The 144,179-nt window shown below is 48.9% G+C and overlaps 1 protein-coding gene, 2 long non-coding RNA genes and 1 other non-coding gene across 6 annotated transcripts; 2 read left to right on the top strand and 2 right to left on the bottom strand.

The window, feature by feature from the left end:
• Positions 1 to 4,653: 4,653 nt before the first annotated feature.
• CAB39 (calcium binding protein 39) lies at positions 4,654 to 98,193 on the bottom strand. Of its 3 annotated transcripts, none has more exons than XM_002712517.5 (9): positions 97,856 to 98,193; positions 53,769 to 53,925; positions 28,671 to 28,835; positions 26,437 to 26,555; positions 21,211 to 21,379; positions 14,213 to 14,272; positions 11,022 to 11,087; positions 8,887 to 9,030; positions 4,654 to 7,116 (listed from the first exon to the last, which is right to left on the bottom strand). In XM_002712517.5, exons 2-9 carry the CDS (start codon positions 53,880 to 53,882, stop codon positions 6,928 to 6,930), a joined length of 1,026 nt encoding a protein of 341 aa, XP_002712563.1. In that variant the 5' UTR covers positions 53,883 to 53,925; positions 97,856 to 98,193; the 3' UTR covers positions 4,654 to 6,927. The 3 variants fall into 3 exon arrangements, with proteins under 3 accessions (XP_002712563.1, XP_069926181.1, XP_051704068.1); XM_070070080.1 differs by lacking the exon at positions 97,856 to 98,193 and adding an exon at positions 96,630 to 96,813; XM_051848108.2 differs by lacking the exon at positions 53,769 to 53,925 and having other exon boundaries at positions 97,856 to 98,127.
• LOC127491918 (small nucleolar RNA SNORA29) lies at positions 75,320 to 75,458 on the top strand. The gene has a single exon (XR_007920845.1). It is a non-coding gene; the product is annotated as a small nucleolar RNA SNORA29 (small nucleolar RNA).
• Positions 98,194 to 98,203: 10 nt separating the features above from the next.
• Positions 98,204 to 114,097, top strand: LOC103348900 (uncharacterized). Its single transcript, XR_011387064.1, has 4 exons — positions 98,204 to 98,702; positions 104,227 to 104,435; positions 106,675 to 106,795; positions 107,898 to 114,097. It is a non-coding gene; the product is annotated as an uncharacterized lncRNA (long non-coding RNA).
• A 22,496-nt stretch (positions 114,098 to 136,593) lies between these two features.
• LOC138849102 (uncharacterized) lies at positions 136,594 to 138,779 on the bottom strand. The gene is made up of 3 exons (XR_011387526.1): positions 138,487 to 138,779; positions 137,045 to 137,095; positions 136,594 to 136,752 (listed from the first exon to the last, which is right to left on the bottom strand). It is a non-coding gene; the product is annotated as an uncharacterized lncRNA (long non-coding RNA).
• Positions 138,780 to 144,179: the final 5,400 nt, after the last annotated feature.

Below are 144,179 nucleotides of genomic sequence, written 5' to 3' on the forward strand. Positions count from 1 at the left end.
TGGGTGTGGCTCAGTCACTCACCCGAGGTGTTTGCAGGATGCTGACATGCAGGTCTGCTTTCCCGGGGCGTCCAAGGCCATTCACTAGAAGAATGTCCTGCAAAATTAGCGGGCTGAATGTGAGGACGCCCCTACCACAACGCAGGCGTGGCCACCCTGCAGCTCACAGCTAAGCCCCGAGTAGGGGCTGAGGGTGTCAAGGCGAGGGGGTACCAGTGAGAAGCTCAGGGCAGCAGGGGAGGGGGCACCACAGGCACGGTGTTGCCGACACCCCCGGGGGCACCTGGCATGCTCAGGATCCCCCCTGAGTGCTGGCCCAGGTCTGACTCAGCAGTCAGTTGGGCTGCGCCATGGCCAGGGCTCTCTGAGACCTGGCAGCTGTGCCCATGTCCCCTGCCAGCCCTCATCCTGGAGAGGTCCCCCTCAGGCCTGGCACGATCCTGGCTCACTCGTGCTGCCCGCCAAAGAGCTGGCAACCTGGCTGTGCCCGGGAGCAGCGTCTGGAAGCTCTGGGCGTGAGTGAGGACTGCTGGCATTGATGGAGAAGCTGATGGGACAGGGGCCGGCTTGTTAAGACGAGTAGGGACAGGTGCACAAAGGTTCACCTGCCAGTCGCCAGGAGCTTTAAATGAAATCCAGACCTGCTCTGCTTTGCTTCCGCATAAATGTGATCTGAGCCTGCTCCCCAAGACGGGGAAACAGCCGTCGTGTCATTTTGGCCGCTGGCTACAATCGTGCCAAGGACGCTGGTGGCTTGAGAAGGCAGGGGCAGGGACCAGTGCTGAGTGTAGTGGGGTGAACATCCCCACGTCAGAGCACCGGTCAAGTCCCGGCTGCGCCACTTCCAATCTCACTCCCTGCTGATGCGCCTGGGAAGGCAGCCGAAGATGGCCCCAGTGCATGGGGCCCTGCACCCACGTGGGAGACGGGGATGGAGTCAGCTCAAGCATGCAGACTGCTGGAGGGTTTCACACCATGGCAGAGAAGGCACCAACACCTGCTGCCTACGCAAGTGCCGTGCAAAGCGACTCCCTGCAGGCTCTGACCTGAACAAGGGGGGTCCGCGGAGCATCCTGGCAGTGGGGAATGGGGGCGCAAACAGGTCTTCGCCCCTCTGGTCGGCTCCCCAGCGCCAGCATCCCAGTCCCGTGAGTGTCTCCAAAATGCCTGAGCAGCACTCTTCTCAAAGCTGTCATCCAAAACAAGGGCAGGGGACATCAAATGCCTACTCCTTTAAGTATAAACTTCCAAAGCTTCCAGAAAATGCAGTTTATTAACAAACGAAACAAGCAAATACCACCACCACCACCCCCCACCTAGGTTCCGTCTTTCACTCACACACCTGCTCCTCCCTCTCCCCTCTGTAAGCCACTGGATGAGCCCTGGCATCCGGTACCCAACGGTCACTCGGATCTGTTCCCTTCTCCACCTCGGCAGCTGTTGCTGCACTCAAGGAACTCTACTGCCACCCAGTGGAGCTTTTGGGAATGAGCACAAGCCGACCACAGGGGAGGGAGACCCAGGTGCGGCTGGCCTGGTTCAAATTCTCATCTCCACCAAGACAGCTCCTTTAAACGTTGAAACAGAGTTGGCAGGAAGGATGCTCCCAGACAGGACAGCAGCCAGAGATGGGAAAGACCCCCGAGGACAGGTCTGCATCAAACTGGCTGGTGTGCTGGGCGTGGGGCTCCGAGGGCAGGAGCACTGGCTGTTACCATCAGTGGCCCCAGTTAGCAGAAGCGTGTATGAGGGGGCACCCCAGGACCTGGCGGCAGGTCCCCAAGAGGGAGAGCCCCACGCCGCAGAGGGACTTGGCTAAGTTCGAGAGGCTGCCATGTGGGTTAGCAGTGGTGGCCTGACTTGGTGGGACCCCGCCACCATTTTCTCCATGCAGGTAGACTGTACCATGGGAGGGAATGCCCAGGTACCCTGGTGGGGAGGGGCCTTGGCTCCCCGGGACCACACCCACCCGGCTCCAGTGCCCCAGGGGAGAGAAGGAGGGGGCCGGCTGTGAAGCCTGCCCCGCTGGCTACTGGCACCAGCTGCCAGCTCGGGTCGTCCATGGAGAACAGCCAGAGACTTGGGTGCCGGGAACCTGCAGCCAAGTGACAGGGCACCTGGCAAGCTAGAGCTCATGTGTGAAACCCTCCTAGGCCTGTGGAGAACCCAGGAAATGTTCCCCAGAAAGCCCTGGGATCTGGTTTTGAACTTCACACCACCTTGGAAGGAGATTTTGGCAAATGGCAGAGGACGCCATCTCCTGCCTAGAAACAGCCCCGATTCGGTGGAACAGTGCCAGGTGCGGGAGGGCAGACTGACCGTGACCGCCAAGGCCTCCTCCGCCCGTCTCAGGGGAACGCAGGGAGGGGACCGCCCTCATCAGATCCTGGGCCGCACTGGCAGGTGCGTGGCGGAGCTGTGGTTGACGGAAATGAAATCCTGGTGGTCGCAGCTGATGGGCGTTTTAGGGCCGTGTTCAGATGGCTCCTCCTGGGGGGCTGCTGTAACGGGACCCAGAGGGAGGATCTGGGTGCCACGCAGGCTGAATCTGACCTGTCCGTCACACCTGTGGCCAGGGGGTGGGCACCAGGCTCTCAAAGACCACACTCTGCCAACCCAGGAGCTCCTGGCAGGGCAGTGTGCCTCGAGCCGCCCTCTGCTCCCTGAAGGTCACCTTGGGCTCCTGTGGGATTCTTCCTTATCTGCGGTGACCCCAGCGTCTGGCACAGAACGGTGCAGAGCTCTGCAGCCCTCAGAGTTCACGTGACCTTGTCTGACCTTTGCAAATCAGGATGATGGGGTGGGAAATCACCCTCCAGGGCGCCCCTGGATCTCAGTGTTTTGTGGCAAGGGGAAGTGGGCTTTCAGCTGGTGACTGGTAGGAAGTAGAATGGGAGCTGATGCATGAGCACAGCCCTTGGGGTGGCCATCCAGTGACACTAGGACCCAACAGGACCCTGCCACTGCTGCAGCAGCACAACACACAAGCAGACTGAATTAGCTGGCAGAGGTGAGGTGTGGTGGAATGAGAAGGCCATGCCAAGATGGCTGCTGGCAATGGAGCCTTCCTGGCAATAGGCTGTGATTGGATGGCTCCGGAAACTGCCTGGCAACAGGGTGTGATTGGTTAGGGCATAGACTGCCCCTTGACCAGATTGGCTGCCTTGGCTATATAAGCTGCTGTACCAACTGAAATAAATGAGTCTCAGGCTGCTCGCCTGCTTTCACTGACTCCTGGGATCTGTGTGGTGACTCCGCGCCTCTTGCCCCCACCACGCTCCTCAGAAGAAATCCACAGCAACAGTGAGGTGGCACCACTGGCCAGGGCACATCCCCTGCCCTCAGCAGAGAATGGAGATCCTGCTTACAGACAAGGGGTTGAAGGAAACAGGGGGGTGCACATGCCCCCCAAAACAAGGCAGCCCCGCAGACAGGCCTTTGTCCACCTCGCCTGCATGGTTCTCTCACCTTTGCTGTAGTTTCGTGGTGGTAAGCAGTAAACACTTTTTTGGGAAAGGTAGAGTTAACAAGAGAGGCAGAGGGAGAGAGAGGTCTTCCATCCGCTGGTTGGTTCACTCCCTAGATAATCACAATGGCCAGAGCTGAGCCTACCTGAAGCCAGGAGCTTCCTTCGGGTCTCCCATGCAGGTGCAGGGGCCCAAGGACTTGGGCCATCTTTTTTTTTTTTTTTTTTTTTACAGGCAGAGTGGATAGTGAGAGAGAGAGACAGAGAGAAAGGTCTTCCTTTGCCGTTGGTTCACCCTCCAATGGCCGCCATGGCCGGTGTGCTGCGCCGATCTGAAGCCAGGAGCCAGGTGCTTCTCCTGGTCTCCCATGGGGTGCAGGGCCCAAGCACTTGGGCCATCCTCCACTGCCCTCACGGGCCAAGCAGAGAGCTGGCCTGGAAGAGGGGCAACCAGGACAGAATCCGGCGTTGGGCCATCTTCTACTGCTTTCCCAGGCCATAGCAGGGAGCTGAATCGAAGTGGAGCAGTTGGGACTCGAACTGGCACTCTTAGCTTTACCTGCTAAGCCACAGCGCCAGCCCCAGTACACACTTCTGCCCAGGTTGGACTGCTAATAAAGGGTCAGGGACCAAGGATCCACTCACCACTTCACAGTCTACATGCATGGTGTAGCACTGACACTGGGGGGAGTGGGGCGGGCCCCTGGCATCCTGTATCAGAGCACTGGTTTGAGTCCTGACTGCTCTGCTACTGCTCCTGGGAAAAGCAGCAGAGGCTGGCTGAGGGGTTTGGGCCCTTGCACCCACATGGGGGGCCCTTGCACCCACATGGGGGACCCAGAGGAAGCTCCCGGCTTCTGTCTTCAGCTGGGCTCAGCCCTGGCTGTTGCAGACATTCGGGGTGTGAACCATCAGATGGAAGATCTCTCTCCCCTTCAAATATATAAATCCATCTTTTAAAAGGCATAGTAACGACTTCACTGTGACACCAGGCAGAGCAAGGCCAACATGAGTGTGGGAGTGGGGAGGGAGAAGACAGGTGACTTCCAGGGCAGAACTCAAGGGGAGTGGGCGTTAACTGTTTCCTGCCCAGGCTGTGAGAGCACACATACCTCTGTGTCTCCCGACTGGGCTGTCCAGTGACACAGACGCAAGAGTCTACAAGGTACCAAAAAGACAGACAATGCTGTTTCTCCAAAATTTTTATTTTAATTTAAATTACAGGGCCAGCCAGATATTCTAAGAAATTCACTTTTCCTCAGGAGAAAGGAAATGCTCTCATGGCATTGCTAACAACTGTATACATCTCCACTTTTTTTTCTTAAAGGGTTAAAATCACATTAAGTAACTGCCAAATGTAATTAAACCTTTAACACAAAAGAAACCACTTTCGATATAATAGTTTTGGTAATATGAATATATTAAATGATCATAGCTTCAAATGCAACTGTTCCACTTTGAATGTTTTCACATTGCTTTGTTTAGAAACCAACAGAGTGTGAAGGACCCTCAGCCCCCGCCCCCTGCCCCGGCAGGGCCACCGAGGCCACCCCTCCTCACAGAGCAGGCCCCAGCGCTCAAGTGGGAGCGGCCGCGTTGTCCGAAGCCCTGAGAGCTCTCTGGCTCGGCAAGGAGCGCTTCTACTTGGCACCCGTCACCGCAGGATGGCTTCACACTAAACCCAGGTGCCCGGCATTAGCCTGTGGGAGCAGTGCCACGGCCCGGCCACGGTGTCTTCCTAAGCAGCCCAGAGTGTTCTGTAGGGCCGATCGCTTTCCCCACGTCTGGCAGAAAAACACGACTCCCTTCCCACAGGGTGTTACAAAGATGGGCTTGGGACAACCAGTTACAATGCAGACTGCTAGTTTCATGAATTTGAATTCGATGGGTATTTCGGGAACCACTTTCCTACCTGGTATTCCTTGGAGGGGACCTAGAACCTGCTGGAACATCTGTTTACTGGCTGATAAATCATTCAATTAGTAAGAGAGGCTAGCGAAGAATAATTATATGAATTTCTTGATCAGCTACAGCCATGCTGAATTCGAACGGGCAAACTCTGATTGGTAAGTTGTTAGTTGTGATCTTCGTATCTCTAAGATGAACAGATCCCATTCTAATAACTTGATATAGATAAGAGTCTAGGAGACATTGTTCTGCCATGGTCACAGTAACAAAAAAGTGGTGCAAAATCAGTTACTTTATAAATACTGGTAATTTGCAGCATTAAGGAACAGGACATTAAAAAAAATACATTTCCCACAGGACACCTCCGCCCGGAACTCTTGTCCTGGAGAAGCCGAGGTGGTCACCACTCAGCTTCACAACCACGGGACGGGTCAGCTGCTCTAAGCAAGAAGAGGCGCCCGCTCCACGGAGTCTTCCCCGCACGGAGCCCCAGCCTCACCCAGAGACCTGGCAAACTCACAACTCCGTTTTCCGAATGAGGTCGATATTGTGCAGGCGTAGCTGACCCAGTTCCAGGTCTAGAGTTCAGCCTGTTGATGGCACCCCACTAGGGAACTAAATACAAAGGATTGGTTTACTTTTTGTTTCTTTTAATGCTGTGATATTTAAATGTTAAATCAGCATTTTCATGTGATCTGAAGTATTTCAATTACATATGAGCATTCATTTTTTTGCAAAAACTCAGTATTAGGTAATAGTTACATACTACTACAATAACATTCCTCTGCTGTACAAATTAAACCATTTAAAAGAAATGAGCATTCTAAGAATTATATACAAAAGAAACCTGTGAGCAGTGTTGAAATGAAATGCAAGGTGTTGTTGCTAGCTCTACTGTTTTAAAATACCTGCAAAAAGTAAAATCAACAAATACCCTCAACATATCCAGGTTTACAAGTCTCAAGAAAACCAATGTCAGAAACCCTAGAAAGCCGTGAAAAGCATATGTACACTTCCCTCGTGACCCCAGGAAGCTTCACACTGTGAGAAGTTGCTAAGTGTATCAATTTATTCGCACACCACCTTCATCCTCCCCAGAGCCTCCCGCCTGGGACAGGGCTCCCCTGACTTCCTTCGGCGAAGGCCCAGGAGCTGCCGTGAGGGTCAGGTGCGCGCGCCATGCCGCACGCTGTCTTCCACAGGGCAATGCCTACACACAGGTCTAGGTGGACGGGGTCGGCGCCCGCCCCCCTAGCCACCCTCGGCTGCGTGCTGGCCTCCAGGAAGCCAGCTGTGTCCAGCACTCCCACAGCAGTGGAGTCTTTGAGCTCTGAAATGACACAAAGATCAAGGAAAAGCCCACGTGTGCTCTAGTGTGCAAGCAGCAGCAGCTACGCGCTCCAACCTGGACTAAGAACAGAAAGGTCAAACGAAAACCGTTCACTTAACAGCAGATTAGCAGTAATGTTCCTCATGGATCGGGAAGAGTGCCTGACGCTGAACAGCTAACAGCAGGTGCTGAACTTGCATTTAACATTGAGGGTTACTGGAAATCAGGCTTCTTGCTGGGCCGGTCTCTTCAGATCCCTGATCTGTTTGACCAAGTAGGTCTTCTCGTCGTTGAACTGCTCGTCCTCCGTCCTGTCGTTCTGGAACCTGCTGAGGAACTCGATGAGCTTGGTCTGGTTCTTGAGCAGGATGTCCAGGATGGGCTGCGTCTTGTTCGGGTTGGCGACAAACACCTGCACAGGGAGAGGCCGCGTCACTCACAGCACAGAGCGGTGCCCTCCCGGGGCAGGCGGGACATCAGGGAATTAGACTTTGCTTCAGAAGCTCTGATTTTACAACTTGGAGAAAAAACGTTCAATGTTTTAGCACAGGAAGAGTGGACTAGCTCATCCCGCTAGCCTGAAACAGTGGTTGGTGCTGACTACAGATGTGCACTGCAGAATAAAATGAGCAGAAATAATTCCTGGGCACGGGAGGGCTAACTGGATGCTTCTTTTCTTTTACTTGAAAGGCTGAGCGAGAGAGGGCTTGATCTTCCACCTGCTGGTTCACTCCCCAGATGGCCTCAATGGCTGGGGCAGGGCAGAATGAAGCCAGGAGCCCAGACTTCCATCCAGGTCTCCGTGTGAGTGGCAGGGGCCAAGTACTCAGGCTATCCCCTGCTGTTTTCCCAGGTGCCTTAGCAGGCAGCTGGATGGGAAGTGGAACAGCTGGGACCTGAACTGGTGCTCCAATACAGGATGCTAGCATTGCAGACAGGGGCTTAACCCCCTGTGCCACAGTACAGACCCCAGATTTTAAGACCAAGATCCAAGGGGTGGACGTGTGTGGGGTGCAGTGGTTAAGACGCCGGCCGGTGTACTGGCATCCCATCTCACAGTGCTTGGGGATGAGTGCTGGCTCTGCTCTCGATTCCAGCTTCCTGCTGAAGTGCACCCCAGGAGGCAGCAGGGAACGGCTTAGGGAGTTGGCCTCTTGTGACCCATGGTGGAGACCAGGACTGAATTCCTGACTTGGCTTTAGTGGGGCTGGGCCCAACCCTGGCTGCTGCGGTCATATGGGGAATGAACCAGTGGATGGGAGATCTGTATGTCCCTCTGCCTTTCAAATAAATAAAAAGCTTCAAAGAAAAAAAAAAAAAAACAACAGAGGGGTAGGGGAGGGGATAAAAACCCCAGGGCGCAGGCATTTGGCCAAGTTGTTAAGGTGCCTGCATCTAACTCCTGGCTCTGGCTGACTCCAGCTTTTCTGCTAATGCAGACCAATGATGGCTCGAGTAATGGGTTCCTGCCGCCTACCTGGAAGTCCTGGCTTGGGGTCCTGGCCTAGCCCTGCTGTCGCAGGCATCTGGGGGGTGAGCCAGCAACAGGAACCTTCTCTATCTTACGGAAGGGGAGAAGGAAGGAAGAAAACTAGCGTCTACAAAACCACTAAGAAGTGGTTTTGCTTTGGGGCCAGCATTGTGACACGGTGGGTTAAGCTGCTGCCCACAGTGCAGGTCCATGTGGCTGCTGGTCCGAGTCCTGGCTGTCCCACTTCTAATCCGGCTTCCTGTTAATGTAGCTGGGAGAGCAACGGCAAGGCCCTGCCACCCAGGTAGGAGACCTGGATGCAGCTCCTGGCTCCTGGCTTTGGCTTGGCCCAGCCCCGCATGCTGCAGCCACTTAGGGAATGAATCAGTGGATGGAATCTCTGTCTCTCTTTCCCCCTCCCCTTTTAACTATGCCTTTCAAGTAAATAAAAACTTAAAAAAATTAAAAAAGAAGAAATGGTTCACTTTGTGATAAGCAATCCTCTAATGTGGAAGATAAACTTTCTTGCACTCAAATTCAGTATCCCACATTTCTAGATCTTTCTGCTTAAATGTTACATACACCACACGAACATGAACACTGACGACACGGAACTCCATCACTCAGACGACCAGAGTGAGGGCAACACCCCGCAATCTGTTTGAAGCGCACTGAGCAGCTCTGGATGAAGGCTTCGTCTTCGTACTCTACCTTAAAAACGTGAAAGGCCTCAAACTGGATGTTGCGACTTTTGTCTCGCAGAAGGTTCATCATTAACTTGAGGTTCTCAGGTTTACTGATGTATTTCGTCATAATTGTGAAGTTGTGTCTATCTAACAGTAGTTCACCGAGAAGCTGCGAAGACATTTAAACAATCATCCTTACATTAGGATTTAAAGAAACAAACATCTTGTAACACCTTTAGTAAGCATATATGAGCAGGGACTCGGAGGACTGGCGAACTGCAGTGGCTGTGAGAGCCACAGGCTGCGAGGCCGGTGGGAGGAGCAGGCGTTGTGCGGCGCCTGGGGATGGGGGCCCTGGGCAAAGCTGGCCTGGCCTCGGATCTGGCTCCCTACTCCTTGTCAGCGCTGTAGCCCTGAGCATGTTGTTTAACTTTCCCGTGCCTCAGTTTCTCATCTGTGCACTGGGAGTGGATAAAAGGTGCCTGCATCTCAAGACAGCGCCGTGGGTGACCAAAGTGTGCGCATGTACAAGGGGCACGGCAGGCCTGAGAGGAAGAGGCGGGGGTCTGCGGGAGAAGCGCCCACGCACAGCTGCTGTGCCGTGGCTCCGCTGCTCCTGGCTGCCTTCTACCCATCTGAAGTCCCCAGGTGGCTGACTTCTAGCTAAGCAGCCTGACATCGTGTTATCAGAGGAGGCCTGCCAACGGCTCACTTCACTGAGCCCCAGGTCCCTGAAGGACTGGTAGTTCTTCAATTTCTTTAGACACAAAATTGAAGAACTGAAAGTCTCAGGCAGGGAACCAGCTACTGACAAAAGACGACCTGCTTTGTGTCTACGCCCAGGGTGCACAGGTGGAGTGGCCACCTCCTTTTCATGCTGGTAATTCTGAAAGCCTTTCTCCTTAACCAACGAGCTGCAATTTGGTCACAGTTTATCGATTTGTGAAACATGGCCACCCTCTGCTCTCGCACACCACAAGGAGGTGCTGCTGTCCTGGCAGTCCTGTCTGGCTGCTGTCTCAGAACGCTGGGGAAGAGCACTATGCCCTGGCCCTTTGGGGCCGAGTCAGAGGAGCAAGGACACTGAGGTGTCCTCCTGTCGCATGGATGTGCAGGGAGGAAGTGCCTCCAGCAGCTCCCAGAGTTCTGCAGAACACTGAGGTGGGAGGGTCCTCACGCACCATCAGAGTCATGGTCAAGTCGGAAGCCCTGGGGCTGGGGCCCAGGCTGAGATCAGGACCCTCAGCACTGACTGAGATGGCCTGGGCGAGAGCAGTCCTGGCAGGCGCTGAGCGGGCGACTTGCGCAGCGACCGCAGGGTCAGCAGACAGCATTGCTGTCGAAGGCTCCTGATGCCCTTCACTGTCTTTCCAGGGAAGACAGTCCTCGGGGGCCTTCTCCTCAGGGTGGGATGGGGAAGGCAGGCATAGGGCCCTCATCGACATGAACTCCAGACCTCGGAGGGGAAGATCTGAGCAGAGCAGAAGGTATGACGAACCTGGCCGGTGGCACACACAAGCATGCGCCCCCGTGAACCCTTCATGATTCCCATGGCAGTTCCTGTTGGGCCCACGCACTGACAGAATGGGGCGCAGGCTTTCATTAACTAGCCTAAGAATTTTCTGGAGCAGGGGTCAGCAAACTGTAAAGGGCCGGTGAGTAAATACTTTAGCCTTCGCAAGCCATTCAAATATGCTGTCACACCTGGAGCAGCCGTGGACAACAGAGAAATCAACGGCTATGTCTGCGTTCCTGCATGACTTTATTTACAAACATGGGCACTGGCTGCACTTGGGCCACGGCCTGTTGTTTGTCAATCTGTTCTAGAGTTTACATCCTAATTGTGACATTTTTAAGTTCCTGAAGGACCTGTCCATCTCGGATTTGACACGCAGCAGCCAGAGCTGTCCACGAGCCACAGCCGCGCTGAATGCTTATTTAGTTCATGTGAATCCCAGCCTCAAGTCTATGCCCACTGCCTGTGGGGTCTCTGCATACAAGGGGCTGGGCACATGCAGTGCTGCTGAGCCCACTGCTTTCTGTGGAGACCCTGGCCAGAGACACGTGTGTTCCAGCCCATGCCAGCCCATTCCCTTTCCACAAGGCCAAATGCCAAACATGTGTGAAGAGAAATAAACTGCACAAAATAATCTCTCGTACCTTGAGTGACTGTCTCTTTGTCACATAATTTTCTGAATGGAGTAATTTCTCATATTCACTGAAAAACTAAGACAAGAAAACATTTATCAGTGTTATTAAAGACTGGCAGCTAACATTATAAAATTCAAATACAAACATTTAACACCATATAGGCCAGCGGCTGCCCCAGCTCCCCTGTCCTCTCACGCTCAGGGAGCCCCAGGTGATGCCCGATGGTCACCTGTGGAAAGGGCCCTTGGACCATCTTCTCTTGGCACCAGCTAGGTCCTAGTGCAGATCCAGTGTTGTCACCCCAGACTTCACATCAGCTCTTTTTCTTTTTAAATTTATTTAAAAGGCAGAGGCACACAGAGATCATCGATTTGCTAGCTCATTCCCCAAATGCCTGCAACAGCTGGGGTTGGGCCAGGCCACAGCCAGGAACCCCAAACTCAATCTGAGTCTGGAGAGCATCACTGAGGGCATTGGGAAGGTGAATCAGCAGATGGGAGCCTTCTCCCTGCCTCACACACTCACTCACTCACACACACATACACACACACACACACAAGATAATGTGCATTTCCATGACCTTCATGAAGCTTCCCCCTCAATGTGTGTGTGTGTGTGTCTGTATACATGTGTGTTGGCATGTGTCAGTGTATATGCATGTGTGTGGACGTGTGTCAGTGTGTGTATACATGTGTGTTGGCATGTGTCAGTGTGTGTGTGTATACATGTGTGTGTATACATGTGTGTCTGGGCGAGGATGAGTTGGAGATGTTCCAAGATTGCAGAGCTGTGACTTTTCGTGCAGGTGGCAGGTCCTGGGGGACGCTGCTTTGTCACCTGTCCCCGTGAAAAGTATCTGTGCTGATGTGTCAGGACGGGTCCTCATCTGCCATCCATCTGTGATACACAGCAGGGAGTGACAAGCTGGGGTCCGTGTGCCAGACCTCGCCCTGCTGTTTTTATAAACGGTCCTCACTGGCCCACAGCTCTTTGTTTGTTGTAAATGGATTTGCTTATATCTTTCGCCCAGAGCTGCTGTATACCACTTCCACGTGGAGGACAGGAGGCTGCCCAACGTGCTAGCAAGCTGGAGCTTCTCAAATGGTCATCAAACTGATGCTCCAAATAATCGGCTCTGCCTTCAACGGGCAACACAAAATACACCTATTTCAAGTTCCTGACGGAAAACGCAGGTTTTCTGCTGCCCCTTGGTCGCCAGGGATGCTATCCTATGGAGCTCCGTGGGGGCACACTCAACACTCAGTCCGTGCCTTCCTCAAGAATGCGACTGCCCCTCGGGGCGGGCACGGGCAGATGCTGGGGAATACACCCGGCCACGCCCGCACCCACGTCTGCGGCCCTCCTAGATGTCGCTCAGAGAATGGCACTTCCGTGGAGCACTGTGCCACTGCAGTGCCACCCTAGGCGAGGGTGTCACTGTGTGACACTGAACTGCACTTCCCTTGAAGAACGCCAGTGGGACAAAGCTGTCCCAGGTTCTGTGCCAGAAAAGGCTATATTCTTTCTTAAGAAACCATTTTGCTTTAGAAGTGTGAGTATTGTGGTCTTTGAAAACCAGAGCCAAAGTACACCTCAATGCAAGACTTTCTTTGACTCACCCACACCTCTGCCTCCTCTCCCTCGATCTCACTGCTCCATACACAGGCCTGGGATGTGCTTCAGAGTCTTCTAAAACCCTGTTACCTGTGTCACCCACTAGTACCATGTAGGAAGCTACTGTATAACAAAATTTAATAAAAGACTCCCTGCTTATACTAAGTGTCCTGGAATGTAGCTCATCTGTGTCTTTGGTGGCCTCTGATGTCAGTATGCTGAGAAACCTCTGAGACTGTGTGACAGGACAACAAATGGCTGCTGTTGATCAAATGCTTACCGAGCTGCGTCCCTGATGACACAGGAAGGCTGCTGCTCCCATTTCAAACCAACAACACACACAGAGAAGCACACCCGCACCCAAACACACAGGGGCAGAAACAGAAACAAGGGGCCGCAAGGTCGAAGCCCTTACGAGGGCCGAGTGTGCACTCAGCACTGTTTAGATGCTGCTGGTGGGCGGGAGATGGGGAAAAACACAGAAGAAAGCACAGGCTTTTGCCTACTAGAACCTTATGACTGAATCGAACAGCAAAGAAAACAACGGAGTGCACTATTACTCTAAGTTCCCTAGGAATCCTCTCCGATCTTAGACGATGTGTAGGTGAACCACAGGGCGGGGGACAGCCGTGTCTCAGGAAACAAGCACAGCTGGCAGAGGTGGAGGACAGGCTGGGGCTGGTATTGTGGTGCAGCACTGGTTGGAGTCCCGGCTGCTCCACTTCTGGTCCAGCTCCCTGCTAACGTGCCTGGGAAACAGCACAAGTCCTCGGGCCCCTGCAGCGACGCAAGACACCTGGACGAAGCTCCTGGCTTTGGCTTGGTCTAGTCCTGGCTGTTGAGGCCATTTGGAGAGTGAAACAGCAGATGGGAGATCTCTCTCTCTCTCCCCCTCTGTAACTCTTTCAAATAAATAAACAAATCTTTTTAAAAAAACAAATCTGTCCTCTAACTCGTTCAAATAAATAAATATTAAAAAAAGAAAAAGAAAAAGCAGAGGACAGGCGACACTGCAGCCCGCGGGTGCTGGTGTGGCTTGAGGCAGTAACGCAGCAGCACGAGTCCTACACAGCTCTGGGGACACTCACGCCACGAGTGTGACGCTAAGAGCTGGAAGGCACCTTGCCGACGGCTTACTCCAAAGTCCTCCCCTGCACACAGCAAAGGACAGACCTGTAACAGCCCAGCACTCACTCCTGGCCTCGGCCCCAGAGGCGTCAGCACAGCTGGTGCCCACCCACCCCTCAGGGCTGCTCTCATCCTAGCACTGCTGCCCCCTTCGATACCTGTGGGCAGGAACTGACAAAAAAGGAAGAAACGGGAGGGAATCAGGTAACGCGTTCATCTTCCTTTTATCTTAACTATGGTATCACTGGGCAGCAAAATGCTCTCTCCTCCTCTTCCGAAGAAAAGATGCCGAGAGCAAAGCGCTGACCGCAAAGATCCAGTTCTGCTTCTGACGAGCAACACCAAGCCAGCATTCAGAGACAAGAAGCAAGGTAAATATCCTGGAACGTATCATTCTAATCACTCATTTCTGGGAAGAAAGTTGTAATTTGTTATCTGAGTACATTTCATATACTTACTCTATCATAATGCTGTTCCAAAAATTCTGCACTGAGCAACTTGTGTCTTGTAAGTAAATCCTAGAAAAAGAAAATACTTTTATAGTGGTTCTGCACTCAAATTCTTTCAGAAAAGATAATCCTAAAACATTCCACGCCATTTTACCTGATAAAAATGTTAAAAATTACCATATTGAACACTGTAGCATGAACTACACTGAAAACATTCACTCCATACAAAGGAGTGAAATTACAACTCCAATGAGTACTAGTCATGGATCTATAGCTCTTAAAAAAACATTAAGAAACAAATATATAAGGCAATGGAAATATAAAAAGAAAGAGAACAAAACAGTGGAATGGAAGTTAGCGTTAATTGTTGGGGTAAACCATCAAACACAATCCTGCGCCGAGTGCTCACGGTAGAGAAGGGAAATGTCTTTCGTTAGAAAAAGTTTTGGTGCCGGCGCTGTGGCGTAGTGGGTACAGCCACTGCCTGCAGTGCCAGAATCCCATATGGATGCCAGTTCAAGTCCTGCCTGCTCCACTTCCAATCCAGCTCTCTGCTGTGGCCTGGGAAAGCAGTGGAAGATGGGCCCAAGTCCTTGGGCCCCTGCACGCTCGTGGGAGACTCAGAAGAAGCTCCTGATCGGCACAGCTCCAGCTGTTGCAGAAAATTGGGGAGTGAACCAGCAGATGGAAGACCTCCCTCTCTGCCTCTCCTTTCTCAGTGTAACTCCTTCAAATAAATAAATAAATCTTAAAAAAAAAAAAAAAAAAGTACTGGAGGCTCTACTTTCTTCCCCCTGAATTCACTCTATTCAGTTTCGTATGTAACGCAATCTTTTTTCAGACAGGATGCTTTTTTAAAAGCCGCAACACATTATAAACTTTGTGCCTAAGTAAGCAGAATCATAGTGCAAAAAATGTAGAATTACCCATCAGTTTAACCAAAAGTCTACCCCGTATTCTCAGGAACAGCCCAGACCTCACCCCAGCTTTCCCAGAGACAGGAATCATAAGCCCCTCCTGTGAGCCTACGTGAAGCTCCAGGAGCAAAGACAGGATCGGCTGCTGGGACGGAGAAGTTCGGAATGGATGCGCCCTGGTGAGAACGGCAACTTGGAGTTTCTTTCCTGTTTCTGTTCAAAGGTTGCCCAGGATACAATGAAGTGGTGTATCCTGAAGTACGTTCAAGTTTAACACTGGTCGTAAGCAGCGCTCAAAACTGTTCCATGGTAAATGTGCCAAGTGTTAGAGCTTGAGCGCAGGTGGAAACCCGGGAGTCTGAGACCCCGCAGGGAGCTCCTTGGCCACCCGCCTCCGGTTCACATTCTCCCCCAAGGGCCGTGTGCAGTCTGCCCTCCCCTCTGCCTGGTTACCTGCTACTCATCACTCACTCAGGGAGCACTTCTAGGGAACCCCTCTTAACTGCTCACCAGCCTGACAGAACCGGCCTCAGCTGTGACTTGACCCTGTTTGTGCGGTTATTTGATTCAAGTCTCTCCTGTACTCAATTATAAGTTGCATAGGTCACTGGCCCTTGAATTCCTAGCACCTATATGCAGTGTCCAGCATACAGCAAGATCTGAGTACTGAACCCATTCACGAATGAATCATAAAGCCAGGGAACACATCTGCAAACGTCACACATCACATCAGGCCATCTCCAAAGTGCATTTTTTTTTTTTGACAGGCAGAGTGGACAGTGAGAGAGAGAGAGACAGAGAGAAAGGTCTTCCTTTGCCGTTGGTTCACCCTCCAATGGCCGCTGCGGCCGGTGTGCTGCGGCAGGCGCACCGCGCTGATCTGAAGCCAGGAGCCAGGTGCTTCTCCTGGTCTCCCATGCGGGTGCAGGGCCCAAACACTTGGGCCATCCTCCACTGCACTCCCGGGCCACAGCAGAGAGCTGGACTGGAAGAGGGGCAACTGGGACTAGAACCCAGTTTGCCAGCGCGGCAGGCGGAGGATTAGCTTATTGAGCTTCGGTGCTGGCCCAAAGTGCATTTTTATGAAGGCTCCTGATCCCACCCCAAAGGTTTGTTCAAGCTGCTAGGGAGGGCCTGTGTGCTGCAGCTCCTGCCCAGAACAGTGATGCCTAGGAAGCACTTACCCAGTTTTATTCCACATGCTCCTTGATTAGAAAACCAGGAGGTTGAGTATGCTCCAGCTCAAGAATTTGGCAGAGCACTACAAGGTTCCCCCAGGGGAAGGAGGAGCTGAGGGCGGGAAGGGAATTTCCAGGATGTGAGCACCTGGGTCCATGGGTCAGATGCCTGGGAGAGGAACATGTGTGGACTCGATACAGCAGGCATAGAAGGCGCTAACACACATACTCCCATGGCCTCTTAACGTGCTGTGCTGGTCTGTTTGCGGCTGATGTCCCCCTGTGCAGGTGCTACAAGGACAGGCACTCAGAACCTGCTGACCTGAGCAAGGGACTCTGTCGCTTCTACTTCTTTGTGGCTAAACTTTTCTGGAGGCCAGCACAAGGAAGCACAAAAAGGAAGCCACTGCTCACTGTGCTGACATCATCTGTTGAGACAGAATGCCAAGGGCAAGGAAGGGTCTGGGGCGGCTCTGGCTCTCAACCTGGGGTGGTAACTCGAGACGTCAACATGCTATGCAATAGGTTTTTACTGCAGATTTGATTAAAGTGACCACTCACTCTAAAAGATATATTTTAAATTTTATTTACTTGAGATGGGGGGAGGGGAGAGGAGGAAGAGAGGGACAGGGTTGGGGGGGAGAGAGAACTAGACATAGATATTCCTCCCATCTGCTAGTTCATTCCCCAGATGCCCAGTTTGGGGCTGGAGGCAGAAGCTGGGGGAATATATTACACATTCCAGGTCTCCCACTGCGGGGCAGGAACCCAATTACTTGGGCCATTACCTGCTGCCACCTAAGGTCTACACTGGCAGGAAATGGGAAACTGGGAGTTGGAGGTGTGAATTAAATCCAGGCACTCCAACATGGGACATGAATATCGTAACCGTCAGGCTAAACACCCTCCCCGAAGAATACCGTTCAAGCAGAAGCAAGAGGCTCTCGGCTGGACACACAAAGGGCACCTCTAAGATCTCCCCATTTATTTGTTATCATCTGGAAACTCAGGAACTGGTTACCAATCTGGCAATCAAGTGTCAGCGGCTTTGAGGTAGAGGAGACTGAAAGGGACACTCTCAGGGCAGTGCAGCAGGTTAATCACTTGGGAACACTAGCATCCCCTACCAGCCACACTGTGCCTTCAATTCAAGCAGGTAACAGCTGAAGTCCCACCCACATGGGAGACCCAGACGGAGTTCCTGAACCCTGGTTTCAGCCTAGTCTGTCCCTGACTACTGCAGGCATTGGGGAATGAATCTGTGGATGGAAGATCTTTCTCTCTGTCTCCCCTTATCTGTTGGTTTTCAAAAAAAGCAATTAAAAAAAAAAAAAAAAAAAAGAGGAGGACACTCTTTGATGTTAAAATAGGTTTGGAGCCCCAGTGCCATTTGTTAAGGATATTCCATGGTCTGGGGATGAGGGTAAAACATTTGTGGGAAAGATGCAGCAGCGAAGAGCCAGCACCGAGAAGGCCAATTCCACGCTGGGAAAGGAGGTGATGGGGGTTGGGGCTGGCGCTGTGGTATAGCGGGTAAAACCGCTGCCTGCAGTGCCACCATCCATATGGCTGCCGGTTCAAGTCCTGGCTCCTCCACTTCTGATCCCATTCTCTGCTGTGGCCTGGGAAAGCCGTGAAAGATGGCCCAATCCTTGGGGCCCTGCACCTGTATGGGAGACCTGGAGGAAGCTCCTGGCTCCTGGCTCCTGGCCTCAGATCGGCACAGCTCTGGCTGTTATGGCCAATTGGGGAGTGAAGCAGAGGACGCAAGACCTCTCTGTCTCTCTGCTTCTCCTCTGTGTAACTTTCTCTCTGACTTTCAAATAAATAAATAAATGTTAAAAAAAAAAAATAAAGGAGGTGATGGGGACTTGGGCAATGCCTCTACTTGCAGAGAGATGAGAAGAATCGTAGCTTGAGAATGTGCTAAGAGCTCTGGAGAACAAAAAGCAGGAATGGGTAGGAATCAGAGTCGCAAGTGAAGGGGAAAGGGCAGCAGTCAGCACCTGGTCAGTGACCTGACAACCTCACAGACACACGTGATCCTAGACCAAGTCCAGGAGCTAACAGGGTTTCCGATTTCCTGCCTCTCTGGATTCTGGTGTATCCACAGCCCTGGTGCAAACCAGAGAAAGGCAGCGATCACCTCCCCAGTCCAGCAGACAGAGCAGCCAACTTTTACAGTGAATGATTTTAACGACGTATGTCCTACTTGAAGCCTGCCTATGTCTAAGGACAAGGTACTCAGTCCTTACAGCCGTGCAGTTCCTTATTGGAGCTCAAAGTTAGACAGCTCTTCCTGTGCTAGAGTTAAAACATATCCCAAGTCATTTCCAGAAAATCTCAGTCCTGACCAAAAAAAAAAAAAATGGCCACTGTGGCCATTTGGGGAGTGAACCACAAGATGGAAGATTTTTCTCTCTGCCTTTCAAATCTAGCTCCCTGCTAATGTGTCTGGGAAGCAGGAGAGGATGGCCAGAATAAATCTGCAGAACCATTCGATATCCAGCAAATGTTCCTTGTCCTGAAGGAGGCATGCACACAGCTAGTTGTTCACGGACACAGATGACATGAAGGCACAGAGCTCTTTCCTTGGTATTTGGCTTTTAACAGATGGAGAGACGCGGGTCCCTTTATCAGCAGAGCATGGCTGGAGCCAGGCAGCCACATCCAACCTCCTGACCTGCTGGCACCTATGAGACTAGGATGACTGAGCGCACTCTGAGCGAATCCATGCTGGCTGTGGGTACATGCTTTCCTTTCCAAAATGCTTGGGAATCACCTGAATCTCTCTGGGGATTCTACCTTCTTTTATTCTGGAAACTGGAAATATATTTGTTGGCCTCCTAATGCTCTTCCCCATCTCAATCCCTCAAAAAAAAAAAAGAAAAGAAAAGAAAAAAAATCACAAATATTTGGCCATCTGGTTACTATCTCAGTATCCATTCATTCAAGCTATGACTGACTGACTTCAGGTGCATGTTTAGAGCAGTGTTACTGTCTTCGTAGGATTTAGCAGGCGCTTTACTCCAGGGCTACAGACGAGTTGCATCTGTGTGAGGAGTGCATTCTCCGGGGGCGGGGAGGGCAGGTTGGTCCCACGCTCTGAACAGACAGCGGCCTCTGAGATCTTTCTCCCTGCTGACTGGCGTTTCTCTTGGGGAGGCATGGTGCCACCCTGAGGTGACAGTGGTAGGCCTGTGCCTCTCTCTAGGAACTGTCACAGCTGCAGGCTCTACACTTTGTTTCCTGGACAGCTCTTTGTTTAGGGGCCTCTGTAATGAGTGCTCGCTTTTCCATGTGATGAGAACATGGGAGACACCGAATCCCAAACGGCTCAAAGTATTTCTTCTAACGTCCATCCTTAGAACCCAAGTGCACTTTTTCCAAAGTTTCCCTCCTTCGGGGTGGAGGCTACCATGAACCAACAGGGCTGCTTCGCTCACAGGGCTCCATCACCACCATTTTCTCCTTGGTGAGAATTACCAGAAAGAAGCAACTAATTGAGACAAAATGATCAGCGAGCCAGTCAAGACCGCCAGACACTGAAAGTCACATTTCGTCATGCAGTCAGCACACCTCTCTCACTGGGGAGTCAGTCTGGCCACCCAGGAATATGTCCTCCACGTGGCAGGGGCCGAGCTCTCATTGCTGCTCCTCCATCCTCTCCCGTGAGCCTTCTGCAGGCAGTGTTGCCACTCTCGGGGTCCTGGCTGTCTGACCTTCACACATGGTGCCACTACCTTACCCTTCAGCTGGGTCTGCTGCTTCAGACCAGGGCACCCTTCCATCCACAGAAGCTAATCATGGGCCCAGCCCACCAACTGCAGTGCCACCTAAGACATCATGCTGGCCACTCTGTGTTATAATCCCTAATTCACTTATTTTGCTTTGTAAACTGACATAAATATACCTGAGTCTTACCCTAGGATTCTGACATCATGCTTAGTGGTTCTGGGAGATTAATCCCTGGGCATCTCTCACGTAATGGGCGACTTTATTCTCATTCACTGTGAAGCCCTAACGACCAGGTCCCCAGGCTTTCATTCGCTACTAAGGGCATCCATTCATTCTGATGCAGGTATTCCACCTGGTGTGTGCTCATATCTCACGGGCTCTGCATCACCGTTAAGACCACTTCTCACTGTTCATGGTAGCCTGTTAAATACTGGTTATGTTAAAATAGTCCTGAATAGTCACTTATACATTAAGACATTTTATAAAAGAAAATGCAATATACAAAGGCTTGTCCTCACTGTGAGAAAATAAAGACTACTGTTTATTTACACATTATGTAACACAACACTGAACTACTAAAAATAAGTCTGCTGTGTGTTGTAGAATGGCATCACATGACAGGTGTGTAACACCAACCTACAACACGGGAGGTAAGGCACACAAGGGGATTTAACAGACATGTTCTGGCATGAGCAGAGGGTGGCGGGGGGAAGTGACTCCACTGTCCCCGCAGGTCTGCTCACAATGTGGGTGTCTCCGTCTTCGGTGTGGTTCTAGTATTTGCTAACACGTATTTTCCAAATTAATATGGCCCCTGAGCAGAAGCCAGTGACAGCACCTGGTGTTTAACAAAGAAGCTGATACAGAGTGTCCCAACACAGGAGACAACCTGGGGGCTGAGTGCCCTGTATTTCATGTACCATACTTAGTGAGTAATTTAACGCAAAAGGGGAATTTTGGCCATGTAGGACATGTCTTTTAGACAGACTTTAGAATCTAACTTTCCCATTCTTTCTAAACTGTGACACTACTGCATAGTCTTAAATCACACGTATAAAAAATACTCTCTTCTTTCTTCCCACTAGAGGGCAGCCGTGCGGAGGACGTTAAGCAAAAGCTGCGCAGGCGTCCACCGGACTTGAAAGTACACTGAGAGGTTGAAAGCTTTTGTTACCTTGAATGTGGCAAACGCATCTGAAGCTATGTCAAATGTTGACATTTCGACATATCTGAAGAAATCATAAAACTGCTCTGACCACAAAATGATTTTTGCGAGTGGTTCATGTCTGATGCATTCTCTTAACATTATTCCACAATTCAGAGCTATTTCTGGAGATTCATATCTGCAAAAACAAAAGAGAAAAAACCCAAAAGTGATATCTCTTTTACAACCCCAACACTGAACAGCTTAAACTTTCAGAACAGGAAGTGTCAGAGCCACGTCCTAGCTAAGCGGCTGCGGCAGGTTACAGGGGCCTTTCCCTGGGCGCGGAGCCTGTGCGGGTCAATTTCCCTGCACAGTGCACAGGCGCTGCCTGGTGACACAGCCTTCAGCCCAGGGAAAAAGTCACGAGGAGACCATGTGACCACAAGTTCATTATCTAAGCTAAAACAGGTGGAAAGAAGTACTTAAGGTCACAGCGCTTCATATAGGGGTTAGTTTTTACACATGGTGCCCTCAACACTAAGACAAACCCAAAGCACAATAAAAACAATAGAAAACAAAATTCAGAAATCCAGTATTTAAACAGGTCTATTAAATATTTAGCATTGATCTCACTGCTTCAACACTCAAAGCAGTACCTCACGCTGGAGGCAGCTTGTAAACAGGACAGGGCTGAGGGCTTGGTACTAGCGGAGGGGATGCGGGGGCTCTGCACAGCCTCATCTGCTCTCCACACACAGCATCTCTCACCTCTCCCCTCCCCAGGCCTGGAAGGAACACCTCAGGGCTGAGCGGGCAGCGTGGTCCCTCCCACAGGCACCAAGTCTGGGCTTCCCTGCTCAAATCCTCCCCTACCTCTTCTGCTTCCTTTCAAACCACACACATTGGCTTAATTTCTTCCCACGCAGATGCTCCTCTGGTTTTGTACAGTCAAATCCTCCATAACTCCAATGAAACAACAAATAGGTCTCTTGGCTAAAAAAGCACTCTTTACCTCATAATCTATTCTAATGAATGTCTGGACAGTGCCTATCTTTGTATCTGTCTTAAAAAAAAAAAAAGAAAAAAAGAAAAGAAAAGAGGAAAAAAAAAAAAAAAAAAGAAAGGAAAAAACCCTCCCAGTTCTCCTTTCTATCCCCCTGTTTCTATTTCTTGCGCGGGCAAGTCTACCTGTCCCCTCCAACCAGCTGCGAGCATCCACGCAATCCCACCTCCCACCCTGACGTGACGCTGGCTACCCCTCCCCAGGGGCCTGCTCTGCAAGTACTCAGGCACTTCATTGCCTCTGCATAGCTTCAGCTAAAGGTCTCAGATCAAACCCTGTCACCCTCCACAAAAGAACTTCTCTGAAACATGGTTTCATTTCTATGTATCCATCCCCAATGCTGCAGTAACTTACTCCTGGAGACCTGCAGTCTTTGTTCAAGATCTCTTTTAACAAATATACCCAACTCACAAGTATACCAACAGTATTTCCAGTTTAGGATCTTGCTAATCAAATAAAGGGCACATGTCTGGGCGTAATGGCCACCTGCCCTTGTCAGGTCTACCATTCTGTGGACCCACCAGCCCCCCACCCTGCCATGAAACGTGCAGATCCCTCCTCACTGCTGCCAATCATGTCAGGGCCAGTCCCGTTCCTGCACCTGTGCGCCTGACAACATGCTGTCAGGACACCTTCTTCCGTTCTTCTGCCTACAGAAACACTAACCACCTGAAGTGCCATTCCTTTGACCAATCCCTGTCTTATTCAGCAGCCTCTACTTCATCCTCTGAAATCCTAGAGCAGTAATTTCTTATCTGGTAGTTTTACCCTCCCATCGCAGAAACACTCATCGTAGATCCTCACCAAGATCAGCTCTACATTCCTTCGTAGGGTTGTGGCACGGCGGCCAGCATGACCTGCTCTTGCTGATTGGAACGCCTGCCCCCAAACGGCTGACTGCACACTTCATCTTCGCTGATCTCCCAGAGGCAGCAGAGGACGAGGGCATGAGGGCTCGGGATAACAAGTTGGGCAGGTTTTGACGGAGGCTTGTCAAGATTGTCTGAATGATTAAACCATAACCCAAAGAGTACAAGGCAAACAGTTATGCTGTACAACCTGTTAGCACTAGAGTGGAGAGCACATTAACATGTAAACTGCCAGTAACAAAACCTCCCAATGCAGACTAGCACTAGCAGTAAGACTGCAAATGCAGCATAATTCCCCCAAAGTCTCTAACATTAAAGTACTTTTAGTCTCAGAAGATAATCACGTCGTATGGAAGTAGTCTAAACTCATGAATCTACGAAAGTCTTTGAAAAAGCGGCTGTTTCCAGGCCTGGCAGGAGCCCTCTGAAATCAGCATGGTAGTCTCCTATGCCAGAAAGCAAGGAAGCTGGCACAGACCAATCAGGCCTTAGGAGGAGGATACAGGAGCAAACTGAAAGGGGGCCCAAGAAGGGCAATCTGGACATAAGGAAGTAATGACTGCAGTGGACTGAGAAACATCAAGTATCTACTTTTTAAAGAAGAAAACCTGAGGCCAGTGTTGTGGAGTAGTGGTTCAAGTACCGGCTGCTTCACTTCCAATCCAGCTCCCTGCTAATGCGCCTGGGAATGCAGCAGAGGATGGCCCACGTGCGTGGCCCTGAATCCAAGTGAGAGACCCAGATGAGGTACCCGATTCCTGGCTTCAGCTTGGCCCAGACCTGGCGGCTGCAGCCATTCAGGGAGTGAACCAGCAAATGGACGATCTCTCTCTGTCTCTCCCTTTCTCTATAACTCTGCCTTTCAAATAAATAAAAAAAATCTTTAAAAAACAAAAACCTGCATTTGTAATGTTTAAAACAACAGCAATTCAATGCTTATCTAAGGAAGTGTTCAGGACACCAAATGATTATACTTAAAAAAATGATGCCTCAGCCCAGCTCCGGCCATTGCAGCCATTTGGGGAGTGAATCAGGGGATGGAAGACCTCTGTCTCTCCCTCTCTCTGTCTGTAACTCTGCCTTCCAAATAAATAAAATCTAAAACAAAAACAAAATCAAAAGATGCCTGTCCTTCTACAGACAGTATTTTGGAATACGGAGGCCATCATTAAGGAAATGTTCTTCCTTATAGAAGAAACACATTTAATTATGTGGATAAGGAACAGAGCTAGGAAAATGCCACTTTAATCTAGGCAATGATCCTCAGAAGATGCTAAAACCACATGGCAAAAGTCTGATGGAGAACTTCAGAATGGGCAGATTACAGATTAACAACACCTGCATCCACCGGTCAAAAGTAGGACAACCAGTGCCACCCCTGGAGAGCTCTTGTCCCTAAAGAGAACATGACTCTTACCAAACCATCAACTTACGGTGGAACTTGTTAAAGGAACACACAGAAATGTAAATCCAAAATGAGATTTTTCTAAAGAAATGACCCAGTGCTTAAACAAATACATGGCACGGCATTCTTTTAAAAAGGGCATTAACTATTATAGATTAAAAGACAGTTAAGAACTATATCAATCATATTTAGTTTGTGAACCCTGTTTGGAACCTGACTTATACAAATTAACTGTAAAATGATATTTTTGTGAAAATCAAGGAATCTAGGCCTGTAAATCATACCATGACTACGTTATGCTGTGTTACATATGTGACGCTGTGCCTGGTGTGTTCTGCCGTGGCGTGTGTGATGCTGTGTTGTGTATTATGTGCTGGGGATGCATACTAAGTGCCATCACATGTGAAGAGGGTGAAAAACAGGTAAGGAAGAGAGGAAGCCAGAATGACAGAGCACTAGTAACCCTGCGGTGGGGGGCTGGGGGCTGGGACGTTAGTGACATCATTCCAGCTAGCTGCATGCACAGTTCCTGCAGCAAAGGGTGGGGCGGGTTCTGGCGGACCCCAACACCAGTCACAACCTCAGCTTCCCCTTTTCCTCTCTGGAGGAGGCTTCTGCTTTGACCTCTAAATTGCATCCCAAAAGTCTTTAAGTTACTCAGTGTTTAACAATTTTCATGACATAACCCTGGCTACTCTGAAACGAAAACACAGAGAGAGTTAACTAATTTATGAATTTTAACAATCACTGGTTTCTATGGAAAAGGAAATAAAAAAATACACAAAGGCATCTGGAAGCTGCTCTAAGAACATCAAAATTTCAGGCTACTCACTCCATGTTTACACACTCAACTCTGGATTGATACAAACAAAATCAGAAGCCAAAAGTTCTGTATGGCAATATCTGAAGAAGCAACAGGGATGTCAGAAATAGAAAGGAGGAAGCAAGATTGCTGGCATGAAGCACACGCACTGACTCATGCTTTGTCTAAACAAGTCTGAACTTGGGGGAAGTGTTAAACCACAGAGACAGGAATCAGAGCGAGGGAGCTAGAAAGCTGGGGTGGGAGAGCAAGCTGATTCACGCCGCCAGTCATGCCAGTAGCATGCTTGCCCGCCAAGCGAACAGAACACCGCCAGGCCCGGACAAACACATGCACTTCGTCCCCGGGGCTGGCGAACAACTCTGGTGTGAGACAACGGGAGGTTCCCTTGCCAGGTGGGGAGGCTAGGTGCTCAGGAGAAGAGGATTTGTTTTTTTTTTTTAAGTTTTAGTTTTTGGGCTTTTGTTTGCTTTTTAAGCTGACAGTCTAGCCAAACACAAATGCCTGTTTAGTCCTGAAGTAACTCCAGGAAGATGCGCCATGACTCACTAAGGAGAGGGGCTAATGAGTGGACACAGGTAAAAATCAAAGACATTGCATCATAAACAAGTCCCTTGTTGAAACAGAGTGAAGCCACACAGCAGCCACACTCCACTGACAAGGCGGCTTTTCCTGCCACTCCGGGTGAACACATATCCAAAAGAGGGATTTTTAATGCATAACCAATACTTCAGTAGAATTCAACTTTTTCATCTCAGAAAACAGAAACAAAGACAACAAAAGAATTCAACTTTTTCATCTCAGAAAACAGAAACAAAGACAACAAAAGAGGTATTTTTTACGACAGACATGTTAGATTTGTGAATTTGGAGGCTCACTGAATTTTACACTCCCAATGTACCGGACATTTTCTAACTCAACTTAGCTCAGACACTGAAGTTTCAGGAGGGAAGTATGTTCAAGATCCAAGGAAAATGAGCTGACTGAACTACAGAGAACATGCTTCCCACATTCACCATCCTGTTTTCTCCCAAGGCGAAACTTCCCTTTTTATTTTCAGCTAAGAATATAAATTTTATTACATTGTACATACCCTTTCAATAACATGAACAAAATATTCTGTTGGGTGCAGATGTATTCAACAGTAGGAGTTCTTGTACCAATTTGTCTTCTGAGAATATTGTTGAAAATTTGAGCCACGTCTTTTTTGCCCTATTAGGAATACAATCATTAAAATATTTACCTGACTAAACATTCAAATGCCCATCCACCCGCCCAAATCAACTCAAATAAGGACACTACATATTCATAGGACTGAATATCTGAATTAAAACAATTAGAGAGAGTGCATTTTCTTATTTTACTGCTCCCTTTAGAACCCTGGATCCTAAGTTTTAATGGTGTACTCTTTAAAATGAACAACGTGTTGGCACTGATACCTCACTACATTCCACATATCATTGCAATCATTTCTAACCTTCAGACTCATGCTGACTTGGAGATGAAAAACAAAACTGTGCTATATGCTTACAGTCTACAGGGATCTGAATCCCACCCAACTGGAACAGCAGCTTCAAAGAGGACGCCTGTGCTGTGCACAGCACATACACTTTAAGGAGGGGACGCTGTGCTACGTTAGTATAATGAGCATGACATGACTGTAAGAAGCTGAGCTTTAATATCAAGTAGACATATCCCCCCGTTAAACGAGATCTGCTCAGAAAGAGTGCACAGATTGAAAGTGAAGGCAATGAGTATTATATAATGCAGTGGTTCAGAGATCAAAACTTTGTTACAGCACTGTACAAAATCAGATGGACATTATTATCATTATTATCATCTAGTGAACTTCACAATCAAGAAGCTGCACAAGAAATTAACAAACGGAAAACTGGACCCCAGGAGAGGCTTCAGAGCAGCCACTTGTTTCAAGGCTGACAAACGCGGGGGAGAGCGAGTGACACGCCAGCTTTCCAGGGCCTACCTAAAGCACACACAGAGATCACCCTGGGGCCTGGCTCGCACAGAAACAGGAACCGCAATCTCGAAGAACGAGTCTCAAGGGCACACGCTCTCTTCAGCTGATATCCCTCAAGTCCCAAATGAATATTCAGCTCTGTGTCCAGGCTGAGGAGTGGGACGGGTGGAGACAAATGAAAAGGAACTAGATGTTCCAGTGCGTCCCCAACAATAAAAACTGTTGTTGATGGAATCTGATACAACATTAAAAATACATGAGACCAGCTGTATAAATGGAAATACCCCAGTCTATCTGCTCCACAGTGAGGAAGACATTTTTGTTGTCTTTTGTGATCACCATCACAGCCACATAACCTGGGCCCCAGGTCCTCTCACCCTTCTCCAGCACTCACTCTGGCTTTCTGGCTGCAGCTTCTCCCCTGGGACATACACCTGCCTTCCAAGTGCCTGCACAGACATCCGATCTCTTAGGTTGATAAACACAGGGGCTTAAAACAAAGCACACTTGGAAAAGAAAGTCAAAGAGAGGCTGCCCATGACCTTGCCACGGAGCTTCATTGCCATACATGCTTCTCAGACTAGTATAAAGGACCGTTATTAGCCTACTGTTAGAAGTCACTAAATATCTGACATGACATGATCCAGCTGTGTAAACTTGAGCCACAGTCCCAAATGGTAAAGCAGGCTCCGAGACAGAAAAGCCAGCTGTGCTGTCCACAGCAGCCCTGGTGAGGACTCCTGCGAGCTGCTCTGCTCCAGATGACAGGCCTAGTAGGACCACAGGCCCAACACTGCCAGAGTCAAGCTTCCTGAGAAAAAACAGAACTTCAGAATCGCCTACAAAATCCCCTGCTATTTCAGTGTTATACTAATTAAAAAATGTAAAAGCTGTGAACAAACGTAATGAATTCTTAACAAGTAAAAAGAGAGACAAACCTAGACATTCTCTGAAAAGCTTTCTATCTCTAAAACTCTTAAAACATTCTATGGCTTTCTTCTTTAGATTGCTGATTCCTTGAGAGGCCAGGGCCAATGAGTTATATAATCTACTACAGGCTCTGAAGGGCGACTATTTACTATATACAACCTAAATGAAAAGGCACAATGAGCACCCAAGAAACTCTACAGTGAGGTGACATGGAGGGAAAACTGGCCTGGGCCTGAGACGCACTTGGGTTCCTGCCCGGCCCTGCTAATGAGGTGGGCGGCTTGGGCATGCTCAGCGCAGTCAGGAGCCCTTGAGCCAAGAGCCCAACAGGAATCTTCAGATGCTCCAAAGGAGAGAACATATAGAAAAAGACTATGATTAGTGCACTGTTTTTGAAAAATAAGGAACTGATTTCTTACCTCAAAGTCAATGAGCTGTAAATCAGCTACCAGGGTGCTAAGGAGCCCACTATTATACAGTTCCTGTGCCAGCTGCGCCACTGCTTCAGTCTGTGGCTCTTTTTCATTTGTGCCATACAGAATTTCTTTCATGGCAACCAGATTTTTGGATACTTCTTCTGTAGCCTGGATTTGGAGGCAGGGTTTGGGTAAGAGGAGAAAAACAAGTCATTTTAGCAAACATAACACACTCACACTTGTTAAATAACTTTTCTGTGTATTACATGCCTGCAGAACCATGTACAAGAGGCAGAGGTGGGCAAGCTCCCTTCCTGCCCTTAGGAGCTGCACACTGTGAAGGTGGGCCGACAAGCCTGCTCCACAGGGACCAGCCAGTGCACTGAACACCGAAAACCCTGCCAATGTGTTGGGTTTCACAGAGAAAAGGGCCAGTCCTTCTCAGGTGGGAGACAGACATCAGCAAAGAGGCACCTGAGCAGAGCCTAGAATGAAGACACTCGGACAAGCAAGGATCAGGGAAAAGGACCAGCATGAGCCAAGGATGAAGGAGTGGGAGAAGGCCAGGGCCTGTCAGGGACGAGGTGTGGAGGGAATGAGGCGGCAACAGCAGAAAACAAAGCTGATGAAGGCTCTAAGTGCAAAGCTAAGGCATTAACAACTAAAAAGCGACTGAAGGGGCTGGCGCTGTGGCATAGCAGTGAGGCTGCCGCCTGTGGCACTTGCATCCCATACGGGTGCTGGTTTGAGTCCCGGCTGCCCTGCTTCTGATCCAACTCCCTGCTAATGTGCCTTGGAAAGCAGCAGAGGATGGCCCAAGTGCTTGGGCCTCTGCCCCCATGTGGGAAACTGGCTTCCGACTGTCTACCTCCAGCCATTGTGGCTATCTGGGGAGTAAACCAGTGGATGGATGACCTCTCTGTCTCCGCCTTTCAAGTAAGTAAATAAATCTTAAAAAAAAAAAAAAAAGTGATTAAAGAGCCTCCACTTCTGGCCAAAATGACGGAATAGGGGTTGGGCCAAAAACTAGCAATTGGGGTAAACCCCATGAAACAATAATTTTTGAACCCAGGCAGCACAGGACAGCAATCTCCAAGAGAAGGGAAACAAATGAGGGGAACTCAAAGGCCCGACCTGACTGCCAGGCCACAGCAACGGGCAGGGAAAGCCAGCAGAACAGGGAGTCTCTGCGAGTTGAGAAGGCAGGGCTGGGAACTGGTGATGGGACAGGGCAGGCAGGGAGGAGGGAGCTGCAGAGTGTGTCAGAGCTCTGCAGGCAGTAATGATAGGCACGTCCCTGAGGGGAAAGCTGCCACGGGCGGCGAACAGAGCAGCAGAGCTCCCGCGGGCTGCAAGCTAACTCTGCTCCCATCAGCTGCAATGGAAAAGCTGCTATGCAAGGGGCATCAGGCAGAGCACTGGGAAGGTTCTGCTCCAGTTTGTAGAAAATTAGCCCTAAACTAATGATGGTTCACAGTGAGCCTGGAGAATCCAAACTGGAAAATACCACCAAGAATGGGAAGAACTGATCAACAGAAACAGCCACAGAAATGACAGATGAAGAAGGACAGTCACACCTAAGAGCGCTAATTGTTAAATCAACAACAAGAGTCACTGTGCACCAGCTTCCCAGGCAGGACATTTCCTCGAAGAGTGGTATTGTAATTACGGCTAACTGCTTGCAAAAGATGCATCATTCTTGGGTGCTTCTTTAAGTTAAAAAAAAAAAAGTGAAATTAACTTCGAGAGGCAATGACTTTGAACATCCATTGTCTTGACTGTTGAGGAACAGTTTGTTTGTTTTGTTTTGTCTTTTCTCTCCATGCAAACTGTTGAACTCTACTTAGTATAGAGTTGGTCTTCTGTGTTTAAAGTTAATTGAAATGAGAATTGGACTGGGAATGGGAGAGGGAGGAGGAGGAAGAGTGGGAGGGTGGGTATGATGGGAAGAGTCACTATATTCCTAAAGTTGTACTTATGAAATGCATGAAATCTTGTATTCTTTAAATAAAAAGGTTTCTTGGGGGGGATTAAAAAACAGGACATTAAAAGTTACTACAACTATATTCAATATGTTCAAGAAAAACTAAGCACATTAAACAGAAGAATGGAAGACATAGACTCAAATCAAGCCCTCAGAAATAATAACCACAACGTCCGAGATGAAAATCACCCTGGAGAGCATTGGCAGAGTGTACACACTGCAGAAGAAACAGTTAACGAAGACAGAGCAGTAAAACTATCAAAAAAGAAACAGGGAGGAAAATAAAGACATCACTTCACTGACTTGCAGGATGACTTTTAGCAGTTAAGTGCAGTCCCCAAAGAGGGGGAAGTATACACAAAATATCTCAAGACATAATAACTGGTTTCCCCAAGTTAAAACTACAATACCTTACAGCCAAAAAAGTTGAAAGATCTCAAGCACAAAAGTGGGCAAAAGATTTTACATCAAGGTAAGGAGTAATCAAATTATTTAAATTCAATAATAAAGAGACTATTATTTTAAGATTTTATTTTATTTATTTGAAAGAATTACAGAGAGAGGCAGAGAGAGGGAGAGGTCTTCCATCCTTTGGTTCACTCCCCAAATGGCTATAACGGCTGGAGCTGAGCTGATCCAGAGCCAGGAGCTTCTCCTGGGTCCCCCAAGTGGATGCAGCGGCCCAAGGACTTGGGCCATTCTCCTCTGCTTTTCCAGGTGTGTTGACAGGGAGCTGGATGGGAAGTGGAGCAGTTGAATTTGAACCACCAGCCATAAGGGATGCAGTGTTGCAGGCCAGAGTTTTAACCCGCTGCACCACAGCACTGGCCCTGAATCTTTATTTTTTGTTTTAAATATTTATTTATTTGAAAGGCAGAGTTACAGAGAGAGAGAGAGACAGAAGGGGAGGGGAGGGAGAGGGAGAAATAAAGGGAGAGGGAGAGAAAGAGACAGAGACAGAGACAGAGACAGAGACAAAGAAAGAGAGAGACAATCTTCCATCCACTGCTTCATTCTTCAATGGCTGCAACAGCTTGGGCTGGACCAGGCTGAAGCCAGGAGCTTCTTCCTGGACTCCCACGTGGGTGCAGGGGCCCAAGCACTTGGGCATCTTCCACTGCTTTCTGAGGCACATTAGCAGGGAGCTAGATGGGAAGTGGAGCAGCTGGGACTCAAACGTGCATCCATATGGGATGCTGACACCGGGCCACAGCACCAGCCCCAAGAGAAAATCTTAAAGAGCCATTACAGATTAGAAAACAAGAAAAAGAAAAACAACAAACTTCTTGGCATAAACGGCCAAAGTCAAAAGTTGAGCACTGCTAAAATACTGAAAAAAAGACCAATAAACTGTCACCCTAGAATTTTATACCCAGCAAGAGTATCTTTCAAAAAATGAAGATGAAATAAAGAGAAAAGCAAAAAGATTTTTATTCCAGCAGACTTGTCCTACAAGAAATGAAGTCTTACTGGCAGAAGGAAAAAAAATGATTCAAGATGCAAATCTCATGGGAGACAGTGATACAAGTAAATATAAAAGATTTTACCTATTAACTAATAAAATTCTTTAAAAGAGAAATGGCTAAAGCAAAAATAACAATGTTTTCTGGGGTTATGACATATGTAGAAAGAAAATGTATGGCAACAATGGTTCAAAGGGGGTTAAAGGAAGCACAGTGGCATAAGGTTCTAGCAAGAGTAGATGCATATCCCTAAAGACAACCCAACAAGGGGGTTATAAAACCTAAAACAATCATTAAAAAAAAAAACCAAACAAACAAACCAACACTCTCATAAAATAAGCTAGCCATAAACCAACAAAGGAGACACACATGAAATATTAAAGATATATTGAAGCCGGCGCAGCGGCTCAATAGGCTAATCCTCCACCTGCGGTGCCGGCACCCAGGTTCTAGTCCCAGTTGGGGCACTGGATTCTGTCCCGGTTGCCCCTCTTCCAGGCCAGCTCTCTGCTATGGCCCGGGAATGCAGTGGAGGATGGCCTAAGTGTTTGGGCCCTGCACCCCATGGGAGATCAGGAGAAGCACCTGGCTCCTGCCTTCGGATCAGCGCAGTGCGCTGGCCACGGTGACCATTGGAGGGTGAACCAAAGGCAAAGGAAGACCTTTCTCTGTGTCTCTCTCTCACTGTCCACTCTGCTTGTCAAAAAAAAAAAAAAAAAAAAAATATATATATATATAGTGAAAACATAAAGGTTGTGAAAACCTATATAAACATTTTTCACCAGAAATACACTTCAGGAAGGTTACTTAGCACAAATTCACAGAATATAAGCATTTTAATGGTACTTAAAGAACCCCTTTGTAACCTTCTCACCAAATGATCACATTGCTTCACCTTAAATATTTCCAGTGTCAGTAATGCAGTATTAGCAGATTTCAGAATCAGATAGCTGCCAATTTTATAAGGAGACAAACATTGCCTCACTACACTGTTGGCCCTGGGTCTGTACTGCGAATCAGCTAGTAGCCTAACTTCTCTTGCAGGTGCAGGCTGTGGGTGAAGCAGTGTGCCTATCTACCCTAATTTGTCTTCTCCAGAAAACCCCCTTTCAACTTCTGTAACTATCCTCCTAAGAATGGTAGGGCTAACGTTCTAAGCGTATCCAGAATGGTTATAAGACCACCGAGTCCCCATTGCAAACGTTAATGCAGCCCTAAGGCACCTTTCAGAATTTTTCCAACTATGTCATATAATTGACTCAGAGCATTTAGGGTAAACTGAACCTCTGACTTTCACAGGCATGGCTTGTTAAAATCCTATTTCTCCAAAGATGTTCTTAAACTGGGATGAAGGATACTACAATGAAGGCTTTAACTCATCGCACTATTTAATCTTATTATCACTCAGGATTATGGAGGTATCTGTGACTTCTGAAGGGCATTCAATACCCCAGCTATTGCTCTTGCATTTGCATCATCTGAAAAATTTCATGGGTATGCTTTCCAGAGCCTACCTCCATCACTGATCAAAATACTGCAAAAGAAAGAACCATGAATATAACCTATCATGCCTTTCACATCACCATACCCTTTTTAGTGGACATCTTAGGGCATAGCTGCTCGGTCAGACACATGTATCTATTTCCAAATCATATTCATTTCTGTTAAACATCTTGATAAAAATAAAAACATGCTAGTTCTTCCATATTTTCCAACTATATGAAAATGAAATGAACTTGTTATAACCTTTTTACTCTGCCTATGCTGATTTCCAGTAACTTCGCTTTCTTGCTGAAATGCCAATAACCAGTAACCTCATCACGAAGTCTTATTCAGTACCATGTTAAGGAGTCCTCACCATTCCAAATCTGCTGTTATCTAAGAACATTATTCTCTGTAATGCCTTGAAGATTTCTGACGGCAGTTCATCACCCCATAGGAAAATTTTAAATAATCCAGAATGCAATTTTTCTGGGCAGGAGGCAGCATTTGGCAAGAGTTAAGTTGTTCCCTTACAATCTATTTCCATGTGTTGTGCTGTGGGGAGCAACTGGGAGCAGCTCGGACTAGACTGTTACTGGAATTAAGACTTATTCTATGCATCTGCTCTCCCACAATATGGCGCTGGGAGAGGAGTAAACAGCTTCTACGCAGCTGCCTCCAGTTCGACCGATGACCTGCAGGAGCTGGTCCTGCTCCTGATTGGAGGAGAGCAGCGTACTCGGCGTGTGGGTAGCAGAGTTGGGATTGGTGGAAGAGGACTATAAAGGAGGAGAGAGACAACATGCACCAGGAACATCTAAGGGGAACATCTATCTGAAGGAACACCTGAGCAGCCCCCGAGAGAGCCGGCCGGCGGTGTGCCGCTCCCCTGCGGAAGTGGGGAAAGTGGCCAGGGGGAACCGCCCTTCCACGGAGGTGGAAGGGATGGTAGCCAACCCGGGAAGAACCAGCAGCAAACCCGGGAAGGGCCGAGCAGACGAAAGAACAGCGCAGGGTCCTGTGTCGTTCCTCCACGAAGACGGGGAGCGACATTGTGCTTTCAATCCTATTTCACCAACCTTGACCCTTCAGATGACTCTCTCTGACGAGGAAGACTGAGACAATAGGTTCTGTGAACGCATATCTTTTGGCTCTACACCACTGACTCCTAAGTAGAAGGTCTCAGCCTCCTTTGCTTCTCCAGGTAGACTAAGATTTTAAAGCTCATAGTTACCCTTCATACATCTCCATTTACACTCTTCTTTGAAATCATTCCATGATTTTAACTTTGGATTCAGATCATACTCTTATGCTCTCTTCTGACAGAAACAGACCACTGAGAAATAAGAGGAGACAGCTAAAGGGTACAGATTTCTTTTTGAAGTGATCAAATGTTCTAAAGTTGACTGCGGTGATGATTGGACAAATCTGAACTGAAAACCACTGAATTTTACCCTTTAAATATAGGTAAACTTTAGGGCATGGAGTTGCATCTCAATAAAGCTGTGCTTTTAAAAAAAAAAGAAAAGACGACTGGCAGGATCACACTTAGGAAGAAAGCTCTTTACTGTATTTCTGCCCTGAACAGCAACTGGACTCACCTAGGAAGTCCCTTCCTTTTCAGAAAATAACACTGCCACCCAGCACCAGGCAGACCATTCCACTCTCCTCACCTGCTCTGGATCTCCCCTTGTCATCCTCTCCTTCTCATTATAACCAGCTCCTCCTCTCACCTGACTTTCCCTATCAGTTTTTAAACATGACCAAGACATCCCTTAACAAAATTAAATGAGCTCTACTTTGACCCCACAACTCCCTCCCAGCTACTACTGCCCAGCCCATAATTAAACTTCCCAGAGCATCTGCCTGTGTTTATTAAAGTCCAGGTCTCTTTCCTCACTTCCTCCTCAGCCCAACCCCCCATGGCTTCTATGCCAGTATGTCATGATGTTTGGCCAATCACCAATCAACTGCACGACACTAAATACAATTTCCAGTGGTCATTGTACCTGGGCTTTTGGCAGCATCTGGAGTTGTGGGTTACAACCTCCTTTCAAAACTGCTCCTCCCTCATCCTCTGTGACTCAGCACCACCCTCTCTCCCCTCCCATCTCTGTACTTGCTCCTCCTGTCTCCTCCTTGGTTCATCCTCCTTGCCTAGGCCATTTAAGTTTGGGGCAATACTGAAAGCAGGACCAGGCCTTCCCCTTCGCTCTCTCTGGTTTGTATGATCTCATCCACACCCACTGTTTTAATTAAATGCAGATGCTTCACAGATTCCTATCTCATATCCAGTTCTCCTCTCCCAGGCCTAACCAGCACATTCATCAGCCTACTCAAAATGTCTCCACTTGGTTCGTCCCAAGGCACTTCAAACCTAATGCATCCAAAACAGAACAAAAGATCTTACCCCAATGCCTGGCACCCTTCCTTTGTTCTCTACTGCAGATAACGATACCACTGTCGCTGCTGTATTTCAGAACTCTTCCCTTGTCCTCATCCAGCCCCTTAACTAATTTACCACAAACTCTCCCAACTCCATTTATCCCTGCAACCATTACCACCCAAGCCAAAGTTGCAATAACTCCTGGCTAGACTATTAAATAACCTCTGTCTGAGTTCCTTGCATCCCTGTTAAGTCCTCTACATTCTATTCTCCACATCATAATTAGCTTGATCTCTCCATAACACAAATATAATTAAGACATCACCTATGCTTAAAATTAAAATGTTTCAGTGGTTACCTATCGCTTCTTAGGATAGAGAAAACTTCCTTCTTAACATGGTCCGTAAAAGTCTGCAAGGTCTGGCCCTGCCTCTGTAACTGCACCTTATGTACTGCAATCCCTCTCCACCGTCGTGCACTGAGGCTCCAGCGACACTGGTCTTCTCTCGTGTCCCTGCACATGCAGCTTCCTGTGCCCCACCTCCTGGCCAACTCCTGCTCTTCAATGGACTCAGATGCTCAGCTTAATGATTCCTCAGAGAAGTCTTTCTAGGTAAATTCTAGCAGTACAATGTCTTACCATCACGTATTTCTTCATAGTATCCCTCACAACTGCATGTAATTCTACTTTTCCTTGAGATTTCTAAATTACTGTTTCCTTCTGTTTCAGTAGGATCCTGGTGCTTGCAGGTACTCCAAGCTGCCCGATGAGTAGTTGAACATCAACTCAGCTAACAATGCGCCGTGGCTCACTAGGCTAATCTTCCGCCTGTGGCGCCGATACTCTGGGTTCTAGTCCTGGTTGGGGCGCTGTTTCTGTTCCGGTTGCTCCTCTTCCAGTCCAGCTCTCTGCTGTGGCCCAGGAAGGCAGTGGAGGATGGCTCAAGTCCTTGGGTTCTGCACCCGCATGGGAGACCAGGCGCCGGCCGTAGTAGCCATTTGGGGGGTGAACCAACAGAAGGAAGACCTTTCTCTGTCTCTCTCTCTGTCTAACTCTGCCTGTCAAAATAATAATAATATAAAAAAAAGAAACTAAGGACGGAACCTCAGCAGTCCCAGAAACAGACACTGCTACACCAGTAAGAAACATTTAATTCTAGCCAGAGGAAGAAGGGGGCAGTCCACTTGGTTACTCCTGGAAACGACACAAATGGGGAAGAAAGAAACCACTTTGGACTCCTACACCACTTTGGACTCCTACCTCTAAACTCCCTCTGAGGCTGCTGGATCATCAAATGGGCAAAGCAAGATCACAATCGAGCTAACCTTTTGCCATTGACAAAAGAAAGGGCAGGGAAACATTAAAACCAGAAATCAAAATCTTGGGGCCGGTGCTGTGGTGTGGCAGGTAAAGCCGCTGCTTGTAGTGCTGCCATCCCATATGGGCACCAGTTCATGTCCCAGCTGTTCCACTTCAGATCCAGCTCTCTGCTATAGTCTGAGAAAGCAGTAGAAGATGGCCCAAATCCTTGGGGCCCTGCACCTATGTGGGAGACCTGGAAGAAGCTCCTGGCTCCTGGCTTCAGATTGGCGCAGCTCCTGCCGTTGGGGCCAATTAGGGAGTGAACCAGCAGGTGGAAGACCTCTCTCTCTCTCTCTCTCTTTCTGTGTAACTGACTTTCAAATAAATAAATCTTTAAAAAAATCAAAATCTTAGTGCAATATTGGGCAAGAATGGGCCTTCCTCTAAGAATGTACAAAGAAATGTCACCCAAGAGGTAGAAAGGGTGACTGCATTTCAAAGGAGGCGGGCAACCCATGGACGACAACGACTCACAGTGGTGAGCAGAGACGGTCGATGAGCACAGTTAGCACGCACCTGAGCGTGGGCCATCTCGCCCCTGCTGGCCTCACGGCAGCCAGCTACAGCACCTCGTCCCCCACGGAACGGAGCGCAGCCTCTTTCCACGCTCAAGGACACACTGCTGTGCTGGAAATCTTAGGTCGCCCTGTGCTCACGCTGTGTTTTGTTCTGTTTGGGCAACTTAGGGGTTTACAAAGCTAAGTTTGGTTGTGATCTGTCTTGAGATCTCAGAGAAAACTGGAAGAACACACACAACACTGATACTGCCTACCTATGAAGAGAGTAAGAAAAGCACTTTCATTTTCCATTCACTCAATTTCACTTGTTTGAATGTTTGTAAGTCATTTTCCTTTTTTTAAGAGAAAAAAATAAAGAGGATGAAGGATGAGATAAGTAGACCAAAATGTTAACTATGTTGGTACTAACTGCTTCTTATTTCTTCTCTTATTTGAAAGGCAGTTAGAGGGAATGAGGGAGAGACAGAGAGAGAGATCTTCCATCCACTGGTTCACTCCCCAGATGGCTCCAACAGCCGTGGCCAGGCTGAAGCCAGCAGCCCAAGTACTTGGGCCACCTTCTACTGCTTTCTCAGGTGCATTAGCAGGCAGCTGGGTAGGAAGTGGAGCATCAGGGACATGAAACAGTGCCCATATGGGATGGCACTGCAGGTGATGGCTAAACCTACGGCATAAGAATGCCGCCCCTATTTCTTCTTTTCCATCTCTCACCAAACTTTAAAAATTTATCTCTACATATGTAAGTAAGTCTACCAACCGCAAGCCACAAACAACATCGATATAAACCCACACTGGAACGGGATTTTAACAGTTAGAAAGTGCTTAACTATTCAGAGGTAGATAATGGGAGAAGCAATTGCTAAACCTGGATACTTCCACGGCTAGGTACCATCCACACAGGTTAACTAGCATCATGACAATGACACACACACACACAAAAAAACTAAACTAAACCTAATCAACCTAACAAAGTCATCCTGATAAGCAGAGATTATAAAAGCCATTTCAATGGATGAGTTTTCGTTTACATGTTTTTCAACTGCATGTGTGACTTCTGTTCCCCATTATAGGGAGATCACAAGCGGATAAAACAAAGTGTAAGAAAGGGGAGGCAGGGAGGAAAGGTGGGAAAGATCACCAGTAAAGTTAAGAAGTAGTTCACAGGAAGGGCAGTTCAGCAGACATCTATGAACAAACTTGGCCATTCCGGTTCTAATTTGACCATGCCTGGTTCTCTGTCTCTGGCCTGTGTGCATTATGTCAGTGTGCTCTCTGCCTCTCTGACCACATCCTCCTTATCTGCCACCACCCATCTGCCTCTTCACACCTACTGAGTAAGCTGATCACAAGCACAGCCCCTCCAAACTCTACCCTTGGCAAGCTGCTCAATCAGCATATGTCACCTAATCCCCTGGTCCCTTAATAACCATGTTGCCTGTCCTCCTAAGACTGCTCGTTTCAGCACTGCGCAGGCTGGTGGCTCCGTCTCTGGCTGCCCTGCACAACCTCGGGTGTGCTCTACCGAAAATGTTCCCTTTCAGCTTCCACAGCTGCGAGTGCGGAAGGAAAGGCGACGATTCACTAATACTTCACGCTTCCAACTGCCTCCAGTCCTTCAGTGCAGCTGAGAAACATTTCTTCAGTGGGATGATTTCAACCAGGAGTCCCAGCAGCACGCCTTTCAAAGCCGCCCCATCCTCCTCACGAGAAGTTAGTCTTTGTCGACTCCACATCTGAACATCTAGGTTTACTGCTATAAGACTCTCTGATTAATCAAAACTTCCTCAACTTCCTTGCTCCATCTTGATATATTTCTGCCTCAAGTCTAGCGACACACTTAAGAAGCTTTTGGAAAAGATGCCCAGTCCCCAGGCTGATTACTAACAAAAGGAGGGGACACACCCTCAGCACGTGATCAAGCGAGCATCACCAGTACTGAGACTGCTGGTGTCATGTGCCCCTGATAGGATGCCCTCACAAGGACACAGCATCATTGCTACCGCAGTACTTCTGCCCAACATGTATAACCCACACTGAATCAGGCAACACCAGTCAAGTCCAAATCAAGCAACATTCCAAATAACTAGCTCCAACTTTTTCAAAACTGTAGCCATTAAAAAAAAGGAAGCTGGAGGAAAGTTCTAGATTAAAGGAGATGTTACAGCTGAAGGCACTGTGGGATCCTGACCATTACTAGGACAACTGATGGTATCTGGAAAAGGCTTGTGGTTTAGTTCATGTTCAGGTTCTTTGCTGATTTGAATCACTGAGCTCTGGCTGTGTACAATGTTAACATCTGGAGAAGCTGGAGGAAGGAGCCTCTTTGCAGGCATGTTGTAAATCTGACAAGTTCATTAGTCCTCTATTTCGCCTTTTCTCACAGGCAAGGGCCAATTCATGTTAGTTCCAAAGCTGATGGCTCTACCTCTGTGTGCTACAGACAGGGCTCCTAACCAAGAGAAAATGACCTTGACTCAAGTTTCCCCTATGCAATTCTCCCAGCTGTGTGGGCTCATGGAAACTCTCTGGATTTCTTCTAATTAAGGAGGCAGGGCCAGATGACCCTTGAGATCCATTTAATTTCTTAAGATCTCAAGTTCCAAATAAAGTCCTTCAAATAAAGTCCTTCCAAATAAAGTGCCCTGTCTTGCACTCAACACTCTCGCCCTGCTCAGGCTAACCTGAATGCCTGTCAGCCCTCACCCCTCTCCACCCAGAGCCTCTGTGTCCTCAAACCTCCCCTCTACCCTGAGCCCACAGCAGCTGGGCCTTCCTTCATCACTGGCTTTAGAGTTCTCTTTCGTCTCCCTCATTTCTCTAACGTACTCAAGAGCTTGGGAAAGGGCTTACTTACATGTCTTTATTATATTCCACCTCCACACCAATGTCAAAGATGACAATTTACACACAGTATGACTCTGTGGTTCTGTTAGCTGAGTGAATTGTTTGGGAGGTGTCTGTCAGCTGAACATGGTGTTCTGAGACAGAAGCACTTGTATGGGCCAGTTAGCCTCATATTATGTTTCATGGGCACAGACTGCTTTCTTAATAGCAGCCAAATGTTTTATAAATACATGGGCAAGAGGAGAACCACGTGATAGAAAAGTCCCCTGTATGACAAGCCTACTCGCTTGACTGGATAATGTGGACTGTCCATCACTGCTGACTTGTCTAGGTGAGAGGTAGAGAATTTTGTTTCTTGTTTTCTCACAGCATTTAAGTCATTTGCCCTGTATGTCTCTACAAAGCAGCTACATGTAGTGGGAGTCTAGAGATACCCTAGCAGAGCAGAGCCACAGAGAGTCTGGGGGCTTGGCAGAACTTCTCAGAATCAAGAGTCTGAACTGACAAGTGCAGTCCCTTTGTCACAAGGGGGCAGGCATACTGATCTGAAGCTTCAAAGCCCCACTCATACAACTGAATGATCACAATTTGTTAATTACCTTTAAAAATATATTTAAATTTTCTTAGCTCAGAGGGAGACAAATGAGTATCTATTTGAGAGAGAGAGAGATCCCATCTGCTGGTTCACTCCCAAAATGCCCGTGCAGGGTCAAAGCTGAGAGCTGGGAACTCAGTTTCTTCAGCTGTCATTCCAGCTTCCTAGGTTCTGCATTTGGAGGCAGAGGTTGGAGTCAGGAACCAGAGGCAGGTATCACATCCAGCTACTCTGATATATGACACAGCTTTTCAACCACTAGGCTAAATGCCCACCCTAAGAAATAACTATATGAAAGTATTTAAGCTATAAGGTCAACTTAAACAGTACCCAATATCCCAAAGTTCACAGCTAATACTCACCTCACTAATAGCAACGTTAGCACTAACTTCTTTCCCTCCCAGGGTAAGGTAGGAGAGGTAACTATTTCAAAATTTTAAGAGTAGCATCCCTAATAACTTCTCCAAGTCACACCAAGGCTATGAGACTTTATACTGTGTGCTTTTTCTATAAATAAATAAAGAAAAAACAAAGTGGGAAAACAGGGGCTGGCACCATGGCATAGTAGGTTAATCCCCCTCCTGTGATGTTGGCGTCCCATATGGGCGCTGGTTCTAGTCCCGGCTGCTCCTTTTCTAATTCAGCTCTCTGCTGTGGCCTAGGAAAGCAGTGGAAGATGGCTCAAGTCCTTGGGCCCCTGTACCCATGTGGGAGACCTGGAGGAGGCTCCTGGTTATGGATTGGCACAGCTCTGGCCATTGGAGTCATTTGGGGAGTGACCCAACAGAGGGAGGACCTTTTTCTCTGTCTCTCTCACTCTCTGTAACTCTACCTCTGAAATAAATAGAATCTTGAAGTGCGGCATCCCATATGGGCGCTGGTTTGACTCCTGGCGGCTCTGCTTCTGATCCAGTTCTCTGCTGTGGCCTGGGAAAACAGTAGAAGATGGCCCAAGTCCTTGGGCCCCTGTACCCACACAGGAGACCTGGAGGGAACTCTAGACTCCTGGCTTCGGATTGGCCCAGCACCAGCCTTTGTGGTCATTTGAGGAGTGAACCAGCAGATCAAAGACCTCTGTCTCTGTAACTGCCTGTCTCTGTAACTCTGCCTTTCAAATAAATAAATTAAAGAAAAAAGTAAACACCTTACAAAAATATTCTATTTCATCATGATAACGTAAAGCTGCTTACTATTTTTTTCCCCTCCTATCAAGGGCAAATACTTTTAGAGACACTGCTGGTGAGAATATAAATTTTACTGTAAGCAAATTGGCAAAATATATTTAAAAATTATATTTAAAAAAGGTGAAATCCCTCTATTATACTTTCAGGAACTTAAACTATGGAAAGAGATCACAGGCAGTGCCAGTTACAACAGCAATGAATTCAAAATACAATGTATCACGGTTCGGGCGCTGTAGTGCAACAGTTAAAGTTGACACCTGTGATGCTGTTTGGAGTCCCGGCTGCTCCACTTCCCATCCGCTCCCTGCTGATGCGCCTGGGAAAGCAGCAGAAGACGGCCAAATGCTTGGGCCCTGCACCCACCTGGGAGACCCAGAAGAAGCTCCTGGCTCCTGGCTTTGATCTGGCCCAGTCCCAGCTGTTGTGGCCATTTGGGGGATGAATCAGCAGATGGAAGATTTCTCTCCCCTCTGTCTTTCCCTCCCTCTCTCTCTGTAATTCTGCCTTTCAATTAAGTAAAATACATCTTTTTTTAAAAAATAAACTGTATCCCACTGAAGAGGTTAAATCATGATACAACCATAAAATGGAAGACCATGAGAAGCTTGAAAAATAAGTATATTTATACTAACAGGCAAATAACACTCAAAAAAACAAAGCCGGTTACCTAATAGCACGATCCTATACTCATTTACATGTCTGTCCCAGAGTTGGGGGACAGAGAAAGACAGAATCCATAAGGGCATCTCAACATGTTAATGATAGTCATTTCATGTGGCAGTGAATTAAGAATGAGTGTTATTTTTTTCTTTACACTCTTCTGTCCTTCCTGAATTTTTTTGAATGAACATAAGGGTATGTTAGAATATGTTACTTTGTATAGACAGATTTAGAGCTAAATTTAAACGACTAGGCTTAATGAAGGAAATGCAGGTCTCAAACACAGGCCCACATTACAATTTTATGTTACCTAAAAAGCTCTTATGAAAAGAGAAAGAGGGGAAAGGTCCATGTTTGCGCCCCTTCCCTAACCACTGATTTAAAATGAACAGATGTTGACGTAAGAAGAAAGAGTGTGATGACTGCAAAGTTTAGGCAAGGATACCGAGGCAGCACTTCTTAAAGGAGTCAGGAAGAGGGACCAGTTCTAGGGAGGAGAAAGTTTGAGTTGAACATGCTAATTGAAATGCTGCTGCAGCCCAGCACCACCGCGTCCCAAGTGTCGAATGAGATGTCTGATGTCAACCAGGTCAGTGATTTCCATACTTTTCTGGGGGTCACTGATGCCCTACTCTCCATTCCTGCGTGCTATCATTTTCAAAGTAAAAAATGTTACACAGATTCCCGATATACAAATTAGGATAAAGTAAAACTTAAAAAGTACACTACGGGAGAAAGAGCGCCTGAGCCATGACTGATTTGTTTCTTCTGAGTATCCTTTGCACATATGTGGACCACTAAGTTTAAAGGAAACACACAGGCACACTCCATACTCCCCATCCCTGCCCCAACTTCTAACTAAAATCCTATCTGCTATAGTGCAGTTCATCAGAAGGATGGACCACATCTCTCTAGAAATGCAGGTAGCAAAGCTTCATGGCTGACAGGGTCTGTTGCAATTGCTCAACTCCACACTGCAGCAGGGAAGCAGCCATAGACCACATGTGAATGGATGGGCCTGCGGTCCGGCACAGCCCCACTTAGGAAAGCCGGCAGGGGCCACCTGGGCTGCAGTCTGCTGACTCACGCCCTGAGAAACGTCGGGTGGGCAGCAGATGTGAACCCGGACTGAGTGTGCACAATCACTAAGTCCTCTCAGTTCCCTCTCAGAAATCGAACTTTACATCTCCTTACCAAGTTCATCTTCTGCCCTATGGAAGTCTAACTTCCCACACAGACAGTCACTCCTATCCCATCTCTGACCTTGCTTCTAGGAACGTAAAGTGATACAGGAGCTCTGGAAGGTCTGGCAGTTTCTTATAAAACTAAATATGCCCTTGCCATACGCCCAAGGAACCGTACTCTGAGGTAGTTATCCTAGAGGAGCGGAAACACGTTCACACAAAACCTGCACAGACATGTTTTAGAGGTTTCATAATTTTGATGTTATTCTAAATGGAGTTATTTATTTTTATTTTTTAAAAAATCTCATTTGAAAGCAGAGTGACAGAGAGTGAGGGAAAGACAGAGACACAAAGAAATCTTCCACCCCCTGATTCATTCCCCAAATGACTGCAAGGGTTGGGGCTGGGCCAGGAGCCCAGAACTCCATTCAGGTCTCCCATATGGATGACAAAGGCCTAAGGACTTGGGCCACCATCCACTGCTTTCTCAAGCACATTAGGTATTGCAGGCAATAGCTTAACCAGCTGCATCACAAAGCTAGCCCCTAAATGGGATTTTTAAACTGTTCAAACAATTTTGAATTGTTCATTGCTACTATATAATTGTCCTTTGTATAGTGATCTTGTAACTTGTGATTTTGCTAAATTCAATTATTCTAGGTTTTCTTTTTTTGAAGATTCCTTCAGCATTTGTTTGTAGATAATCGTTGCCATCTACAAATAAAAAGTTTTGCTTCTTTCCACTCTGAATCTCTCTTAATTCTTCTTGCCTGATTGTACAATCTAGAACCTCCAAATACAAAGATGAACAGCAGTGGTGAAAGTGGACATCTCTTATTCTTGCTTTTAGCAATAAAATGATTCAGCTTTTCATGCATAATGCTAGCTATGAGGTTTTTTTACATACCTTTATTAGAAAGTACTTTTTTATTATTATTAATAGAAAGTTCCTTTCTATTCCTAGTTTGCTGAGTTTCCTTTTCTTTTTTTTTAAATCAGAAACAGAGGCTTTTTTCCCCACCTATTGATAGTTTAAAACAGTGAATTATATCGAAGGATTTTTTTTTTTTTTTAATTTTTTTGACAGGCAGAGTGGACAGTGAGAGAGAGAGACAGAGAGAGAAAGGTCTTCCTTTGCCGTTTGTTCACCCTCCAATGGCCGCCGCTGCAGCCGGCGCACCGTGCTGATCCGAAGGCAGGAGCCAGGATCCAGGTGCTTTTCCTGGTCTCCCATGGGGTGCAGGGCCCAAGCACCTGGGCCATCCTCCACTGCACTCCCTGGCCATAGCAGAGAGCTGGCCTGGAAGAGGGGCAACCGGGACAGAATCCGGCGCCCCAACCGGGACTAGAACCCGGTGTGCCGGCGCCGCAAGGTGGAGGATTAGCCTATTGAGCCACGGCGCCGGCTCTCGAAGGATTTTTTAACTCTGGACCAGCCTTGCATTATAGGAATAAAATCCAGGTGGTCATGATGCTCATATTATCCTACAGTTAGATTCAGTCTGCCAACATTTAGTTTAGAATTTTTTCATCTATCTTCATAAGGGGTATCAGTCTGAAGTTTTCTTTTTCTTACAGTATTGTTGTCTTAGTTTGGTGTCAGGGTAATGCTGATGGGACAGACCGAGGTAAGAACTATTCCTTTCTCTTAACTTTTCTGGAAGAGCTTGCATAGAAATCCTTAGCTGTTCGAATCCCATGAAGTCTTCTGGGCCTACAGTGTTCTTTACGGGAAGGTTATTAACTAAATATGTAATCACTTTTATATAGGGCTATTCAGATTATTTTTTTCTGAGTATGACAATTTTTGTTTTTTTTTTTTTTTTAAGGAATTCATCATTTTCACCTAGAGTGTCAAATTTATTTATATAAAATCTTTCATAATATTCTCTATTATTCTTTTAATATCTGTAGGATCTGTACTGTTAACTCTATCACCCCAGATATTGGTAATTTTTGTCTTCTTTCTCCTGATGAGTCTTAGGTAGAATTTGTATTATTCATCTTTTTATTTTCTTCTGCTGCCGTTGTTTTTGAATTAATAGGTTTCTACTTTGATAGTTATTTCCTTTCTCCTGTTTACTCTGTGTTAAATCTGCTATTCTTTTAGTTTCTTAGGGCGAAAGCTTAGACTCAGCTGATTTCCTAATACAGATATTTAGTGCTATCAATTTCCTGGAATGACACTTTAGCAGCATCCCACTAACTGAAATGCTTCCATTTTTATTCCAATCTATTTTCTAGTTTCTTTTTGGATCCATGAGTTATTCAGAAATAGGGTAGTTAACTTCCAAACATTTTGGGGATTTTCCAAGGCTCTTTCTGTTACTAATTTCTTTTTTTTTTTTTTTTAAGATTTATTTATTTATTTATTTGAAAGTCAGAGTTATACAGAGAAAGGAGATGCAGAGAGAGAGATCTTCCTTCTGATGGGTCACTCCCCAATTGGCTGCAACAGCCAGAGCTGCGCTGATCCGAAGCCAGGAGCCAGGAGCTTCTTCCGGGTCTCCCACATAGGTGCAGGGGCCCAAGGACTTAGGCAACCTTCCATTGCTTTCCCAGGCATTAGCAGAGAGCTGGATCGGAAAAGGAGCAGCCGGGACTAGAACCAGCGGCCAGATGGGATGCCGGTGCTTCAGGCCAGGGCGTTAATCCACTGCGCCACAGCGCGGGCCCTCTGTTACTGATTTCTAATTTATCTGTAGTCATGGGAAATATGTCATATAACTTTAGCCTTTAAAATGCACTGTGAGGCCGGCACCGCGGCTCACTAGGCTAATCCTCTGACTTGCGGTGCCGGCACACCGGGTTCTAGTCCCGGTCGGGGCACCGGATTCTGTCCCGGTTGCCCCTCTTCCAGGTCAGCTCTCTGCTGTGACCCGGGAGTGCAGTGGAGGATGGCCCAAGTACTTGGGCACTACACCCCATGGGAGACCAGGATAAGTACCTGGCTCCTGCCATCAGATCAGCGCGGTGCGCTGGCCGCAGTGCGCCGGCCATTGGAGTGTGAACCAATGGCAAAGGAAGACCTTTCTCTCTGTCTCTCTCTCTCACTGTCCACTCTGCCTGTCAAAAAAAAAAAAAAAAAGCACTGTAACTTAGTTTTATAGCCTAGAATGTGATATATCTTGGTAAATGTTCCCAGAATTCTTCAAAAGAATGAGTAGGTGTGTTCTGCTGTTGTTGAGTGTTCTATAAATGTTAATCAGGTCAAGTTGGTTGATGGTATCCTTCTGGTCTAACTAGAAAGTTGATTTTCTGCCTACCTGTTCTATCAGTTATTGAGAGTAGAGTATTGATGTTTCTGACTATAATTGTGGCCATGACTTTTTTTTTTTTGCCTTCTCTCAGATTAATCACACATTTCTAGTGATGCTATTTTTATGGTGCTATCTATACTCCGTTTTCTTGGACTGACACAGAGCCATAACTTTATCTATATGGTATATTTATATTAAGATTCCCTTCAACCCCCCTCTCCCCAGCTAACTAACTGACCATTCTTTGATGCCTAATTCAGTCAGGTATAGAATTTTCTATCTTTTTTTATCTACAAACTCTTGTTGACTAAGTGATTTAAGTCTCCTCATGTAAGTTAACCAACAAATAATAGTTCAGACTTGAGTACCATGTCGAGAAACAGAGCACTCAGATCCTGCTACCAAGCTCATGGTGAGTCATCACCAGGTCCATTTGTTATGACTGCTTGACTACTCAAGAAAAAACATCCTCGGGCCAGTGCTGTGGCACAGTAGGTTAAGCCTCTGCGTGCGGTGCCGGCATCCCATACTGGTGCTGTTTCTAGTCCTGGCTGTTCCTCTTCTGATCCAGCTCTCTGCTATTGCCTGGGAAAGCAGGAGAAGATGGCCCAGATGCTTGGGCCCCTGCACCTGCGTGGGAGACCTGGAAGAAGCTCCTGGCTCCAGATTGGTGCAGCTTCTGCACTTTTGGCCAACTGGGGAGTGAACCAGCAGATGGAAGATCTTTCTCTTTGTCTCTCCCTCTCACTGTCTCTAACACTACCTCCCAAATAAATAAATAAAATCTTAAAAAAAAATTCCTCTGATCATCCTTAACTACAGGCTAAGGTAATGAACACAAAACTATTTGGACTGTGCCAGGGCCACCAGGACAGGTCTCTTGAGAAATTTCATTTATCTTACTACTTCTCTAACGGCAGCAATGATACTTGGCCACCATCATAGAAACCTGGAGGTACTTGCTATGGTGCCCCTCCTTAGTCACAAAGTCAGTATATACATTGTTACATTACTTACAGCAGTATCTGAGTGAATTTAGCAGAAGAGAACAAGGTGACAGTGTTTCATGTTAATGGTGCTTTCTATTTCATGTTGAATAAATACAAATACTGGGGGCAGGGTTTGTCACAGCGGTTCAAATGCTGGTTGGCACACCTGCAACCCATATGCCAGCTCCTCCATCTCTGATGCAGCTTCTTGCTGAAATGCACCTTGGGGAGGTAGCAGATGATGGCTCAACCTGGTTTCCTGCCACTCACTTGGGAAACCTAGATTGAGTTCCTGGCTCCTGGCTCTGGTCTGGCCTATCACAGCTATTGGAGGCACTGGGGGCGGGGGCAATGTGCTGTGGTGGTGAATCAGCAGATGGAAGATCTGTCTTTCTCAAATGAAGTTAAAATAAGTAAATAAAAACTTAAACAATACAAACACTTGTTAAGCCATGTTTTTGGAAGGCTTCTATTCTAGGAGGAGAAAGAAATAGTAAACAAATACAAACTTCATTATACAGGAAAACAGAGCAAGATAAGGGGGAACAGGGATGCCACAGGGTGCAGCTGCATTTCAAATAGGAGCTGGGTGAGAAGTGGCATCTGAGCTAAGACTTGAAGGTACCAGGGAATAAGCCAAGTCACGAGCTGCTCCAGGCCAAGGGGACAGCCAGATGCAAAGGCCTAAAGGCAGGAGTACGGCTGGAGCAGAGGAGGCAAAGACATGGATGCCGGGAAGAACAGGAGGACAGAGACCACTGAGTCATAGGCCTGATCGTCTGCGACAGGGGTTGGCATTTATTTTTCTGTAATAGGCAGCGTGTAAGTATTTTAGGCTTTCCAGACTACTTAAGGTCTCTTTCACATATATTCTGCTTTGATACATAAAACCACCTGTAAAGAGCCTTCCATGCACCCAGACACAATCCATCCACAGAACTTCCTTGAGGCCCAGGTCGTTACTCTAAGGAGTGAGAAACCAGCCAACGAAGACGCTCGAGACTTCTGGTCTGAAAAACCCAGAAGGATGGCATTCTGCTAACCACGACCACAGAGACTCAAAACAGTAGGAATGGTACCTGGCAAGTACACAAAAGATCCTGCTGTGACCTGAATGGAAGTGCTTTAAACCTGAAGATTAATTCGGGAGGAAAGGACATCCTAACGATATCTTATCTGCCTGATAACACAGGCCAAGACCAAGTATTCTTTGAGCTTCTGAAGAAAGTTCCCACGGCCTTTTCATACAGTCCAGCATACTTCTTGATAAAACTATTTGTACACTTTTTAAATTAGACACTGTTTTAAAAATTTCATTCTCAAGTTGGTTTCATTTAGCATTTAGGGAAGTTATGAATATTCTATTCATTTATTTACATACTATAATAAACTATTATTTTCCACTGATTCTCTTATGTGTTGTAAACATTTATGAACATATCAATACTATAATTTTCTCTAAAAGAGCTGAATTTGTCATTCCCTTTTTTTTTTTCCCTAAGATTTACTTTATTTATTTGAAAGGCACAGCTACAGAGAAGGAGAGATGGACAGAGATCTTCCATCCACTGGCTCACTTTGCAATGGCTGGGTCTGGGCCAGACTAAAGCCAGAAGCCAGCAGATTCTCCCTAGACTCTCAGTGGGTACAGAGGCCCAAGCATTTGGGCTGTCTTCTGCTGTTTTCCCAGGCACATTAGCGGGTATATGGATTGAAAGTGGAGCAGCCGGGAATTAAACGTCAATAATGGATGCTGACATTGCAGGCAGTGGTTTACACCCGCTGTACCATAACACCTACCCCAGTATTTGTCATTTCTAAGCCATTTTTTAATGTACTGGCCAGAATTTCAAAAACAAAGCTAAATATAACAGGTCACAGCATGCACCTTAGTTTAACAGGACTATCTAACATCAGTTTTCCAGTATGATACTGACATCTACGTCATTTTTCATGGTTTTAAATTCAGTGACTTGATTTTCATCTTCTCATTGTTTTCAGAACTTGGGTCCCTTCTCCTTCTCCACTGCATTAACTGATACTTCCTTTAGAGTCCTGATAAGAAAGAGAATCAGGGGGCCAGCACCCGCGTAGGAGACCTAGAAGAAGCTCCAAGCTCTTGGCTTCAGATTGGCGCACCTCCAGCTGTTGCAGCCACCTGGGGAGTGAACTAGTGGATGGAAGATCTCTCTCTCCCTCTATGTAACTCTGTCTTTCAAATAAATAATAAACAAATAATAATAAATAAATCTTTAAAAAAAGTGAATCAGAAATTCCAGATTCGTCAAAGTAGTTTGCAAGGACTGCTCTTCAGAGCTGCCCTTCCTTTAAACAAAGATTATTTTTTCCTAAATTTAACAATTTTTTCTTTGCTTTGTTTTTCCAAATAGCAGGAGGTTTGGAGCAGCAGTTCTCAAGCTCGGCTCCACTGACATTTTTGGTCAGGTAATTCTGTTGCATGTATAGCATTGACTGCAGCCTGAACTGATTAGGCGCCAGCAGCATTGCTCCCTAATGTTACAACCAAAAATGTCTCCTGTCATTCCAGGGGACACCTTGGAGGGCAAAATCATCCCGGGTAGATGATAAGTAGACAAGGATTTCATCAGATCCCAGGAAGGCCTTCCGCCACTTCAGAACTCAGCCCTCTGCCAGCTTCCTGGATCACTGCCACACAGACCTTTCATGAATCATCAGAGTAATTTCCAAGTGTGGATCCTGCGTTCCTTGAGACGTCTTTGAAGGGTCTGTGAGGTCAAGGATAACTTTCTATCGATACTAGGACATTATTTTCCTCTCCCCACTGGATTGCTATTTGCCAGCATTCACGGTGCTGGCACCCCGGCATGATTCGGGATGGTGATACCAAACTGAACCAGCAGCCACTGTGTATCAAGATAAAAAAAAAAAAGCCAATTTCAATTAACAATGCCCATGAAGAAGCAGAAGAAAGTTATTAATTTCATTAAATTCTGACCTTTGAATATGCATACATGGGTGTGACAAACAGGAAGTATATACCAAGTTCAGTCAAATTCTTACTGAATATGGCTGATTGGCTGTCTTATGGAAAAGCACTTATATGATTGTTTCAGGTGAGATGAACTAGCTGTTTTTATAGGACACCATTTTTACTTGGAAAAAAATCTGACAAATTATTCAGAACTGAGTATTTAGCAGTTTTCTCAAAATGAATGAAGTGGGACAGGCAGTAGGACAGTGGTTACGATGCCTCTATGACAACCCCTGGCGTTGGCCCCTGATCCAACTGTCTGCCCATACAGATCCCAGGAAGCAGGGGGGATGGGTCCCTGACACCCACATGGAAGACCTGGACAGAGTTTTAGCTCCTGGCTTGAGCCTAACCCAGCCACAGCCCCAGCCCTAGCTATTCTGGGCATTTGAACGAGCAGATGGGAGATCTCTTTGTCTTTCTCTTTGCCTCTGAAATAAAATAAATACTTGAAAAGGCTTATTTTATGTTACTAAATATAATCTATATATTTTACTATATAGGTATGCAAAAAACTAGAATTTGCACAGAAAATCTAAAGGTAGAATTATAAAAACTTTTACAGATTGTGTATTACTTCCAATAAAAGAAAAGAAAACACATCTTCATGCCATAAGTACGAATTTCCCTGCCTCATCAGAACACAGGCAGGGGCCGGCGGTGTGGCTCAGAAGGTTAAGCCTTTGCCTGCAGTGCCAGCATCCCATATGGGCACTAGTTTGAGTCCCAGTTACTTCACTTCTGATCCAGCTCCCTGTTAATGTGTTTAGGAAAGCAGAGGAAGATAGCCCAAGTGCTTGGGCCCCTGCACCCACGTAGGAAGCCAAGTAGAAGCTGCTGGCTCCTTGCTTCCGCCTGGCCTGGCCCTGGTCATTGTGGCCATCAGGGGAGTGAACCAGCAGATGGTAGATCGGTAGATCTCTGTCCCCCTCTTTCCCTCCCTCCCTCCTTCTATCTCTGCCTTTCAAATAAATAAATCTTAAAAAAAAAAAAAAAACACATGCAAACCATAGTCTTAGACTTAAAAAGATAGTAGTGAAGCAGTCTAACCTTCATCTCAGGACAGAAAACAATCTTCTACATAAAAGGGTGGGAGATTTATTCTAATCAAAGATTCATTCAACAAACAACAAGCTACCCAGGCCATGGAAGCAAGTACTATGGAAGACACAGGTATGTCAGAAATGACACACTGGTCAAAGGGCTCATGATCTAGAGTAAGAGACCAAAATACATCACCAACAAAAACAGGGAGAAGACAGCAGCAGTTCTGGCATTTTCCTAACAGATTCCACAAATGGTGAGGATCTGTTTCAAGGTGCAGGGCTGGGACAGAAGATAACCCAGACAGGCTGGGATAGGGTACTCGATGAAGCCATCAGGGAAAAAGAAATGTAGGAGAGAGTATGGAAACATGAATGGGGCTTTGGTGGAAATGGGCTGTGGGGCATAAGACTCCAAGCAGAGGCAACAAGACAAAGGCACTAACACAGGACATCTGGTATTTAACTTGGCAGTGATTGCTGTGGCCTACAGAATGCCGGAGGGAGGGGCTATAATTCACCAGATCACAAAGGGCCTTGTGTGCTGGGACAGGAGCCTGCTCTGAGGGGCTAAGGCAGGGATGCAGTATAGGAAGTACAAGAAGGTGACTGCCAAGCACCCTCAGGAAGATGACCAAGGTCATCTTCAAAATGGAAACAAAGTTAGAATCGATTCATAACCTTCTAGGAAGTGGAAAACACATATTTGGGGAAAAGCATCGTTTGAGGGACAAAGGACAAGGAGAGATTGGGGTGAAAGTCGGGTTCCAGACCATGGCGACTGGGTGGATGAGGTACTGGCATAGGAAGGGAGAACCTGGGAGACACTCGGGAGAAGATGCTCGCAGGGAGGAGGCAGGCAGAACAACCGACTTCAAAAACAAATAAAATAGACACAACGGAAAGAAGTCTGCAAAGCTCAAATGAAAAACTGAGAACAAATCTGGGAACTTATCTGTGAGATGAAGTATAGGAGGAAACGAATGTTCCAGCAGCAGCAAATGCCACTTAACCATATTTTAGAAACCCCAAATGAACTCACATTTGGACTTAATGATGTTCAAAATCACCTCCTCACCACTACATCCACTCCTAATGAAAAGGCTCGGGTGGGAGTGCAGCCAGACACATACCTTCTCTGCCTTTTTGTCAGAGATGTCCTGCTTCTCGAGCACGGCCATGCTCTCCTTCAGGTTCTTCACAATGTCTGCTGGCGACTTGTGAGACTTCCCGAACGGGAACGGCATGGCGGCAGCGACAGAGGCCCGTGCGGCGCTCTGCCTGCGTGACCTGCAACAGAGCATGCGGCTCCCGTGAGACAAGAGTGGGGGCAACCAACAGAAGACAGCCAGTGCTTCCGAAGCCATTTTTGTAAGACTTTGAAAATCAGTAGGAACTGGGCAGCCCACTAAGGTGAGACGCGATCATACAGCGATGTCTCCGAAGGACAGGGCATTCTGCACCTCTCAAATCCCCCAACACCAGGTGAGGATTCTGCTCTTGCTGCTCCCGCTCACAGGCAGCCACTGTGCCTGGCCCAATGCTGAGTGCGTTAGTTCATCATCTCATGGACTCCTTCCAACAATCCCTGAGGGACATGACTGCTCCCATTTATAGGTGAGGTTGAGCAAGGCTGAGAATGCAGCTCAATGTACCAAGCACAACAAGCTCAGATCTGTCCAGATCCCAGCATCCTTAATCCCCACCGAGTACCTCCCCATCAGTAAGTATCTCTATTTCACAGCTGAGGAAAACTGTGGCCAAAAGTTACCTAAGAAGCTTGGCCATACAACACTTAGCAACAGGCCTGTTCCATAGGTCTCTCCACATGCTCCTCTCCCAGCTCACAATGTGCCCCCTAAATACTCCAGTGGGCCACTGCCATGTGCAGCACACACCCTCGTCCTATTCAGCCAGTCTCAGGTCTCAGGGCTAGAGGCAGTGCTTTGGACAAATCTACTAGATCCTCAACTTCCTTATGTGATAGTTTCAATACACAGTCTTTCAGCTGAACTGGATAAAACCATGAGAACAATGAACTTCTAGAAGTTTTTAATTTTTTGTGGGTAACAGAAAACAACATTTCAGCAACATAAACCACAATACCGCATTATGCAAAAGGAAGACATACGATTATACTACACTACAAAGATACCATGAAAAACTAAAGTGAACCAGACAGACAATGGAAGGACTTGAGAACAGGCCAGAAGTTAAAATTTCTTTTATTAAATAAAGAAGTCAAACTCACAGGCATTAAACAACTCCATATCAGATACCAAAAGATAACACTTTTCAGAAGAATGTTCAGCATCATTTAGATCAGTGATCTGCTCTCGTGTTTGTGTGTGTGTGTGTGTGTTTTGACAGTGAGAGAGACAGAGAGAGAGGTCTTCCTTTTCCATTGGTTCACCCCTCAATGGCCGCTGCGGCTGGCACACTGCGCTGATCCGATGGCAGGAGCCAGGTGCTTCTCCTGGTCTCCCATGCGGGTGCAGGGCCCAAGTACTTGGGCCATCCTCCACTGCACTCCTGGGCCACAGCAGAGAGCTGGCCTGGAAGAGGAGCAACCGGGACAGATCCGGCGCCCCGACCGGGACTAGAACCCAGGGTGCCAGCGCCGCAGGTGGAGGATTAGCCTATTGAGCCGTGGCACCAGCCAAGCTCTCGTTTTTTAACTATACCAGATGTCTTCTCCTGAAGTCCCCACACCAAAGGGAGACGAGATAGGTCTCAGATGTACTAACCCTACAGAACTCTTGACTTCATAACTCCCAGGACTTTCTTTGAGCTTTGCTAAAGACTTCATTTGAAGGAAGAACCTGAATTTTTTCCCTTAAGGTTTGAGACACAGTGACTTACATCATCTGTTTACAAACAATAAATATTTAGTGCAAAAACCATGTAAGTGAATGCCAAAGTCAAGCCTATAATTAAATTATAATTAAGCAAGTATATTATTTCTCAACATGATTTGATATGATCTGTTCTGATCAATCTCTATCCCCAAACATTATCTATACCACTTCCTATAATCCTTTTTGGATCAAATTAAAACCATAGTGTTTGGGGCCGGCACTGTGGCATAGCGGGTAAAGCCGCTGCCTGCAGCGCTGGCATCCTATATGGGTGCCGGCTGCTCCACTTCCAATCTGGCTCTCTGCTATGGCCTGGGAAAGCAGCAGAAGATGGCCAAGGGCCTAGGGCCCCTGCAACCCTGTGGGAGACCTGGAAGAGGCTCCTGGCTCTTGGCTTCAAATTGGCCCAGCTTTGGCCATTGCAGCCATTTGGGAAGAGAACCAGCGGATGGAAGACATTCTCTCTCTGTCTCTCTGTAACGCTTGACTTTCAAGTAAAATAAATAAATCTTTTAAAAAAAGAAAAAAAAAAAACACAAAAAAACCCTCACATCTTCATTCACCGAAGAGAAATAGCCTAATACATGTCTTCAATTACTGGTTCTCAAAATTTATGTATGCTTAAATCCACTGTTAGGTATCTTTTCTGTGATGAGAGGTCTGGAGTGGCTGAAGGAGAGGCACCCCAAACCAGCTGCTGCGTTATTTCTGAAGTCCTCTGGAAACATCACCTTTCCCCTCAGCGCCTGCACACCACAGCAGTGATGCTGTGCACGGTACTGCTGGGTGCTGGCGGCACTGCCATTTTGCAGGAAGTGTTATGGTGCTACGCAACAGATATTTTCAGTTCTGACTCAACAGTGGAAGAGGTGACTTTCCAGGGTAAAAGAGGCTTAAAAAGTCCTACCACACACCAGTGCTGCTCACAACAGAAAGAGTAGAGCTGCCAAAGAGAAACCCAGATAAACACTTCTGCGAGGGGAGAGGAACACGGCACAATCATTCTTCTTAGTGCATCAGGTGGCTAAGACTTCATAGAACACATACTTGTAAACTGAAAGACTTTACAGTTAGCAACAAGAACCCGAAATGAGAAGTGGGCATTCCTCAGGAGGATCCAATCACATGTGTAAATTGACTCATGACATGGTCATATTCTCCCCTCCCTTCCTCACAAATTTTTTACATGTACATTCTTTAATGAAATAGTTAAGTAATTGACTGGGGGCAGGCACTCAGTGCAGCAGTTAAGATGCCCCTTGTGGTGCCCACATCCCATACTGGAGTGTCGGGTTTTAGGTCCTGACTCTTCTGACCCCAGTCTCCTACTAATGCACACTCTGGGAGGCATGCAGGTGACGGGTTAAGTACTTGGGTCCCTGCCACTCTGGCTGTTGTGGGCATCTGGGGAGGAGGATTTCTCTCTGCCTTTCTTTCATTTCCTTTTCTTTTTTAAGATTTATTTTATTTTATTTGAACGGCCGAGTTACAGAGAGGCAGAGGCAGAGGCAGAGGCAGAGAGAGGTCTTCCATCCACTGGTTCACTCCCATATGACCACAATGGCTGGAGCTGCACCAATCCAAAGCCAGGAGCCTCCTCTGGGTCTCTCCCACATGGGTGCAGGAACCCAAGGAATTGGGCCACCTTCTGCTTTCCCAGGCCATAGCAAGAGCTGGATCAGAAGTGGAGCAGCAGGGACTTGAACCGGCGCCCATATGGGATGCCAGCACTGCAGGCGGAGGCTTTACCTGCTACGCCACAGTGGCAGCCTTTCTGCCTTTCAACTAAAATGAAAATAAATACAAATGCTTTAAAAAAAAAAAAAAGAGCAAGAACAATCACATTTCAAAAAATAATTTAGGAAAATTACATAGTTCTTATTTTAAAAAGTATGAGTGCAGTAATTCTCAACATATCCTTCTGTTTCCTTCTAAATGCCCCCAGACTCACTTCTTAACATAATACCTCTGTTTAAGATTGCAGTGGGCACAAAAAAAGAAATAACATTCCCCCAAACTGCTACATCAGAGAATTCTGTTTCTTATATCTAGGTTTGCTAAGTATTAAATATATCAATGTTGTCTGTCAGTTAGTGATCCAACTTTTTAAAACATTTATTTATTTATATAAAGGGAACAAATATCATGTATTTCATATTGCGACCCAACCTTTACAACAATTAACTGGAAATACAGAAAAGTTTAAAATTCAAGAAGTGTGGTGTGATGACCAAGTAGACAGTCAGCAAATGTACCAACAACAGTGCTAAAAGAATGAGTAACGCTTTGAGAAATAAAGTTCTTAGACTAATGTACATGGAGCTACTAAGTATTTAAGTATTGATTTCAGTTACTGAATTTACAATGATTATAATAAAATTAAAGCATCTACTGAGACAAAAATATCTGTCTCAATGCATTGTCTCACAAGCAACACAATGAAATCACAGATGTATCATAGAAGCATGTTCACTGAGGACGTGGAGAAAGAAACCAAAAGTCTGTGGAACAGGAAAAGGGTGGGGATCTAATTTAGTTGTGGTAGGGGCTGGGAGCCTTTCTGGTACCTAACTGCCTCCTTCATTTATACAATGTATAACTCTGATAGACATAAAAACTAAATTTAACGAAATCAATGTATAAAATGAAACAATTCACCCTGAATATAGAAAAGGCACTATTAATAAAACATCTGAATGGAAGGCAGAATAACAGAGCTAAGTGAGGCTGCCAACCTTCTTATCTTCAAAGGCAGGGAAAGCCAAGACAATATGACACATATTTAGTTTGTTACACACATGCATATGCACACACATACATACAAGGCTAAAATTTTTGTTTTTTCTACTTCATTCAGTTTTATTTTTAAAAATACAGGTGAGTGAGGCTGGTGCTGTGGCGTAGTGGGTAAAGACCCCTCCTGCAGTGCTGGTATCCCATATGGGCGCCAGTTCGAGTCCCGGCTGCTCCACTTCTGATCCAGCTCTCTGCTGTGGCCTAGGAGAGCAGTAGAAATGGCCCAAGTCCTTGGGCCTCTGTATCCGTGTGGGAGACCTGGAAAAAGCTCCTGGCTCCTGGCTTCGGATTGGCCTAGCTTCTGTCATTGTGGCCAATTGGGGAGTGAACCAGCAGATGGAAGACCTGTCTCTTGCTCTCTTTGCCTCTGCCTCTCAAAAAAAACAAACAAACAAACAAACAAAAAAACAAAACACACAGGTGACTAAACAGATTTCCTGAATCACTAGTTGATTAACGTGGTAATAAAGAAGAACAAGAGGATTTGGAAACAAACACAAATTAGGTTTTTTTTTTTTTTTAAAGATTTTATTTATTTGAGAAGTAGAATTATAGACACTATGAGGGAGAGACACAGTGCTGGTCCCACAAACTAGATTTAAAAAGAGTTGAGCTTCATGTTTGAACTCTTGCTTCCATCTCCTGACTCCAATCCATACTTAGAAGAAATACAGAACCACACATGGCCTTCATGCTCAAATGACAGCAAAAGTGCCTCTCACAGCGGAGTCTTTAGCCAGTGCTGCTTCCTCACAGGGCGGGAGATAGTGCCTTCAGAAGAGCCTGGTCCACCATCAGGTAGCACCATTTCATAGCACTCTGTGCCCTGAAGGATGGTTTCACAACACAGGCACCGAGCTGCCTTTAGGACCAGACAATTTCAAGCTGGAGGCTTTATTATCATCAGCATTTCCTTGTGTAAGCATTGCAGGAATTTTAGGCAACTGTAACACAAGAATCAACTGATGGAGGCCCTTTAATAACTTTTCATTGCCTTAAAGAAAACCCAATTCCTTACCAAACCCTTTGGGCTTTTTACACACTTTGTCACAGGGGTCCAGCCACACTGTTGTCCTTTTGGCTCCTCGAAGATGCCAATTACTTACTTCTAAGATATATGACTCTGGTAAAACTGTAATTTTATTCTTATTTTTAAAAGATTTTTATTTATTTATTTTAGAGACAGAGTTACAGAGAAAGGGAGAGACAGAGAGGTCGGTCTTCCATCCTCTAGGTCACTCCCCAAATGGACACAACAGCCGGAGCTGGGCTGATCCGCAGCTAGGAGATTCTTTCAGGTCTCCAACATGGGTGCAGGGGTCTGAGCACTTGGGCCGTCCTCCACTGCTTTCCCATGCAATTAGCAGAGAGCTGGTCCAAAAGAGGAGCAGCTGGGACACGAACCAGCTCTCATATGGGATGCTGGTGCTGCAGGTGGAGGCTTAGCCTACTACAGCACAGTACCAGCCCCATACTTTAATTATTAAATCTAGATGTTGGGTATAAGGGTTTTCATGGTTCAACTTTGCTATATGCTCAAAATTTTTCTTAAAACAGTCTAAGTTATGCTTTGGATGTACCAGAATACATAAAGAAAATAGGCAGAAATACATATCACAATTGAAAACATTCATTTAGAATTTAAATACAATTAACTTCCCTGTCTTTAAAAAAATTGTGCAGGACTGGCACTGTGGCACAGTGGGTAAAGCTGCCACCTGCAGTGCCAGCATCCCATATGGGTGCCAGGTCAAGTCCCGGCTGCTCCACTTCCGATCCAGCTCCCTGCTATGGCCTGCAAAAGCAGTGGAAGATGGCCCAAGTCCTTGGGCCCCTGCACCCGCTGGATCCTGGCTTCGGATCGGCGCAGCTCCAGCCGTTGCAGCCAATCGGGGAGTGAACCAGTGGATGGAAGACCTCTCTCTCTGCCTCTTCTCTCTGTGTATATCTCTTGACTTTCAAATAAATAAATATTTTTTAAAAAAAAGTGCTTCATAACTTGCAGGATTTCTTGGGTTGAGCCAAAAGTATCAATCAGAACAAAGCCACTTACAGTGAGACAACTAAAGGAACCTGTGGAAACCCATGCCTACACTTCTCAAGCTGGGGATAGGCTCGCTCTTGAAGATAATCAGTGATGTGTGTTTGTATCCAAAAGATGAGATACCCTGGAGGGGAAATCTAGCTTGAAAATGGGCTGTACACAGCATCTAACACGCTATACTTGCATACATAACACCTATGGCGCTGCACGCTGAGTCTGTATGAGATCGTCATGGCCTTTCACTTCCCCTCAGCTGTCAGGCATGGCGCTCTACTAGAGGTTTCTCTTTCCAAGTGCCTTTTCCTTTCCTATTTCTCTCTCTTGCATTAATTCACTAACTCATTTTTACTCTAATGTTGATCCTTCAAGTTTCCATCCTTGGCTTCTCCTTGCCCTGTATTTTCTGTGTGATCTCATCTATAGCTAACAACCTGAGATCTAGTTCCAGTCTACATTCCCAACTGGAGCTTCCAAGATAGCCTCTAGATGACCCAAACCTCATCCTAGTTCTTTTTTTTTTCCCCCATATTCCCCTTCACAGTGAAGGAATCCACTGTTGATCCAATCATAACATTTGGTTGTCACAGTAGATTCTACTTAACTCTTTCATGTAGAATCAGTTCACAAGTTTAGTCAGTTCTATTTTCTCAATTTATTCCTACAGATAGCACACGTGGACTCCAATCCCCTACACAAGCTCAGGGTTGTCAATGCGGCCAGTGTCATCCTTAGGGTATTGCTGTGGTTCTGATGTTTGCCCAAACCCATGTGGTGGGAATTTTAATCTCTAGTGCAAGTACTGGGGGTGGGGCTTAATGAGAAGTGTTCAGTCACAAGGGCTCTGCCCTTATGCACTGATTAATGCAACTATAGAACGGACTCCTAGAGGTGCACTGGGTCTTTCTGCCTTGTGAGAACCCGGAGGTCAGCCCCTTTCTGAGCTGCCTGCCACCTTCCAGCCTGTGAGGACTCAGCCTTCACCAGATACCAGATGCCACATCTCAATCTTAGACTTAGCCTTCAGAACTGTGAGGAATAAATTGTGCTTTTTAAAAATCAATTACCAAGTCCCAGGTATTGTTATAGCAGCACAAGCAAACTAAGGCAGAGATGTTCTAGAAAATTTAGTTGCCACAATGACCACTGAAAAATGAAACTGTCATCATCATCATTAACAAAAAAGAAAAAGCACAGCTGCTGTCCCTGCTGTTGTTCCCATAAGCACATCCTTCTGCTAGTTCACATGTCCTGGAGCAGGTGGAGGGCAGAGGTCAGAATAATGAAAATCTATCCATCTACTCCTGCATTTAAGTCCATCACTGAGAATTAAAAAATTAGTTTCTATGAAACTCAAACACTAAAGGTAGAAAGCAAGCATTATTTCAAATGCCTATATTCATCATCATCAGCTTGGTATATTCTCGTATTTGTGCTGTTCAGAAGTAGAGATATGATACTAGAAATGGGCACTTCTGCCTTACAAAGCACAAAGACTTCAAGTCACTGCCTTGTTATGTTAATATTCCTAAGAGTACAAAGATTTACCCCAAGAAAGTGTTGGAGAACATACAGAACACCCACTGGGGAAATAATAAAAGTCCACATTAGGACAGTTAGGGACTGCCCAGCTTCGGCAATCTGCTGTTGGCTTATGCAACACACCCGTATTCACCTATGCACTGGCAAATACCAAAACGTAGTCAAGTGGTCCACAAGCCTAGTACACGAGCATTCAGTCATTCAGACCCGAACTGTGTATTCACTATATTCCACAAACATAAGTCACCAAGAGCGCCTACTACATCTCGTCTCCATTTAACAGGCATCATGGCTGCCCTCAGACCCCTGGTGAAGCACAAAATCATCAAAAAGAGGGACAAGTCTCGCACCAGTCAGATCAATATGTCATAATATCAGATCAATATGTCACGATTAAGCATAACTGGCAGAAACTCAGAGGTACAACAGGGTGTGGAGAAGACTCAGGTCCAGATCTTAATCCCCAACACTGTAACAGGAGCAACAAGAAACAAAGCGCATGCTGCCCAGTGGCTTCTGGAAGTTTGTAGCCCACACTGTCTGCGGTGGGAGGTGCTGCTGATGTGCCACAAGTCTTCCTTACAGAGATCGCTCTCAGCATTTCCTCCAAAGCCACAGTGGAAAGAGCAACCCAGCCAGCCATCATGGTCACTAGAGGCTAGGAAGGGGGACAGGGACACAGGGAGGTTGGATAACAGGCACCAAAACACAGGCAGATAGGAGAAATACTCTGTGTTTGTTTTACAGGACAGTGGGGTCACCAGAGCTTGCAACAATGTATTACATAGCTTAGTAAGAACTAGAAGAGTAGCTTGAAGATTTCCAACACAAAGAAATGATAATTTTAAAAGATTTATTTATTTGAAAGGCAAAATCACAGAGAGAGAGAGAGAGAGATCGAGATCCTCCATCTGCTGGTTCACTCCCCAAATGGCTGCAACAGCCAGAGCTAGGCCAATCTGAAGCCAGGAGCTTCCTCCCGGTCTCCTATGTGGGCACAGGGGTCCAAGGGCTTGGGCTATCTTCTACTGCTTTCCCAGGACCATCAGCAGGGAGCTGGATTGGAAGTGGAGAAGACGAGATTTGAACTGGCACCCATAAGAATGCTGGCATTGCAGGTAGTGGCTTTACCCACTATGCCACAGCCACAGCATCAGCCCCTGATTGTTTTCTTTTAAAGATTTATTTATTTGAAAGGCAGAGTTACAAAGAAAGAGAGAGAGAGTGATCTTCTATCTGCTGGTTCCTCAGGATCTCCCATGTGGGTGTAGGGCCATCTTCTACTGCTTTCCCAGGCTATAGCAGAGAGCTGGATTGGAAGTAGAGCAGTCAGGACTCAACTGGCACCCACACGGGATGCTGGCACCACAGGCAGCTACAATGCCGGTCCCCCCTGATTAAATTTTAAGGAAGTACAGGCATTGCCCTGATTTGATCATTATACATTACACACACATACTGAATTATCACACAGAGTTCCTTAAACATGTACAATTATAATAATGTGTCAATTTAAAAAATTTCTACTAAAGGTGAAATATTCAAGAGGCAGTGGGTATTTAGCCTAGTGGTTAAGATGCCCACATCCTATGTCAGAGTACCTGAGTTTGATTCCCAGCTCTGGCTCCAGCTTCCTACCAACGCAGACCCTGGGAGTAAATAATTTGGTTTCCACTACCCATGTGGGAGACCTGGATTGCAAGTTCAGCTCTCAGCTCTGGAACCAGGCCAGCCCCAGCCTTTGCAAGCATTTTAAGGGTGAACCTGTGGAAGGCCAGGTTCTTTTCTTTCCCAAATAAATAAAAAATAATTTAAGAAAGAATGTCTGCTCTCAAGACAACATTCTGGTGTGCACTGATGTGTGTGTGTGTTTAGTGACAATAATGAAAAGCTGCTGAATGACAGCACATTCCTAGACAGCTGTGTTCTAAGACTACACTAACATATGCGTTAAATCTGACTCATAAACGTGGTGGTCAAGTGCAAACAAAAAAGAAACCACACAGAGTAATAACACTGTTGTACAGAAGGACAAATGCAAAACGCCCATGCAATTATAGAAAGCACAGCAGTTACAGACATGCATGCACTTAGAGACAGCCTGGTTTCAGATGCTGGTGTCACCAACCTTAACAGACCTGAGAGTTTTCTAAACTCCATTGCTCATCTCTACCATGTTGCACACCTCACAAGGTGGCATAAGAATTATATTACATGTGTTTAAAATGCTTACATCTGCATGTAGTAAAATATGCATAAACAGTAGGAGATAGCTTTTTTTCCCTCCTCACCTCTAAAACCTGGTTCATGACTACTATTTCCAGAACCAAAATGGGTAGATAAGGTATTTGTCTAGGCAAACTACATAACAAGGTTCATGCGTTGCAAGGCTTGGCCTTAGTGTGGCCACACTGGGAGGTGGGACCTTCACAAGCACAGCTCAGCAGGAGGTCCTTCAGTCGACTGGGGGTGTGTCTTCAGAAAGGACTGGCTCCCTGTTTTGTAGCTCCCTCTTATCTGTGCTCCAACCATTGCCATCTGCCATGTGGAATACAGCCTTTGGGGGCTAGCAAAAGCCTGCACCATGCTCTCTGGACTTTCAGCCTCCAAAATCGTGAGCTAAATAAATATCTTTTCTTATAAAGTTAACCTTCCTTTGTTATTTTGTTACAGAAATGCAAACTGGATTAACATACTTCAATAAAATCTGAACACCTGACCAAACCTACAAGGCCCCTATGATCTGTTCCTCTCTGTTCTCACCTCTTTCACTCTGATTTGACATTTCTGGACTAGACCTAAGCACATTCCCCATAGCCTTCAGAGAGCTCTTAGCTTCAATTATCAGGACAGTCTCCCTCACTATCACCTTGTCCGGCTCCATATTGTCCCCATGCTCATCACCACCACTGACGTATGTTTATGTGTCTCCTTTCTCTATTAATGTAAGGCCTGTGAAAACAAAGGCTTAGTTCATTTCATTCCTTCACTGTTGTATCCCCAGAAATTGGAAGTGTGGCTCATACTTGTAGAATATTTGTAGAATGAACTATTTGTTTTGATCTTCAAAGAAACAGTGAAATTCTTTTGATATTCATTCCTCAAAGATGTTCTGTTTCTGTTCTACAGATGAATTTTTAACTCAGGCTCAAAAATACTGGATGACTTGTTCAAATGTTATGAAGCTAGCTAGAAGTTTAAGAGTTGAGACTTCAAAACTAAGCTTTGGCTAACTCTTAGGCAGTGTCTATAGGGTTATCCAGTAACTTTTATATTCATTACATATTATATTAGTAGCCTTAAAAATGTTTTGCTTAGAGTGGTGCTATGGCGTAGTAGGTTAAGCGTCCACCTGTGATGCAGCATTCCATACGGGCGCAGCTTCGAGTCCATCCCAGCTACTCTACTTCCAATCCAGCTCCCTGCTAATGAACCTATGAAAGCAGTGGAAGACAGCCCAACTCCTTGGGCCCCTGCACCCACGTGGGAGACCCAGAAGAAGCTCCTGCTCCTGGCTTCGGATCAGCCCAACTTTGGTCACTGCAGCCATCTGGGGAGTGAATTGGTAGATGGAAAACTTCTTTCCCTCCCTCTGTCTGTAACTCTGTCTCTCAAATAAATAAATAAATCTCTAAAAAATGTTTCACTTATAACCGCAATCCTACTTCTAAACAAATTAATGTATCCTGGCGCTGTGGCATAGCAGGTAAAGCCACTGCCTGCAGTGCCAGCATCTCAAATGGGCACCAATTTGAGACCTGGTTGCTCTACTTCCAATCCAGCTCTCTGCTATGGCCTGGGAAAATAGTGGAGGATGGCCCAAGTCCTTGGGCCCCTGCACCTGCATGGGAGACCTGGATGAAGCTCCTGGCTCCTGGCTTCGGACTGGCGCAGCTCTGGCCGATGTGGCCAATTGGCGAGTGAACCAGCAGATGGAAGACCTCTCTCTCTCGCTCTCTGCCTCTCCTTCTCCCTCTGTATAACTCTTTCAAATAAATAAATAAATCTTTAAAAAAATTTTTAAATAAATAAATCTTTTTAAAAAAGTTTTCCTGAAGTTCTCTACTGACATGAAAAGATAACCATAATTCCCTTTATGTGAAAGTACTTTAATATAAATTTTATATATATATATATATATATATATATATATATATATAATGATCCCTACTGTTACCTACCTAGGTAGAAGCACACGCTGACCAGGAGAAAAAAAAAAAAAGTCAAAAGTTAATAAGGCGCCAGGTTCTAGTCCTGGTTGCTCCTCTTCCAGTCCATCTCTCTGCTGTGGCCCAGGAGGGCAGTGGAGGATGGCCCAAGTGCTTGGGCCCTGCACCCGCATGGGAGACCAGGAGAAAGCACCTGGCTCCTGGCTTCGGATCGGCGCAGCGCGCCAGCTATGGCAGCCATTTGGGGGATGGGGGGAGTGAACCAACAGAAGGAAGACCTTTCTCTCTCTGTCTCTCTCTCTCTCTCTAACTCTGCCTAATAAAAAAAAAAGTTAATAGTGAGAATGTGACATATATTTATATTTTTCTTAAGGCAAAGTATTTACAGTGTACATATAATTTAGGCAATTTTCCCTCTTATGAAAGTAGTATTTAAACAAAAAATAATACAAGATGGTTTACTACTAAAAGGGGCCAGAGCTTCATCAAAGTGTAGGAAATATCCAAGATGAGCCTGAGACATGTTGCTCTGGAAAGCAAACACTAACAAGGTAATGCCAAAAAGGACATGGAGCCAACCGAAAGGGCCCCACAGACCTAAGACATACAATTTGGGCATAAATAATAACTATAATGCACTGACATGAAAATTAAAATATCTGCGTATGAGTATCATATTTAATAGGAATATAAGCATAATAAAAGCATTACATTAAAATTATAATTTAAAAAAACTCATGGTCTCCTTGGAGGTTGTGAAGGCAACAACTCAAAATTATTCAAAGAATTGGCAAATAAAAGGAAAGGAACTGCACATTTATCCAGCATATTCTATACACTTTGTATTTTGGTGTTACCAAATAGTTGACATGGTAAATTGTCCTTACAGAAGGACGATGATTCATAGCTAATGAATGTAGAAAGAAAAACAGAAAATTACCATTTTGAAATCCCTGATGAAATAATGGTCATGGCAACAATTGTCAAAGGCCATCAAAACCACTGATGAGGTGTGGGTGTTGTGGTACAGAGGGTAAACTGCCACCTGTGATGCCGCCCATCTATATGGGCACTAGTTTGTGTCCCAGTCGCTCCACTTCCAACCCAGCTCCCTACTAATGGCCTGAGAAAAGCAGCGGAAAATGACCCAAGTGCTTGAGTTCCTGCCACCCATGTGGGAGACCCAGATGAAGCTCCTGGCTCATGGCTTTGGTCTGGCCCAGCTCCCGCTGTTGAAGCCATCTGGGGAGTGTGCCAGCAGATGGAAAAACTCTCTGACTTTCAAATAAATGAATGAATGAGTGAATAAATAAATCTTTAAAAAAATTGGTGGAAGGTGGAAGGGTCTTCCAAGAGGGTAAGTGGATACATGGGCTGATGATAGGGAACACGCTGATCTTTGACTAAAAACAGGACAAGCAGACACTCGTGTGTCTCATGATAGAACACAATAGGTAGGAAATATAAGGCATCATCTAAAGAAGTATTTTTTCTCCTTTCTCCCAAATCTGAATCTAAACAAGCATTTAGAGTTACCAGTCAGTATCAGGGGTACTAGATCAAGTCAAACAACATCACAGAAGAAGTCCATCAAACTTAGAACACAGGACATACGACAGGACAAAGGTTGAGTTTCTCCAACAAATCAAATAGCACGAAAGGAAAAAGCAGTGGAGACTATTAAATAAGAAAACAGACTTCCAAACAGTGTAATACAATGCATGCTCTTCTCTGAAACCTGATTTAAATAAACCAAATGACAAAAAGGTATGTTGACAATCAAGGAAATGACACATTGTACATGATTAAGGAATCACTGTTAATTTTATTGGGTATTATAATGAAATATAGCAAATATGTATCAAAAAAAGTCCTTATCAGGCTCCAATACTCAAATGAGTGAGTTGGAATTTGCTTTAAAATACTTCAGCGCGGCCCCTCCCAAACAGCAAGGAAGGGGCAATAAATGAGACAAAGTAAACAAAGTATTAGTAACTGTAGAAGGGACTGGTGTTATTGCACAGTGGGCAACCCATACCAAAACCATGATTTGAGTCACACTTGCTTTACTTCTGATCCAGTTCCATGCTAATGAGCCTGGGAAGGCAGAGGAAGATGGCCCAAGCACATGGGTCCCTGCCACCCACGAGGGAGAGAGAGACCTGAATGGAGTTTTGGGCTCCAGGTTTCAGATCAGTTTGTGACCATTTGGAGAGTGAACCAGCAGATTAAAAATTTCTGCTTCTGTCTGTCTCTCTCCCTGCCTCTCCCTGTCTTTCTGCCTTTCAAATTAATAAATCTTTTATAAAAAACTGTCAAAGCTAGAAACACTAAGAGCATGTTTGTATATACTTGAATGTTTTCTTATTTTAAGAAACTGGTAATGGGGAAAAGTTTCTATTTGAAGAAACGATACGTTTCTTTAAATAAGTTATTGCAAAGTAGACTATATAATTGTGTTCTGCTTTGCTTTACCTTCCCCCTTCTTTGTCAAGAAGCCCAAAGTTAAATTTACAAGTAACTGTAAAATGAGCCACATTTCTGACATAAAAACAATTCTTTCTCCTCTGTGGGGGTCTCAGAGCTTTATTATTTCACTGTTAGAATACACTTGTGTTTTCATTTTGTCCACCGCAATTCAACTAAACAAATTCACTTTGTTGATGCCAAATGACAATTCAAAGAATACTCTATAGGGGAAATAGGTACACGGGCAATGCCTTCAACAGCCGATTTGCAGTGCCTCCCCACCCCTACACTCCCCTCTATCCCTTTCTGAAATAATCTTGGAAACGACAGCAATGCTATTATGCATAACTCCTCCTTAGTGACATCCTCTACCTAGAAAATAATCAGCTTAGTCCATATCTCTGCTTCAGACCCTGTCAGAGGCTTCTGATTAATCACCATTAATCATGTTCCTTTTCTATTACGTCTCAGATACATACTGCACAGCAGGCTGAGCTACGAACAGTGTGTCCCACCACCAGTTCCAACCAAGCCTCTGGAGCACAGGTCTGAGTGACTGAGCTTCCCCACACACTCACCCTTTAGGAAAACGCTGCTGTAGCTAAACCAAAGTTCACTTCCAAACATTTTTTAAAAAGAGAGACTGTCAAAGACTTCAAATCTTCTCATCTTTTCAGAATTTGGAAGTGAGGGTAGCCCATTCTTAGTGGAATATTCTCTTAAAGTTAAATGTACCTACTATACTCATCATAAGGACCATTAATTCCAACTCTGCTATGAAATATATCAAATCTCACCTTAATAGTATTCCCACAAGTTTAAATATGTAGAAAAATATCTTAAATTTAAATGAACAGCTTTTGTTCTGAATCACAGAATGAGTACTTAATTAACTGGGCTTAGCAAACATATTTGTGTTTCTCTAAAAAAGGTTTTCTGTTAATCCTTGAAAGTTTATTATACTATACATGAAGAATGTCAAATTATCAATGTTTATAAAATATGCTGTAATGGTACAGTTCACTATTTGAGTGACAGAACAGGATATACCTGCTTATAAGAGACAGCTTTGCTTTAGAAGTTGATTGATTTTAACAGCTCTTGTAAAAAGTTATGTGTTAATTTTACAAAAAGGAATCTCACGTTAAACCTCAAACACTTAGTGAGAGAGTCACAGTACTACTGTCAAGTTTTACTGTGGTGATTTCACTGTACCATGTGGTCATTATGGATTTAAAAAACTAAAGTAATGATAATTAAGTACAACAGAACATTTCAAGCTGCCTTAAATTCTTCTGGAACAAGACAGGGCATGCATAAAGATATACTTAAATAGTGTTAACATGTACTTAAAGATATGGTTGGAGGTGTTCTAATCAAACTGAACACAGCTAAGTTATAAGAGCTTTGTCACTTCATTCTTCTAAGTTCTAATAGACATACACAAACACACTTGATTACATGTTTTCTTTTTAAAAGGTTGCTTTTGGGGCCAGCGCTGTGGCACAGTGGGTTAAAGCCTCAGCCTGCAGCGCTGGCATCCCATATGGGTTTGAGTCCTGGCTGCTCCACTTCTGATCCAGGTCCCAGCTCACATGCCTGGGAAAGCAGCGGAAGATGCCCAAGTGCTTGGGCCCCTGCACCCTTGTGGGAGACCCAGATGAAACTCCTAGCTGGACCATCCCTGGCTGTTGTGGCCATTTGGGGAGCGAACCAGCGGATGAAAAGACCTCTCTTTCTGTCTCTACCTCTCTCTGTAACTCTTTCAAATAAATAAAATAAACCTAAAAAAAAAAAAAAAAAAAGTTGTGGGGCCAGCAGTGTGGTGCTGCAGGTTAAAGCCCTGGCCTGAAGGGGCCAGCATCCCATATGGGCATTGGTTCATGTCCCAGCTGCTCCTCTTCTGATCCTGCTCTTGGCTATGGCCTGGGAAGGCACTGGACAATGGCCCTGGTCCTTGGGCCCCTGAACTCGCATGGGAGACCCAGAAGAAGCTCCTGGCTCCCAGCTTCAGATCAGCACAGCTCCGGCCGTTGAGGCCATTTGGGGAGTGAACCAGCAGATGGAAGACCTCTCTCTCTGGCTCTACCTCTTTCTGTAACTCTATCTTTCAAATAAATAAAACCGATCTTTAAAAAAAAAAGTTGTTTTCAATGGGAATACTCTAATAGAATCATTAATAAAGTCAGGTTTAAAATATTAAATTTATGTCTTTATGTTTCAATTTTTTTGCAAGAATGTTTGGCAAAATTTTCAATATTTTTATCAATAATTCCACAAAAACATCTTCAACTATGTCTTTTAAATTTATCATGAAAGTAAATACACCATTTCTTCGTAATTGAAACTGTTGGACCAACGTACTTCTTTTCTGAGTCAGCATTTGTCCCAAAGACAGATTGTTCTGTAACTATTTCAGCAAAAAGACCCAAGCCCGGGGCTGGCACGGTGCCAGCATCCCATACAGAACACTGTTGAGTCCTGGCTGCCCACTTCCTCCAGTCCAGTTCCCTGCTACTGTGACTGGGAAAGCAGTGGAAGGTCACCCAAGTACTTGGGCTCTTGCCACTGGTGTGGGAGACTCAGGTGGAGTTGTTGGGTTCTGGCTTCAGCCTAGCTCAGCTGTTGCAGCCATCTGAGGTGTGAACCAGTGGATAGAAGATACAAATCAATTAATCAACCTTTAAAAATGTGCATTACACATGTATTATTATGCACAGATCTGAAATTTTTCACACCAACCCCCTCCTTTTAATCCATCTCCCCTCCAACTTCCTGAAGTACCTCTTTTCCTTTCTGTGCAGACCTGTCCGAGGTTACTCCATCTGAAGGCACCTGCCCAGCTGTGCCTGGAAGTCATGTATCCCATGAGGGAAAGAACTGTGATTCCTTGTCCTTCTCCCTACTAAGCAGAGCTGTCTGACTCACAGAAGTCAGAGCTTAAACGCCAATTCCTCATCTTTATCAAAACTGAGGAAATGATCTCCGATGTGCCCACCTTTCAGCTATTCACTACTAAGGAATGAGCAAACATAAGGCGGTTCTGGCCACAAAAGACCAGAAACCATTCTGCGCAGTCTGAATAGCAGACAGCAGAGTAAAAGGAAGCCAAGGGAGATCCTGAGAATGACTCAGATACAGCAAAGGCAGGTCACGAAGACCCCAAGTCAGCAGAAAGAACATCAACCAGCAATGCCACCAGCAGCTCCCAGGGCAGCCACACCAGGGCCCAGTAATCCCTGTGCTCTCCAAGACGCCGGATTTAAAATGCTATCTTCCTGACCTTCTCTTCCTACCCTCTCTGATCAACTGACTTTAATTGCTGATCATATCACTGATGACAATGAACATATTTTTAGGCCTATGCTCTTAGCTTTCCAATTGCTTTTCAACACTGTCACTTTATGTACAAAATTTTCTTTTTTCTTATAGCTCTCTATATAAATCTTTTTCTTTATAAATTTTGGATTTTCTACTAGGCTCACAACTGCCTGCCTGGGGCCAGCATTGTGAAGTAGTAGATTAAGCCACTGCCTGCGATGCTGACACCTTGTAATAGGTGCCGGTTTGAGACCTGGTGGCTCCACTTCTGATCCAGGTCCGTGCTAATGCGCCTGGGAAAGCAGGGGAGGATGGCCCAAGTGCTTGGGCCACTGCACCCACGTGGGAGACCCGGAAGAGGCTCTGGGCTCCTGGTGGCTTCAGCCTGGCACAGCCCTGGCCATTGCGGCCATTTGGGGAGTGAACCAGCAGATGAAATATCTCTCTCTCCATCTCTCCCCCACCTCCTGTATCTCTGCTTTTCAAATAAACAAAAAATAAATCCTTAAAAACTGTTAAAAAATATGAATGCAAAATTTCTTATTCAGAGATTAGCCATTATTTACAATGAAATAATGCTATCTTTTTCTGAAATAAGCTGTTCTAGTAGAAGCTCATTTAACAATCTCATTACCCTATCCAGTTTGAAGAGTAGCAGCTTTCATCATAGCATACTGCTTAGGCAAAAAAGTCAACCAAGGAGTCCACTTCAACATATATGACTCTTCTCCAGTCAACCACCTACTGAGAGTTTGGGGTGGGGTTGGGGCAGTATCACAGGATATTCTTTATATATTATTATACTACCTAAATTGTATGCTCTGTTAAATTTTTGTTTATAACTTATTTAAATTTGATAACATTTTTCAAAATTATAAGCCCATGATTTGAGGGTATTTTAAAAACTAAATAGCATGCTTTTTAGAAACGGATTCTATATTAATGAAGTGACAGAATTTCCATTCCTAGTCCTCATCCAAATCAGTGGCAGTAAGTTGACAAAATACACCATCAAGCCTGGACAGGCATTTTAGTGTGTATCAAGCAGAAACATTTTGATGCAGACCTGTGTCTTCATGTCCTAATAGGCATGGAGGCATCCATGGCTATGGTAAAGTGGAAGGGACAGATGGCATGAGAAGAGAATTCAGAGCATCTTGAACAATCTAATTAAACAAGGTAATATGAGGATATTTCTAAACACTTGTGGGAAAAATGCAATTAAAAGATAAGTTTATTTTGGTGTAAAAAAATCCTGGCTGGCGCCGCGGCTCACTAGGCTAATCCTCCGCCTTGCGGCGCCGGCACCCCGGGTTCTAGTCCCGGTCGGGGCGCCGGATTCTGTCCCGGTTACCCCTCTTCCAGGCCAGCTCTCTGCTGTGGCCAGGGAGTGCAGTGGAGGATGGCCCAAGTACTTGGGCCCTGCACCCCATGGGAGACCAGGAGAAGTACCTGGCTCCTGCCATCGGATCAGTGCGGTGCACTGGCCGCAGCGCGCCGGCTGTGGCGGCCATTGGAGGGTGAACCAACGGCAAAGGAAGACCTTGCTCTCTGTCTCTCTCTCACTGTCCACTCTGCCTGTCAAAAAATAAATAATAATATAAAAAAAAATCTTGAAATCCACAGGGCTACCACTGTGGCATATGGGTAAAGCTGCTGCCTGCCTGTATGCTGGCATCCAATATGGGTGCTTCGTGTTCTGCTGGTCCTCCTCCAATCCAGCTCTCTGCTAGTGGCCTGGGAAAAGCAGCAGAGGTTGGTCCATGTGTTTGGGCCCCTGCTAACCATGTGGGAGACCTGGTTTTGGCCTGACCAGCCCTGATCATTGTGGCCATTTGGAGAGTAAACCAGCAGATGGATCATCGATCTCCGTCTCTCACAAATTTTTTTTTAAAAAAATCTTAAAATTCATGTATAGTTCTTTTCATAGTATGCTTTCCCACAAACTTTTGACGGTACCTCATATATAAATTACCATCTAGACAGGAACAGGGCGAGAGGCTACATTATAGGTGAAAACAAGATGAGCTTTGGGGGAGCTGACTCAATCATGGGATGCCCTCAATTATTCTCCCACCATTATATCTGCCATTGATGCTCTGAGTGTGGTGTTCTAAACTTGATCTCACATTCCAAATGTGATTTGATCAGTCAGGACAAGCTATCCATGTGTTTCATAAATGCAGTCTTAAACTTCGTTATTAGTTTTAACAGTCTTATTACATGGCTGAAAGTCTTTGTTCCGGGGCCAGCACTGTGGTGCAGCAGGTCGAGCTGCTGCCTGCAACACGAGCATCTCGCCCTGGATGCCCTGCCTCCTATCCAGCTCCCTGCTGACGCCCAAACAGTTGGGTCCTGCAATCCATGTGGGACACTCAGACGGATTCAAGGTTCCTGGCTGTTGAGGCCATTTGGGGAGTGATCCAGTGTCTGGAAGATCTCTTTGTCTTTGTCTGTCTGTCTGTTAAATAAATAAAACAATCTTAAAAAAAAAAAAAAAAAAAAGCTTTCCACTGAGCAATTTAATTGACCTAAGTTTTCATATTTCATATTTCAAGTTCTGCATATTTCATAGTGAGCCACATCTTACCCATTGTTTCGTATTGCATTTAGGGTCCTTGCCTACAGGACTGAACAATCATTCCTATTAAATTCCTTTTGATTTAGGTTCAGTATGATATTCAGAATGTTTCCTTGGACCTTGATTCTGTTATCCAGAGTACTATTAGTGTCCGACCAGATTCCAACTACAAATCTGATCAGCAAGTCACATAGGTGTTCCTTCACTCTCTGCTCAAAGTACAGACAGGAAAATGAAGACACAGCACTGGAACTTTCCAACTAAAGCCAGCCATCAGACTGTATTCTGTGCGCAGTTATTCCAACAACCAGGAGGCCACCCAGCTGCATTACCACCACCAAGGGTGTCTACAGATTTCCTGGTCTCCAGACTATATATTATATATACTATACTATACTATATACTATACTATACTATATTCTATACTGCTCCCCCACTGCCTCCCCTCCATTTAAATGCTGATTACAACCCAAGACAGGATGGGGCCTGCAGTTAACAAAACAAAGACTTAGGATCAATCTGAGCATCTCTTTTACTAATAATCTTACTAATAACCTTATTCACAATGCTGAACCCCTCAAATCATCACAAAGGTTTGATTGATTTAAGACTTGAAATTAAAGTTGCATCATTTAGAAACATCTTTACTACATCACTAACAGGTTTCTATGAATAAAGGTCTTCTACCAATATGGATCTGTGATCTTTAGTTTTATCTACATGATTTATTCACAAGATAGCCTAAAGAATTTAGACTTACAGTATCCTATTTTTAGAATTAGTTTCAGAACCTGTGAACTTCAACTATTTGACAAATTACCAATGTATTTAACAAATGAAAAGTTTACCAATGTCCGCATTTTAAAAATATACACTTTCTATCTTCAAAGAGGAGTTATAATATATATTTCTCATCTGACTACCACATTTTCTCCAGTTAATAGATTTTAGTGGCTATGCTTATGGGATAGATTAAAATTGCCAAGATCTGAAGAGGGTGTGGTTTTGGTACCCCCTTTCTTTATGAAATGGCTAAACAGAAAAAAATTATAACTTATTTTTTCTTCTGGTTATTCACTTTGCCAAAAGGTTGTGCAAGCATGGCGAGCATCACTGTCTTACCCATGTTTTGGTAAATAAGAAAAGCAAACAGCCAATCCTGCTTTTAAAAAAATAGTCCCTTAAAAATAATGCCTTATTCAATTCAATCCTTGAACTGTAAACAAATAAGAAAATTTGAAACAAAATTCAAATACAGAAAAAGTCTTTTAGAAAATTATTTCGGCCGGCGCCACAGCTCAATAGGCTAATCCTCTGCCTAGCGGCGCTGGCACACCGGGTTCTAGTCCCGGTCGGGGCACCGGAGTCTGTCCCGGTTGCCCCTCTTCCAGGCCAGCTCTCTGCTATGGCCCGGGAGTGCAGTGGAGGATGGCCCAAGTGCTTGGGCCCTGCACCCCATGGGAGACCAGGAGAAGCACCTGGCTCCTGGCTCCTGCCTTCGGATAGGCGCCGGCCGCGGCGGCCATTGGAGGGTGAACCAACGGCAAAAGGAAGACCTTTCTCTCTCTCTCTCTCACTGTCCACTCTGCCTGTTTAAAAAAATATTATTTCGGTTTTAGAGAGTAAAGGCAAATTTAAAATGCTATGGTTCTAAAACGCTACACCTGAGAGTGGTGAAATGATTTTTATTTTTTCCTTTTAGTCATGTTGATGAAGACCTGTGTTTGTTTGTTTGTTTTTTACAGAGAGTTAGACAATGAGAGAGAAAGGTCTTCTTTCCGTTGGTTCACCCCCAAATGGCTGCTACAGCCGGTGCTGCGCTGATCTGAAGCTAGGAGCCAGGTGCTTCTCCTGGTCTCCAGTGTGGGTGCAGGGCCCAAGCACTTGGGCCATCCTCCACTGCCTTCCCGGGCCACAGCAGAGAGCTGGACTGGAAGAGGAGCAACCGGGACTAGAACCCAGCGCCCATATGGGATGCCATCGCCACAGGCAAAGGATTAACCAAGTGAACCACGGAGCCAGCCCCCTGTTTTTTGTTTTTGTTTCTTAAAAAAACCACCAACAATTTTTCTTTTAAAAATATGTACCCTTTTTCTACAGGATCAGATACAAACCTGGAAAACCACTCTCCTTCAGGGTCCACGCCCTGCTATTTCTGCTCTGGCCAAACGCCCACAAAAGCATAATCACGCCACAAAACCAGCCTGCAGCAAACCACCATAGTTGGAGATTTAAGGTTTGTTTTCTTTGTAAACCATTCAAAGGTTGCCATTTGGTCTATTTGGTATATCAACTTTTTCCAGCAGAAATATCTAGAGTCTCAGAATGCAGGATCACACAGGACACTCCACCCACTCAAGGGTGATTTCTCTGAGAATTCTCAGTAAACCTGGCCTTGCATACTCTACAGCAACACACTAACTGGCTTAAGAAGGCTTCACTCTAGGTTGGAAGATTCTAGATGAAGAAATGGGAGTTAAGAACTGTTGGACTCCAGAGGAAACTACTGAACCTCATTTGTCAGCTGACTGGCATGATCAAATGTAAAAGCTCTGCCTGGATCTGAAGGAAAAGGTTCACAATGACACTGCTAAAAGTCAGTTCACAGACCACAGGATAACCTGGCCTGTAAGCATACTAAGAAGTGGGACATACTCATCAAGTATGGTTCCAGGACACAGACTGTATCTGGGGAAGTAGGGGTGCAAGTGGCATGCATGCATGCGCAAACGCGCGCGCACACACACACACACACACACACACTACAGAAGATTAATACATACCACATTACCAGATCTGGTATGAAAAAACTCCAGGTAAGTGAGATGGGTATCAAGTGCAGAGGACAGACAAGGCACTATACCAGACTTCAACAGCCTTGTAGACGGAAAAATTCAGATAAAGTCAGAAAATGAAGTACGCAACTGACTGGAGAGCTTTATGCAGTAGTCTGAATTATAACGAGAACAAAAATTATCTTGTAATTTCATCGAGCTCTTGTGAGTAATTATGCATCAGGTGAAAACCTCACTGTAAACTCAAGTGCTGTGTACAGAGCAGTCACATGCCTTGCTTTACTGCTCCAAGAACATTCCACACTTTATGGAGTGGTGCTTTCCAGGTAGTGCTGACATCACATGACAGTCAAGCTGCAAAACTTGCTTTTAACCTGAAAACTGCATCTATAAGGCACAAGAAAAGCATCTCCTATCCAAGGGAACGTATAAAGTTAGGTTTTAGTGAGAGGCCTCAGGAAGAGCTATAATGGGTAGAGTACCTTAAGTTAAAAATGTCTTTCCCTCTGCAAAAATTCAGAGTAAGAGATTTCATTTTTCCTTTACTAATTCAGCAGAAGAATGTTAATAATTGATTGTGATGACTAAATATTTGTGAAAGTACCAGGTAATCTGCAAAAAAAAAAAAAGATATTATCATTTCTACACATAACTCAATAATATTGTCTCTTGATTTTGAACTACAAGTCCACCTCAAAAACTTTGTGGAAATGGAATTAAAAGATTGCTATTTTAGGGCAAAAAATTCTGAAATTCAGGGTTTTCGTAATATGCATTTTTCACAAACTTCTTGATGATCCCCCACACAGGCTGGGTTCCTGTTAAGTATATCTCAACCGTCACTGTGGTCTGAATAGGAAGTTAGACTGATTATCATTTCCTACAGGTGTTGTAGGGGAAGGTGGGCGCACAGGGCGAGCTTGTTCCCTAACAGGATAATCCTGATTTGAAATACTTTCATCTAAAATGACATCAGCTATGATTCTGGTGGTAACTGTTAAACCTTGTTCTAGCTAAACTAAGGTGTAGAGCAGGGGAGGACCCACCTCCTCTCCAGCCCATCTACCTCACTCCTACCAGGCTGGACACAGTGGTAAAAACCGTTACTGCTGTTCCTTCCCTATGTCTGCATTACGCAGAGAACTACTTTCTCAGGAAAGTCCGACCCAGGCTCCACGTTGACACAGAAACCAGACGTGGAACCAGGTGCTGGGTGAGCTCCTCGGTGTTCAAAGGCAGGCAGGAGCTGGCAGTGCTGCCCATCGGCTCAGCCAACTACTAGCCCAGAGCAGCTGCCAGAGGCAACCTCAGACCTCTCTGGAACCCAATGTTAACAGAAGTTCAGAGGCACAAATAATCATACAGACCAAGCATTAGGAAACAACTGATTTATTAAACTGTCCTTGCACCTACCTGCTACTATCTTTTCTGTCTTGTACTACCATATCCTAAACGTGAACTCAGGTACTTCACTTCGGCAGACACTCTAGAGCTTTGAGGAAAGTATACAAAGTATCCCAAGCATGCCTAAAGAGCAGGGCTCCACCTCCGGACAGCTGTGCTTCTGAGTGGCTGGTCTGCTTCTTATCTCACCAACAGGCAGACTTTTCTTGCTTCCCTCTTTGTTCCGGCTCATCAAACTCACGCAGCTAGCATAAGAGACATGCATCGGCTCGTGCACTGTGTCCCAGCAATCATTTTCTGTGTCCTTCCTTATTTTTTTCTTGCTCCCATCTAACTAATCTGGGGGAGGTGGAGAATGGGAAAGGGAGAGGGAAAAAAGAGAGAGAAGGAAATATATATATATATATATATATATTTTTCTCTATTTCCCTAAGATGGTAGGCAGGAAATATGAAATGAACTAATTTTAGTGTAAGTGTGGTATAGCTTTTAATCTTACCACTAAGATAGATTTGTTACATATGATAAGATCATGAGTGTCAATTTTCCTGCAGATGTGTAAATAGGTAAAAATGCTAACGGGGACATCCTGTCTAGAGAGAGATTACCAAATTAAGTCAGAGAAAGTACACCAAAGCAATCAATAAGCATAGTGTACAGCAAAATAAAGGACTTGTATCATTTTTCTTAAGAGTGAAATGTAATTTCTCTCCACCTGCAGCCCCACCCCTGCGTCCCTTGTATGGTGATCTATCTGGTGCCAGCCCCTCCATGGGTCAGAGAGCCACTACCAGGTCCTGTGTGCAACACCAGTCTTGTTGCTGTCATTCTCCTTCCCTGTAGGTAAGGAGAGACAAAAATATTTCCAAGTTTATTCACCAATGTTTCAAGCCCCTATTATGTGTGAGGCATTACAGACATTAAAGTCTAAATGGCTGCCTTTACAGAAAATTATTTTTTAATCAGGTATATAAAATAGATTCAACAAGGGAAAAACAGCACTCATAAATTAAAATAATGGCTGAGTTGTATCTGGAGACCACTAACCCACAGTCTGCTCCACTCTCCAGGGAAATTAAGGAAATCAACAAGAACACAAGAGGGATGAAGGTGGTGGGGGAGGTGACAGGCGAGGAGAACAAGGGGAACAGACAGCAAGCTCAGGGTGATGACATTGCCACCCAATCAGATACTGGTGGCTTAGAACAGAAGAACAATAATGCAACAATGCAAGACCACCTTCCACCCGAGGGTAGCAGACACTCCAGTCACTCCTTCCACTGTTCCGGGAAAGTTGAGGAAATTTAAGGGCAGGGGCCTTTTTTTTTAGGGATGGGATGCCTTTGGGATCCTGTGGTCCTCCTCCAGACCTTCAGGGTATCTGTGGCCAGAGGGTCTGCTTCTAAGGTTAAAATGAGAGATAAAGTACAAAAAGAGGTTGATGTGGCCCAGGGAAGGCAAATAATCAAGCAGTCCATTAAGCTTGTCTTGGATAGCTAAGCCAATCAGACAGGAACAAGAGAACAGTCACAGCCGCCTTCTACTCCCCCCAGCACCATCTCCTGGCAACTCTCCCCACCCTTACACGGTGCCGTTCTCCGCGCTCCAGTGGGAGGTGCTGTCGTCCTACGTGAACCACACTCACGCTGGCTCCAGCAGAGCAATGCAGACATTTAACAGTGAGGTCCGCCTCTACCCAAGGGCTGAAGTTCCACACTCGGAAGACAGGAAATACAAATGGCCAGCTTTTCAGCTGGAATAAGCTGGCAGCCTGTACAGGGAGGGCGGGGTGAGTAGGAAACGGACCATCTTCATGGTGTTTGCGTTCCTGAAACCCGGTAGTGTCTCTGCCATTTCCCATACCTGGAGTGTTGGACTCTTCCATGAGATAGAATTTTATTAAATCTTGACTATAATGGAAAAAACAAGAGCGTTCCAATGAATACAAAGAGTACCTCCTAGGCGTCACTGCTCTAATCCCCAGACCTAGAAAGGCAGCTCAAGGGCAGCTCCCTGACATTTTTCCTACTAACTTTTCAGAGTGCCTGACTAGCCTACCAAAGACAGAGTGGCACTGTCTTATACTCTTCCATATACTCTGGAAACTTAACTTTAGGGATGGAAATCTGCAATGGTTGAAGAAACATGAAGAAAATAAAAGTGTAAAAATGGATATGCCTATTTATTCTCACAAATTGAGACTATACAGTTCAAGATTATACAAGCAAATACAAACTAAATGCAATTTTCCTCCAGTCATCCTAAATAGAACTCCCAAGATGACCTCGTGAAACTCCTGATTCTTCCCTTGGTTCCATCTGCTGTAAAACTTGGAAAGGATCAGAAAATCAAAAATTAGAAATTACACTCATAGGGTCAGGCTTTTGGCCTAGTGGTGCAGACGCCTGCACCTCACATCAGAGTGCCTGGTTTTGATTGCCAGTTCTGGCTCCTGAATCCGACTAAGGCGGATTCTGGGAGGTAGCAGTGACAGCCCACGGGAGGAGGCTCCTGGTTCAAAGCCTCAGTCCCAGCCAGAGGTCACTGTGGGCATTTGGGGAGTACCAGTGAATGCGGGCAAGCTTTCTCCTTCAGAAGCAAAATTTACATTAACAAGTACATGAAGACTCTTAACAGTCCTTTCTGTGACCTCTATAGAACCTAATAATTTATATAGAATCTAACTTTAAAAAGTAGTGCTCCCCATCTCTCAATAGTTTCTGAGAAGCTATATATGTGAGAGTGGAGGTAGAGGGAATTTAGGAAAAACAAAGTGTGCGTTAGCATCTCGCCTTCCGAACATCTTAGCCAGAGGTGCTAAGATGTTCTTGTCTGGAGGGAAGAAAAGGCAAAGCAATCCACAGAGAACTCTTTTGGTTCCAAAGAAGGACCAGCAAGCTGTTACGGCTCTAGAGTCGGCATCAGAGCCAACCTCCCTTACAGGGAGGCACCAACCAGAGCTGAGAGCCTCATATCCTTAGCCAACAGAAAGAGGGGGTGGGGTCCAGAACGGCAGTTTTGCAACCGTGAAATGGTAAGAAAACAACTGGTCACTAAGGCAATCTGGAGACTGAAGGAGGCACAACGACATACAGGCGCATCGTCCCTTTCAAATCAGGAAATTTGTTCACATCATAAATTCTGACACTCTGGGTTCTCCAGAGAACCAGCCAACGTTTCTGTTTATTTCCCAATCTAGCAAAGCAAAGAACCCTCTACTTAGAGAAGGGCCTGACAGGGTTACCTGCACATAAAGACTTGTTAGTGATGATGAAAAGAAATTTCTCATGGTAATATTTGTTTGCTCAAATCAGTACACATTCACAATTCACTACATCTTGGTAACTCTTAACCTCCCACTAACCATACTGATCCAGGTCAGGTGATCAACTTTACTGCCGCTTCTCCTACAGGCACACACTTCATTATCATCATAATGCATCCGTCCTGGTCTCCTGATGAGGCGGACAACAGGCTGATCTAATTTCCCCAAGCTCAGTCTTTCAATATGAGCTTTTTTTCTTTTAAAGATTTATTTATTTATTCAAAAGGTTGAGTTACGGAGAGGCAAAGAAAGAGAGAAAAAGACATCTTTCATCAATTTGTCCACTCCTCAGATGGTCACAGGACTGGGCCAGGCTAAAGCCAGTAGCCTGAAACTTCACCTGGATCTACCACACGGGTGCTGGGGCCCAAGCACTTGGGCCATCTGCTGCTGCTTTCCCAGGCCATTAGCAAGGAGCTGGATCAGAAATGGGGCAGAACTGGAACCAGTACCCATGAGATGCCAGCGTTGCAGGAGGAGCTTAACCCATTGCACTACAAGGCCAGCCCCTCAATCTGTTTTTTTTTTTTTTTTTTTTTTTTTTTTTTTGACAGGCAGAGTGGACAGTGAGAGAGAGACAGAGAGAAAGGTCTTCCTTTGCCATTGGTTCACCCTCCAATGGCCGCCGCGGCCGGTGCACCACGCTGATCAGATGGCAGGAGCCAGGTACTTCTCCTGGTCTCCCATGGGGTGCAGTGCCCAAGGACTTGGGCCATCCTCCACTGCCTTCCCGGGCCACAGCAGAGAGCTGGCCTGGAAGAGGGGCAACCAGGACAGAATCCGGCACCCTGACCGGGACTAGAACCCGGCATCCCGGCACCGCAAGGCGGAGGATTAGCCTAGTGAGCCGCGGCGCCGGCTCAATCTGAGTTTTTGTTGTTGTTGTCATTGTTTTGTTTTTTAACCAATGAACCTTTAAGCTATTTTACTCTGGCTTATGTGCCTTTATATTTGAAAACTGTAACAAATACAATTTTCTTACAGACACCAAGGGCCATTTTTGTGTATTCGTCACAAGGTGGGACATAAAATGAAGATTAATAGGGACTGTGTGTGTGTGTGCACATGTGAGCTTGAAATAAACATGAGATACAAGGTGTCTCCTAAAACCAAAACGTGATTATAAGACTGACTTTGATAAAGCTGACACTATAAAATTTCCGAGTTCTGCTAAGAGATAATCTCATCAGCGCGCTGTTTATCACTAAGATAGTCTCAGCACTCACTCCACTAACTACGGGTTCATGACATTGCATCAAACTGGGACCAATAAAATCAGTGCAGCACAAACTGGAAGACTTAACTTGTCTGAATATCTTTAACAGTTCAAAGATTCAGAAGTAAACTCAATTTCCATCTTCCATCTAATAGCTACCAATAGATATTTTTTAAATAACAGTTTTATTGAGATAATTCACATAGCATAAATTCACCTATTTGGAATACACAATTGTTTTCAGTATATTAAGAGTTAAACAACCACCACCACAATCAATAAAACAAAAATTTTTAAGACCTTGGACACCACTTACAGTAAGTACAACAAAAGGTTTTATTTTTTTCCTGGCTTACATGAAATGAACACCCTGACAATCTGGATCCACATTGAACCAAACCATTTCTCAGACAGGTCCTACTGGCAGTATAATAAATTGTCATCTCGAGTCTTATTGCATCCTGACTAGCATTAAGCATGGCCGCTTTCTGAAATCTCTACTGAACAGCACCCCTATTATCTGTTTGTGTTTATTTTATTTAGCCACTATCTGAATGGACTGTTCATTTATTGAGTGCTTTAGCCTTTGGCTTGTTTGAAAGGTAGCATGCTCTAAGGGTCTGGAGAACAAGCTCTTATCAGGCGCCAGTCTGAATCCCAGCTCTGCTGTGTGGAGAGGTATATTCCAAAACCACTGAACAAAGCTTTCAGCTTCTTTTAAATAATTTTTTTTCCTTTTATTTATTTCAAAGGCAGAAGTACAGAGAGAGGGATCATTCATCCATTCGTTCACTTCCCAAATGGCCGCAATGGCCAGGGCTGAACCAGACAAAAGCCAGGAGTCTGTAGCTCCATCTGGGTCTCCCATGTGGGTGGCAGGGGCCCAAACAGCTCGGCCATCTTCCACTGCTTTCCCAGGTGCAGTATTAGCAAGGAAGCAGATCAGAAGTGGAGCAGGTGGGACTCAACCTGGTGCTCACATGAGATGCCAGTGTCAACAGGCAGCAGCTTACCCAGCGGTGCCACAATGCCAGCCCCCAACTCTGCATTCTTACTGAAGTCTTTTTCCTTCTTTTAAAGAAATATTTATTTGAAAGGCAGAGTTAGAGCGAGAGAGGGAGGAAGAGAAAAGAAAAATATACCATCTGCTGGTGTATTTCCCAAATAGCCACAATGGCCAGGCGAAAACCAGGAGCTAGAATACCATCCATGTCTCCCATGTGGGTGGCAGGGGCCAAGCACTGGGGCCGTCTTCTACTGCTTTCTGGTGCATTAGCAGGGAGCTGGATTCCAAGCGGAGCACCTGCTCATATGGGATGCCAGCATCACAGGTGGCAGCTTACCTGCTGTGTCATGATGGTAGTCCCATTAAGTCTTTTTTCCCCTCAATTAAGTTTATAGTTTTCTTCATAGAGATCCCAAATATTCCATACAGAATTCCTCACCTTAGGCATTCATGTTTTTATTGCTAGAAGAAACATGATTTTTCTCCCAATATTTTTGTAACTATCACTAGCAAAAAAAAAAAAGTTACCAATTACCAAATACCTTTACATGGTATATGGCCATCTTAATGAACTCTTATGTTTAGCTCGTTAGTTGGGTTCTCGTGATTCTCCTAGGTTTAAGATCATGATCGTATGCAAATATTGCTATTTCCACCATCACCACCCCAAATACCTTTTATTTGATGTATTCTTGCACTGGCCAGTATAATAGCAAACGTCAACAAAGTTACTGGGCATCCTTGTTTTCCTGCATGATTTCAAGAGTTCATAAATCAGGAGGAACTGTTAATTAGCACTGTTATTTGGCTGACATTGGGATGAGCTAGTCCGAGGGTTAAATACACACTGATGCCATACTTCAAGGATGCAAAAGTAGACTCTGTGGCTTAGTCACAACTAATCTTTGGGCAGACTATTTCACTTCTTGGCCTAAACTTCTTAATCTATACAATGAGGGTAATAATAATAATAACCTCTTTTTCAGAGTTTTGAGACTGACTGAGATAACACTGCTTAGAACAGTAAATACCAGGAGCTGTCTTCCTTGACAATTTCCTACTTAATTAAAATTGCTGGTGCTTCATATGAACTTGATCTCTTTTTGGTATTTCCCTAGGATCTAGAAGAAGTGAGATAGGTTTACTAATTTTTTTTTTCAAATTTTTAAAAAGAACATATAATTTCTATACCACATGGCTCTGGAGCTCCCACTCCTCCTTTTGGTTGGGAGGCCACGGCCTTTAATATATATTTAATACCTTCATGATTAACCATCTGCCAAGAAGTTCTGTTTCTTTAGGCAACTGTGAAAAGCAATCAGTTCCATTTTCATCATGAGACCTTTCAGAGTTGTGCATGACATACACATTTAGAGTCAGTGTCTCTCTGGTCACTTTCTATGGCCTGTTTTCAGGATTTCTTATTCCTTACTCTTTTCAATGAGTAACAAAAGCCTTTGTAAGATACTTTAAAAAAAAAAAGAGATTTTATTTATTTATTTGAGAGGTAGAGACAGAGAGAAAGATCTTCCATCCGCTGGTCCACTGCCCAGATAGCCATGACGACTGAAGCTGAGCTGAGCTGAGCTGAGGTCAGGAGCCAGGAGCTTCTTCTGGGTCTCCCACGCAGGTGCAGGGGCCCAAGCACTTGGGCCATCTTCAACTGCTTTCCCAGGCCACAGCAGAGAGTTGGATCGGAAGAGGAGCAGTTAGGACTCGAACTGGCATTCATATGGGATTCGGGTGCCGAAGGCAGAGGCTTAGCCCACTATGCCACAGCACCAGCCCCAAGACACACTCTTGACCTGTTTACACATCCATGGGTGTCTGCATATAATATCCTATGCTAAGCATACTGACCCCTTTGGTCTGGTCCTCCTTTCCCTGCATTTAATTTAAAAGTGGGGGAGTTTCTGTAGGATAAAAGAACTAGCATTCTCCATCCTTCTCTTCCCATCAACTCAACTTCCACTTACTCTACACGAACAAGACCAAGATAAGGTCTTGGGCAAACAATGGGTTATGAGTAACCTTAAAGAACAAGGATGAATGATTTTTAACAACATAACACCAGGAAGTATTTGCTTTGCTTTGTGTACATACAGGAAGATGTTACCAGTTCCTAGTTCCTTCTTGCCTAATTGAGAAGACAGACACAGGGATGCAAGCTATTCTATCTGCAATTAATATGCCATGAACAGCTTGGGAAAGCATATTAAATAGCTACATACAAGTAAAATCACCTTGTAAAAATACCAAAATGACTATCAAGTTCTAGAAGATATTCCAACTGAAATTGTGTAACATTTTTCAGATAAGCTCAAATAGGGAAAAAAATATGAATTCTTTCAGATATCCATCTCCTGCCTACAACCTTATCTAAGACCCTTAACGGAATCTTATTAGGAAAGACAATAGTACAGGAATGGTAGCTTCTAGAAATCAATGCCCAACTAAGGACTCAGTCCAGCTATCAACATCAAGTTCAGTCTCTGTGATCTGTGGATCTCACTTTTTGCTTTTTTGGGAAAAGAGTACTTTAGTCGCCAATCTTCCCCCACATGGCTTCATTTCTTTATGGCCCTCAAAAATCACAGACAGCAAGAAAGTAACGTGACTGTTCTCTTAGTGTCCTGGCATATCACACATGCTCATCTGGTTTTCTATGGAGGCTTCCTTTGTCCCAGGGTAACTCTACATTTCAATTTCTCATGGCAGAACCAGCAGGGTACAGTCGGCTACAAGTTCAAGCTCTGTAACCAGGGTTTCAAATCCAGGGCCCCTTCCAAGGTGTATAACTTCATCCAATTACTTAGCCTCCTTTTCTCCACTCCTCACCAGGAAATATGAGGGCAAAAACAGAGTAGGTACAGAGTTAAGTGGGATAACTATTGGCAAGGATCTTCAGCAGTGTTCGGCAGCTAACAAACGCATGTGCTATGTTAGCAGTTATTTATTCTTTTTGCCTCATTCTTTCTGCTCATACAAACACAGAATCTATGCAGTTTTCATTCTGAACTGTTAAGTGTTAGGGAGGCTGACTGGAACCTCTTATTTCAGCAACTCCAAGCCACATTGCAGACAAATGAGTAAAAAACAAAAGCAAAAAACAAAGCACCCAAATTGAGGGCTGCAAACTTCAAATGCTCCACAGGTAAGATAAGGAGCAGTTATGTTTAAGACAACAGGGAATTTGGCCTGCACCATTGTTAACCTCCAAATGTCACCTTGTGAGGTCAGGACACAAAATTTTACCACCAACAGCATTAAAAAAAAATTACTGAGTATGGAAGAACTAAAAAAGCTGAGGAAACTAGGATAAAACAAGAAATAGCAACTTTTATTCCTTTAAGCAGATTAAGACTGCAAAAATGCTAAGTTAATCAATGATACATGGGCATGCACATGTATGTAATTACATGCAAATAATAAAAGATTACTCCAAATTTAAGACACTGTTAAAGAAAAAATGTTTTATACGATAATATAACATTTACAACTATAAGGCAAAGAAACTTTTAGGGAGTCCGGTCCTTTTGGCTATTTTAAAACGTAGTATTTCAGAGGACTGATATCACAACAATATTTCCAGCTACAGATCCAAAGAGTCCAGGTTCACATATAAACTGCTTAGACACTTTTAAAGTCATAAAATATTTCTGAAACTACACTTCAGGAAAAAGTTTGAGAGCTTCGGTTATCGTAAGTTATGGCGCACTGGGCACTTGCAGAATCCGAGAAGACCTACATGCAGCATTCTCACTGAGTCCTCACAGCTACTTTATGCACAGGATCTATTCTTGCTACCTTACAGATGAGAGAGGCAGGAAGAGACACACATTAAACACCCTGCTCAGCCACACCAACCAGGATTTAAATTCAGAATTCTAACACTAGCCCAAATTCTTAAGTCTACAATGATCTTCAGTTTTCTCACTTATAAACAGTATCTATGACATATCCTCACTCTAATATCTTAGAAGTTTACAAATATATGCAACCTCAGTGTTTCTTAAATTGCGTGGTGAACTATTTTAGTAGATCATAACAAGCATTAACAGAACAGAAAGTATTAGAATGTGTTACACATAGTAAGGCCTATGTATTGTTTCATCAAATTCCTTTTTCAGTTTTCAGAGCATACATGCATTCTGAGTCACCGATGCAAATTCTCACTGTAGGTTTAAAAAAAGTTTTAAAAAAGGGCGGGGAGGGAGCTTGAAAAGTGTTCACTCTTTTCCTCAACAACACTGAAAATAACTCATTCCAACTTTAGTTGAATTCAAATTCTGGTATAGGTAGGTTATCACCCTAATCAGAAAGCAAATGATTTAGAAGCCATACTAATAAGTAAACAAGAGGGCTTTCTAACCCGTGTTCCAGGAGGGTTCTCCTGAAAGATCTTTGTGGGCATTTCCTGGAGAAGGAAGGCATTCTTAACACCAAATAAAGCTGACAAATTGGGCAATACTGTTCCCTTTCTGGACAGTCAGAAGTCACACTATTAAAAATTTCTTACAAGCTCTGCAGAAAAATCATACTACAAACACCATCAAAAAAGACAGCAGGTGATGGCTCAGGTTGGGTCCCTGCCACCCACATGGGAGACTCGGATGGAATTCAGGTCTCCTGGCTTCTGTCTGGCCCACTCCCAGTGTTGCAGGCATTTGGACAATGAGCCAATGGATGGAAGACCTCTGTTTTTCCCTCTTAGTCATTCAAATAATAAAAAATCTTAAATAAAATTCCAACCTTTAAAAAATACAAATATGCTTAGCTGTATTTAACCCAGTTTTTTTGGTCAAGCTAACATGCACTCTAGCATCTCTCCTAATGACTAATTTCTCATAACACCAGCATTCTGAGAAATACAATATAGGAATCACCACATTGTGCAGAACTTAGCTGGGAAAGGGGAACCCCATAAGCTTTAGCTGCCACAGTAAGTAAATCACTGCCAAATAAGCACAAAAGTAGCAGAAATAAAATAAAAAGAAACTGTATTTTGGTTAATTATTTTCATCATAAATCACATAGCTGTGTCAATTAATACTTATAAAAACAACATATTATACTCTAAAAGCACAAATTGAGGGAAGAAAGAGAATTGATATTTGAAACATTAAAAAAAATACCTCAATTCAAATAAATCACAATCTAGAGACAAAACTTAAATACACAGGAAAAAACTTATACAAAACACCAACAAAGGCTGAACGGAGGGTAAAATCATCCTGTGTGCAGATGGAAACCAAAAGATCTGCATGGACAGTTCCTGTCTCCCCGCTGGAGGGTCCACAAGTCAATGGCCTGGCTGCTAACAGCCACCAAAGCAGGAAGAGCTGTTTACCTAGACTAGGAACCCTTGGAGGCCAGCCACTCAGAACAGCACCTAGCATAAAGGAGGAACCATGGATACTCCTGGCAGGTAAACGGCACCCTCACCTCTATCGGTGATGAACCCAGGCTGGCAGAGACCCTGCCATCTAGGCCAGCCCTCACGGCAGCCTGTGGGCAGAGGACTGCCACCCAGTACCACAACACTGCCTTCAGCGTGTTCTTTACATTCTCAAACTTGATTTGCCATTTTCAGTCTTTTTCCTACCCTCACTGCTTTTGGTTGACGTTATTCCCAACGTCACAACACAACTGTGACAATGCAACTGATGGGAGGCTTGAGGACTGGTAAATCATTAGCCTGACTCACTGAGCTTGTACTTTACAACCACATAACATTTACTTCTTAACGATTTACTCACAAGCGCAAAGGCAGAAATTTGAAAACACACACGTTGATGTTATTCACATTCCCTGGAGCAGAGAACTTCCTCCAGTGAAGTAACTCCAGGTATCTGATCAAATGAGGGGAAAGGAAAAAAAGCTGCAGCACGGTCACACCCCACCAAGGTCTCCTAGAGAAACAGACTCCACAAGCAGAGAGGGGCACCTCACATGGGAGAAGGCGAGCCCACATCCCAGACCACGGAACAGGAGCACACGGGAGGAAGGCGAGCCCACATCCCTACAACGGAGCAGGAGCACACGGGAAGAAGGTGAGCCCACATCCCAGACCAGGGAGCAGGAGTACACGGGAGGAAGGCGAGCCCACATCCCTACAATGGAGCAGGAGCACACGAGAGGAAGGCGAGCCCACATCCCTGACCACAGAACAGGAGCACACAGGAGGAAGGCGAGCCTACATCCCTGACCAGGGAACAGGAGTACACGGGAGGAAGGCGAGCCCACATCCCTACAATGGAGCAGGAGCACACAGGAAGAAGGCGAGCCCACATCCCTACAATGGAGCAGGAGCACACGAGAGGAAGGCGAGCCCACATCCCTGACCACAGAACAGGAGCACACGGGAAGAAGGCGAGCCCACATCCCTGACCACAGAACAGGAGCACACGGGAGGAAGGCGAGCCTACATCCCAGACCAGGGAGCAGGAGCACACGGGAGGAAGGCGAGCCCACATCCCTGACCACAGAACAGGAGCACATGGGAGGAAGGAGAGCCCACATCCCTGACCACAGAACAGGAGCACACGGGAGGAAGGCGAGCCTACATCCCAGACCAGGGAGCAGGAGCACACGGGAGGAAGGCGAGCCCACATCCCTGACCACGGAGCAGGAGCACACGGGATTAGAGGGGTTCTCAATCTGGACCTCTGAGTATAATAATGAGATGACTGGAACCCAGAGGGGTGGAGCTGCTTGTTCCTAGTGACAACACGATTAGTCACCGAGTCAGGACCCAGCCCTGATCTTCTGATCTCCCAATGTATCATGGGCCTCCTATCTGCTCTGTAAGATTAGTAAGAAAACGAAAAACTACCTACTAATCTAACTAAACTATAAATCACTAATCAAATTATGGTTCTGTACAACTAAAGCATTTAGAATAAACCACGTTCACTTTGGATTATAATATGTGGTTACTCTTTGGCAACCTATTAAAATCCTCATTAGGTTTTCTTTAAGGACCTTCATTCTAAAACGCTAAACCAGTAATCTCCAGAAGAAACCGAGATCCCATGGAGGAAAGTCCAATTATTTCACATGAGAAGTCAGACCCTATTCCAGGGAGCCACACATTTTGGAGAGAAGCAGACCTGGTTTCAAATCCTGACCCTGTTCGCTTTGGTTTCCCATCTGCAGTGACGCTGGGAACATACTACTGCCTCAAGGGTGTGTCTGACAGTAAGTGGTACCCAAGGATAATTTGCTCTCCCAACCTGCTACTAATTTTTGTTCAGCTCCCTTGATTCTTTGTCTATTTCAACATTCAATTTCATATAACCCCTGTATTATAAATATTAGTATATACACCAAACCTTAAGACAAGGACTTTGTGCCACAGAACATTTAATATACTCTGAATACCATCTCTGTAAATTTTAGTGGAGGAGCCAGTGCTGCGGTGTAGTGGGTTAGGCCGCAACCTGCAGTGCTGGCATCCCTTATGGGCACCAGTTCAAGTCCCGGCTACTCCACTTCTGATCCAGCTCTCTGCTAATGCACGTGGAAAAGCAGCAGCAGATGGCCCAAGTGCTTGGGCCTCTGCATGCCTGTGGGAGACCCAGGAGAAGCTCCTGGCTCCTGGCTTCAGATTGGCCCATCTCCGGCCAGTGTGACCATTTGGGGAGTGAACCAGTGGAGGGAAGACCTCTCTGACTCCTTCCCTCTCCCTCTCCCCATTCCTCTGTAACTCTGCTTTTCAAATAAATAAACAAATCTTTTTATTTAAAAAAAAAAAAAATCTGAGCAATCCAAAAAAAATTTAGTGGAAAGGTCCAAAGAAGACATTACTGCGTTAAGTTATAAAACTCAATTTCATTCAAGTAAACTGGACAAAAAATGAAGAACACCAGCCTCTAAATCTAGTTCTGTGGCTAATAAACTACACAGTTCTAGGCAAGAACTCTGCACCACAGAACGCTCAATCAACCCTGCTCCAGCTGCAGTGGCCCTCTGAGCTCCCACCTGCAGAAGGAACCCGTCCAACAGGGCTGTTTCCACCACCAGCTACTTACTGCGTCCAGTCCTGTTCCAGGAACAGCGGGATGGAGTAACTCATTTAATCCCAGAACTCTCTCAGATATGGTCTATTATTACCCCATCTAAGGAATCTAAACCAGAGAGGTAAAGAATCGCCTAAGGCTATATACAGCCCACAGAAGGATGGGCGAGGGGTCACTCCACAAGGCCCAGCTGCCCTGCTTTTAACCACTAGATAACACTGCCTCTCCAAATTTTATAAATCTCAGAAGGGCCCTTAACTACAGACCTGTCAACAGAAACCTGTTCCTGCTACTTCTTCCATCTGCCTAAATACAGCTGATATTGAATCTGGGTGGAGGAGAACAGTGACTAACACGTTAACAGTACTTTGTAAAAGAGCAAGCTGCAATTCATCACACAATGTTATAAAGTAGCACCTTCATCAAGATCAAGCCACAAAATGTCTATTTTGTTTTTCATACAACACTTAATCCAAATGACCAAAGTGTTGTGACGTTTCAATATTACCATACTTCCTAGGCCCTCAGCAACTTACCTGCTGGAGAGTGTTCCCCAGGAATAATCACCATATAAAGGCGGACTGCCACTAAGTATCGGTCTGGGTAACCAAGCACATACACACATAATACGCAAACATACACCGACAACTTAAAGGCTCTATTCTGAGTCTGGGTACCAAGATCTCACGTTAGATACACCCTGCTAAGAATTACGCAAGGCAATAGATATGTGCTGGATGCAGCCAACACAAATGGCCAGGGCTGGCTTCACCTCTCTGCTTTGCACCTGACTGACCTCTCGCAAGGCTCTGCATGCTGTACGCCCTTCCTCTACTGGCTCAACAGCACAGCTGCCACAAATCACAGTTCTGCTGTCCCTTCACGAACCCTTCCACATCAGAGAAAAAGTTAAAAGCACAGTGGGACTAGGAAGTTCAGGGAACCAGAAATGGCATAACGCAGAGCCGCATGCACCCAAAAGAAACCGCCAGCAACAAGCTGTTTGCCTTATTTCCTTGCTGCCCACCTAAGATCTCTCAGCCCCACTGAACTTTTTATTTATTTACTTATTTATTTATTTGAAAGGCAGAGTTACAGAGAGGCAGAAACAGGCAGAGAGAGTGACAAAGGTCTTTCATCCGCTGGTTTGCTCCCCAAATGGCCACAATGGCTGGAGCTGGGCTGACTGGAAGCCAGGAGCCAGGAGCTTCTTCTGGGTTTCCCATACGGTGCTTTCCCAGGCCATAGCAGAGAGCTGGATCAGAAGTGGAGCAGCCAGGACTGGAACCTGGGCCCATATGGCATGCCAGCACAGCAGATGGTGGCTTTACCTGCTACGCCACTGCTAGCCCCAGAACTTTTTCTTACAATCCTTGGAGGGCCTGAGAAACAAAAGCAAAACATCCAGCATTTTATTCCCAGAGTGATCTACTCCACCAGTGATGGTGGTGAAAATACCTACCCGCCCTGCTCTGCTCTGCTAAGCAAGACCAATACAAGCAGTGTTTAGGGTCACTAGGGACACAGAGTAACAACCCTCACCCAGTTCTTGCATCAAAGAAGGGCTCCACGAAAGTCTTCTCTCCAACAAAAGCCGAAAGACTGAGCAATTTTGAGGCTGCTTGGCTTCATCTGCACTGATCTTTAAATCAATTAAATATCAAGCCATGAGGCCGGCGCCGCGGCTCAGTAGGCTAATCCTCCGCCTTGCGGCGTCGGCACCCTGGGTTCTAGTCCCGGTCGGGGCGCTGATTCTGTCCCGGATGCCCCTCTTCCAGGCCAGTTCTCTGCTGTGGCCCAGGAGTGCAGTGGAGGATGGCCCAAGTGCTTGGGCCCTGCATCCCATGGGAGACCAGGATAAGTAGCTGGCTCCTGCCATCGGATCAGCGCGGTGCGCCAGCCACGGCGGCCATTGGAGGGTGAACCAATGGCAAAAAAAGGAAGACCTTTCTCTCTGTCTCTCTCTCTCACTGTCCACTCTGCCTGTCAAAAAAAAAAAAAAAAAAAAAAAATCAAGCCATGAGAAATTAACCCAGAGGTTCACAGAGATGTGATCTTTCCACAGGTTTGTCACACAACAAAGTTTTGTTTTACCCAACAAAGTTTTGTCTTTGTCCTTATTAATCCACCTATTCCTATTTCAATAGCAACTGAGGGCGTCCATAAGCTCAGACTCTTAATTAAATGTCCACAGGAAAGAGGCAAATGGACTTTAAAGAGAGCTGAAACAGGAATGCCACCAGACGGGTCACCAGGCAGCCTGGGATGAAGGTCTGTCCTGCTCTAGATGGTACTGAGGGGGAGGGCTGGATGCATTTTTTTTTTTTTTTTTTTTTGGACAGGCAGAGTGGTGGACAGTGAGAGAGAGAGAGACAGAGGGAAAAGTCTTCCTTTTCCGTTGGTTCACCCCACAATGGCCGCTGTAGCAGGCGCACCGTGCTGATCCGAAGCCAGGAGCCACGTGCTTCTCCTGGTCTCCCATGAGGGTACAGGGCCCAAGCACTTGGGCCATCCTCCACTGCACTCCTGGGCCACAGCAGAGAGCTGGACTGGAAGAGGAGCGACAGGGACAGAATCCGGCACCCCAACTGAGACTAGAACCCGGGGTGCCGGCGCCACAGGCAGAGGATTAGCCTAGTGAGCTGCAGCACCGGCCGGATGTGTACATTTTTACGGCAGATAGCAAAACTGAATTTTCAGCCACCAATCTCCTGGAAAAAAGGGCTCTTGGAAAAGTGTGGCAGCAAAAAAAAAAATCTACAATTCCACAAAATTGATTTAAAAAATCTTTAGTAAATATTCCAAACTAATAAAGATGCAATGTATTTTTTGTAAATCTGCAACATACAAATAAAGTTTCACATAAAATCAGATCTCATATTTAAATTAGATTTTCTTAGGTATTCCATTAACTTTATGAAAGTTTACACAGTCTAACTCAGCATTTCACTTTACAGGATTAGAAAGAAAACAAGAATCTATTAACATATTTCAGATTGCAAAGCATAAGATGAAAAACACTTAATATGAGAACCTGCAGGGGCCAGGGCTGTGGCGCAGTGGGTTAAAGCCCTGGCTTGAAGCAACAGCATCCCATATGGGTGCCGGTTCGAGTCCCAGCTGCTCCACTTCCAATCCAGCTCTCTGCTGTGCCCTGGGAAAGCAGTGTAAGATGGCTCAAGTCCTTGGGCCCCTGCACCCACGTGGGAGACCCAGAAGAAGCTCCCGGCTCCTGCTGTTGGATCGGCACACTCTGGCCATTGCAGCCATCTGGGGAGTGAACCAGCAGATGGAAGACCTCTCTCTCTGTAACTGTCTTTCAAATAAATAAAATAAATCTTCACACTTGATCTTAGCCAAAAGGCCGAGAAGCGATTAAATAAAATAAATCTTAAAAAAAAAAAAAAAAAAGAACCTGCAGTCTGGGGACCTGTAGTCTGGGGCAGGCATTGCAGCACAGTGGGTAAAGCCGTCAGCTGAGACGCCAGCATCTGTTATGGGTGCCAGTTCGAGCCTCAGCTGCTCCACTTAGGATCCAGCTCCCTGCCCATGCACCTGGGAAAGCAGTGGAAGATGGCCCAAGTGCTGGGCCCCTGCACCCATGTGAGGCTCCTGGCTTCGGCCTGGCCCAGCTCTGGCCATTGCAGCCATTTGGAGAGTGAACCAACACATGGAAGATTTCTCTCTGTAACTCTCTTTCAAATAAATAAAATAAATCTTGAAAAAAAAAAAAAAAAAGATGCGAATGCACCTGAGTGAGCTGCCCTGCAATAAACGTCACAGAGCTTGGTCAGGCAGTCAATCACTTCACGACAAACTCCCCTAACCCCGAAGAGCCACCGACAGAAAAACCAAACCCCGGCTTGGAGCACTGGGAGAGCCTGTTTTTGGGGAGTGGGAGGGGCAGCACCCCTCCGACACAGGGCTCTCCACACCCCCTTGCATCCCTCCTGACAACTCGCATCCTGCCAAGCACAAGCTTCACGCAACAGCCCCAGGACCCAACCCTGCAGAGAAGTTAGGACGCACACGCCTGTCAACCCTGTAACACATTTAAGGGGCTTGTCTTCCTCGGGAAAAACATTTTATATGAAGATATACAACCACAAAAAAAAATTTAATGAGATGCGAGGTCTACAAAAAGTTCATACGAAAATAAAATGAGAAGTTTGTTTTGGAGCAAGATTTTTGCATGCACGCTTACTGTCCACGAGACACGTTTCCCAGGGTCATTCTGATGACCCCGGGGATTGCACGCGCAGGTGAAGAAGAAAACAAAACACAGGCAGAGACTGGAGGGGAAACACGCGAAAATGCGAACAGCGACCAAACCGAAAAGGTAGACAATTCACAAAAGCCCTTTTCGCAGGGCTTGCTTTTTCCACCGACCACGGTACCACCGACCAGCCGGGAAGCACTGGCAGTCGCCCGTCACACCCACTAAGCTCACCTCTGAAAGCTGCTCACAGAGCAAAAACCCCAGACTCCCAGGCAGCCGCTTAGTACTTGTTCCTCATCCGGGGGAGGGAGTGGGGGGCAAAAAAAAAAAAAAAGTACAAAATAAGCTAAACTCTCGCTTCTGGCCTTCCGCGCCTGACAATAAAGCCACCGCTGCCTTCCCGTGGAGAGGCGCACGTCCGCCTCCGCCCACCGGGCCGCGCCGCCCGGGGGCCGCCTCGAGCGGAGCGCCGGCGCGGCCTGGGACACGCGGGGCGCGAAGTTCGGGCTGCGCGTTTTAGCCAAGTCACCGACAGCCACGCCGCCGGCGCGCACCCGAGCCCGGGCTCCGGCCGTCTCGCGAGAGGCGCCCCGCGTCCACCTGCACACCCAGGAAGCCGCCGCGCTGCACCGCGTCGACTCCGGGCCCGGCCTCCCGCTCGCCCCTTTCACGGGCGCGCCGGGAACATCCTCTAGCCTACATTTCCGGGCTCGTGAGTCACCGAGAACCGCCGCTCCAACAGCTCCTGCGCAGGCCCCCACGCCTCTGGAGCAGGCGACCCCGGCCAGCAAAACCCGCGGCCCGCCGGTCTACACCAAGCAGCCTTTTTTTTTTTTTTTTTTTTTTTAAATACCTTTGTCCTCCTGCACCGCCCCCACCCCAAGGCCTTCAAGACGCTGCCGCCCTGCCTCGCCCAGGAAGCCCGCCAGGGTTTCTGCCGGGCGGAAGCCATCGATCGGACGGGTCCCCCTCCCCCCGCCCGGGTACCCTGCTACCCCTCGCAGGGTCTTATCGCCTCCTTCCCGGGATCGCGGTTGCTGGCGGACGCGCCTTATCTCCCGCCCCAGAGCCCGGGGAGGCGACCGCGGGGCCGGCTGCACCTCTGAATGCATCCCCGCGGCGCGGCGCCGCCCGCCCGCCCGCCCGCCCGCAGTCAGCACCCGGGGCTGCTGCAGCCCAGCTCGGCGGCGCTCCGCCGCACAGGTCCCCATCCGAGAGCCGCCGAGGCGTCTCCCGACAGGACCCCCGCCGAGGCGCGCCCCGCCTCGCGGCACCGGCGTCTCCCGGGCGCCGGGGGCAGTGACAGTTAGCCCCGGCCCGCACCGCCCCTGCCCTCCCGAGAGCCGCGCGCGGCCCCGGGCGCAGAGGGCAGGGCCCCCGCCCGGCCGCTCCCGCCGCCCGAGAAAATGGAGGCAGCCCGGGGCCCGTGCGGGGCCGGCGGAAGCCGGGTCACTCACGGGGCTGGGCCGGGCCGGGCGGCTCCCTCTCCGCCTCCGCGTCGTCGCCGTCCCCGTCCTCGGCGGCCGCCGCCGCCTCGGGCTGCTCGCTCGGTCCCCGCGGCGCGGCTCGGGCGCTCGGCCCCTCCGTTGTCTTCCGCCCGCTCCTGCTCCCGGCGGCCCGGGGGCGCCCGCGGTGGCCGCCGCGCGGCTGCGCTCGCTCGGGCTGCGGCTGCAGGCGCTGAGCGGCCCGGCACCGCCTCCGCCTCGGCCCTCAGCCCCGCTCCGGCAGGCTCAGTGTCTCTCAGGCCCCGCGCCCCGCGCCCCGCGCCCGGCCCGAGCCCGGCTTTGACGTGCGCACTGCGCAGGCGCCGAGGGCGCGTCGTCGGGCGGCGCCGCAACGCCCCCTGCGGCCGCGGGCGCCCCCGGGCGGCCGGGCGGACTCAGGGCGCGGGAGCGGGAAGGCCGGGCCCCGAGTCCTGCTTCCCTGGTCAGGCCGGCTTTCCACCAAGACTCCCCAGCGAAGCTTTATTTCCGCGGAAGGCCTGGAGCCGACTTTGTGCAGACCGACTCTCCCCTGCCTGCGCAGAGGGGCAACAGTTCAGCGCCCCAGCGAGGGATGGGCATGCAATGAGCGGCAGGGTTCAGTCTGGACTGAAGTCTCAGCTCTCGCATGGTCCACTTCATGTCCCCGTGCCTGGATTTCCGCACACATTAAAATCCGAAAAGGGTAATAATACAGGGACCCGAGCCCAGGCGCGTGCGGAGGAGCTCGGACTGCGGAGGCCCGGACAGAAAGACACCGGCCATGTCTGCTTTTGCTTCTTCGTAAATGACCGAGTGTTTCTGAGCGCCTATTGTATGCACTGTAAGTGGAGGGGCTGTGTTCCCCACCCCCCCACCCCCGAACCCAACAGTGAATCCTGGGCGGCTTTGGGTGCTCCGCAGAAAGCCAGGGCTGGGTGAACAGGGGAGAGAGGCAGGAGGGATGTTACTTATGCTCCTCTGGGGGCAGCTACTTGAGGAAAGTGAGGGCCTTGGCCCTTTGTGCAAAGCGGACAGCGTGCAGGAGGTGCTAGGTGAGTCCCAGGGCGAGTGCGGAGCCCTGCGGAGGGGCGGGGGGAGCACGGGGCACCCAGACCACGCGGAGGATGCGATGCAGGGTTCTGAGCAGAGAAGGGGCGCCGTCTGACATTTCACAAGGATCCCCGCAGGCTGAGTCCTGCGGGGAGGCCCCGAGAGGCTGCTGGAGCCGCAGGTCCAGAGAGGCGGGCGCAGGGCAGGGGAGGTGCACGGAGGTGGCGGGTTCCAGCCGCATTCGAAGGCCGGTCTGCTGGGGCTGCGCTCAACTTGGTTTTTCTCAAGCAGCTGTGAGCTAGACTTTGGTGACAAGGGGAGGACTTCCACAGAAACGGGGGGGACTTCCTTTGGCGGGATCCTGCGCCCAAGCTGCCCGCTGGGCACAGAAGCGGGAAGTTGATACCGGAGCCCAGCGAGCGGTCAGCCCCGGAGTCTCCGGAGTAGGCTCAGGACCCCATGAGATCATTTAGGGAGTGAGTGGGAACAAAAGGCGAGGCCAAGGAGCAAGCTGAAGGGGCCAGCCCCGCGAGATCGGGAAGGGAAGACCAGTAGGGCATTCTGGGAGACCCGCAGGGGATTCTGGGAGGCCAGCGGGGGATTCTGGGAGACAGTGGAAGATTCTAGGAGACCAGCAGGGGATTCTGGGAGGCCAGTGGAGGGTTCTGGGAGGCCAGTGGAGGATTCTGGGAGACCAGTGGAGGATTCTGGGAGGCCAGTGGAGGGTTCTGGGAGGCCAATGAGGGATTCTGGGAGGCCAATGAGGGATTCTGGGGAGGAGGAGCCAGATAGCAGCGTATCATCTTCTGGTGGAGCAGGCCGCCTGCCCACCCTCCGGGGAGACTGGGGTCGGCCCTGGAACCTTGGCCTCAGCACTGGGGACAGCGCGTGACCGTTGAGGGCTGTTTCAGTGGGCGGCAGTGGGAAGGCGGCTGGAGCGCTCGCTAGAAAGAGACCAGAAAGGATCCCGAGAGACCGGAGTGAGACCTAGGACGGATCTAGACGGTGCGTGCCGACGACTTTTCATGGGTTTGGCTTCTAAGAAGGAACAGAGGAATTGGGGATGGGAGAGTAGCAGGAGAGGGATGTGGAATCAAAATCGGCTTTTTGTGTGATTTTGTTTTTTCGGAAGACAGCTGTGACCGCATGTTTAAACACCAGTGGGGGCCGGCGCCGCGGCTCACTAGGCTAATCCTCCGCCTGCGGCGCCGGCACCCCAGGTTCTAGTCCCGGTTGGGGTACCGGTTCTGTCTTGGTTGCTCCTCTTCCAGTCCAGCTCTCTGCTGTGGCCCAGGAAGGCAGTGGAGGATGGCCCAAGTGCTTGGGCCCTGTACCCGCATGGGAGACCAGGAGGAAGCACCTGGCTCCTGGCTTTGGATCGGTGCAGTGCATGGCTGCAACGCGCCGGCCGTAGCGGCCACTTGGGGGGTGAACCAACGGAAAAGGAAGACCTTTCTCTCTGTCTCTCTCTCTCACTGTCTAACTCTGCCTGTCTAAAATAAAAAATAATAAAAATAAACATCAGTGGGAAAGGTTTAGCACTGGAAATCAAGGGTTCCACGTGTGGAAATTAAGCCCCCAATGTGTGGCATGGAGTTGGGGGGGAACTTAATCCAACCATAGTGTTTAGGGGTGGGGCCTTTGGGAGGTGATTGAGGATTAGGTAAAGGCAGGGGAGAAGCTGGTGGCTGTGTGGGAAGAGGACTCATACACGCGTGTGCACACACATGCACACACACACACGTGCGTGTATACACCAGTGGGCTCCCTGTCTCTGGCCTTGTGCTGCCCCGTGCGGGGTCTGGCCTTGGCTGCACGCCTGGTGGGGCTCTCAGCACCAGGACTGCCGGGCAGCGTGGGCACAGAGGCAGGGAGCCAGGTGGGTGAGGGGCAGGGAAGTCAGTCCCGAGGGCCTCTGGTTCTTCAGCGAAGCAGGAAGCAAGTGCTGTGAGAAGTTTCTGGGGAGAGCAGAGGTGTGCAGGGTCATCTCCGGGCTGCTCTGTGTTTCTCACCAGTCACACTTTGCTGGGAAGGTGGCAAGCCGGATTCTCCTATAGTCATTTTTGCTCCATAATTCCGTGGAGGGCTAAGGGGTGGGGCGGGGTGCGCAGGGAGCACTGGGAGCAGTGGGAGGCACTGGTGGGTCAGAGGATCTGGGAATCAGCCTTGTTTGGGGAGCGAGCAGGAAAGGAGGAGGTGCAGGTGGACAGCCAGTTGCCTGCGCAGCCTCTCTAATGGGAAATCCTGTTGAGGTGCAGATTGGTCTTAACATGTGGGGAGAGACCCCTGGTTCTGCATGATTGGTCCTAATATGTGGGAGAGACCCCTGGCTCTGCATTTCTAATAAGCTGGGATGGGGGGGGGGTGCTAGTTAATCTTCTTATTGGCATGATACCAAAACCTCAGTAAATGTAACTATACTAGGCTTGCTTGTGAAGATGGCTAGGTAGGTAGGTACGTAGATGAAACACCTAAGTAAAAAAGATGAAATGTAAATAAAAAGGAAAGTCCAACCCAACCAAGCAGCTTATCTCAAGCCTGTTGGGAACACTTAGAAAAGCCAGGTGGTCCTGTAAGGAGGAGGCCTGCTGGGCCTAGGAGGCAGTCTGGGTTCAGAGAGACACCAGCTGGGGAACTGCCCCGGGCTGGGAGGGCTGCTGGCTCGCCCCTGGCTCTCTGCTCCTCTCTGCTGACTGTGGGAGTGGGGGAGGCCATGACTGGCCCTCTATCCTAGTCAAGACTCCAAGGGATATCTAATTTTGAAACTTTGTTCATTAAAGACTTTACCCCGCATCATTTAAAAAGAAACTTTTGTAATTTATTTTTATTTGAAAGGCAGAGTGATGGAGGGAGTCAGAGACATAGACAGAGAGATATTCTATCTGCTGGTTCACTCCCCCAAATGCTCATACAAGCTGGGCTTGGGGCAGGTCAAAGCCAGGAGCCTGGAACTCCGTGCAGGTCTCCCTTATGGGTGGCAAGGACCCAGGTACTTGAGCCATCACCTACTGCCTCCAGGTGTGTGTTAGCAAGAAGCTGGGTCAGATACAAAGCAGCCAGGACTACAACTGGCACTCTGATATGGGATGTAGGCATCCCAGCTGGCAGCTTAACCTGTTGTACCACAATGCCCAACCTGCAATTTTTTTTTTAAATGCAGGTTCTTTTAGTCTTTTTAGTCCCGAAGAGCAGTTTTGACTGTGCCAACATTCCACCAAAATAAGCCTGGACTATTTCTCACAGAATAGAATGCATGGGAATGGCTAATCTCACACCCAGGGTTTTGATTCCTTTGCTTTAAGGGTCAGAGTAGGAGTCCTGATTAACCTCTTAATGGGGATAAACTCAACAGAACTGAGATTTGTAGCAACAAGGTGGCAGAAATTTCTGGAGCAGGGGTTTGCAACAAATTCTGAAACTAAGCTGGAAGGAACTGTGGCATTTGACCTCTTGAATTTGCCTGGGGGAGACACCTTCTGAACACTTCTCTTGGGCTCCCTGCAAAGCCCTTTCTACTAACATATTTGTGGGCACAACCATTTTCTAGGACATTGCCCTACCTCTTCATCTTGAAAGCTGGCAGAGCCCTTTGTTCTGCTATGCTCTGCCCCGAGATGGCAAGGACCTAGCGCATGGTCCTCATTCTCTGCCCAACAGTGTTGCGTCTGTGTAAATTTCCACTCCTCTCATTTCCCTTTCTCTCCCCTTTAGAGGCAGGGAAGGCACCTCCCTGCCTTAATCAGATCATCTTCAAAAGGACTTTGGGCCCTGACTCATAGCTGCCCATCCACCCACCCCACCCAGGGCCCGAGTTCTCCCAGGCAGCACAATGGCACCCATCTGGTCTGTTGGATCATGGTCCCCTTGTAAGCTCTGGTCTGGTGACTTTCACTTCCGCTGCGCTGCAACAGCTGCGTGGGCAGCCCCGCCCCGGACACTGCCGGCACTGGAGCCACTCTCCCTTTGAAGCCGGACTCTGAGCTCTGTGGACTGACGCTTCCCACCCACCTGCCCTTCCCATACCCTCACACTCGCCCCGCCTGCTCCTCGAACCTGTTTACTCATTCTTTAATTTTTTTTTTAATTTTATTTACTTGAAAGGCAGAGTGACAGAGAGATAGAGGGAGAGACAGAGATCTTCCATCTACTGGTTCACTGTCCAGTGGGTCACAACAGCCAGGCTGCAGCCAAGAGCCAGGACGGAACCCCATCCAGGCCTCCCATGAGCGTGGCAGGGGCTCAAGTACTTGGGCCGTCTTCTGCTGCTTTCCCATGCGCATTAGAGGCAGCCTGGTGCGTCAGAGTGAGACAGCAGTGATGTGAGGGTGACGACGAGGGAAAGACACGGGGAGACCCTTTGTCGCCGACTGTGAGGCGGAGGAAGGGGGTGTGAGCCGGGGCAAGAGGAGCCTGTAGACACTGGGAAAGGCAAGGAACTGGACTGTTCCCTAAGCCTCCAGGAAGAGCCAACCTCGCCGACCCTCACTGTGGCCCAGTGAGACTGGCTTTGGACTTCTGAGCTGCAGAGCCGTCCTCTCCTACAGCCACGAGACTGAAGTCCACACACATGTGGTGATTTCTCTGAGCGGCACGAGGAAATACACGCAAGGTTGTGAAAGGTTATTCTTTTACCCACTGTGTAGTTTGCCTGGGGAACAAAGGTTCTGTATTTGACCAGAATAACCTTCTCTGGTTCACGCTGACTTTATGATAGCCCTTGATTATTTAAGAGAACAAAGTTTTCTCACTTAGGAAAAAGTCAGATTCTTCATAATCATGTTACCCCTCTCCTTTCTTTCTTTCTTTTTTTTTTTTTTTTTTTTTTTTTTTTTTTTTTTTTTGGACAGGCAGAGTTAGACAGTGAGAGGGAGAGAGACAGACAAAAAGGTCTTCCTTTTCCACTGGTTCACCCCCCAAATGGCCACTATGGCCAGCGTGCTGTGCTGATCCGAAGCCAGGAGCCAGGTGCTTCCTCCTGGTCTCCCATGTGGGTGTAAGGCCCAACCATTTGGGCCATCCTCCACTGCCTTCCCGGGCCACAGCAGAGAGCTGGACTGGAAGAGGAGCAACCGGGACAGAATCCGGCACCCCAATCGGGACTAGAACCCGGAATGCCAGCACCACAGGCAGAGGATTAGCCTAGTGAGCTGTGATGCTGGCAAGCCTTCTCATTTGTTTAAGAAATAGATATGGTAACTCTAAGTTGTCAAGTATTGTCCCTTGACATCTTTTAATAGTTTGCCTTCCCCACATTTATTTTTTAATTTTACATATTCATCTTCTTTCTTTCTTTCTTTCTTTTTTTTGAAAAATAGACAGACAGACTGATCTTTCATCAGCTTATTCATTCCCTAAATGCCCGCAGCAGTGACGGTTGGACCAGGCCAAGCCAGGAGCCCAGAACTGCATCCAGCTCCATGTGGGTGACAGGGAGCCGTCACCCGCCGCATCCCTGGTGTATTAGCAGGAAGCTGGAAGAAAAGCGAAGTAGTAGGGACTCCAGCCCGATGCTCCCGTAGACAATGCGAGCCTCCGAATGCCTGCCGCTCCCTGTAGATTTTTAAATGATATGTTTTGTACCTAAAACTGCCTTTGATGTTTCCCAGAGGAAAAACACTAACAAATTATCCTCTTACTTTGTACAAAAGAGAATCATTGGAAATACTTAGTTGTATTTGATTTGTTACTTTTGATGAGTTGTGTAGGAAGAGTTGTGGAAACAGAAGAGACACTTTGCTTTCCTCAGATTAAAGTTGTATGGTAGGCCAGCGCCGCAGCTCACTAGGCTAATCCTCCACCTGCGGCGCCAGCACCCCGGGTTCTAGTCCTGGTCAGGGCGACAGATTCTGTCCTGGTTGCTCCTCTTCCAGGCCAGCTCTCTGCTGTGGCCCGGGAGTGCAGTGGAGGATGGCCCAAGTGTTTGGGCCCTGCACCCGCATGGGCGACCAGGAGGAAGCACCTGGCTCCTGGCTTTGGATTGGCGCAGCACACCGGCTGCAACACGCTGGCCGTAGCGGCCACTTGGGGGGTGAACCAACGGAAAAAGGAAGACCTTTCTCTCTGTCTCTCTCTCTCTCACTGTCTAACTCTGCCTGTCAAAAAAAAAAAAAAAAAAAAAAAAACTTGTGTGGTAGAATGCTATGAAATACAGGTTTTCAGGAATTGTATGCTATGTGGGAAATTCCTAGAGACTTGTCAATGCCTCGTTGTCCATGATGTGCTTTTATTTTTTTAAGATTTATTTATTTAACTTGAAAGTCAGAGTTATACAGAGAGAGGAGAGGCAGAGAGAGCGAGGTCTTCCATCTGCTAGTTCACTTCCCAGTTGGCCGCAATGGCTGGAGCTGAGCTAATCTGAAGCCAGGAGCCAGGAGCTTCTTCCAGGTTTTCCACGTGGGTGCGGGGGCTCAGGGGCTCCGGCCATCTTCCGCTGCTTTCCCAGGCCATAGCAGAGAGCTGGATTGGAAGTGGAGCAGTCAGGATTCAAACTGGCACCCATATGGGATGCCGGCACTGCAGGCGGTGGCTTTACCTGCTGCGCCACAGCACCAGCCCCTCATGATGTATTTCTTGGTGCTGCTTTCCCAGATCTTAGACAACCATAGTAGAATGTTATCAGTCATGATTTCAGCTGTTTCTTTAAGTGGTAACCCAGTCACAGCTTCTTTGATTTGAATCTAGTGTCTCTGAGGCCAGCAGTTTTCATTTACCAATGGAGTGTTATTAAACTTAAGATCTATTCTAAATGTATAAATCTCTTTAATTGAAATGCTTTTATGTATCTTTATATAGTCTTAATGTGTTTGAACATATGTTTAGTAATGATAAATTATGTACCAATATTATTATTATATATCTGAAATTTTATATTATTATATATTGTTATATATCTGAATTTTTTTCCTGTAAAAAGATTGTTCTTTTTTTTTTCTTTTTTAAAACAAGAATTACAGAAAGAGAGGGAGAGACAGAGATTTCCATCTGCTGGCTCACTCCCCAAATGGCCACAATGGCCAGGCCCATGCCAGGTTGAAGCCAGGAACTCCATCCAGATCTCTCACTTGAGTGGCAAGGGCCCAAACACTTGGGCTTTCTTCTACTGTTTTCCTAGGGGCATTATCAGGAGCTGGATTGGAAGTGGAGCAGCCTGGACTTGAACTGGCACTTATATGGGGTGCTGGCATTGCAGGCGGCAGCTTAACCTGCTGTGCCACAATTCTGGCCAGTTCTTTTGTTTTTATAAATTATATACAACATCTCCTATTTAAAAATAGGGTTATCCATTATGTTAATAGGTCTATTTTTTTTTCTTAATTTGAGAGACAGAGGAATAGAGATAGAAAGAGAACTCCTATCTGTCGGTTCATTCCTCAGATGCTTGCAATGGCTGGAACTAAAAACTCAGTCTAGATCTTCCACATGAGTGGCAGATCCCCAATTACTTAAGACACCACCTGCTGCCTCCCAGGATCCACACCAGCAAGGAACTAGAATTAGGATTGGAACTGGGATTGAAACCCAGGCACTCCAATATGGGATATGGTGTCTCAAACAATGTCCCAACCTCTAAGCCAAATGCCCACCCCTTTCATCTAAAACATTTTAGGCTGATTTTACTGTTTTTTTTTTTTTTGCACGTCACAGAAACAACCAATTTTCCATGTCAGTTGTACCATCCTTGTTATGAACTCTGAGCAGGTCCTTCACATTTGAAACTTGTCAATAATAGGTTAACCACAGTCATTTCATTTTGCCATCTACAGATAGTTTTTTGTCTCACTCTGGTACTTCCTTGAAAGCTCTTACAGTCAACTGCAGACCACAGCATCTCGTCTTCCACCAAGAAGGGGTGTGTCCGGGCAATGTGGTCAAGACCTCTGCTGGGTACGTCGGGGAATAAGCTTGTGACAGCATCATGTAATCAGCTTTGAGGCCATACCAGTACACTGAGTCAGGATTTCTAGATCTTCAGCTGAGATACCAATGAATGCATGAGATGAATAACCCAAATCCAGTGCATCAGGGATTTATTACCTGAGACTGAATGAACTATGATCAAGGATTTTACTTGAAATATATATTTATAGGATATATTTATTTATCTGAAAGCAGAGTGACAGAGAGAAAGGGAGGGAGGGAGGGAGGGAGGGAGAGAGAGAGAGAGAGAGAAATAGTTCACCTGCAGATTCACTCCCCCAATGCTTACAACAACCAGGGCTAGGCCAGGCCAAAACCAGGAGCCAGGAACTCCATCCAGGTCTCCTGCACGGGTGGCACAGACCCAAATGCTTGGGCCATTATCTGCTGCCTTCCCAGGATGCACATTAGCAGGAAGCTGGATCAGAAGCAGAGGAGTTGGGACTCCAATCAGGCGCTCCAATATGGGGTGTAGGCATCCCAAGCAGTAGCTTAACATACTGTGCCATATACTGTGTTTGGAGCATTGTTGATATTACTTTGATGCCCTGTGCCCTGGATGCCTGAGAAACCTACTTTTCCTGAGCTGTCTGTAACTCATAACAGTTTTTGGCTATACCTTGGTAACCAGAGCAAACCATGTGTGACTATTTTATTCTCTCTCCTTGACTCCTCCAAAATTCAGAAATTCTCATTAAACATTGAGAGAGAGGGAATGACAGAGAAAGAGATCTTCCAACTGCTGGTTCACTCCCCTAAATGGGTAGAACAGCCGGAGCTGGGCCAGGCTGAAGCCAGGAGCCCAGAACTCCATCCAGGTCTGCCACTTGCGTGGCAGGGGTCCAGGTACCTGGGAAATCTGCTGCCTTCCTAGGCCATTAGCAGGGAGCTGGATCGGAAGTTGTACAGCCAGGACTTGAGCCTTTGCTCTGATATGCAATGCCAGCCTCGCATGTGACAGCCCAGTCCACTGTTGCCATAGCACTGGCCCCTCGGTGAGCATTCTCAGTTCTGTGACAGTGTAATCATTTGCACAGGTTTACTGAGAACTTGTTTTCCCTGTTAACAGGACATAATTGGAGACACCGATCACATACTCAAAGCTTTGCTTGGAATATCCTATTTGAGAACAAGGCTCATTTAACCAGGCGTGACCCGACACTTTTGAGCAAGTAGGGTTGTCTTTATGGAGCCAGTGCATACAAGATCTGGGAAGAGTGGCCTGGGACCTGGCTTGCAGAGTTCCCAGCCTTGCAGGTGAATAAGGAAGGTCAATTATTGGCAAGCCCCTGAACTTCTAGATACAGTACCTGGGGGACCCTGAGGAGTGGAATTTGCTCAGACTGATAGGTACCAGCAGTGGACGTGATGTTAAGTTCTTGACTTGATTTCCCAACCTCAAGATCCGTTCAGAATTCCTTCCTTCCCAAGGCTTCCAGCAAAGCAAACAGAAGGAGCTCAAATGGGAAATGACCATCCTCGCCGTGAGACCAAATTGCATGAGACTCGTCTAATTTTGTGACCAAGAAGAATCTGTCTTTGAGATTATCCTAATGAAAAGCGAGGTGACTGACAAGAGAAATGCTGTGTTTCCAGACTCCTGGTGAGCAGACACCAGCCCTTCTCCTTGCCTCTGAGTTTTCTCATGCTTCTTTCTACACGGCAGGTGGCTGGTGACTATGCAGGCTCTGTCTGATGAGATTAATGGACTTCCTTCTCATACCCCTTGTGGATAAACCAGTTTGAGTGCCAACTTTTCAACTGGACTGGATCCTGTTGTTGATCCTTACCAAATGGCTACTTCCTCCGGTTTTCCTCATATCTGACTATTAGGGAGCATCAAGGAGTCCATGGAAAAATGGAATTAAAGATAAAGTCATTTTGGTGCAAAAGTTTTGAACTCCATGCATATTTTCCCATAGTACATTTTCCATGAACTTTTTGAAGATCCCTTGTACACACCCTTCCCAACAAACCTGACACATTTTCCTTCCTACAGCCTGAACTGGCATCACCAGGAATTAAAACCTGACTGCCCAGATCCCTGTCAGGACTCTGGGCTGCCTTGGGGGTGGCCTTGTCTCACAAGATATGAAGTTCTGAGAGCTGAAGCCCCATGACTTGGCCTAAACCTCAGGAGACCCAGCAGTTTAGCAAACCATGGACGAGCCATTGGCTGGACCACAGAGGAAGTCCATCCACCAGAAGGCTCCAGTCCTCCATGCCCTCCTGGGAGGAGTAGCAAGACCGTGGATACACAAAGGCATCAACATCTCAGCTCCGTCTCAGAGACTCAGGGAGCCGTGCTGAGGGGTTTTCTTCTGCTGACCCCTTGGAATTCACAGAACTGGTTCCTTCTCAGGGTTCAGCTCCTGGCCGTTTGCTTTAATACTGCTTCTACGTTATTACTTTTCTGTTTCGGACATCCATCTTTTAGGATGCCTGGGTCTCCAGGACCCTCAAGCAGCTCAGCTGTCAACAGATGGCTCGACAGCTTTTGTGGGAACAGCAGCAACAGGAGTCCTAGCAGGACTGTGTCTTCGGCGCCGGTTTGGAGATTTGCGCTTTCTCCGAGCTGTTAGTGATGAGCGACATTCACCCGGGGCCAAAGCTGGGACTGACAATGCCGAACTTTACCCGAGCCTCATGCAACTCGGCAGCGATGGTTAGAAACACCACCCTTTTGTGTTTCAGAAAGAGCGAGCCAGCCGACCACAGAGCGCCAAGCTATTCTCTCGATTCCTGATAGAAGACCAACCTCCATCCATCCCATGATGCTCTTGCCTACCTGCCTCTCTAAGACCCCAGGCTCCCTGCCTCGTCTTTGAGATGTTCCTTGGGAACAGAACTTCTCCTTATCTCACTGGCCTGAATGAAGTCACTTCCTTAATGATCGGGTAATTTTGTGTGCCACAGCCAGTGAGTGCCTCCTTTGGTGGCGGCAGCCAGCACCTCACCCATGACTGTGCTGCTGGAGGGGCAGCCACCTGTGCCCCAGGGCTCTTTCCAGCGCTCCTGTGGCTTAACCCTGTGTGCAACCACTTTTCATCAGCTCAGGACGTGAGCCAACCCAGAGAGGGATGCCTCGGTTAGTGGAGCAGGTGGAAGGGAAACGCCTGCCTCCCGTGCTGACTGAGACAGGAAGGAGTCAGTCTGAGATACTTCTGGGCTGAGACAGTGGTGACACATGCCCAGTTATGCCTTTATTGGAAGGAGGAAATAATATCCAGCCTGGACAGGTATTGGGTAGAAAGCAGGCCAAGTCAGAGCTGGGCTGGGGCAAGTGCTGTAAAATGTGCAAGTTTTAAACCCACAGATCCCATCTCATTGCTCTTCTCAGTGGAGAGAAGGCAAGGAGGGCTCCCTTGGGTAGCATGTGCGTGGTCAGGGGTGTTTGAAGGCAGGGATCAATGGGATCTCTCAGCTCTGTGACTTTGCAGGGTGGATTTTAGCAAGGGCATGTGATGTAAGGACAAGGAGACCCTGATAATGTTGCCATTCCATAGCCATCTCTTGTTGCCCGAGAGGAACCCAGGAGTTCCTGGATTCTTTATTGTCCGTTTCCCCCGGTGAAGTAAGTGTCAGGGATCTTGTCTGTTGCAAGATCCCAGGGACCAGCGATAACCAGGAAGCCCCTAAGAATTCTTAGGGCCCCTGGATGTTGTGTGTGGTGTCCCCAAGCCTAGCACAGTACCTGGTACCGGGGAGGCATTTCATGGTGCTTGGGCATCTGTCCTTCCTGTGAATCACATGTTCTGGGTCTTATAAAGGATGACAAAGCAAGAAAGCTTGCCGGGTAAGGCAGGGGGATGGGGTGACTCTTGTTACTTGGACTTGTATACACAAAGTTTTAGCCAAGTGGTTGCCTAGAACCCTTTTGGAAAACTCCAGTCACTGGGAGTCAAATGCCCACTTTTAATTAGCCAAAGCTGGGTTTTCCCGTCTCAAGCCGCAGTGCTCAGCCATCAAGGCCACCTGCTGCAAGTCCCATTGAGTTCATCTCTGCCAGCCTTTATGCCTGTCTCAAAGTAATTTGTGTGCTGGGAGTTGGCTTTGAACAGAGCGGATTCTTTGAAAAACAGGCAGAAAAACCAAAGTCCTTTAGCAATAAGGTAGTCCCATATACGTGGCTGGGAGGTGTCCAAGCCAGGCAGCCCCAGGAGGATTGAGTTAGTGTAGGTTTGGATGAGGGCAGAAGAGAGCAGGTTCTTGGTTTCCGGGGGAGTTCGTGCTTGCTTGGTGGGGGTGGGGGTGGTGTGTCCAAATTAAATTCCTTTTATTTTGAGGGCAGCCCATTGACAAGGCAATGATGGAAAAGTGAAGTTTTGGATACCAAAGGGAACCAGAGAATTTTGATGTCATAAGGGTTTGTTACTGAACTGCAAATACCTGGTCAAGTCAACCTGAAGTGAATTGATTGATATTTGGGGGAAGGGATGCTGACTGACATATGATAGAGATAGACCTAGGAAATAACCGTAGGTCAGGACACCAGCCGAGCACAGCTTGGCCCCTGCCCCAGGAAGCCTCGGAGGCAGGAGGGCCTTCTTTGCTGGCACACACAGACCCACACTTGAACTGTTTGCCCTAAGAAAGTTCAGCTTCACAAATGGACTGGATTGGTTCCATGGGTTGAAAATGGTGAAGTGAATGAGGGTCTGTTACTGGGATGGCCTAGACTAGGGTCACCAAGACAGGGTCCGAGGCCCGGTAAGAAACAATGGCTCAATGTGTTCATAGGAGTTTGCACGAGGGAACAGCATAGTTACAGGCTAGCCTCCCTTCTTACTAGGTGGATCTCTCTGGGTGGTCCCTGCCGTGGTCCTACACGGCCCTGTTTCAGCTTCAGTTGCCAGTTTTCTTTCTTTAGAAGAACATTAGTCCCTGGTGGGCACGTTCAAGTACCTCTTAAGTCCCCATGGTAAGCTTCTTCCAGGTTGTCTTGAGTGGAAGACCTGAACTTCAAAAGATGGATGTAACCATCTTGCTCTGCTTTGCTGTAAGTGGGATGGACGATGCCTACCTAGGATCGTGTTGGTTGCAAGAAAGTAGATGAGCTCCATGTCCAAGTATCTAAGTGAGGATGAGACAAGGGCTTCTGGTTAGGTGGGGCTAGGAGCAGTGGGACATTGAGCAGAGATCACAGGTAGCAGTCAAGGGGCTCTGTGGGTATGCGCATGGCAGTGGTGGGATGCCCCAGCACCTGGGACCCATCTGTGCCATGCCACCTGTGCATATTAATGTAGCCCAGCATCCTGAAGGCTCCCTGGCACCCTGAAATCTGTGGTGACAAACATCAGATTTACCTGCATAGCCAGATTCTTTGTGGGTCTTAGAGCAGGGAACCGGGTTTGGGTTGCTGGCAAAGGACTTTGTTCTTGGGGGCCGGGAGGAGACAGTGGACAAAAACATCTATTATTAAGCTGAGGAAAATGCTGTGGTTGCCTGTCTGGCTGGTGACAATGTGTGGTGGGGGTTTGTGTATGTGAGAGTGAGTATATGTGCACAATTGTAAAGGAAGTGCAGCAAGAGGCAACCCCTGGCTCTCATCCTGAGACCCACTGACTCACCCCAAGCAGTGCCTGCCGGGCTGGAAGGCAAGAAGAGGTGGCGCTCTGTGAACCTGGCCTCTCCTGCCGAGTCCACTCCCTACCAGAAAGAATGCGCTGAGTCTGCCAGGTGGGACCAGCTCCAATGCGGGCATGCATGACCTCCCACTGAAGGGCGGCCAGTGACCTCTGCTGCCTTCTGGAAGAAGACGGACCCAGGGGTCAGGGCTATGGGGCCAGTGGCAAGCGGCAGCCATGGCTGGAATCAAGCCTTCTCACGATTCTGCTGTGATGGGAGAGTCTGGGGAAGCTGCAGCCACTGTGCTATCATCCCACTGCTTGTCAGAGGGAGCGTTCAGACCCTCCTAGGATGGCACAGAAGATGGGCTCTGTCTAGTCCAGGCACGGTCCAGGCAACAGCGTTAATCATGACTCATGCCATGAACTGGCGCGACAGGAACGCAGCTGATGGACTTGGCCGCTGGCCCTCACTTGCCATCAGTGCCCCAAGAAGGAGCTGCAGTATCTCTAGCTATTTTAGGGCTGATGCAGAAGATATCTTTGTATTGCCAGTGTGTGAATACCATGTAATAGTACCTAAGGTACGTAAAGTGGGCTGGAGAGGGCCCAGATCAAGTCAAGTCCATCACATTGAAACCTGATGTCTCCCAGGCCAAGGAGCCATGTGTACAGTTGCCGTGTCATGGCAACCTTTGCAAACCCGGCTGTACCCAGCCGTACCAGTGCCACCTCCATGGCACATTCCATGGCCACTCCCAGGATCGTTCAGGAACATTTCCAGCCAGTCTGGGAGCCAGCCCAGGGATATGCCCTTTGTAGTAAGTCTTGGACTAAAAGAGATAAAAATTAGTTACACAATGTATGAAGCACCAGCAGTGTAACATCTTCACTCCATGTGTCTAGTCTGACTGGCTCATCTCGGTTCTTGCAGCCAACACCATCCTAGGGAGGCGTCTCCCACCCTGTTTACATTGGAAGCATAGCCAGATGGTTACATCCGTCTTTTTTTTTTTTTTTCATGAACAGATAGGTTTATTTCAACAAGTTTGAAACTCTTGCTTTTATGCAAGCGTACTACAGTAAGTGTATCGGGAATTGACAATGCCCTACACTGTCAAATGTATAAAGTTATACATTTGTATACAAATGTATAAAAGTTCCTTTTGCACTTTCTTCAACACTGTGTTGTCCACTTCTGCTTTGACCTCTGCTGAGTCCACCCGGGCTGCTTCTGCGGGGACTCTGGCATCTCAGGTGGGGAGGGGGCGAGGGGGCCTGAAGTAGACCTTCCCCACGCCAGAGACGAGCCACCATGGCCCAGGCCTGGTGTCTGGGGTTACACATACCTCACCCCACCCCAGAACACAAAGCTAGAGTGTGGGTAGATGAGGTATCTCTAGTAACGTAAACTCTCAATAAATGCACTACTACTCCTGATCGTAATTGTATGCCCCTGGTTAAAATTACCAGCCAGATTAACTCTAACACCATGGAATGTTTCTAATTAAAATTACATTAAGACAGGCTGATTTCTGACTAAGCATTTCAAATGAAGTTCCAGCACTGATTGCCCTAACCAAAATCAGCTCCAAAGACATCTTGATCATATTAAAGCACGGATTATGTCATAGAAAACATTTGTAAACATGTGGCTCTTTGCCAAGCTCTCTCGCTTATGATTAAAAATAAGTTCTACGTTCTTGTATTATCTGTTTTCTGAATACCAATCTCCCATACAACTTTATTTAGCAGAGTTGGCCACACTTACACAAAACTGAGCGTTTTTACATTTGATTTATTCTGCCTTAGAAGTCACAAAGCAATTGGCAATTCTGCCTCTAAAGCAATTCATTAATAATTCCCTTGCCCCAAAATAGTGACCACCCAAGTCACTACTTACACGATTTCTGCGTAAGCTTATTTGTGCTGATGTTTCCAGTGCCCTTCCTAATTCTTCTAACTGAAGCCTGCGGAACCACAAACATCTGATCTCCTGCAGAACCTCTCCAGATCGATACAGATCGGATTTTGATTTTACTTTAAAAATTACTCCATTCCATTAGCTAATGAGATGCTTTTATAAAAAAACCTTTCACAAACCAAATTAAACTTTCAAATAGTAAACTCAAGTATATGTACTCAGGTAGTCACACACCTACAGTATTTTAAGATAATGGGTACAGTTCAGATGGAACAGGGTGGCACCTGACTCGACAGTTAAGAACCTGCATCCCTTAGGGGAGTGCCTGGGTTTGAGTCTCCGCTCTGCTAACAATTCAGCTTCTTGCTAATGTGTCCTGGGAGACAGCAGGTGATGGTTCAAGTACTTGGGCCTCTGCCACCCATGTGGGAGACCTGGGTGGAGTTCTGGGCTCCCTTGGCTATTGTGGGCATTTGGGGCATGAATCAGCAGATGGAAGATCTCTCTTTCTCTCTCTGTTGTTCAGCGTTGTTTTTTTTTTTTTTTCCTAAAGATTTATTTATTTGAAAGGCAGAATTGTGGGGGTGGAGGGGAGAGAGAGAGATATCTTCCATCCACTGCTTCACTCCCCAGTGGCCACAACAGCTGGAGCTGTGCCAATCCAAAGCCAGGAGCCAAGAGCTTCTTCCAAGTCTCCCACATGGGTGAGGTAGCCCAAGCACTTGGGCTATCTTCTACTGCTATCCCAGGCCATAGTAGAGAGCTGGATTGGAAGTGGAGCATTCGGGTCTTGAACTGGCACCCATATGGAATGCTAGCACTACAGGTGGAGGCTTTACCTGCCACACCACAGCATCGGCCCCATCAGCCTTTCAAACAAACTTTTAAAACACAGAAGGCCAAATTGAACACATCCCTGTGGTGGTAGGGAAGGGAGGGGAGCAGAGAGCTGAGGCCAGGGCTGGGTTCTCAGCCCCTGAGCCCATCTGGGCAGGCTTTCCCGATCTCCCGTGCACCTGACACACTTCCTTCCTTTAACAGTCAACAGGGAGGAGCTTTGCCCCAAAGTGTTGTCTCCATCTTCCGATTAAAAAGAAAAGTCGTATTTACAACTTCCAGCTTGACAATCATCAAGGTCTGTGGTTTATCGACTTGGGTCTCTGGCTCCCTGGGGCCAAGGACTCCTTCTTCTCTGGGATGCTGTGCTGTGCCCTTGTCTGAGTCATCCTTGAGGCTGGATCCCTGCACTCACCCCCTGCCCTTTGGTCGGGCCTGGAACCAGCACCTCTGAGATTCCCGTCACCACAGGGAAGTGCCGACGAGGGCACGGACTAGTACTTCACCTTCAGGCTTCCTTCTCGGCGTCTTCTCTCACTCTGTCTCTTTCTCCATGCCTCTGTCTATCCATCCACCTCTGCCTCTTGCTCTCCATCCTTCTGTCACTGTGTCTGCTTCTCTGGCTCTCTCCTCTGCGTCTCTGCCTCCCTCTCACTGTTAATCTCTTTCTGCCTCTGATTCTGTCTCCCTGTGTCTGTCTGTCTCCCTCCGGGCTCGGTCTTCGGCCTTTATCCTGCCTCACTTGCCAAGTTAGTGCCCTTTGCCAGGGCACCTCCCAGGCCTACAGTGACAGCCGTGTGGAATCTGAGGGTGGAAGCCAGATGGCTCACAAGGACTTTGAAGATTCTGTTTTAAAGTCATGGGAGTAAAAGTAGTGATTAAAAAAAAAAAAAAATCCGTGCATGGGTCCTGTGCCAGGGGCATCTCCTATGTTGTTTCTGACCCTAAACGAAGAAATGAGATGCCTTATTCCGTGGCACCCAAGACACTTTGCTTGTAGGACCACCATTATATCACATCCTTTCGGACAAAAGGCCCACCGTCTACACCACAACCCGCCCTTGATGGCTGCCTGCGTCTTCATTTCAGCCATGCTGAGACGTGCAGGGACAGAAAGGGCATGGAGAGGTGGGGAGCAGGGTGAAGGCAGACGAGGAAGCTGAGGACAGAGGAGCCCGGAGCCTCCTTCGAGGGGTCGGGCTGTCCCCAGCCTCTGTGTCAAGCTTGGAGGCCTTTTTCCTCCAGCAATATCTGCTTTCCCACCTGCTTGTCCCCAGGAACACCAGAAGCCCCCTATCACCGACTGGGGCGGGGCACCTGTTCAGCACTGGAACTGCTGCCCCCGAGGCCACCTCCCCATGTCCACCACAGAGCCTGGTACGGGACTGTGTGTTCCGCGGCCACTCTGAGATTGCTGGCCGTGGTGGGGTTGGCATGGAACAAGCGGGCACTGGCCGTGGCCACCAAACCCACCGCGGTGCTCCACTTCTCTTTTTTAAAGGATTTATTTATTTATTTGAAAGGCAAGAGTTAGAGAGAGAGAGTGAGATTTGATCTGCTGGTTTCACTCCCCAAATGGCCACATTGGCTGGGACTGGTCCAAGCCAAAGCCAGGAGCCAGGAGCTTCTTCCAGGTTTCCCATGCAGATGCAGGGGCCCAAGGACTTGAGCCATCCTTTGATGCTTTCCCAGGTGCATCAGCAGAGAGCTGGATCAGAAGTGGGGCAGCCGGGACTTGAACCGGTGTCCATATGGGATGCCGCTGCCCCAGGGGCCCTTTACTGGCTACACCCCAGCACCAGCCCCTCTCCACTTCCTGTCCTGGCTGGGGAGAGAGCCACAGCTAAGGCAGCTGAACTGTCAAGGTGGATGTGGGGCTCTTTCACTGCTTCTGCCCACCCCACCTATTCTCCGTCCACAGTGGCCGCCTCTCGGGTCCCTGACTCAATTTTCCTCGTCCGCCTCCACGTGTTTCCCTGGAGATGACCGGGGTCTCTGTGGCTGAAGCGAGCTGCCATGTGCTTCCCTGTGTGCATTTGGCAATGCAGGCCGAGCTTACTAACACCTGCACACACAGGAAGGGCTGTCCCCGCAGCCCTGGGAGGGTGAGGGGCCACACACGCAGTCCCCACCCGGCTGGAGTCCACAGCCCGGTGAGCGAGCAGAAGTCGTCAGAGCAGCTCAGAAATTAGTGGAGATGGGAGGAGCTGGGTTGGAGCAGGCACCCCCAACACACACACGCTCACACACACACACACACACTGTACGCCCCCTCTCCCCCCACTTATGGTTGAGGGTGGGGCCATGTGGTAGGTGCCCGCCAAGGACCCTGAGTGGGCATGCGTGTCCCCTCCAGGCACAGCCTGTCAAAACCGGTTGTCTCGCCAACCCTCTGCCCACGCTGGTGACCTTGGGCCCCCGCACTACCCAGCCCACAACGAGCCCAGAGTTCCCGAGAAAGAAACCGGAACTGAGCTTGTTTCCTGAGATCCTGGGTTTGACTCAGCGCCTGGTGGTAACCACCTCACCTAACAGGGTCACACGTTCCTACAAGGGGTGACACGTCAAGAACGAACCAGTCGGGCAGGCAGTGTGGCGCGTGGGACACCCACATCCCCTGTCATGGTGCTGGTTCCAGGCCTGGCTCCTCTGCTTTCAACCTGGCTCCATGTTATTGCACCTGGGAAGCTGCAGGTGATGGCCCCGGGACTTGAGATCTTACCATCTGCGTGGAGACAGGGATGGAGTTCCAGGGTCCCACAGCCTGAGCAAAGGCCCTGTGGTCAGAGAGCACTTCGGATGCGCGGTGCTGCATCTGCTCCCTGTGCGGCTGGTTTAAGGAGGGCACCCTGGGGTGCACGCTGGGGTGGCTGCTGCCTGGCTCTCCCACAGCAGGGGCTGCTCTGCCCTCCCCTCCTCAGCCCCTCACAACCAGTCCGCAGCCCCCTGGATAGGGTCTCACCCATAGTCTGCCTCATTTCTCACCCTGTTCAGTTCTGCTCATGGAACTGGGGACCCTGGGGAGGGGGAGGGGCAGCAACTTAGAAGCTTGTCCCCAGCATTGCTGGGGGTGGAGCCAGAACACAGCCTGGCAAGGGGGCTGGCATCAAATGTGAGGCCCCTGGGTGGGAGGCCGAGGCGTGGGCAGGGGCAGGAGGGCTGTGGAGGGCCCCTTGTGTTCACTTTGCAAACCCAGCCGGTGAGCAGCAGCCTGGGTGGCCCAGTTGGTCTCCCTGGGGTACCCCAAGGCCCAGATGGAGTGCTGGAGGCCAGGCGGCCACCTGGTACCACGCAAACTGCTGGCACCCCCTCCACACACACCCTGCTCCCACGTGCCCCCTCGGCCTAAGCAAGCCTGCCCCTTCCATGTCAGTGCAGCTCCACCTGTCGCACACCTGCCCCAAACGCCTCCCCTGGGAGTGCAGAGTCAACCCTGGCCTGGCGTCCAGTGTTTTCGAGCTGTGGCCTCTGACCCCTTCCTGGACCTGCCCCCAGCTCCACCTGACTGCTGTCCCTGTCCCTTACCAACTCGCGTTTCCAGGACAGGATTTCAGACACCACAAAGGATGTGGCGAGGCTGCTCTCCTCTCTGCCTAACCTGGCCCAGCCCCGACTCTGCCTCCACGTGCCACCCCGGCAGCAGCATGCCCACCTCAGGCGGGGACCCGCTCCGCAGGGCAGCCCCGTCCCAGTTCTCAAGAGACCAATGACTTGGTTCTCTCAAGGGGACCTAGTGGGAATCTGCTGGGGCAGTATTTTCTGGAAAAGATTTATTTCCTGATAACAGGGGGGCACATGTATCTGACTCCACCTTTTCTCTTTCCTCCTTCCTGGACGGCAGAAGTGAGGGCTGGAGCAGAGGCAGCCATATGTCAACTATGTTTGTCTGCTTCTAGATTGATTATGTATCCCCCCTCCTTGTTTAAGACATTGCAACCATTTTTTTTCTTCCTTCTTTTCCTTTTTTAAAATTTTTTAAAGATTTATTTATTTACTTATTTGAAAGGCAAAATGACAGAGAGTGCGCTTCCCTCTGCTGATTCACTCCCCAAATTCCCACATCGTGCAGGGCTGGGCCAGGCGGAAGCTCGAAGCCAGGAACTCCATCCCCATGTAGGTGGCAGAAACCCAAGTACTTGAGCCATCACCTGCAGCCGCCCAGGCGCATTAGCAGGAAGATGGATTGGAAGCAGAGGAGCTGGGACTGCGGCCAGCACTCGGATGTGGGATGCTGGCGTCGCACCAGCCCCCTGAAGCCATGTCTGCTGGTGACGGGTAAGCGTGTTGCTGTCACCTCTGCTCCCTGGGAGCACCAACTCCAGATGCTGGGACTGGGCCTTGCCCAGAGCTGCTCCGTGCTACAAATGTTACAAAAAGGGCCAAGAGAGGCGCCTCAGCTCTTTGTCTCACACAAAAGAAGGATTATCCTGCAGACACGGCAGTGAGAGTAAAGTGGGATTTATTCCTGCAGGAAAGCTCCCGCCAGAGCGGCAAAGTGGGGGGCGCCAAGAGGGAAAGACCCAAAGAACCCCACAGCACTGGGGGACCAAACTATCAATCAACAAGGTGGGGACAAACTCCACAAAAGACCTGGTTTACAATTCTCCATCCTGTCCGGCTCGCTGAGGATTCAAAAAACCATGGTAAATTTGTAAAAATTTGGAGATTCCTAAGCAGCCGGACACTCTGGTCTGCTACAGAGAATCTTTGGGGGGGGGGGGGGAGGAGCAGGCACCTCCTATTCCAGATTTCTACCAGGGGACCACCCTGACTGCCTGTTACCTCTTTGGCTTCTCAGACACAAGCACCTGATTGCACAGGTTACCGCCTGCCCCTGACTCTGCTCTTGACCTTGCTGCAGTGCGGACAGTGGGCGCCCTGAGAAGGAGCCGTGCACTTGGACTTGCAATGCTTTTCTGGTCTCCGGCATTTCCCGCCGGCACGAGTGGTGCTGCGGCTGCTTTCCCTGTTCCACGCAGACCCCTCCCGGCTCCCGTGTCCCCAGGACGGTGTCGCTCCTCGTGGGCAGGGGCAGTCCCTCTGCAGGTGCTCTCTGTCCACGTGGTCCGGGCTCCCCACCCTGAACACCTGCCTCTCATCCGTATTTCCCTGTCCCCCCCACACACCGTGACTGCCCCAGGTGAGCAGAGCCCCAGGGCTCCTCTCCATCTTTAGGATCCACAGTTGCAGGAGACCACTGCCTGAGCTTCCGGCTTCGGCCCCGCCCCCACCTGGCGGCTCCGCCCACTCACCGCTCACTCCTCGGCCCTGTGGTTCTCTTCTCTCCCTCCCTCTCTTAAGGTTGAAGACTGTGGCCTGGGGGCTACAGGGCTCTGACAGCCGGAAACGCCTCGAGGGACCCCCACGTCCCTCGGGATGGCGAGGGCACTGTTTCTCTTCCACCCTCCTGCCCTAGTCGGTCCCAGGCACAGGACAGGCCAGAACCTCGGGCCTCTGAGTTTGGACCCGCGCAAGGGAAGCTTCTCCGCTCTCTCGTCGTCCTCATTCTTCTCTCCTTACTCATTCTCAAGCCTGACTCTGTGTGTCACCTCTGCCAGGAAGCCTCCCTGTCTGACAGCCTCAGGCGGAGCCACGTGCCCCACTGGGCACACCTCTGTCGTGGCACGTATCACACACACAGCACGTATCACACACACAGCACATATCACACACACAGCACATATCACACACACAGCACATACCACACACACAGCACATACCACACACACAGCACGTATCACACACACAGCACGTATCACACACACAGCACATACCACACACACACAGCACATACCACACACACAGCACGTATCACACACACAGCACATATCACACACACAGCACATACCACACACACAGCACATACCACACACACAGCACGTATCACACACACAGCACATATCACACACACAGCACATACCACACACACAGCACATACCACACACAGCACGTATCACACACACAGCACATATCACACACACAGCACGTATCACACACACAGCACATATCACACACACAGCACATACCACACACACAGCACGTATCACACACACAGCACATACCACACACACAGCACGTATCACACACACAGCACATATCACACACACAGCACATATCACACACACAGCACATACCACACACACAGCACATATCACACACACAGCACATATCACACACACAGCACATACCACACACACAGCACGTATCACACACACAGCACGTATCACACACACAGCACGTATCACACACACAGCACATATCACACACACAGCACATACCACACACAGCACGTATCACACACACAGCACATATCACACACACAGCACGTATCACACACACAGCACATATCACACACACAGCACATATCACACACACAGCACATACCACACACACAGCACATACCACACACAGCACGTATCACACACACAGCACATACCACACACACAGCACGTATCACACACACAGCACATACCACACACACAGCACGTATCACACACACAGCACATACCACACACACAGCACATATCACACACACAGCACATACCACACACACAGCACATACCACACACAGCACGTATCACACACACAGCACATATCACACACACAGCACGTATCACACACACAGCACATACCACACACACAGCACATATCACACACACAGCACATACCACACACACAGCACGTATCACACACACAGCACATACCACACACACAGCACATACCACACACACAGCACGTATCACACACACAGCACGTATCACACACACAGCACATATCACACACACAGCACATACCACACACAGCACGTATCACACACACAGCACATATCACACACACAGCACGTATCACACACACAGCACATATCACACACACAGCACATACCACACACACAGCACATACCACACACACAGCACGTACCACACACACAGCACATACCACACACACAGCACATACCACACACACAGCACATACCACACACACAGCACGTATCACACACACAGCACGTATCACACACACAGCACATACCACACACACAGCACGTATCACACACACAGCACATACCACACACACAGCACGTATCACACACACAGCACATACCACACACACAGCACATATCACACACACAGCACATACCACACACACAGCACATACCACACACAGCACGTATCACACACACAGCACATATCACACACACAGCACGTATCACACACACAGCACATACCACACACACAGCACATACCACACACACAGCACGTATCACACACACAGCACGTATCACACACACAGCACATATCACACACACAGCACATACCACACACACAGCACATATCACACACACAGCACATATCACACACACAGCACATACCACACACACAGCACATACCACACACAGCACGTATCACACACACAGCACATATCACACACACAGCACGTATCACACACACAGCACATACCACACACACAGCACATATCACACACACAGCACATACCACACACACAGCACATACCACACACAGCACGTATCACACACACAGCACGTATCACACACACAGCACGTATCACACACACAGCACATACCACACACACAGCACATATCACACACACAGCACATACCACACACACAGCACATACCACACACAGCACGTATCACACACACAGCACATACCACACACACAGCACATACCACACACACAGCACGTATCACACACACAGCACATACCACACACACAGTACATACCACACAGCACGTATCACACACACAGCACATACCACACACACAGCACACATCACACACACAGCACATACCACACACACAGTACATACCACACAGCACGTATCACACACAGTACGTATCACACACACAGCACGTATCACACAGCAGTATCATCCTCTTGGCTGCTTGGTTGTCTCAAGAGACTCTGAGTCTAACCTTGCAGGCTGTTTTCTCACACAGTCCATGTATTGTTGGGCTCCGTTGCACACATTCTAGGGCATCGGTTCTGCAAAGTCAGGGGAGCTTTGTTTTCTCTGCTGCACCCTGGAGCCTAGGACAGGTGCACGGTAGCTGCTGAAGTATTGTCAGACAAACGAATGAAGTACCAGGAGCCAGATCTGTGCAGGGTGCTGGCAAGTTTACCCCACACTGGCATTCAGAGACTGCTTCCTGCAGCCAGCACGCCTAACTGGCATCTCGGGGCACCAGCCAGGTAAATCCGGGGGGCAGAAGAAAGAGGGCTTCCAGGCAAAGGCTTAGAAGGAAGCAGTGCCCATGCGCGGGGGTCACAGCTGAATGGCTTCACCATGAGGAAGCAGCCACAGCTGATGCAGGGGAGGGGAGGGCACCAGGCAGGTGGATGCTGATGGCATGGTGACGCGCAAGCCCCCACCCCTGCGTTGGAGCTTAGTGCGGGACTGGGAGGGAAGGGGACTAGGGTATATGGTGGTCTCCTCCTGTAGGTGGCCAGCTGCCCCACTGAACCCGGGCACCTGGGAACTCTCCGTGATAGGACAGAGGCTTAGGACGGTGGTCGACCCAGGGACAGTGGGGGCGAGGGCCTCGTGACAAGCCCGGCGGATGGAACAGGTTCAAACGCCGGGCCTCCAACCCGACTCCTTGCTTCGGCTTCCTTGGCTCCTGCGCCTGCCACGCGGCGCTGGCGTCGGGCGGGGGTCCCCAGTGGAAGAAGGGCCTCTTGTTCTCCGTCGGGAGGGCGCCCCGGCTGCTGGGCGTCTGCACAGCCTGCAGAGAGCCGCGCCCTCGGCTCCCCGCAGAATAAATGTCCCGTTCACGGCTCAGGCCCAGCTGCGGGCTCGGCGGAGGCCGCTCCCTGGGGAGCCGGGTCTGTCCGCAACCTGAACTCGGCTTTCTGAGCCCTGGGTGCTGGACTTCGGCCCTGAGTCCTTTCCTCAAGTGAGTTCCCCCTGGACCAGCGCTCACCAGTGGCAGTCCCAGTTTCCATCAGAGATTTCTTGTGATGCTGAAGCTCGAAGGCCCCGCGCGCCAGCGTCTGGGCTGCTTTTGTTCCCAGAAAGCCTCTGGGCCCCTGTGCCTGGTGCCCAGGGCCAGCTCTCCAGAGCCAGGTCACCACCTGAGTCCATTCCGTGCTCAGGGCGGAACATCCCGGGGAAAGTCTGCCTGGAGCTGGTACTTGGTTCCGTGCCACCATAGTGTTTCGCTTGCGCCCTAAGTCTCCTGCGACAGTGCTGCTCTCCCCCCAGCCCCCGGCAAGTCCCCCAGCTCCTTCCATGTCTGGCTCGTGCCCCTAGGATCCAAGGGGGAGCTCAGCAGAGCTCAGCCTGGCCAGGGTGCACTGAGAGCCGCGCCCCAGGCGGGACAGGGGGTGCGGGACGCAGCCAGAAGGAGAGTGGGGTCCCTCGCCCCTCCAGCTTGCTCTGGGGCTGCCTGGTCTTGCCCCTCTCTATGCCCCAGCTGCTCCCTCTTCCCTGGGCTGGAGGGGCCTGCCCTCCTGCCTCCACACAGAACAGGAGAGCTCACCTTGTTGTAAAGCTACCTTGGGGGTGCTGGAGACTGTCAGCTAGACTCTCTTTCCAAAGCAGTAGCCTGTCGAGGGACTGAATGCTGGGGGTCCTCATACAGCCTGGATGGCACCCGGATTTCTTTTTTTCTTAATTTTACTTCTGTACCAAATCTTAAAATCTCCCTAGGCAGATGGAATGCAGAATAAAGTAGAAATTCAAGTTCTCATTAATATTTTTCAAACCCATGGCCTGGTTTTCTATCCATCCGTTTTTCATGCAGAAGTACAAAGTTCTTGATTGAAAAAAAACTAAAAAGAATAGAAGGAAAGAACTAGAATCTCTCCCTTTTCCGTCATAAACAAAGTTTTCTGGATAATGAATGATTCAAACAATGAAGGAATTGCTTCCTTTTTTTTTTTTTTAAGATTTATTTTATTTCTTTGAAAGGCAGATTTACAGAGGGAGAGAGAGGTTCTCCACCTGCTGGTTCATTCCTGGCTCCTGGTTGCAACAACCAGGAGCCAGGAGTTCCATCCGAGTCTACCCCATGGGTGGCAGGGGCGCAAGCACTTGGGCCATCTTTTTCTGCATTTCCCAAGCTGTTATCAGCGAGCCGGATCAGAAGGGGAACAGCCAAGACAGGGACCAGCACCCATAAGGGATGCTGGCATTGCAGGTGGCGGCTTAACCCGCTACGACACGACACTGGCCCCCCGCAGGAATCTCTTGAGGGCTGTCCGTTAGTTCTTATCCAGTCTCGAGTTTCTCCATCCCGGCCTCCCCCTATCCCACACAGCTGTCCTCTACAGTGAAGAAGAATGTGGGGTATCTTCCTCTTGTCACCTGCTACGGAAAAAATCCTGCTGCCCCTTGCCCTGGGAGACAGTGCCAGGGTCTCAGGACGTGACCTGAACGCGCGCTCCATCCGCACAGTTGCTCCCGGGTCGGCAGTAGAAAGGGCAACAGGACACAGATGGGAGGGTCTCAGCCTTCCGTGGCTCCTCCACCCCAACTCTGCCATCCGGACAGTTGCTCAGCAGCATGGATGCAGCAGGAATAAATGACATGAAGATACCTGCCCGTGCTCACCAATTATGTGGCACCTGTCATGTGAGATCCGAGGAGAAAATAGAATCTCTTGCTCTGTGGGACTGTGTGTTTGGGGAACACAAAGCTCGCACAGGAAAGAGAAGCCCAGAGTTGCAGGCACAATGGGCTACATGCCAGGGCCAGCGTCGGCTTCTCCGTGCCCCTGCCCATTCCAGTGTGCATGGGGGATCGCATTGTCCTGCCCCACCTCTGGTGCCCCAGGTGGTTAAGAGCCTGACACTTGGCTTCTGGGTGACCAGTTCAGGTCCCTCCTGGACACAGTGGCTACTTCCTAGCTGTGTGACTTCTGATTTAGTTTTTTTAAAAGGGTTATTTATTTCTTTGAAAGGAAGAGTGACAGAGAGAGAGAGAGAGAGAGAGAGAGAGAGAGAGATCTTCCATCCACTGGTTCATTCCCCAAATGCCTATGGCAGCCAAGGCTAAGGCCAGCCTGAAGCCAGGATCCAGGAATTCTCTCTGATCTCCCGCGTGGGTGACAGGAACCCAAATACTTGGTCCAATTGTCAGCTACCTCCCAGGCACATTAGCAGGAAGCTGGATGGGAAGCTTAGAGTAGCCAAGAAGTAAACCAGGCACCGTGAATTGGAAGGCAGGCATCCCAAGTGGCAGCTTACCCGGCCACACCACAGTACCTGCTCTGCGTGACTTCTGTTCGTCCCCCTGAGCCTGGGCTTTCTTGTCTACAGATCAGGAACCACACTGGTGCCTACATCGCAGGGCTTTGTGAAAGTGAGATGAGATCGTGTCTGGGACAGGCTCAGCTCAGCACCTGCATGCCAGGGACTGGGGATCCTATGAGATTCCCAGCTTCAGCAGGGTGGCTGTGAGGAAAGGGGGGAGAGTCTCAGGCAATGATGGTTGGGGAAACAAGACAAACCCAGGGGGGAAAGTGGAGGAGGACCGGGGCGGGGAGGGGGGGTAGTCATCTCATGATCAGGTAAAGGCTGTTTCTTGCAAGACTGGGTTAGGGCCAGTGGAACCATCCCAGCCCCATACAAGTCCGGAAGATGGGGACTTTGAAAACGCTACTGCCACCAAGGCAGAGTTTGCGTTTGGATTTATTAAGCACCTACTGTGTGACAAGCAGGTGTTTATGGGACAGCTGTGGCTACACACAGCATCATGTTGGGAGGTCTAAACATCTGACTTGCTGCTCAATGTGCGTTTCTAGGCTGAAAGCTCACTTGCTCCTTGTGATGAGAACCCAATTTAGTTTTTCAGAACAAACCTAGGCTTGGCGTGGAATGGTTTTACCCTGTCGTCCCTGACCCTCCCTTATTTTTCTAGTCATGCAAAGCTTCTTTATTTAGCAAAAAACAAAATAGTACTAGTATGTCTTTTTTCCTTTTTAAAGTCAAACAGCCATTAACCTTGATTTTGTGGTTCTGTAGGAGAATGGACCATTCTTCGGCGAGGCAGCTGACATACTGGGGGCTGGCCGGTCGGGATTTCTACACGTCACGTTCAGGGAGAGAGAACAGGAGAAGCGTGAACAGCTGTTGTGCACACGTGCGAGGTTTGTGAGTGCTGAGGGCCCTATCTGCGTTTCTAATGTGCCTGGAAATGGCGAATAAAACAGGAGGAGGACGCTAAGCCAATGCAGAGAACGATTGGAGCCCGAAGAGCGGGCGCTTCCTCTCCCCGCGGCTCTTATGAGACCCTAGCTCAGGGCCTGGGGCCGCAGGCAGCGTCCCACCTCGCGCTGTGCCCAGCCCACTCAGGGGTCTTCAGAACGGAGCATTGCACTGCGCCCCAGGGGCCTGCAGTTTCTGCTCTCTGCCCTGGTGGTCCCCCTCTGTCTCTCCAGGATTTCATCCTCAGCCCTCGGGACTGTCCCAGAGCCCACAAGACGCTGGTGCCCTGGCTCAGAGACAAAGAACCTCTCACCTTCAAGACTCCTGAAATGTGTGTCCTTTTGGGGACCTGCTGCATAGACCCCCCGAGAGGCCCTGAGCAAGCCCCTGTGAGTCCCAGGTCAAGCAGAGGGCTAGGAGCTGGGGCAGAGGGCCAGGTGCCTGTCCTCGCAGGAGAGCGAGGGTGGGGGTGAGTGGGGGCGGGGAGGTGGGGTGGAGAGGCGAGGAGGCAGGACTTGCAGCTTCTCTGAAATGATGTCAGCCCTTCCTGATGGAAGCTAGGGGGGTGAGGGGCGCTGAAGCACTGAGCTCTTGACCTTACACTATTTGCTCACCGTCGACTCAGCCTCCAAGTCGCACCGCTGCCCCTGTGTCATAAAGCGCTCATTCATTCGTTTATACTTCCATGCCTCCCATACTAAGCGCTTATTTTGGGCGTCGCGTTGTGCCAGGGCCTGGGACACTGGCTCCACTGTGGCTTCTGACCCCAGTTGCCCCCACGCACTGGGAGGGGACGAGCTCTCTTGTGTGTGTGTGTGTGGGGGGGTGGGGGTGGTCAGGGCAGGTAAAAGAGAGACTGAAACTGGCCAGAGGGGGGTGCTTCCTGCGGGGTGGGGGGTGGGCACCGCGAGCGAGGGAAGGCGCCCTGTGACCCACGCGCGCATCCGCTGGGACGAAGGGGATTAGTGGGCCTCGGTCAGGCTGGGAAAAACCTAAACTTAGCACAACCAGCTGGGCCGGAGCTGTGCGGGCCTCCTCGGGTTTCAGCAAGCACGGGTGTGTGCAGCAGTGGCGTGCTTCGCCCGGGTCACGGCAGGCAGAACAGGGCACCTGGGGCCAGGCCGGGCAGGGACGCGGCTCCCCAGGCCTGCAGGGACAGGGGGGGTGGGTGGGGGTCCCTGCCCTTCCCCTCTCCTCCTTGACACTACTTCCTCTGCAGCTTCCGTGTTCAGCACCACAGGGCCTGGCTTCCTCCTTGGGAGGAGGCTGCTCGCCTGGCCCAGTAACCAGGCCTCACTCAGCACACCAGAGACAGCAGCAGGACAGGCCCAGCCGAGGGCAGGGGCCTGGACACACAGCTTCCTGGCGCTCTGGCAGAGGAGCAACCAGCAAACCTCGCTGTCACCACTTGACCCCGTGCAGCCTCCCTGCTGGCCCTGCCTGGAGTCCCACCTGCAACACCACGGGGCAGGGGCTTCCACGCAGCCTTGGAAGGCACTGCAGCTGGTCTGAGTGTGGGGCTGTGGGGAGCAGAGGGAGGTGAGAAAGACGGCCCAGCCTGGAGGCGCCAGCCGGGCAGCCTCTTTGGCGCCCCCCCCCCCCCCAGTCCCCACGTGCAGTCTTTCTCGTGCCCTGCACTCAACTTGGTGTCTCCCAGGTTCAGCTGTGGAATTCCTTGCTTCTCCCTCTCAATGGGCCTGCACCCTGTTCCCAGGAGAACACCAGGCTCTGCCCCTCCTTGCCTTGGGAACTGGGGCAGCCTGAGGGGTGTGTCTTGGGTCAGCCTGCAGTGGGCGGTGAACTGGCCACCCACAGGCTAGATACGCCCAGGTAGGACACCACAGGGTTTGTAAAATCCTTGAATTACATGTTTAAATGCCTCACTTGAAAACTGGGAGGTTTCACATAAAAAATCATGATTTCAGGCTCCTTTTAGAACCTTCGAAGAGGGGTCGCCGGTGTCCTGTATCAGAGTGCCTGGCTTTGGGTCCCAGCTCTGCTGCCAGTCCAGCTTCCTGGTTAAGTGCACCCTGGGACATAGCAGGTGATGGCCCAAGGGCTTGGGTCACTGTCACCTGGCTTCAGCCCAGCCCCACCCTGGATATGCAGGCATCTGGGGAGTGAACTGTGGAAGATCTCTCTATTTCTGCCTTTCAAATAGAATGAAAATAAACATTCTTTTAAAAAATTAGCATTTTGGGGTTACCACCATCTCCAATTCCTGGGACTGTCCTGGTGTCGGCAATGAAAGTCCCTCCTCCCAGGAAACCCCAGACTGGCGCAAGCAGCCCTGGGGGGCCACGGTGGGCAGGGGCAGGTGGAGCCGCCCCTCTAGTGGGGCTGAGTCACACTCGTCCCTTCCCCAGAGCTTGCTGGCCCTGTCGTGGGCTGTGTTGTGTTGCCTTGCACATTGGTGGGCCGAAGTCCTAACCCTCAGTTCCCCCAGAATGTGGCTTCTCTGGGGAATTGGGTCACTGCAGACGTAATTCGGTAAGATGAGGTCACTCTGGAGTAGGGTGGGCCCCCCGTCTGACTTCTGTCCCTGAAAAAGGGGAAATGAGGGGCTGGTGTTGTGGCTCAGTGGGTTATTGTTACCGCCAATGATGCTGGCATCCCATTTGTGTGCTGATTTGAGTCCCGGCTGTTCCACTTCCTGTCAATCTCCCTGCTAATGCACCTGGGAAAGCAGCAGAGGATGGCCCAAGTGCCTGGGCCCCTGCACCCACATGGGAGACCAAGATGGCATCCTTGGCTCTTGACTTCAGCCTGGACCCATCCTGCCTGTTGAAGCCATTTGAGGAGCAAGTCAGGGGATGGAAGATCTCTCTCTCTCTCTCTCTCTCTCTCTCTCTCTCTCTCCCTCTCTCTCTCTCTCCCTCTCTCTCTCTCTCCCTCTCTCTCTCTCTCTTTCTCACTCCCTCCTCTCTGCCTTTTGAATAAATAAAGTAAACCTGGAAAAGAAAAAGGGGAAATAGGAACACAGACATGCGCAGGAAGAATGGCATGTGGAGATGAGAACAGAGCTACGTCTCTAAGCCAGGGAGCACCCAGGGCCGCCTGCAAACCACCAGGAGCTCAGGCAGAGGCCTGGGGCGGCCCCTCTGGGGGCCCTGCTCACACCTGGGCTGCACACTGCTGGCTCGGGCACATTGCTGTTGCCCTGAGACTCCCAGTGTGTGGCACTTCTGCTACGGTGCCCCACACAGCTGCTGTCTCTTGAGGTCCAAGGTCCCACACTCACCCAGCAGCCGCAGATCCCCAGATGGATGAAGTCAGGTGTTGATGACATCATTCTAGGTGTCCTGGGTGGGGAGGGGACCGTAGACTCCACCCCTGGAGGAGACAGCATCCCCAGGGTGCAAGGACTGCAAGTGCCCCAGCACCCAGGAGGTGACCAGAGAACCCAGGGCGGGGAGGATGTGGTACAGCAGGGCTGACACCAGGTGCCCAGCCTGGGCAGAGATTCCCCCCACCTCAGTGAGTCAGGGCAGAGAGAAGCCAGCGGCGACCCTGGTGCACAGAAGCCTGGGGCCCCTGCCAGGGTTCAAGGCATCGAGGCCTCCGGGGCTCTGCTGGAGGAGAGGAGCTGTCGTGGGTGGGACCGGAAATCCGGGCCAGCTCCTGGAAGGAAGGTTGGCTTCAGAACGCAGCGGGTTAAGGCACTGAGGAAGTGCGTTATTGACCCATTGCACAGATAAGGCGACGGAAGCTGTGGCAGTTAAAGCTCCCAAGAACAACAGCTGGGAAGCAGGCAGAGCACCAAGGCGGGGCGGGGTGGGGCGGGGGTGGGGTGGGGAGCAGCTGTCACAGCAATGTCACCCTGCACCCATCCCCCCCATGAGCAGCTCCTGGGACAAATGAGGGCTTTTCTGTCAGCTCGCACCACCACTGAACACCACCCACCTCCTACTTGGCTTCTCCATCGGAAGTGCTCCGTCTCGTTCTCTCCTGGTTTCCCGGAGTGGCTTTCAAAGGGCAGGTTTGGAGAGTGAGTATTTGCCCCGGCAGTCAGAATGCCCATGTCCCACCCTGCAGTGCCAGGGTTTGGCCCCTGCCTCTCGCTCCTGCCTCCAGTTTCCTGCCAATGCAGACTGTGGCGATGGCACAAAGGGGTTAGGCTCCTGCCACTCCCTGCAGGGGAACTGGATTGCATTCCCAGACCCTGGCTTCAGCCTGGCCCAACCCTAGCCACTGTGGGCATTTGGGGAGTGAAACAGTAGTTGGCAGCTTCCTATCTGTGCTTCTGTTTCTCTCCACCTCCCCCAAAATAAGACAAGTCTGAGACACATGCCCAGTAGCTCATGCAGAGGGTCCTGTGAGACCACGGCCCCCTGACCATTTCTTTGGGTCTCCTTAGGGTCATTCATTCACTCTGTACAATTGAGGACTTGAGGCGCAGTTCTGGGTACTTGGGGTTTAGCAGTGAACAGAATAGACCTGGTACCTCCCTCAAGGTATAACTCTTGTGTCTGGAGGAAGCCCACCCAGGGCTCTTGGGGGAAGGGTACCACTGACAAGTGCAAAGGCCCTGAGGCAGGAACACACTTCCCGAGGGGCTGGTGTGGGACTGGGGTCTGGCAGGAACCGGGAGCCTGGGAACCACTGTGAAGGCTTGGGGGACAGTAGAGGACTTTTAATGTGGGAAGAGTGAGCCATTGGCTGCTATGCCGCAGGTGGGTGTGGTGTCCAAGCACACAGAGGGAGGCCAGCCAGGAGCCCCTCGCAGCCCACTCCAGGGGGTGGCGACTCAGCCTGGGCAGGGGCAGCATCTGTGGAGGCAGGAGCTCTCACTATCTGGGTGGAGTAGATGGAAAGAGAGGCAGAGCCAGAGAGGGGGGTGCTGGACAATCGGTCCGAGCACCCATCCTGAGATGGGCAGGCTGTGGGAGGGGGAGGCCCCCTGGGGAAAGTTGTCAGGTTGGATTTAGGATCTGTCAGTCCCGCATGCCTCCAATCACACACCCACGTGGAAGCTGCCTGAGGAGCCAGGCTCAGGCTACAATTTTTGTCCAAGTCAGCTTTAATTCCTGCTCAGTGCTCACTTGCCTCGCTTGACCCACAAGCTCTGGGCCACAGGGCCCTCCACGGCCCCACCCTGTGATCCCTAGGTGGGGCGGGGCAGCAGAGGGGGAACCTTGGAGGAGCAGCGATCAAGAGCGGGCACATCCCTGCCCTCCTCCACTCACGCTGACACCAGGTCAGGGAGCTGCGAGTGACAGGAGAGTGCCTGGCCCTGGAGAAACGGGGCTGCGTGGATGCACGGGTGTGCGGGAGTGTGCGTGAGCCAGGAGGGCCCAGGACAGAGCGGAGCAGGAAAGCATCCTTGCTGCAGCCTGCCCGCCACGCAGGCCCCCAGCCCCACAGCCCCAGGCCCTGCCCCTCTCCGTTCTGCACCCTTGAGAGCATGAGGGGCAGTGCCCGGCCAGGCTCTGAGCTCCAGGTCTTGCCAGGCAGGGCCCGGAGGTAGCACCTGTCCTTGCCATCCAGCTGTGCAGTTAGCAGTGCGCTGGGTCCCCCCAGTGCCTGGGTCCCCTCCCTCCTCACTGACAGCACCCTGCTTTGGGCGTGGTCCACGTGCTTGGCTAAATACGTCCTAGGATCCTCTGCGGAGCTGCTCATGCTGATCTGTGTCTGCCGAGTGGGGTAAGAGGGGAGGTCAGGGGTCGATGTTTAAAAAGGAACTGACTCAGCTGGCACGCTGATCGCCATGGGTGACTTCCTCTTTCTTCCCTTCTGCCTTCCTGGAAGGCTGCTTGGAAGCCTGGAGGTGCAGCAGCCACCTTCAACCATGAGGATAAAACCAGGACATGAACAGTAGGGGGAGGAAGAAGTCCAGACCCTGGGGGCCAGTGCGGTGGTGTAGTGGGCTGAGCCTCCACCTGTGGCGCCAGCATCCCATATGGGCGCCGGTTCGAGACCCGGCTACTCCTCTTCCGATCCAGCTCTCTGCTATGGCCTGGGATAGCAGTGGAAGATGGCCCAAGTCCTTCAGCTCCTGCACCCACGTGGGAGACCCAGAAGAAGCTCCTGGCTCCTGGCTTTGGATCGGCCCAGCTCCAGCTGTTGTGGCCAGCGGATGGAAGACCACCCCCCTTCTCTGTATCTAACTGTGGCTCTTGACTAAATAAATACATAAATCTTAAGAAAAAAAGTCCAATCCTTAGCAGATACTCTGAGCAGCAGCAGCAGCCCTTGGCCCTGGACCACCAACTCCTATTTTTCTGCACAAAACCAACAGCAAACAAACAAATCCCTTCTTTGTCGAAGCCCCTGTGGCTCTGGTTCTGAGTTACTTGCAGCTGCGAACAGACCGGATCCACAGCCCAACCCGCGAGAAACCAGCAGCTCCTTTAGAAATCCTAGCACCCATCCCAGCTGGCCCCAGCCCACTGATGGCCGTCCTGGGGCCAGGCCTGTGCCCTGACCCCACCACACAGAGGTGACAGCTCAGAGGAGTGCCAGGTGTGGGGCCCAGGCTCAGAGAGGCCAAGTAACTTGTCCAGAGTCACAGAGCAAGGAAAGAGCAAAGCCAAGTGTCAGAGTCATACCTTCTGTCTTGGGGGCGTGGTTCTCCTCTGATACCGGAGATGTGGGCGTCCGAAGCTCACGGGTCCTGCTGTGTTCCCCTAGGAACGATAACAGACAACAGGGGGCCCGTGTTGTGGTGTTGAGATGGGTTGTGGTGTTGAGGCCACTGCTTGTCATGCTGGTATCGCATATCAGAGAGCCAGTTCTGGTCCCGGTGGCTCCATTTCTGATCTAGCTCCCTGCTTATGCACCTGGGAAAGCAGCAGAAGATGGCCCAAGTGCTTGTGCCCTGCACCCACATGGGAGACCTGGATGGAGTTCCTGGCTCCGGCCTGGCCCAGCCATGGCCTTTGCAGCCATCTGGGGGAGTGAACCAGCATATATGGATAGCAGATCTCTTTCTCTTTGTGTGTGTATGTGTGTGTGTGTGTGTGTGTGTCCCTTTCTCTGTCACTCTACCTTTTTTGGGGGGTTGGGGAGGAGATAGAGAGAAGCAGATTCAGGAAGGCGGATCTCAGCAGAGCAGGGCCCTGTACCCCCCTTGCATACTGCTTGGTAGAGAAATTAAGACTGTGCCTGGGGCAGAAAAAAGAAAGAAACTAAAAACAGCAGACAACACATCAGCTCCTTGGAGGCTTTGTCGAATCCTGTCCCAGGGTGGCCTTTCCTGCCCACACACCCTGCTCCAAAGTCCCATCCCGACCCCTGACTGCCCACTGCCTGCCTCATTTTTATTCATGGGTGCGTCCTGTCCCATTGAGCGCACTGCTTAATTCACTTCTAGATCTGTAGCCGGGGTCTCGGGCATATTTGCCCACAGTGAGTTCCACGCGCCCAGGGTGAGCCTGGCATAAGGAGGTGTGTGTTGAGCCACAGTGTCTCCTGGGGGCTGAGTTGCAGCCTTTAACACACTAAGGTGAAGTCCCGACCCTCACCACCTCCGAGTGCGGCTGCCTGTGGAAGCTGGTCTTTCCAGAGGTGAAGTTAAGTGAGGCTGTGAGAATGGCCCCTATGCCATGTGACCGACTGGTGTCCTTTAAGAAGAGGGGCCTGGGACACTGACACGCACAGACAGAGGCCACAAGAAGACACATGGACAAGAGGAAGATGGCGTCCTGCCAGCCAAGGGCGGAGCCCCAACCTGCCCATACCTAGTCTCGGACTTCCGGGCTCCAGAATGCTGAGAAAGCCCATCGCCGTGGTCTAAGCCACGTCTGTGGCATGTGGTGGTAGCCGTGCTGGCACACCAGCACACCATCCATGCCCAGTTCAGTTCCAGGTGTTTGGCGTGCAGGGGTCGTCTCCTTGGGTCCCCAGCCATGCCCCCTAAGAGGAGGGTACTCATTCCTCAAATGCAGCAATTGAGCTAAGTGGTGATGAGGGCACCTGGGGCAGGCGAGGTCTTGGGTTGCTCAGATTCGTGGGGCTGGGCAAAGGGACTTTGGATACTTGCCCTGCCGGGGCCCCTTTTTATCTGGAGCTTTGTGGGTAACTAGGCCCATCCTCCACTCTCCCCCGCCCCACCCCCACCCCCACGCACCCAGGTCCAGCAAAGCACCTGCATCTGTCTCTGTGCCCGGCCTGTGATCCGGCCAGCAGGGGAAGGGGAGTGAGACGCCTTTGGCGGGGAGCTTTCTTCTGTGTCCGTCACGGCACCTGGTCTGCCGGCACCGACACCCAGGCCCACCCAGGAGGCAGACTCTCCAGGGTGAGCGAGGAATCAGGACGCCAGGGTGGTTGACATTCACGCAGGCCCCGCTGCTCACCCGGCCTCATCCTGAGAGCATTCCTGAGAGTTTCTCGTTCCATTTTAACAGTCCTGTGGGATGGGCGCGGATAGTGTGACCATTTTACAGACAAGGAAACTGAGGCTTTGAGAACTCAAAGTGGGGCTGGGATCCTGTCTGACTCCAGTGCTGGCTCTCTGGGCTGTTAACGGGCACCAGCTGTGTATGCTGCCCTGGGCTGCCTTGGGCTGTAGCTGCCTAGGAGCCTTCTCTGCTGGGCAGAGAATCAGGAAGGAAGCGAGGGCGAGCAGACGGAAGCTGCAGCGGGTGTGCCCAAGACGCATGATCTCTAACCTCCTCTGCCCACAGCCTCTGCCCACAAGCAGGGGCTGGCCCCCTTGGCTTCCTCTCTACCACTCTGGGCAGATGTGTTGATTTCATTCGTTTTTTCACATATGTAGAGGACAGGGCACGGGGAGGTGCCTGCTGCCCAGCTCTGACCTGGGGCTGGCTCTGAGATGCCCTGGCAGGCCACGCCAGAGGGAGAGGGCGGTCCCCTGGGCAGGAGTTGCCCAGGCCCTTCCTAGAGGAACAGGGACAGCCTAGGACAAGCCTGAAACCAGGGGCAGTGGAGTGTCCATGGCTGGGGCCCAGAGGCGGGTGGACGCGGCGGCTTTGGTGGGAGGCCACAGGATGGAATGAGGCCGCACAAGGCCACACCTGCTTCCCCGGGGTCTGCAGAGGCCACAGGGCTCCAGGTGCAGATGCCTGCCCCACCTCAAGGGGCAAAGGCCGTGGGTTGCACTTCCGGGGCCTCTTCAGCTGTGGGCCCCAGGGCTGGGCTTGGCACCAGCTGCTGGTGGAGGCCACAGCACAGGGAGGTGTTCCTGTGTGTCCCCATGCCCCCAGACCACAGCTTAGCCTACCTCTGGACTTTTTTTTTTAGATTTATTTATTTACTTGGAAGGCAAAGTTACACAGAGAGAGGAGAGACAGAGAGAGAGAAAGAGAGAGAGAGAGAGAGAGAGAGATTGATTCACTCCCCAGATGGCTGCAACAGCCGGAGCTGCACGGATCCAAAGCCAGGAGCCAGGAGCTTCTTCCAGGTCTCCCATGCGGGTGCAGGGGCCCAAGGACTTGGAAATCTTCTACTGCTTTCCCAGACCATAGCAGAGAGCTGGATTGGAAGTGGAGCAGCCAGGTCTCGAACCAGTGCCCATATGGAATGCTGGCGCTTCAGGCCAGGGAGTTAACCCGCTGCACCACAGTGCTGTCCCCCATGGACTTTCTTGAGAAAAAGCGTAACTGCCTTCCCTCCTGCCCCCCTCCCCTCAGAACCTGTGTCCCCTCCAAGCGCCCATCATCACTTCTCAGATGCCCAGCACCCTGTTTCTCACTGTCCGCGCACGATGCTGCAGTTCTAGAAATTTCAGAACCTGCTGTGTTCTGGGAAGGTGCTTCAGTCTCACCTGGGAAGCAGACAGCGAACCCCTGAGGCTCCACCAGGCTCCTGTGGCTGCCTGCAGCAAAACGGGCAGAACCGGAGGACACAGGCCCCAGACTGGGCTCCCCGAGCTGCAGGTGTTGGGGGGAAGCGGGCAGTGTGGGGAGCACTGGGGGTATCTCAACAGGGGATGTCGGGAGACCATGAAGCAGGTAGGTGGGGGGCATCCAGGATGGCAGCAGAGGCTGGGCGGGCAAAGGGGTGCTGGGTGGGGCGGAACTGGGGCATGAGGCAGGTGCTCAAAGCAGGGGCCATCCCAGGGGACATGGTCAGCGGGACCGCAGCAGAGGGTCCTGGGGCAGAGCTGAGACCCACCCTGGGCTCAGGTGGAATGAAGGGTCAGGCTTTATTTGCCCTCAGGGGTCACTGGGACCTGCAGAGGAAGCAGGTGGCCTGTGTGCACAGCGGGATGGGGCATGGCCAGACAGGCAGGCGAGGGGCGTTGTGATGCAGGGTCCCCCATCTGTGAGGGGGTGCTGCTGGCAGGAGGAGGGGCCCCGTGTGGGACAGGCTTTCCGTGGGGCACCCAGCCACTGGGTCATCACACGGCTCCGTTGGAGACCTGTGGCCCAGGACACGATGTTCCTGAGGGCCTGGCTGCCCCAGAGGACAGCCCCAAGCAGTTCCTGTCCAGCACCCCCCAAGGACCCTGACACAGGCAATCAACCCTACACAGATGGCCTTGAGAGGGAGGGGCTTAGCATGAATGGAGAGGGGGTGCTTGGAGGAGCGGACCGAGGCCCTGAGCTAGGCCTGCAGGGCTCCCGGGCCAACAGAGGGGCCGTCATGGAGGGGGATGGGGTGGGGAGGGAACAGCCTGGGCAGAGCCGCAGTCAGAAGGGCAAAAGCTAAGAGTAATCAGTGTGTGTGCTGGTTCCTCTTCGCTGCTCAGGAATGCTGGCCCAGGGCCCGGCTGGAGTGGGCCTCGGTGAGTGACTGAAGAGGCCCCAGCACCAGCGGTCCCGGGGCCCCAGCCTCTTGGAGCCAACCCTCTGGTACTCTTGGTGCCCGCCCTGTGCAGGGCTGGACCCTGCGTGGGCCCAGGCCCCCAGCCCAACCTTCAGCACTGGGACTCTCCTTGTGTGGCTCTGCCCCCACTTCTCCCAGCCCCCCAGGGCCTAGGAGGACCCACTCTCTCAAGGTCACCTGGTGCTTTGTCTCAGGGGACAGCTGGTGACGTCAGTGCTGTCCTGTGACCACCAGGAGAGGACCTGAGACACGGCTCCTTTGGGACACAGATGCTCTGGCCAGGCGCCAGGGGGCGATCCCTTCACTGTCCTGGAGGGAGGTCCCGAGAGGCCTTGTGGGTACTTTGGAGACTATTCCAGAAACTCCACCTCAGCCCCACCCCAGGAAAGCTGTGCCTGAGAACCCGCTCCTTATCCTGAGCTGGGGCCCAGCACCTACCCCGGCACCCATCTCCTCCTCACTTGCTCTGTGACTGCCACCCACGCACGCCTGTGTCCACAGGTGCACACGGATCCTGCGGAAACTGCTCCCCTCCCCGGGCCCTCTGCTTCCCCCACCGGCTGTGGCACTGGCCTCTCCAGGGCTGGCTTGCTTCCAGACACTCCTTTGCTGGGCCATTCTCTGCAGAGCTGCGCCAGAGTCGCAGGAATGCGGATCCCACAGCCTCTCCTGGCTTATCAGTCACCTTCAAGATGAAAACTCAGATTCCTCCACCCCCTCCTCCCTGAGGGCCATTTCCTCTTGGACTGTGGGCTCCAGGCCCCGGGGAAATCACTACCTGAAACCTCTTACCTCCACGTCTGCCCGCTGCACCTGTTCCTCCCACCGGGACGCCTTCCTACCCTCCCCCCCAGCTCCTGCGCCTCCTCACCGGGCACCTGGCCCCAGTGCCTCTGGTATGCACCGGGTCAGTCCACAGCCCCCCTCCCTTAGCCTGGAGTTCCACGTCTCCACACTGAGGGTCACAACTCCTTCCTTTCGGGTCACTCACTGAATGAAGGGGGCGGGACCAAGGCCGGACTGGCCCTCAAGACCGCGTGTCAGAAGCTTCAGAAGTCAACGGTCGCCTCTGTCGTTAACATCCTAAGGCGTGACTCTGTGTTGAGATGCATCATGGGAGCCAGGGGCCCTGAACAAAGCGATAACACATCTCCCAGGAGACCCAGACCCGAGCCCGCTTCACCATCGCGGCCTTCTCTGAACACGCGGGCCTGGGGTCACTATCACGAGGAAGGCCGCGAGCACTTCGGATCGACCAGAGACCTGCATGTGAGGTGATCAAGCACTGCTCAGCCCCAATTCTAATCTCTGAGACTGCCCTTGGGGCCGGCGCTGTGGTGCGGCGGGTTAAGCCTCCGTCTGTAACACCAGCATCCCATAGGAGCGCTGATTGGAGGCCTGGCTGTTCCACTTCCGATCCAGCTCCCCGTTAATGCACCTGGGATAGCAGGAGAAGATGGCTCAAGTGCTTGGGCCCCTGCGCCCACTTGGGAGACCCGGCTGGTGTCCCAGGCTCTTGACTTTGACCAGGTGCTGCCCCAGCCATTGTGACCATCTGGGTTCTACAACAATCTTGGACTTTATTTTCAATGTGTATGTCACTGTTTTGTTTTCTTTTCTCTTTCTTTCTTTCTTTTTTTTTTTTTTTTTTTTTTTTTTTTTTTTTTTTTTTTTTTTTTACAGGCAGAGTGGAGAGAGAGACAGAGAGAAAGCAGAGAGAAAGGTCTTCCTTTACCGTTGGTTCACCCTCCAATGGCCGCCGCGGCCGGCGCGCTGCGGCCGGCGCACCTCGCTGATCCCATGGCAGGAGCCAGGAGCTTCTCCTGGTTTCCCATGGGGTGCAGGGCCCAAGCACTTGGGCCATCCTCCACTGCACTCCCTGGCCACAGCAGAGAGCTGGCCTGGAAGAGGGGCAACCGGGACAGAATCCGGTGCCCCGTGTTTTCATTTTTTTTTAAAGATTTATTTATTTTATTTGAAAGGCAGAGTTACAGAGAGGCAGAGGCAGAGGCAGAGAGAGAGATCTTCCATCCCCTGGTTCTCTCCCCAAATGGCTGCAATGGTAGGAGCTGGGCCAATCCAAAGCCAGGAGCCAGCAGCTTCTTCTGGGTCTCCCACATGGGTACAGGGGCCCAAGGACTTGGGCCATCTTCCACTGCTTTCCCAGGCCATAGCAGAGAGCTGGATCAGAAGTGGAGCAGCCAGGACTCGAACCACCGCCCATATGGTATGGCCGCACTGCAGGTGGCAGCTTTACCCCCTACACCACAGCACTGGCCCCTGTTTCCAGTTTTTAAACTTGAAATGAAAGTACCTCCTGTGTCTGCTGCTGGTGAGACCATCTGATTCCTGGGCTCAGGACTCTGCCCTGGGTAGCCACCCCGAGGCCCCCTGTGAGGAGCACCCCGTGGCCTGCCGTGGTCCACTCTCGCCGTCTCCCACGCAGGACCACGTGCCCCTCCACAGCATGTTCCCAAGGTTTTTCCGCGGTCCCAGCACTGAGTTACATGAGGTGCTTTGCACACGGATAGCAACAAAACAAAGCCGTCAGTTCCCCCAAACATTAATTACCCTCCAGTCGGGGTCTGTCCTGGGCCCCAGTCTGCCTCCTGGGGGACTATCCCGCCAGGTCTGGGTGGGCCACCCCTCTGTGCCTCTGTCTCTCAGTCTGCTTCCTGCTCAGTGCGTTCTGGTTTCTCCCCCCTTGCTCTCGCAGCAGAATCCAAGTTGGGCTTTCTCTCTAAAGTGTCCCAGCACTGGGGGAGGAAAGACCTGTCCTTGGGGACATTTTTCCGCCTCCCTGCTTCGGCTCTGTCCTCTGTCCACAGTCACATCTGGAACCTCAACATTCTATGCTGCGGACTGGAGCCCTCCGGGGAGGTGCGGATAGGCAGCTGGGGAGGGGCCAGAGTATGCAAACAGCACTGGGTGGGAGGTACAGAACTGTTCAGCGCCACCGAGTGGGGAGGAATGCGGGTGGGGGGGTGAGGGCGTCAGCCAAGGGCTGGGTGGGTAGGGGGCGTGGAGTGATGACGTGGGGCCTGGCAGAAGGGTGAGGCCCAGTAAGGTAGGGGTGTGGGCTCCGTCAGCTCCCCAAACCTTCAATTATGTAGGCTGCACCCTGGTGGGAGCTCTCTGGCTGGCCATGGAGGGGCGACTGCTTCCGGCCCAGGTCTGGACTCCCTGCTGTCCCCTTGCCCTTGGGAGGCCTCCGGGGAAGCACCCAGAAGGTGCCCACCCTGGTGTGAGCAGCAGTGCGCCGTGGAGCAGGCTGTTGTGGGGAGCGGACACCTCTGAGCCACGAGGTCACCTGGACAAACCCGGAGTGCGGAGGGGCTGGTTCCCCCACCCTCCTCGCTGAACACCCTGGGCTCTTAACACTCATCATCTCAGCAGACACGGATGTATGCCCCACAAATGTAAAAGAAAAACTGTCCCCAAATAGGTCCTGAGTGTGAGGCAATTCACGGCGTCGTGGGGGAGAAGCCAACACTGCTGATGAGACGGACAAGCGATTGTCCCAACTTCAGTGGGACGAAGCCTCACTCATGAAGGAGGCAGGGTGGTTGTGGACAAGCCTAGGTGTACCAATCACCTCCTTCCACAAAGAGAGGCCAACCCCCCCCCCCCCCAACACACACACACATGTGCCCTGAAATAGAAGACCTCTGGTAGACGGTCACATACATTCAAGCTGAGACCTGGGCAGAAGTGGGCGTGTGTTGACCTGTGTTCAGGTGGTTTCTGGGTGGGACACTCATCCCTTGGGTCACACCAGGGTGGACAAGAGAGAAAGACCCTCCCCTTCCTTCTCCTAGGGGACACTCCCACTTGGGCGCAGAGACGCCAAGAGACTGACTTTTGATTTCCTTTGTCCATGAAGGTGATAGTTGCCCCTCCCCCCGTTGCAGGTTGTAAAAATCAAGTGCGCTAAGGATTACATGGGAACATTCTTGAAAAACTGGAAGGCTGCCTGCAAGTCAGGAATTGTTATTACTGGCATCCAACTCAGAACCTATCCCATTGTCAGAGAAGCTAAGGATGAGGTCTGGGTGTCTACCTGGAGTTGCAAGCAGGGTCTTGGAGACCAGCATTACTTGCAAAAGCTACAATGTGGAAGCAATCCAGATGTCCATCAACGGATGAACGGATAAATGCAGTATGCAGTCCATATGATGGAATATTATCCAGCCTAGAAAAGGTAAGGAATTCTGACATGGGAAGTTTTATTTTTATTTTTGTAATTTTAAAAAATAAATGTTTGTTTGAGAGGCAGTGAAAGAGGGACCAAGGGAGACGTTTAATCTGCTGGCTTACTTTCCAAATGCCACATAGCCTTCGCTGAAGCCAGGATCTGGGAACTTGGGAACACAATTGAGGTCTCCCACACGGGTGGCAGGAACCCCATTACCTGAGCCACACTGCTGCCTCCCAGGGTCTGCGGAAGCAGGAAGCTGGAGTCAGGGGCAGAGCTGGGCACGGACCCAGGCACTCTGACACCTGCCCTTGAGGGAAGCTCAGTAATGTGAGTGTCTGGAATGAACTGACAGTGCACAGGGTAACTGGAGAAAAATCCGTTCCAATCACATGTGTGTGCATGGGAGTCACATAAAATAAGAGACTCCAAGATAATGGAGCTACAGAAAGAAACGGGGGCGTGGCGCTTCCAGAGGGGGTGCTTCCTGGTTAGCTGAGTTGAGAGGAGGAAATGTGTGGTGAACACAGTTTGTCTTATTATGGAGACGAAATCTTTCAGGTAGCTGTGCTCAAAGGAGTCGTGACAGGCTGTGCCAAAGGTGTGTGGTTGAGGTGCTGACCTTCGGTCTCATTTCCGGCCGCAGTCGGTCTCCTGGGTGATGGCATATCTGGGGGACGGATGGACTGAATTCTTCCTGGAGCATGCAACCTTCAGGGGAGATGAGGGAGCCCCCAGGGGCCTTCCTCCAAAGTCTTCAGCATCCTCCAGTGCCAATCTGTGGGGCACACTTTTTTCTGATCCCCTGAAAGCGAAACCTGGCGTAGTCAAAAATTATAGAGCTAGATAATAACATGGTGGCCGCCAGTTCTTTTGGGAGAGGGGGAAATGGGGGGTTATGGTCCAATAGGCCCAGACTTTTTGTCTTCTAAGATGCAAAGAATTCTGGAGGGGCTGGCACTGTGGTGTAGTGGGCTAAGCCTCTGCCTGCGGTGCTAGCATCCCATATGGGTGATGGTTCAAGTCCCAGCTGCTCCCCTTCTGATCCAGCTCTCTGCTATGGCCTGGTTCTGGCACTCCTGGCAAAGCCGGCATTCTCCTGGCCCTGTGCCTTCCTTCCCCAGCCTCTCCCCACCCCCAGCGCAGGCGGAACGTCTGTCTCTCCGCTGATGATGAGATAGCTCATGGCTGTTAGGTCTGCTTGAATGGGCTCCTTTGTCTTGGAGAGTTTTCCCATGTCAAACATTTAGTCTGTTGTGTCACGGGTCAGCGAGCAAGGAGATAAGTCTGAATTCTTAACCAACTTTGGGAACGTAAGACATCTGTCTGACAGGCGACCAGCAGCATCTGTCGAGCTGTCCCCGACTTTCAGACCCTTTCTTAAAAACAAAAAACAAAACCAGACCATTATTTTATGCTTTAGGTTGCAAAGAAATACATTTTTTTTAGAAATGACAGAAATACAAACTCCAGAAAATGAGACCCTCTTGCGTCCCCCTACCTGCTGCGCACCCTCCAAGCACCTGTTGCCCATGGCAGCGGAGGAGCAGGGTGTAGTGGTTCCTTGTGGGCACAGCTGAGCGCGGATTCCCGTCTGCCCCCGAGGCTGTGCACGCGAGCACAGAGGCACAGGCCTTCGGTCCGGGAAGGAGGGAAGGCATGGGGTGAGTGAGCTCCAGGGAGCCGGGGCCTGAGTGGTGTGGGCATCGCTGAGGTTGTCTGTCTGGCACCGCTGTGGTGCCGTTTGTGGAAGCGGCACTTCTCTTTGGAGAAGAGCACTCCCTTTGGGAGACCTCTTTCTGCCCTTGATCCCACCACAGGGGTCTAGTGGGAGCGGCCTGTTCTCCTGTTTGCCAGGCTGGCCAAGCAATTGGTATGTAGAATCCTTCGTTAATTAGAAGCCTCTCCCAACATTTTATTTAGGTCCTTATGTATT

Source organism: Oryctolagus cuniculus, chromosome 3, assembly GCF_964237555.1.
Source record: "Oryctolagus cuniculus chromosome 3, mOryCun1.1, whole genome shotgun sequence".
NCBI classification, from domain to species: Eukaryota; Metazoa; Chordata; class Mammalia; order Lagomorpha; family Leporidae; genus Oryctolagus; species Oryctolagus cuniculus.

Bases quoted from the DNA above. Each gene is read 5' to 3' on its own strand.
- CAB39 (XM_002712517.5), bottom strand. From the start codon at position 53,882: ATGCCGTTCCCGTTCGGGAAGTCTCACAAGTCGCCAGCAGACATTGTG. The intron at 21,380-26,436 runs GTATGTACAATG...TTGTTTTTGCAG, and splicing joins TTGTTCATGTTATTGAAAGG to ATATGAATCTCCAGAAATAG. The intron at 11,088-14,212 runs GTAAGTATATGA...TTCTTGTCTTAG, and splicing joins TGGAACAGCATTATGATAGA to TTTTTCAGTGAATATGAGAA.